The sequence below is a fragment of the Furipterus horrens genome, unplaced genomic scaffold (assembly GCF_987537825.1).
Source record: "Furipterus horrens unplaced genomic scaffold, mFurHor1.1.pri manual_scaffold_7, whole genome shotgun sequence".
Classification (NCBI taxonomy): Eukaryota; Metazoa; Chordata; class Mammalia; order Chiroptera; family Furipteridae; genus Furipterus; species Furipterus horrens.
The window spans coordinates 26,763,972-26,908,150 of NW_028327177.1; the positions used below are offsets into that span (position 1 = coordinate 26,763,972).

The 144,179-nt window shown below is 42.1% G+C and overlaps 2 protein-coding genes and 1 long non-coding RNA gene across 4 annotated transcripts; all 3 read left to right on the forward strand.

Annotated features, from left to right (window-relative positions):
* The first annotated feature begins 9,979 nt into the window (after positions 1-9,979).
* On the forward strand, positions 9,980-60,237 carry SNX31 (sorting nexin 31). 2 transcript variants are annotated; one of them, XM_090282774.1, is made up of 14 exons: positions 9,980-10,223; positions 10,328-10,402; positions 20,931-21,045; positions 22,756-22,820; positions 25,291-25,401; positions 29,481-29,571; positions 30,693-30,780; positions 34,124-34,193; positions 40,300-40,392; positions 42,784-42,987; positions 49,648-49,761; positions 51,993-52,070; positions 57,194-57,250; positions 59,876-60,237. In XM_090282774.1, the coding sequence occupies exons 1-14, from the start codon at positions 10,158-10,160 to the stop codon at positions 59,966-59,968; spliced, it is 1,320 nt and encodes a 439-aa protein (XP_090138900.1). In that variant the 5' UTR covers positions 9,980-10,157; the 3' UTR covers positions 59,969-60,237. The 2 variants fall into 2 exon arrangements, with proteins under 2 accessions (XP_090138900.1, XP_090138899.1); XM_090282773.1 differs by lacking the exons at positions 9,980-10,223; positions 10,328-10,402 and having other exon boundaries at positions 20,934-21,045; positions 57,197-57,250.
* A 10,899-nt stretch (positions 60,238-71,136) lies between these two features.
* On the forward strand, positions 71,137-101,035 carry ANKRD46 (ankyrin repeat domain 46). The gene is made up of 5 exons (XM_090282776.1): positions 71,137-71,193; positions 89,088-89,188; positions 91,467-91,797; positions 92,993-93,151; positions 98,731-101,035. The coding sequence occupies exons 3-5, from the start codon at positions 91,487-91,489 to the stop codon at positions 98,945-98,947; spliced, it is 687 nt and encodes a 228-aa protein (XP_090138902.1). The 5' UTR covers positions 71,137-71,193; positions 89,088-89,188; positions 91,467-91,486; the 3' UTR covers positions 98,948-101,035.
* Positions 101,036-117,113: 16,078 nt separating this feature from the next.
* On the forward strand, positions 117,114-121,190 carry LOC150004160 (uncharacterized). The gene is made up of 4 exons (XR_016512273.1): positions 117,114-117,676; positions 118,367-118,494; positions 118,776-118,903; positions 120,285-121,190. It is a non-coding gene; the product is annotated as an uncharacterized LOC150004160 (long non-coding RNA).
* The last annotated feature ends 22,989 nt before the right edge of the window (positions 121,191-144,179 follow it).

The window sequence follows — 144,179 nt, forward strand, 5'->3', positions numbered from 1 at the left end:
GGCACCAGAGCATCATCTATGGCCCTCCTGTTCCCACGGATATCATGGGCAGGAGCTTGATCCAGCACTCTGGCCACAAGCCAAGGCTGTCCCCATGTACTGTGGGTTCTTTAACAACCTGTGTCTTTATGTTTTGCCTTTTGTTTCTATCTCCGGTGGGTTTCTCCACTTGCCTTTAAATAATTCTGCCCTAACACCTTACTCCTATAGGTAGTCTATGTTCTCTCCTCACAGCAAATCAGATCTCTAAGAAGCCACACAGCACTGCAAAGGTGAGGGGCGGGTCATCCCCTGCAGAACCACCTGCAGGGGATGGGGGTCGGGAGGTAATGTGTTGCACTTGGTATAATCAGAGGTCACACAGGGAACAACCACAGGTTTTCATATTCAGACCAGGTTCTGACCCTCATTGGCTGTATCTTTTGGGGTATAAGTTACTAAACTACCCTGGACTTTAAACTTGGGACAGTAATACAACCCACCTCCCAGGGTTGCAATAATAGCTGAAGGAGATGAAGACAGCAATGTATTCAGCGCAGCATCTGGACCTACGTCTGGGCTCAATAAATGTTTCTCCTGCACCGTTCCCTTCCCCCTTTGCCACCTTGCTCTCATTGAGCTGTTAACCACTTCTTTCGTTTCAGCATGACGGGCAATACATCTCTTGGATTGGAATTTTAATCAGAAATTCTGACAAAGCATCAGCTGATAGAGGAGGTTTGGGTCTTAGAGGTTATCTAGTCCTACCATCCAGCCGCCCCCTCCATAAATTTTATTTTTAATTTTTAAATATCAATATTTTATCAGGGTTCAAGTTGCATATAGGTTAAAGAGTCAACTAATTAATGCTACAGGGATTATGAAGACAAGCAGCAGTCTCTGCCTCTTGAGAGGCTATTCTTTTCTGTATCTGGCTGGTCACCTCCACGCCACCATATGCCACATCTGTGAGGCCACTTCTTCCTTTTTTTAGGATTAGGCATTGTCTATTGACCTCTCACTACAGAAAATGAGGATCTGCCCCTTGATTTTGCAGTCTGGGAAGCTAAAGTGGGTCAAGTTCAGTGACTTTTCCAAGGCCCCACTGAGCTAAGACATCTGAAAAGGAAGCCAGAGATTACAATTTTTAAAGCACTTTAGTATTTTTTCACAATTTTCACACTAAATGCAAGTTTGGGAGTCACTGCTTAGGCAGTGAGAGCACTTTGGAGCCTGAACCCCAGCATTTAAATCTTGGCTGTGATTTTTTTGGCTGTGTCACCTCAAGCAACCCTTTTCTGTGCCTCAGTTTCTTTAAAATGGGCACATTTTAAGGACTTACAGGAACAAAGTGGGATGATATGGTCGAATGCCGTACAAAGATGGCAAGGCTTGCAGGTCCCAGCGGTGAAAGCTTGGGCGCATTGACTGACGACTCACAGCCTCATTTTCCTCGTTAGCGAAATGGAGCTCCCTGGCCCTGCATTGCCTTCTGTTCTCCACTCAGGTTCGATGGCCTTGTGTCTGTTTTCCAAGAGAACTTGATGCTTTCCTATATTTGCTGTCTATGTGCCTTAAACATCCCTCTTTCTAACCCTGTACACTGGCTCTTCATCTGGCTAAGCCCTACTCGCACTTCAGGTCTCAGTCAAATGTCCCTGGTCCAGATAAGCTGCCCCCGTGCCCCTGATTCGGGGCAGCTCCCCTGACCTGTGCCCTGAACCCAGCACACGCTCTGTGCTCTGCGCTCTATGCTTTTCCTCCGCAGGATGACTCGCACTTGGAGCCTATTCCACTTGTGTTCTTTAAGTGTCTGGCTTCCCTGTGAGACTGTAGGAGCACAGGTACATCTGGCATGTCCACCACGATACCCAGAGCCCAGGCACAGGGCCAGAGACATGGGAGATACTCACTAACCCACTCTCTCCTCTCTTGACTGAATACCAGTCTATCTCGCTTGACAAGCTCACCGCTGGAACCACCAGCTCAACCTTGTTCCTACAACTCCCTGACTAGAGATGCAGAAAAGCTGGTTGTCCTCAAGTTCATGTTGACTTACTAAAATCAAAATCTGATAGCTGAATGGTAAGACAGGCTCAGCAGGTGGGACGAACGCAGGCATGTTATTATTTACAGTGTGCACTTGGTGTGGCTAGTAATGCCCCTGATCCCCAGTCGTGGGGCTTCGGCTCTCATTTCTGTTAAAGAAACAAACTCTTCAATATAAACCCCTACACAATAGGGTTACAAATGGCAGGGAGAGCCCTGCTCTGTTTTAGAACTGTGGGGCATGGTTGTAATTCACACAGCATCCTCATAACTGAGAAAAGAAGAGGAACCAAAAAGAATAAAAATCAAACAAATAACTTTTCTGAAAAGACATTCCTCAAAAGCCCTGTGCTCTCAGAAAAGGGGTGGTTGAGTCATTTTCAGTTGTACTGTTGAGAAAAGAGCTATTTTCTCTTTTAAAACTCTCAAATACAAAGATACTCCTCAGCGACAATCATATGTTCCTTACTTACATTATTTTATTTTCAATGGTTGGGACAGAAATTTCTAGTGCCAAACAAATGCATACCTAGAAATGTTCTCTATTCTATGAACCGCTGAAATTGATGTTGTAAATGGGCTTAACTATAGGGTAGGACAGTTTAGATGACAAATGATGGCAGTTATTAAGAGCTTGTGTATGGCAAACACATGGTACAACTGCCATCTCCCCAGGCTCGCCCATGACAGGCATTGCTAAGCGACCATAGCAGTTCAGCAGGACAGTTGGGAATGGTGGCTCTAAAATCTTACTGTCTGGGTTTGAATCCTGGCTCTGCCATTTAACAGCTGCATGACCTGGGGCAGTTCACCCAACCTTGCAGTGCTTCAGATAGCTCATCAATGAAGAGGGGAAGAGTACCTACCTCATGACATAACATTGCAAGTGACTAAATGGTTTCATATATACAAAGCACCAAGAGGCCTGTTTGGCCCAAGTAAGGACTCAAGAAATAGTAAGCGCTTAAGCCAAAAACTAGACACTACCCAAGTGCCCATCAATAAGAGAACTGATAAATTGTGATATATACATGCAATGGATACTACTCAGCAATGAAAAGGAAAAACAAAACAAAAATGATTAACATACACAACAACCCGGATGAGTCTCAAAATAGATTTGCTGAGTGAAAAAATAAAAAACTAGACTGAAAAAATATATTTAGGGCATGATTCCGTTAACATAGAACTCTTAAAAGTGCAAACTGATCCATAATGACAGAAGGAACATCAGTTCTTGCTTGTGCATGGGAGGCAGGGAGAGACAGGAGGAAAGGATTGCCAAGGGGCGTGAGGGAGCTTTTGTGGGTGATGGATATGTTTACTATCCTGATGGTAGTAATGGTTTCACGAGGAAGCACATATGTCAAATTTTATGCACACTTTAAATATGGGTGATTTGTTGTGTGCATGTCAATTATATCTCAATTAAACTATTTAAGAAAAAAAAAAAAGAAACATTAGTCATTACTATTTCCCTATCCTTGTTAACACAGTGCCCCGCATGGATTAGAGTCAACACTCAATTCTAGTTGTATTTGGTTTTCCATGGTTTAGATGAATCTTTTGATTCTCTCCCACTTAAGAGAACTTATGATTCTATAACTGACTAGTCTTCTCACCTTGGACAAGTCTCTGAAACTCTGAGCCTCAATGTTTTTCATCACTAATATGGACATTATAATATGTACCTGCCTTTCTAGATTGTTGTGAAGGTTGAATGTGAGAGTGTTCATCGAAGTGCTTTAGAACCCTGTATGGTGTGGTGCATGAGTTCAAATACTCAATGTGTTTTCCAGAAGAACTTGATACTAAGTACCTCTTAAAGCAGCCCCTTTACAAAAGTATTTGAATTTATGATATTTGTGGGAATAACTTTGTTAGTTCATTTTTATGATTAATCATCCAGGTCTGTGGAGAGAAGGGATTGAGGGTTATCAGCAGCTGAGGGACTCAGGCCAGCCCGGTTCGCAGGGAACGCTGCATGCAGGAACTTTCCAGGCAGCAAGCCTGCCAACTGTGGAAGCTTATTCCTTCTGACCAGAGGCCCCTGCCCTTCAGTGAGTCAAAGCCTGGTGCTGGGTGGCTAGCTGGGCCTGCCTTAATGTTTTGTGTAAAAATGATTCAGTATCGTTCTTGAGAGCCTGCAAGGGCAGTTGCAAGAAAACAACATAAACGACCTCATTTGGGGGGTTGGAGGGAGTTTATAACCCCAGAGTAAAAAAAGACTAGAAAGATACTAAACTAAAAATGTACCAAATGGGAGCCAGAGGTACAAACCAAATCATTTTCCATGATTATTCTTAAACCTGGAGTTGGGGAAGCTTTTCACTTTCTTCTCTTGACTTATCTGTATTTTCTAAACTTTCTACAATGAATGGCTATTGTTTTTGCAATAAGAAAACAAAAACAATACAACAGCAACAAACCAAAACTAAAGTGTTTCCAGTTTGGAACTGCTACTTTTGTTCCAAAAAAAAGCAGGAAACATTCTCGTTACCTCTAACCAACAAAGATAATCATCAGCTGCAAACAAAGAGAAAAATAAAATGCCTCAAGCCTATGTACAGTCTGCCACTGCAGACATCTTTCTCTCAGAACTGTGCCACAGAGTGGTATCAGGAAGGTCCTGCTGTGCCTCGTGACACACAAATGGAACGGACGGTGATGGCCCCCAAGCCTCTTTATGTCCTTTATCGCTAGATCTAGCTCTGTAACCCATACAGGAATGTAAACTGTGAAATCAACATGTTCTCTGCTTGTACCACTCAGCTTGATACCAGTTGTGTAGAACCTTGAATCCCCCCAAACTTATCAGCCAGTGGGTCCAGAGTGGCCGCACCGAGAGTGATGGAACAGCTGTCACTGGTTCATGGCTCTCTGCTCAGCTGAGACCTGGATCCACTGCAAAGAACCACTCAAAGGTGTGGTGATCCCAGGAGCAGCTCATGTGTGCTCACCCAGAGTCCACTCTGGCCGTGCCCCACTGTGCTACCCTGTGGCTTCTGCAGCAAGAACAGCAGAACCCAAACCGCCGAATTTCAAATCCTGGCGAGATGCTTAACGTCTCTGTATCTTAGTTTCCTTATCAGTAAGATGGGCAAAATAATATCTATTTCATAGGGTTGTTGTGAGGATTAAGTGAACTAATGCAGTGTAGTGCTCTGAATATTGCCAGCACATAGTAGGTACTCCCTGTCTGTTCACTGTTATCTTTATTACTGGCCAATGTCTCTGCTCAGCTTTTGAGCAGCCATGTGCTGTCTGTTTATAGATTCCTAGCAGCACGTGAAACAAATCTTCATTTTACATATGGATTAAAAAGACTGAATAAAACCCCGGCTGATGTTTCACAGACTTTAGTTTTATCCCAGCAAGCTGCTTGGGGGAAGTTCCTAATGCAGCTTCCCTGGGAGGTGTTCTTTCAAGACTAGACCTCATCTCTTACAGAGCCAGTTGGAGTCAAATCTCAACCTTCAAAATTCTAGGAGCTGTGAGTGGCTCTTACCCTCCAGTAGCTTTCACACCTGGGAGTTTTAAAGTGAGATGCCCAGGTTATAGCCCAAACCAACTAAATCAGGATCCCTCAGGTGGGACCCAGGCGTCAGTGCTCCGTTTAAAGCTCCCGGGTGATTCCAGGGTGCAGCCAAGTCTGAGAAGCACTGCCTACACCTAAACGAAATGTCACAATAGTAATGGATCACAGGAGGTAGTTAGTGTATGGTCCTATGTAAAGATATAGCACATGTTAGTAAACTAATAATGTTGGGGGTGAAGAAGGCTCAGGAATGGGGCCCTTAAGATGTCAAAGCTCCATGGTATCCTTTCACTTTTTGGAGAGACACTTGGTTTGGGGGATCCCCAGGTAGTACTGCTTGTGTTCTTACAACTTACAGTTCCTTCCTCTTTGAAAAAATCCTATCCTGCCCTCAATGAGAACTCCACACATGAGTCCAAACACAGAGATGGACCCAGGTACATCAGAGCTTCAGATATACGGCCCTGCCTCGGAGCCATTCAGTGTCCCATCAAGAAGAACTGATATAGACACAGGAAATACCCAGCCTTCAGCTGAAGGTAGGAGGGGAAGGGCGCCATGAAGCATTGCAGAGGAGGCTATGGAGAGTCTCTGAAAGGAGGGGGGCCTCCCCAGAAGAGGCCATTAGGGAGGAATGAGAGGTGTATGCCCTTTGGAAAGGTCCTTAACCCCACTGTGCTTCTGTTTCTTAAAATGTCAAATGTCCTTAAACCTTCGGGGTCACTGTAAAGATTAAACATATTAGTCGTCGTCGGCAGCCGTCCGTCTCGAGAGACGATGGTGTAGCTTCTTAAGAGTCTATCTGCACCGCCGAGAATGGCTGTGCAGTCCGATGCGGGAGTGACATGGTATCTGTCTCCTCCCGTGTTGAATCGACATCTTGCAATGACGCTGGAGTGTCCTCTCCAGTGAAGCTGAAGCTACAGAGCCTGGGCAGGGTGATATGGAGGGTCTGCTGTTGCCCATGCAGCAGACCCCCCCTCTCTTCGCAGCTGAAGGGTCCAAGGGAAAGACGGAGTCAATACAGCTTGCCTTCAGGTGCGCCGCAGGAGTTGCCGGTGTTGACTACAACGTCAAACCGCCTTAGGGACTCCGGCTCTGGATTTTCTGTCGGGGTTTACTCCCTTAGCCTTTCCCCTGAAGAGGTATGCCGCAAGGCAGCGGAGGTTTTTTGGAGTCAGAGTTTTCCTTCTCTGAAACATATTAGTATAATACATTAAAGTAGAGTGCTTGGTACTGAGAAACCCCTTATAGGGTTAGTTGTGTGAGAGAGACTCTGGGTCCCTTGGAGTGGATGAAGAAACTACTCAGACACTCTCCATCTGAGGAAGGAAAGAAGGGAGGGGGTTTTCTCTAGTGGAAAATCACCCTTGTTTCTTTATTAGCTAGGGTTTTTATTTATTTTCCACATGCAGAAGTACTTAAGGAAAATATGCAGCCCTTCCCCAAATGGTAGGGAGTGAAAGGGAAATGCAGATCAATACAGGGTTGAAACATCCAGGTATTTTACACAAGGTCAAAAGCATTTCCTCTTACTTAATCATTCTGTTCTTTACATTTTACTGACAAGGATTTGAAGCTTTACAGAGAAAAACAGAGCAGGTTCCCTTTTCCTTAAAAGCCACTTTGTATTTCTATTGTATCTTTAAAATCCCCCGGAGGGTGGGATTCAGAGCAGGCCTGGAAGACAACCTGCCGGCTAAGGGCCCAGCGGGGTCGGCTCCCACAGCGGTCAGTCTTTTAAACCAAGCCTGTCTGCTTCCCACATCTCCCCATGTCTGTCAGTCCCCCACAGTTGTGCTTATTATTATCATCATCAGTATAATCATTAAGCAGGTTTCTGATATATTAGTAAAACTTTTTTTTTTTTGTAAGGAGAAGTATTTAGTAGTTAAAAAATACTAGAGGAGGGTTACAAATACAGTTGACTCGAACAACAAGCATGGGGTTAGGGGTGCCAACCCACCCTACTTCACAGTCAAAAATCTGGGTATGATTTAAGAAAGCCTTCTGAATACTGGGCTTCCCAACCTCACATCCAAAATACAGATGATCCTTCCCTTGAACAAGGGTCGGATCAGGGTGCTCCGCTTTGCTGCCCTGAAGACTCAGATCCTGGAGTTTACCTGATCCTCCTGGCCTTGGTATGGAGTGGTCCTCTACATCAGGGATGGCCCACAGACAGGGAGAAAAACCCTAAGAACCATTGACCCTGGAATGAAAATCCCTTTGAAGTAAGTATAGTTATCAACACAATTTCCAAGAGGAAAAAAGGCCAGTTTAAGAGCCCGCTAACTTGCTCAAGGCCCCTTAACTAGATGTCACTGAGCTGGGAGACCAATTCCTGTTGCCATTTTCTTAGCCACTACATTATACCACCAGGCGAACATAAGGCTCTACGTCTCACCCCCTTTTCTGAAAAACCAGAACTGTCACTGGTCCCTCACTCAATTACAGGGGAAATTCAGTGGCATAATGTATACCAGAGCCTGGCACACAGTAAGCATGCGGCAGAGAACGGGTGTTGCGCAAGTGTGGATTCTTCTTCCCTAGTCTCAGGTTCCAGTTTCAGGCACTCAGCTCTCACCCAGCCATGACTTGCATTTTAAAGGACTTGCAGTGATTCCGATTAGGTTCACTCTCTGGCCCTGTTCTGTTGCTGTTGGATGTTGCTCTTTTTTTTTTTTTTTTTTTTTTTTTTAAATCCTTACCCACAGACATGCTCATTGATTTTAGAGAGAGGTGAAAGGAGGGAGAGAAATGTCAAAGTAACAGAAACATCAGTTGGTTGCCTCTCGCATATGATGCGTCCTGACCAGAAATCGAACCTGCGACCTTTTGGTTTAGAGGACGACCTTTCAACCAACCTGGCCCCACATGGGCCAGGGCTGAATGATGCCCTTAATGTTGACCTGGAAGAGCCATGGGAGGACGGAAGGGCAGAAGGGAGCATAGAGACACATGTGGTGACGACAGTTTCCCTCCACCTCCTTCCTCCCCAGTGGCCACGGCAAGGTGGGAGGGATTCTGTCCTGATTTAACTGAAATAAGAGAATTAGGAGGATTGCTTTCCACAGTAACTAAAAATGAGAGATTGTTGAAAGAACTTGGGATGCTTAGTCCAGAGAAGGAAGGGTTTATATGAAACCAGCTAATTGGGTGCTGGCACCTATTTTAAACCAGGGCCTCTTGGGGATTAAGAGAGGCCCAAGCCATTTCTACTGAATGAGGTTTCTGATATATTAATGAAAAAAAAAAAAGTTTTCTTAAAAGGAAGACTATTTAGTATTTTAAAAAATACTAGAGCAGGGTTACAAATACAGTTGACTCGAACAACAAGCGTGGGGTTAGGGGTGCCAACCCATCCCACCTCGCCGTTGAAAATCCTGGTATAATTTAAGTCAGCCCTCTGAATACTGGGATTCCCAACCTCACATCCAAAATACAGTTGACCCTTGACCAAGGCGGGTTTGAACTGCATTGGTCCACTTATACGTGGATTTAAAAAATCCTTCAGTGTTACATTTAACAAATGTTAACAATAACAAAAACTGAACTGAATATAATCGTGGTAGTCATAGTATAATTACTAGATTTATGTATTTTATTAAAAAAGTCTTAATTCATATTGCACTGCACTGTTGGCAGGTAATGAGAGACAAACATTTTCAACCCTGTTAAGGTACTTAAAGACAATGTCAACATTTGTAGCTGGAGGGTGGGTCCCAGTGTAATCTCTCTGTCTCTGTCTTTGATGTAAAACCATAATAGAGGAGATGGGACATTCGGCAAGCCACGGAGATCAGAATGGGGCCCTGGAGCGTGCACTTGGAGAAGACGGTCTGGTCTCTCTTCGGCTGTGCATCCAGACCACTACCCTCCATCCAGCAAGTCGTCCGACCCTGAGATTTGGGGGCAAGATGGAAAGTAGTGAATTACTCGTTTAGTGTGTGTTTAGGACCTCTGTGCTGCTGGAGCAACGATTTTTAACTTGTGTGGGCTCAAGGAACCCTCTGAGAATCTGATAAAAACCCCGAATCTTCTCAAAATAATTCTATCTCCCTCCCACTCACCCACGCAATTTTCCGACCAAGGAGCCCCCAGACTCCAGGGTTGAAACCTCTGGCCGGAGGACGGTCTGGCACTCTCTAGAATGTCTCTCAACCCTGAATTCCGTCCTAGGTCCTGCCTGGCACGTGGGAGCCCTGCTCCCGGTGCAGGCTGCGCTGCGGGGTGGGGAGTAAGAGGTAGGGTGCGAGGCTCTTGGCCACAGACATGTTCCACCCTCCACGGGTCCAGGTACCCAAGCCGCGCAGCAAAACCGGGGCGGGGACCAGGAGGAAGCACCGCCCAGCCCCCGGCCCCACCTGCAAACTCAGGGGACAAGGGGGAAGCGGGAGCAGGGCACCGCCGGGGACCGTGTGGCCAGCACCCGTGCGCCCATCGCTCCGGGGCTCAGAGCCTAGGGCAGCGTCGCCGCAGGTCGGGCTCCGGGGCTGTTGGCAGAGCTCGGACTCGGAGACCGTGACAGCGCCACAGGTCAGGCTTCGCCGCCGGACTTGCGGACCGCGCCTCCGCCGCCACGCGAGCCATGAAAACGCACTTCTGTATCCCGGTGTCCCAGCAGCGGCCAGACGCGCTGGGGGGCCGTTACACGGTGCGCCAGGGGCCGGGTTCCCACGGGGCAGGGGAGAGGCAGTGCCGTGGCCGGGGTCTCCTGCTCGCCGGGCTAATCGGGACCGCACCTCTCTGTGTTTGCAGCTGTACTCGGTGTACCTGGACGGGTTCCTCTTCTGCAGGGTGCGCTACAGCCAGCTGCATCGATGGAACGAACAGGTGAGCAGTCCGAGGCGGGTACCAGCTCGTTCACCTGACGCAAGTGAAGAAAGGTGCGCCCAGGGGGCTCTGGGCGCGTGACTCTGGAAAGATACTGGGCTTTAGAGGGCTCAGGTTCCAGATCTTCCAGACAGCGTCGTGGTGAGGGTCGTTGTGAATTATCTGGCACAGAACTCAGTGAATACATGTTGCCGCTTCTAAACATTTACAGCTAGGAGATAAGGGACCAGGGTGCAGGAGATTCTTCCAAACCCTTTTCAGCCCAGCGATCCCCCACCCGCAGCCCGCACCTGGCAGGGCCAGTTCAGAGCCAGCTTTTCCCCAGGACAACGTCCCCATTCAAAATGAGCAAACCAAGTCTAAACCAAGGCATAGTCTTAGGAATCATGTACATGGGCATTTAATATACTTCCTCCTGCAGTTTAAGTTTACCCCTCTTTTAAAAAGGTGTGGCTGTATTTTTGTTTCCAATCGATTGTATTCGTAGGCTTTAAGTAGTGGCAGGCTTGGAAACCCAGGAAAGAGATGACCATATCAAGACAGGCTGCCATTTCCCACTATAGTTTCTCACGCTGATGTCCTGATGGCATTTTCTCTAGGACACAGACTAATTTATTAGCCTGTTCCAATGTTTTATTTTTTTCCCCTAATATGGAAATATTGCAAGTCTTCAAAATTGGTTAGAAGAGTAACATTTAGAAATAAACTTCATCTTCCTCACCCCACCCCATTTTTAGATTTTATATTCTGATTCTAAAGAGGAAAGAAAAGAAAAGAAGAGAATAGGAAAGAAATAAAGAAAAAGGAAGAAGAAGAAAGAGACTCTTGCCCAGGCAGCAGCTAATAACATTTTGGGCAGAGTCCTTGCAGACAGTGTCAAGGTTTCCAGTGAGTAGACAGATGCGCCACATTTCCTTTAACCATCTTCTCTGAGTGGACAGCTCAGTTCCAATCTTCTGTGGAAAACCTCACTGCAGCCAGACTCTTGCTCATACATCCTATGTAGTAAAAAATGTCCATTTTCCAGGTATCTTTGCAATCGACAAAACTCAGCCGTAACATTAATGTGTGTGGCCATCTTTGAATTGTTAGCACCTGGTATGGAGCCTCACCCCCCAGGCTGGTCCTCAGCAATGATTGTCAGGTGACTGGATGAGGAGGTCAGAGGTTTAGACTCTGAAAGATGGGAAGCAACTTGTGACCAAAACATGTTTGGAGGGTTGGAGGACTGCAGACGAAGATCTCCAAGGAAAAGAAGGGAGAGGTTTTAAGTGTTGAAGGGGGAAGTTGAGTATTACTTCCCGCCTCACCCTACCCTCTTCTGTCTTCCTGCAGGTGAGGTGGGATTGGGGAGGAAGCCCTTACAAGGAGAGAAGCAGGAGGTAGCAGGGAAGAGCAGGGAGATGCTGGAATTGAGTGAACTCTTCCTGGCTCACCTCTTTTCTGACCTTCAGTTTTTTCATCAGGAATAATAGTAGCCCTGGTTGGGTGGCTCAGTTGGTTGGAGTGTTGTCCCATACGCCAAAGCCAAAAGGTTGTGGGTTCGATTCCCAGTCAGGACACATGCCTAGGTAGTGGGTTCAATCCCTGGTCAGGGTGCATATGGAAAGTAACCAATCAACTTCTCTCTCTCTCTCTCTCTCTCTCTCTCTCTCTCTCTCAAATCAGTAAACATATCCTTGGATGAGGACTTTAAAAAGAAAGAAAGAATAAGCAAATAGGTGGTTATGGATGTCAGTGTCACAGGGTACTTGTGAAGGTCAGGGACCCGTTTCTCACACAGCCTGGCACGTAGTACATTGTCTGCAAACATCAACAAATTCAGGGCTGAAGAATTCCTGAATCCGGTCCTCCTTAACCAACAGACTCAGGAAAATACTCATTTGCAGAAAAACTCAGACACATCAAATCCTAGTAGGTCCAGAGCAGAGACATAAAGTGTGTTAACTTGCATTCTTGATCTTCTATTTTGGAAGCCATGAACAAGAAACCATTTGTAATTCACTGTAGTGGATCCTTAAATACTGAATTCCCAGTCCGCTCTGTGGGGTATACAATGGCTATCAATGAATACTTCATAATTGTCCCAGATTTCTCAAAAATTTAAAGTGGAGATTTCTTTATTCAGTTTCAAACTACATCACCCCTTGCTCTTATTGTTTCCCCTTTCTGTAGGAACAACTCCATTTTAAATAAACTATTTAGATCTTAGGTGGATATTGGTATTTACTATTAGTTTATAACAATTAGGCAGTTACTGGGTGCTAAGGTTTGTGCCAAGAACTTTACATGGAATAGCGTGGTTAATTTTTAAAGTGGTCCCATCAGCTAGGATTAAGGTTAGCCCCACTTAACAGATGAGAACACTGAGGCACAACTTGCCAGTAGTCATATTGCTGGTAAGTGTTGGAGGCAGGGTTTGCTTCCCAGAACCTGCTCAGACCTATTCCATTTTGTGATTTTTTAATATTTTTTATCGAAGTTGGCAAAATAAATTATCAATAAAACAATTGAGTCAAATCCTTAAGTTCTAAACTACCATGCTTTTCTCGATTTTGGAATAACTTAATAAATTCCCCAATTTGGAATGCTTAGTGTAATGAATTTTGGTAAATGTATACAATCACCAGTACCATAATCAAGATAGAGAAGAGTGCCTACATTCTAAAAGCTCTTTGACCCCTTCGCCCTTGATACGCTCCCTCCACTTCTGGCCCCAAGCAACCACGATCTGCTTTCTGTCATCAGAGTTCCAGGCACAGGATCTAATTCCAGCTCATTACTCTGGTTTTACAGATAGTTGGAGTACAGTGGGCAGATTTAGCAAATGAAAATACAGGATCCCCAGTGAATTTCAGATAAATAACAAACACCTTTTTAGTATAAGTGCATTCCAAGCAACATTTAGGACATATTTCATTGGACATTTGGTATTTTATCTGGCAACCCTAAGTCTGAGACCAAAAGGTTGGGCGATCTCTTCTAGCCCCATCTCACCTAGATTTTATTCTTCCTATTCCACAGAAGACATGAAACAGCTCAGAATTCTTAAACTGATTTAATACAAAGCACTATAAAGAGGGAAACAATATAAAGGCCCCATTCGCACGTGTGTGTGTGTGTGTGTATGCGTGTGTTTGGTGAGTATAAATGTATTTCCAGTTGGTTTCCTGGGAAGCTCTGCATCCTGATAGAATAGAAACTATCTTATAGAATGAACTGTCTTATTCACATACTTAAGAAAGATTTAATGAGGTCCTGTTAGATGCCATGCACTGTGTTGAACTAAGTGAAGACTCTGACTTGCGCACATGAGATTTTTGGCTGTAAGAATTGGGTTTCTATTTGGTAAATTGGTTAACTCTGAGATTGAGGATAAGGACCTGGCTCAGGTGAGGTGGCCCCGCTCCTTCTCAGCCAAGCTACGTAGAGGCTAATGCAATAGAATTGAAGCTGGGGAGAGATGGCTGTGTTTCCAACAGGTCAGTTGTGACCTGAGCCCTTCTAAGATATGGCAGCCCTGTCCCCAAGTGAGGCTTCCTCAACGTCTGCTAGTTCGCCCCCTCTGCTGATGAATGCGGCCTGTCTCTCTGCCCTGTGAACTGCCTGGCCTGACCCCTTCTTCTGTGTCTTCAGATGCATAAAGCCAGTGTGAGTTATGCCCCTGCCCTTGCCTGCCCCACCCCCTGCAAATGAAATCTGTGAAGGAAACATGTAACTGGATCATTCTGGCCAAGTGTGAGGCTATCTGCCTAAGTACTACTGAGTTCTCTGAAAGGATTCTTGCCTCTTTGCAAACACTCTGCCAGCATCAGATACAGCAGTGGGACAAGCTATGGATGCGAGCGAAGAATCCTTCTGTGGGAGGGGAGGGCTCTGAGACCATATGCAGCAGTCCGGCCTTCCTTTTTCCCTGGTGCTGACCCAGCCTGGCTCCTAGCCTCTTTCACCTAAGTTCCCGTCTTCCCCATTCACATTAGGTTGGCCCATTCATTGCCTCTGCCTGGTTCACTCCACCACCCACCCCAGGAGACCCCTGCTTCTGGCCCACTGGTCAGAGACCAGCCCTTTCTCAAGGCCCACCTCAGGTCTCACCTCCTCTGGGAAGTCCCCCTTGATGGCAAGATATGCCTTCTTCTGATTCCTGTGCCACTTCACGTTTAGGCCTTACCATATTCCTCTTTTTGTTTTACCCTCACCCAAGGACTTGCTTATTGATTTTAGAGAAAAGGGGAAGGGAGGGAGAGAGAGAGGGAGAGAAACATCGACATGAGAGAGAAACATTGATCGGTTGCTTCAACACTCCCTGAATGGGACCGAACTAGCAACCCAGGCATGTGCCCTGACTGGGAATCAAACCATTGGCTTTTCAGTTTACCGGATGATGCTCCAATCAGGCACACCTGCCAGGGCTCCTGTTCCTTTTCTTGTGTATGTATTTTATCTCCCTTGATTATTTAGTTGCAAAACCCAAATATTTAAGTAAAGGAACAAATGAAGCCTGTAGGCATGCATACCCAGCACAGAGCCTACCTTAGTAGATAATAGGGATTTGGCGAAGGAGAAGGAAAACTAGGGTTAGGAGAATGAAAAAGCAGTGAAAAGACAGTGTCCAGGTTCCACCGTGCATTAGCTTTTAGGACGTTGGTTTCAGTCACTTCATCTCCCTGAGTTTCAGGTTACTCCTCTTGTCATAGTGGCAGAATGTTGTCAGGTACTCATTAAGGTAGAAGAATGGAAATGTTAATGGTGACGATGATTATCTCCCTCACAGGGCAGTTTTGAAGAATAAATAGGATGATATACATGCTTCAGGCTGATGTCCTTTGGTATGAGATGCCACAGCCCAGACTGCTTTTTGAGCTCTGGCTCTTTAATCCGAGAATCTGGAATTTTGATAACAAAGGGCCTGGAAAAGTGGGATGAGTGAGCCAACATTAGAAACAGGGACTGTAGAAAGGCCATTATCATGTCTGTAATTTCACTTGTCCCAGGTCCCCGCTCTGGGATAGTTGGGGGCTATGAGTGCATAGGGTGTGGAGGGAGGTGATATTTCACAATTGGCCAGTTAAGTCTTGTTTCTGTTAAAAGGCACAACTACACAGTGGAGAAAGTGGTGCAGAAGATCATGCTAGGATTCAAATATATGTATTATTTGATCATTGTCTTAAAAAAAGGACCAAACTCAGAAAAACACTTCATAATAAAAGAATGGAAGAAATATGTTTTTCTTTTGATCTCTTGAAACAATTTTTTGAAAGAGTGGGCTAAACTATGTAATACCATATAATTCTCAGTAAGTTACTGGTTTTAATATCTGAACTATGTGCTGCCTGAGACCAATAGGAAAGGCTATATTTTGATAGAGTGGAAGGACTTGTGTAGGTGATGAGTGACTTTTGGCAGACTTACCTAGAGCTCATTGTATATTTATCTTCCCCCTCCCAGCAGCATTAGAGAATGGAGGGGAAAGATTCTGAGAAGTCAGCTCAGGTTGTAAAACCTGCTGGGAGAGTTTTTGCTCTGTGATGGGTGTTGGAACCCGAATCCTTGTGGACTTTCTCCCCACATCTTGGCCTTAGGGCAGAGGATTCTCTGCAAGATGCTCTCCTGCAGATGCACAGTCCAGGGAGTCCCTCTAGCTCAATGCTGCTGTGCTTTCAACCAATTTGGGAGCAGCTGTGACATTTATGAACACATGCCAAGGAAGACAATTGCCTTTTAAAAATCACTTAATCAGTTAATCAAAAAATAATTGCATGCAAGGAAGACAGGATTCTGCTTCTATTTAAAGGAATTAGCAGAGATGAGGAGCACAAATCCCAGGGAGTTGGAGCTGCCCTGCCGGGGGCAGGTGCCTTTGGACAATCTCTGGCATGGCAGGAAAATTTCCTTGAATTTAAAAGAAGCAGAATTGTTGCTATAGTATTTTATACTACTAGACTTAGAAGAAAGTTTGCAAACTTAAGTGGCTACAGGAGTCAGGCAAGTAATTTAAGTGGGAACTGCTTAGGTCTCTAAAGGGAATGGTTACCTGAGAGAATGGAAACCCAGTGATTCCAGACCTTCTGATCTTTCAAGAGAAGCCAGAACTCAGTTTTTAAAAAATAGACTTTAATTTTGTAGACCAGTTTTAGATTTACAGAAAAATTGCAAAGATAGTACACAGTTCTATGGACCCTGCACTCAGTTCTCCCTATTGTATTTCATTAGTGTGGTGCATTTGTTTCAGTGAATGAACCAGTGTCGATACAATATTATTAACTATAGTCCACAATTTATTCAGACTTCAGTGTTTACATAATATCCTATTTCTGTCCCTGGATTCTACCCAGGGCACCACATTGCATTTAGCTGTCATATCTCCTAGGGCTCCTATTAACTGTGACAGTTTCTCAAACTTTTGTTGTTTATAATGACTTGGACTGTTTTGAGGAGTATCGGTCAGGTATTTTGTGGAAGGTCCCTCTACTGGAATCTGATATTTTCACATGACCACACTGAGTAGGGAGACCACAGCAGTCAAGTGCCATTCTAATCACATCATGTCAAGGGTACTTACTATCAACATGACTTTTCACTGTTGATATTGACCTTGATCACCTGGATGAGGTAGTGATCCTCAGGTTTTGCCACTGTGAAGTTGTTCTTTTATTTCTCTTTTCATAGTGTATTCTTTGGAGGTTACTACGTGCAGCCCACACTTAAAGGAGTTGGGAGTTATGCTCTCTCTCCTTGTGGATGTGTGTCTACATAAATTATTTGGGATTCTTCTGCACAGGAGATTTGTCTATTCTCTCTCCTATGTATTTATTTATTCAACAATTTATTTGTATTTGTATGGACTCTTGGATATCTACTTAATGCTTTGGGTCATACTTCAATATGACTTTATTTTGATGCTCCAATTGTTCCAGCTTTGGCCTGTGGGAACGCTTTTAAGTGTGCTCCTGTGTCTCTTTGATATACCCCTGTTGTTGATTTTTTTGTTTGTTTGTTTTGAGCACTTTCTTATTTTCTGGTGCTACAAGATACTTCAGACCCATCTTGCATATTTCCTACCTCAGCCATTTCTCCATGGAGCCCTGGTCGCTTTCACTGGAGATGAGTGTTAGAAACCAAGATCTGGGCACTAGGTGTGATGGTGACCATGGCAATATTGTTTCTAAGGCCCCTCAGCTGACAAAGTAAGGAACATCTGTGTGTATAGCATATCTATAGATAGTTTAATATCTAACCATCTGTGTCTATATTAAACTAAACATGAGTTCATACCAATATCTCCAACTACAGTCCATTACCACATGGGTCATTCTAGCCTATTCACCTTGCTTTTCTGAAAACTCCCAGTCCAACTGTGAGAAACCGGATTCCCACCCCCTGCCATCTGTTTACTTAACTGTCCAATTCTGTCCACACGGATAGCAGTATTAACGTTGTTAACCAGTACTCCATGCCAAACAACTTTGTCAACTAGCGTATAGTGCTTCTGTACACTTCCTTTTGCCTTAGGTTGTGCAGACTCCACTCATTTCCAAAGTTCTGTAGGTCAGTCAGTTCCCCTTTCATTGCAATGTTTGTAATACAGTTAAATTCTTTTGTCACATTCTGCATTGCATCCTGGGTTTTTCCCCACTGCCTGAATTATTTTTCAAATATTTTTATACATTAAAGTTGTGTTACAAAGTTTAATAGGTTTGACATATGCCTCGTGTATGCACCCACAATGACAGTATTATGCAAAATAGTGTCACTGTTCTAAAAAAATTCCACGTGCCTCATCAATTCAACACCCTCCTACCCCAAGCTCCTGGTGACCATTGATTTTTTTTTTAAAACTATATCTATAATTTTGCATTTTTCAAAAATGTCTTGTAATTGAAAGCAAACAGTATACAGCTTTTCCAGACTGTCTTCTTTTACTTGTCAATCTGCATTTAGGTTTTCTCCATGTCTTTTTAAGCTTGGTAGCTCATTTCTTTTTATTGCTGGATAATATTCCATTGTATGGATACACCAGTTTGTTTATCCATTCACATATTGAAGGACATCTTGATTGCTTCCTGTTTTGGGTAGATGTGAATAAAGTAGCTATAAAATTCACATGCATGTTTCTGTGGACACAGTTTTCAAATCTGTTGGATATATACATAGGACTGTGATTACTGGATATTGCCTAGTAAATATTAGCTTGTAAGAAATTGCCAAACTGACCCAAAGTGGCCATACCATTCTGTATTTCCTCCAGGATATGAGTTATAAAAATTTTTAATCACAAAATTAATATTGGAATCAAATCCAAATTCTCTAAATATCAAACAAACAGAAATCTAGCAGGCCAAATAAAACGCATCAGAAAGTTGAAAACTTTGTAGATCTTAGACCAACACTGTCCAATAGAATTTTCTGTGCTGATGGAAATGCTCTAGATCAGCTTTGTCCAATTCAGAAAGAACTTGCCACATTTTGAGTAGCTATTGAGTATTTGAAATGTGCCTAGCGTGACTGAGAAACTGAATTTAAAATTTTATTTTATTTTAACTTAAGTTTAAATTTAATTAGTCATAGGTGACTGACTAATAGACATCATATTATATAGCACAGTTCTAGGTCATGTTAAGGATTTTTTGCTTTTACTTGAGTGAGGTGGGAGACCATGAAAGCTTTTGAGTAGGGCAGCGCAATGACCTGACTTATATTTTAAAGTATCACCTTAGGTTCTGCACTGGGAATAGACTGAAGGGAGTCAATGGTGTAAACAGAGAGACCTCTTGGAAGGCTACAACAGTCTGGAAAAAGATGGCAGTGGCACAGACCAGGGCAACGGCAGTGGGGGTGGAGAGAAGTGGTCAGGGTCTCCATCATTTTTGAAGTTAGCACCGATGCAATGTAAATATTGGCCAGGTACCCTCTGTGTTTGTTACAAAACCATGGAACTAAAATTTTTACCTGGTTGCAGTCTCATTTTTCTCAGATTTGCTTTCATTTCTTTAAGCCATTAACTATGGTAATACTAGGAGTTTTAGCCCTCTGCTCTGGAAGTACCATGTTCAAACCTGACTGGGTTTTTGGACTGGTTTCCTTTCTCCTATTTATTTTTATTTTTAAAAAGATTTTATTTACTTATTTATTTTTAGAGGTGGGGGGAGAGAGAAAGAAGGGGAGAGAAGTACTGACGTGAGAGAGAAACATCGATGTATCGCCTCTTGTACGCACCTGATGTGGGGACCAGTCCAGCAACCAGGCATGTGTCCTGACTGAGAATCAAACTGGTGACCAACAAACTGAGCCACACCAGTCAGTACTCCTTTCTCTTATTTTAAAGAGAATGATGCCGTGCCTTATCTTCAAGCTGCCACTCTAAGTGTAGGGCTAGAATGAAGGCACATATACTTTGGATTGTTTAAAGATTATTTTAAATTCATCCACCATTTAGCTTGCATAAATATAATTGCCATTGTCTTCAGTCATAATGTGGGTGGGTGGGAGGGAGGGGCCTGACTAGATTTCTAGTGAGATCATATGTCAGTCTTACAGGAATGTGTAGACCAGCACTTTCCAATAGAAATATAATGTGAGCCACATAGGGAATTCAGCATTTTCTGGTAGCCTGGTTAAAATGCATAGAAAGAAACAGGTGGAATTAATTTTAATAATGCATTTTATTTAATCCAAGATATTCAAATATTATCATCTCAACATGTAATCAATATAAAAATTATTAGCGTGATATTTTACTCTTTTTTTAACCAAAAAATAATCCTCACCCATGGATATATTTATTGATGTTAGAGAGAGAGAGAGAAACATGAAAGTGAGAGAGAAACATCGATTAGTTGCCCCCCATATTGGGGTTCAAACCTGCAACCTAGGTTTCTGCCCTGACTGGGGATGGAACCTGCAACATTCGGTGTATGGAACAGTGTGCCCCAACCGACTGAACTACCTGGCCAGGGCTTACATACTCTTTTCTAAGAGACTAAGTCTTCTCATTCTAGATTGTGTTTTTATACTTACGGCACATCTCAGCATGGACTAGCCACGTTTGCAGCGCTCGTTAGCCACAGGTGGTAAGTGGCTACCAGCTACCATATTAGCACAGCTGTAAACATTTGCTGTTATGTTCAGATTTGGTGAAAGTGGAGGTGGGTGGGGGAATTAAATTCCTAACCATTCTCATTAATACCACAGGGACTGTTGGGGTATGAATTGAAGAAACATTGTGTGATGTGAGTGGTAGGCTGTCTTGTAAAAATAAATGAAGAATTCAAATGTACCCCAAATCTACCAAACTCAGACTGGTGTTCTCATTCTGTGATATGTCCAATAGTATCTCTAGAAATCTATCCTGAAATAAATTCCTCCTTAAGCCAATCAAACTATCCCTCTTTCTTTTTTTGGCCACCAGGAAGGGTTCATTTTAAATAAAGTGCTAGAGTGAGATGTGCCCTAAGAGGAGACTTTGGTATCTCACCAACCTTGAATTGGAGGTTCTTTGCCATAAATATGTGTTTTCTGGATCTTTCAGCTGAGACAGGTCTTCAGAAATTGCCTGCCTCCCTTTCCACCAAAGTACTATCTCGCAATGACCACATCTATGGCTAATGAGAGAAGGGACCAGTTGGAACAATATTTGCAAGATGGTAGGTATTTTTTTTTATAAATTCATTGAGACAGAGGTTGCACACTATAAAATCCACTTACTTAAAGTGTACAATTCAGTGATTATTAATATATTTACAAGATTGTGCAACTGTCACCATGGTCTAATTTGAGAGCATTTTTATCACTCCAAAAAGAAACCTCATTCCTATCATAAGAGACTCACTAGTCTTCCCTGCTACCAGCCCTTGTCACCACTACACTAATTCCTGTCTTTATAGCTTTGCTTGTTCTGGACATTTCAGATAAATGGAAGTATGCAGTATGTGGCCTTTATATTTGGTTTTTTAAATACTTTTCTCTAGCTTACTTTATTGTAAGAATACAGTATATAATACATATATAAAATGTATGTTAACTATCTTATCAGAAAGGCTTCCTGTCTACAGTAGGCTATTATTAGTTCAGTTTTGGGGTAGTCAAAAGTTATACTGTGATGTTCGACACATGGGGGTCAGCATGCCTAACCCCTGCATTGTTCAAGGGTCAATCTTATACAATGAAAGGAACATTCCCTTCTACCCAGAACCCCTGTGCTTCTAAAAGTGCCCACTATTGCAGGCTGCTTGTGAGTTCCTCAGAAACCATCTGTGTGTCTACTAGCACGTATGTACATCCCTGTTTGTCCAACACTAACTGGAACTTATTCTTCATATTTTTCTGTATCTGATTTTTAAAAACTTTTTATACTGAAATATTCTCTAATTTATGAAAAAGCTGCAAAAAAGTAATGCAAAATTTCTGTATACTCTTCACCCAGACTGCCCAAATGTTAACTTTTATATGTTTTATTATTCTCTCTCACTTTCCCGCACGTGTGTATACATATTCAGACATATTATATATAACTTTCTGAGATACATGTGTTGCACACACTAGCCACTTCATCCTTAAATACTTCTGTGTGTATTTCCTAAGATCGAGGATATTCCCTTCTATAACCACAGTATAGTTATCAAAATCAGGCAATTAGCAGTGTTACAATAATGTTATCTAGGGACCTTATTCAAACTTTACCAACTATCTCACTGATGTCCTTCAGAGCAAAAGAAAAAAAAGGTTTTCCTTCTTTATGCCGATTTTCTCTCTTAAGATATGTATTCTACAGATCATTCTAGGTCAGCAATTACAGATTTACTTTGTTATTTCTCATGGCTGCACATTTTTCTTAAGCATAGCCAATGAAAATTCTAGAAGTCATCTACTTCCCATTTATCTTTTTAAACAGAGCATATACCTCTTTCAGACCCATTCCATAAGCCTTTCAAGCTCACAATGTAATAATTTTTAAAATTTTCCTCCTCTCTTGGTTCCTTTTCTCTCATCTTAGAGAAACACTCCTTTAGCCACTGACCTTCTCATAAATGATCGCAGTGCTGAAGGCGTCAGTTTCCCGGGTCAGGCTGTCATCCTTATTGTCAGCATGACTCGTGCATCCTCCTTGGCAAGGTGGATATTGAGCGCCTCGAGTCTGTGTGAATGAAGTGAGACCTGGGGTGAGTGTGATGGGCGCGTGTTGTTGTCAAGGCTGCCTGGAGGAAGCACGCTTCACAGCTTTTCATGTCTGTGGAGGCCACAAGCTCCGCTGATTCCCAGGAGGCAGCAAGGCCTGGAGTGCTCCCTGAAGTCAGAGCAGTTTAATAGGTCGACCCAGCTCCATGCTAACCTGGCTTGCTGTCCGTGTTTTTCAGTAACCGTGGACCCAAACATGTTGAGAAGTGATGTCTTCATTGATTTTTTAAAACTGGTACAGCTGGTAAGCTTGCTCTTCTTTACTAAGGTCATTATTCTGCTCCAGACTATGACTATTCATTAACCCCAGGTGTGTTTCTGGCCTCAGCCCCAAACAGAGCCCAGCAGAGACTTAGGTCACATACGTTCATTTGGAGTACATTGGAGGATGGTTCCTATTTCATTCTTCTGGGGGTTTAGATTCTGGATGGAAAATTGTGTCACTTCACCTTTAGCATATTTTAATAAAGTGGATCATTTTTCTTTCTGTAGCCTAAGCATTGTATATATCTGGAAAGTGGCCATGAAGAAGGGAACTTTTTATTATTAAGGGCCCTGTGACAATGCAGGAGTGCTATTTCTGTAGCTGAGATTCCCACATGTGCCTTGGTGAAGCCAGCAGGGGAGCATTAGTAGTCATGCCCCTGTTACCTGTATATTCTCTCCTCCGAACTGTACAGGGTGGGGCAAAAGTAGGTTTACAGTTGTTCATGTGGGAAATAATACAATACTTAATAAATAATAATACAGGAATAAACTATGTTTTGCATACTTATGGCTGTCAACCTATTTTGTCAACCCTGTACTGTAAGTGAATCACAGACAAAATCCAATCTGAACGGAATGAAATACAGCTACTGACTGTCCTTTGTTGGCCTGAACCACTGCTGACTTGTCCGCTAGAGGCTGGAACTTTGCCAAGTCCATTTGTTTAGCCCATCGCTCATTCTAGTTGTACATATGGGAACATTTTTATGCCTGAAGGTATGTTCTTGATTGAGTGGGAGAACTTCAAAACGCTTACTTGTACAATGATATGATGTTATTGAACTGGTTCCCTAGCTTGGGGAAGAATAATACCTTGATCAGATTTGTAAGAAGTGGAAGCAAATTTCATGTATTTAGTCATTCAACTGTGTAGTTATACATACTGGTCCACTCAACCTGAGAAATGACCCTATAGCCTTCTATTGTGTAGTCATTTGTATTTTCACATGTATTTGATGGCTTAAAACACACACACACACTTCCCTTTTCTTTGAAAAGTTTGCTGTGATGGTGGTAACATTCAAACAGCATTCAAGGGTCTGTGATAATAGTGGCCACCACAGACCTCAGAGACAACTGTGGCTCGCAGTTTCATGTTCATTCTTCACATTTCTGTACATATACAAACATCCATAGGTACGCATATTGTTTTTGTGTTATAAATAGGTACATACTCCTCCCTGTTGTCTGTATCTTGTATTTTAAAACTTACATCTTGCAAATCATTCCATATCGGTATAGAGGGGTGACTGGCCTTGGTTTTCCCATCTCTTTTGTGTATGCATTATGGTTTTTGCTTTTTTGCTTTTAAAAATCACTCATGGGTATCAATGATTTGGAGCTTTATTTTGAGTGTCTTTTTTCCTGATAATTTGAAAGCTTTTAACCTGATTTAATATTCTTAGTATTTTACCTTTATAACTTTGTGCAAAAGCCTTATGCTCCAGCTGCATTTGGCAGTGCCTTTTCTTCTTCTGATAAGGTTTTTCCCTTTCATTTCTCAGTTCTCCCAATGATGACCCATAACTAGTGCCATTCTAAATGCCTAACAGAGAGTGTACTCACTGCATACATGGATGTTAGGGCATGAGAGATTAATCCCATCACAGAACCCAGGATGAGAAAGTCTGTGACCTGAGTCACAGAGATGAGACAGCTCTGTGAATTGACAGGATCCCATTTGTGAGGTGCTAGAAATAGTGCACCCCCAGATGCAGCACCCCCATGAGCATGAGGCCCATCTGGGCAGACCCTGGGCATGCCTCCTCCTGGGGACACTCTCTTTATGGAAACTGAGCACCAAACAGTCTCTACTTTGAATTTCCCTAAACTCTGATGGCCTTCCAGTGTCTCTGGTGTGTCCTTGACATTTTAGAGCATTCTGTCCAAGAACATCACAGATCCCTGGACTTGTGCTCATCCCTGGCATACACATATCCCCTCACAAACACAGAGGCATGGCAGAGTGGCTCTGAGCTGAGGGTGGGGCCCTTGGCTGGGCGCCCACGCAAGGTAGCTACTTGCTTCCACATGTGGCCTCAGAGCTCGTATACTTCCGGTTTTTGCTGTAGCAGAATCATAAATGAATGCATGTTATGGACTTTTAGGGACACTTGGAAATAGTAAAAATGACAGTTAAATTCTGAAACCACCAAGGGTCACGTGGATGATTTTTTTCCTAAAATGGGTGCTTTGTTGTGTATTTGGTAATTATTCAAGCTACATGTCATTACACTGCCATAGACCCTCTCCACGCCCCTCCCAATCCCCACGCTGTCCCCCAAAACTCCACCCCCCAAATCTCTACCCTGGGCTCTCATGTGCTTCTGGGTATGTAGACGCTCAAGGCCCGGGGAGAGGATTCTGCTGACTGTCGCCCCCATAAGGTACCCCATGAGGTTGCTGAGGTTGCTTTGGGGCTTACTGTGCTTTCCCTTTGCTCACAGGACACGTTTAGCATCACTAACAAGAAAGCCTCCCTGGACATATTTCTGCCTGATGGAAGGAGCATTCAAGTCGAAATCCTAACATCAGACACTGCTGAAAGAGTCCTGGAGGTAAACTTCATCTGAACTCCAGCCCCAGAACTGAATGCAGGAAGCAGTGTTTGAAGGCAGGGACTAGGATACAGTTACCTTCTAGAAGCTTCCTGCCTATCACATCACTCAGGATGACTTATCTGTAGAGAGGCTGGGGTTTTCTGGGAGACTGGCTGAGTCTCAGCTACTGCCAGTTCCCCCGGCCTTTTATTTATTTATTTTGATTAATTTTTTTAGAGAGAGAAGGGGGGTGAGAGAGAGAGAGAGAGAGATCGATTTGTTGTTCCACTTATTTTTGCATTCATTGGTTGATTCCTGCATGTGTCCGGACCAGGGATCAAACCCAAAACCTTGGTATATTGGGATGATGCTCTAAGCAACTGAGCTACCTGGCCTGGGCTCGCAGGGCTCTGGTTTTATTTTCCTTGTGGGCATCAACTTTCCAGAGATCTCTTAGGGTCTTCCTAAGTCTTCTTTCAGTTCCCTCAAACTCAGCCACGGATGTGCCCTGGAAATATACCAAGTGCTCTGTTACGGGGCGCCACATGGTTGGGAGCAGGAAGGCAGCCAGCACCCAGATAAGCCTGGCACAGGCTGCACCCAGGTGGGCTGGTGACAGGTTCTGGGAGAGAGTGATGTGGATTTCTTAAAGGCTAAAAGAGTTGTCCCTCCTCCCTCACAGGGAATGCCCCTGAAACCAACACCCCAGCAGGTCTGATTCTGTGCCAGACCTGAGTTTTTGTTGGTTCTCTGAGGACTCCAAGGGTGAGACCCAGAAAGCAGCTTCCCCTTTTTCAGATGTGGCTGTGACCAGCTCTGCCCCGGGCCTGTCCTCCCTCTAAGCTGTGGAGGAGACACCATCTTCTCCCACCCATACACTGTTCCCAGGCCCCTTTTCTTTGGAGGGTTTTAGTTCTAATCCCCCAGAGAAACATACACAGGAGAATAAAAAGTCATAAACAGGAGGAAGTGGGAAAGTTTCTAGGACTTTGCCAAGGACAGAAAGTTCTTGCGCTGGGGTCATGGCATCGGATGCCTTCTGAGCCTGGAATGAACAGAAGTGCTCCCTGTTGGGCTCTCAGAAGACAGTGTGTGCATGTGGCAGCAGGCAGCTGTCTCTGTGTGGTGACTCTTTCTAGCATGGAGGTTTAAGTCCACTTGTACCTCTTCATGGCCCCCACATTGAGAGACTGGTGCATGGCACCAGCAGCCACCTAGCTGCTGAGCCCATCCAGTGAGAAGTTACCCCAGACTCCTCCCCCTTCACCCCTGGGTCCTCCTGGCACTGCACTCCACATCCTTCTCCTAGTCACCCCCTTCTCCTGTCCTCTCCTCTCAGCCCCCACACCCCTAGTTCGAGCCCTCATCATTCTCAGCTAGATTTCTACAGCAGTCCCGAAAATAGTCTCCCTGGTTCCAGTCTTGCTAATCTTTTGCACAGATTTCCAGAATGATCTTTTTAAAAAGCATCAAAGGCCTTTCTGCTTAATACTTGAGGGGATTAATACCAACTCCCCGCCCCGTAAACCACAGTTCTTTCTGTTGCCCTTCCAGGACCTTCAAAATGGGAGACAGACACATAAACGAAGGAGAACAAGGATGGTAACAGTGAGGGTGGGGACCATTAACTAGATACCTCTGGGGCCAGGCAGGTAACTCAGGCGCAGCTGCAGATGTAACATAAGTTGTAAATGGTTGGGCCTGTGGAGCCCCGGAGAGCACCCGCCCTGCCTGACGACAGCACTGTTGACATCTGCACACGCTGGGCTCACTGGCCAGGACATACCTGCAGCCGAAGCTGGTTGCTGATGGCAGTTAGGTGTCTCCTCTGTGCTGAGGTTAGGACAAGTCCTGAATTCAAATGACAGTGCTATCACGTCATAGCTGTGTGAGTTTGGGTAAGTTACTTAACCTTTCAAGACAATGTCAAGCCCTGGCTGGTGTGGCTCAGTGGACTGAGTGTGGGCCTGTGAACCAAAAGATCATCGGTTTGATTCCCAGTCAGGGCACATGCCTGGGTTGCAGGCCAGGTCCCCAGCTGGGTGCATGGGAGAGGCAACGAATCTATGTATCTCTTGCACATCAATGTCCCTCTCTCTCACTCTCTCTCCCTTCCCCTCTCTTTCAAAAAGAGAAAGACAATGTCTACGTAATTATCGAAACGGCTCATGTTCCATCAACAGTTGTGGTTATGGTTATTTATTATCAGTGGAAACGTCATTGCTCTTAGAGGAAGTGCTGAGTAAGTATTGAGCTGGGCAGTAAGCGTAGGGTTCCACAGTGCCATCTGTTTTGCCCAGCTCCCCTCGTAACTAATACATAAGTTTAATTAGATACATCTGTGATCTCAGAAGGATGTGCTCCCTCTCTTCCAATCACACTGGCTTGTGAGAAACACACTCGCGACACTGATGTCATTAGCATCAGGTAAGTTTAACTGGAGGTTCTCCCTTTAGAGTGGTGGAGTTTCCACGACAGGTCTAGTGAGCCCTTGGCCAGGCAGAAATGTGTCTTCTCTCCCAGGGGCTGGAAATTCTCTCACTTGCATGAAAATGTAATTTAGACTTTGTAATTAAAAATCGTGATCTGCATCTTCTCAGGCATACTTGTCGCCACTCACTTTTCGCTGCTCCCGACCACCTCACCCCCATCTTGCTGGGCTCTTCAAGAACCAGCAGTAAGCTGAAAATCTTTTTGTGTTGCAGTTTATGCCTTTGTGCTAATGTAGTTGTATGGCTGGTGTTTGTGTTTTGGAGCATCGTTACCTTTGCCAAGATGGAAATATTGTCTCATTTTGTAGATGCTTACTCCTCTCAAAAGAAGGTGCTTGTATTTATGTCATCATAAGTGATAAAGGCTGCTCCGTTCTCCCTCCTCACTGCTCTGCTTTGGCATGGAAGCTCGCTGTTTTCACTCATTGAGTCCGAGAAGGAATCTGAGTGGACATGGGTCACATTTACTCTAGGACAAGATATAATCTGTTACCTACCAGCACACACTCCCACCCCACTTCCGCCCCCCACGGTGGAGCCCTGTGTTTTTTATTTTTTGTTGTTTGTTTGCAAGGGTATGGGGAAGGAAGGAGAATGGGGATAAGTGTTGGGATAAGTTGTGAAAAGTTCCCAGGCTCTTTACTTGCAAGGCTATGCTAAGAACACCATCTCATACCATCCACCTCCTAAGGTTGCCTCTTGAGGTAATTTTCAGATCTCTGACAAAGAAAGTCCCCCTTGGAGCCTAGTATTTGTACAACTTCCGCCACGAGACCTTGGAGCTGTGGTTAACGTGTCAGCTCATGCACAGTGCTGTGAGGGTAAATCCTTGCGTGTTAGAGGTGCTCTGGAGGATTCAGATGGTGTGCAAAGAAATCACTCAGGGGCCCAGATTTAAAGGGGCAGAGGTTGGGGGTGGGTGGGTGGCGATGGCAAGAGTCTGGGGTGGCATGGAAGTTCCTGCTAAGGGAACATATGAGCTTATAGCCTTGTGACCCTTTGGTAAAAACGCACTTCTTAGTATTGAAATGAAAACCCTTTGATGTGAAGGTCAAAAAAGATGAAATGAGGGCAGTTCGTACCTGGGATCTGAGGATTTCACTGTGCAGACGCCATGTACATTAGACTTGAACATCACAGGAGACCTCAGAGAGAAGCAGACCTGGGGTATCAAAGACTCGGAGCTTCATAGCCTTTTATATGACAGCCAAGCAGTGGGGAATATCCCTTTTCCCAATACCTGGTAATTCGGCCCATGATAGGACAGATGTCGTGCAGAATGAGTGCTGCCCTCCAGGGGACAATAAACTCCAAAATGATCCTGGACACAAATGTCCACATCTGAGATGGGACAACCAGCCTCAACTGAGGCCAATTAATTTGTCCATTGGGATGGGACATATATTTTTCTTCATTCTATATTTTTTTAATTTCTAAATGTTCTAAAATATGTACCATTTTAGATTCTGAAAACATTTCTTTTAATGTCTGCTAGCCTATTAAAGCACTTTTTGTGTGTTTAGAGGCAGTTTTAAATTCTGCACCTCACAGTAACCATGGCAGACACTTCTAACATTCTCCTCTTTTTCTTGTCTTTGGTGAAAGGTGGTGTCACACAAGATTGGACTGTGTCGGGAGCTCTTGGGCTATTTTGGCCTCTTTCTCATACGGTTTTGCAAGGAGGGCAAGCTCTCTGGTAAGAAGGACAGAAGGAATGCCATGTGGGCAGGGGCTCATCTGGGGGCTGGTTACCTTCCAGGGGAGTACCCTGTGTATGGTCCCCACTATGGGTCCCCACTCCTAGATGAACAGTTTGGGCATGGGAGGTTGCGTCTGTGGTCAGGGTGAGCTGGGGACGAGTAACTCCAGAGATGTGGCATGGACTAGAGCGAGAAGTCAGGTCTTTCCAGGACCTGCACTCCTCTTGTGTCTGCCCTAGTTCCAGTCCTGATATGCATCCCTGGTTGCTGACCACCAGCCACACCATAACCCCCTTGTGAACAGAGTGCCAGCCTGCAGGCATCAGGACGTCTCACACATTGTCCTTTCTCCTTGTTAAGGAGTATTTGCTAGAAAGGTCAGATGATATAAATAAGTTCTCAGATTCATAAAGAAAATATATGAGCCCTGGCTGGATGGTTCAATTGGCTGGAGCTTTGGTCCATGCACAAAAAAGTTGTGAGTTCTATTCCTGGTCAGGGCACATACCTAGGTTGTGGGTTTGATTCCTGGTTGGGGTGTACACAGGAGGCAACCAATCAATGTTTCTCTTTCCCTCTCTCCCTTCTTCCCTTTCTCTCTAAAATCAATACATATATCCTTGAGTAAGGATTAAGAAAAAAGATATAATGAGATAGTAAAAGATGACAGTCCAACTTCCATAGTTTTTGCTTTCTCTATAGAACATTTGTAGATAGTGCGAGTTTTTTAGTTGTGAAATGCTATCAATGATCTCAGAGTAGTTTACATGTGTCCTCAAGAAGCTGTGGGGAGGTAGGTTTAAGATGGAAGTTAAGGGGTTAGTGTGTTGGCTTGGCCACTAGGGTCTGGGGTGGCTGACAAAGGTGCTGGGCCTCGCTGGACCTCAGTTCCTTCATCTGTATCCCAGTCTAAAACATTGTTCACTCAAGGCGCTGGTATTTTACGAAGATAAAGTGTTGTTTAATTTTTGAATGAACTTTAGAGAGCTAAAAATTACATAGAAAGGCGAGAGAATATTATATTTTATGCTTTCCAACAGTAATGTTTCTGTTGTAATCTTAAAGCCACTGGATGTAAACTATCTGTGCAGTAAGACCCCCTTTTCCCTTTCTCCAGTCATGAAGAAATTAGCGGACTTTGAACTCCCTTATGTGAGTCTTCAAAGTTCTGAAGTGGAAAACTGCAAGGTCGGACTCAGGAAGTGGTGAGTAAGCATTGGGACAGCAGGCATGGGAGGCTGTCTTACCTTTGCTGGTCAGAATCTGTCATTTCCACCATGTTGGCTCAGCCCAACAGCTAGTAAGTGACAGAGGAGTAGCTTGGGGACGCAGAGAGGAACACTGTGAAGAAGACAGAGAGAACAACAATGAGACTATTTGTCCTAAAGGGTAGGATGTTGAGGGTGACTTTCACTGGTCTCAGATAAATACTTGAGAGATTTTATCATGGGGAAGGTGCCCATGAAGGTAAGGCTTGAAAAGCAAGGGCTGTTGGGGTTGGGATTAAAATAGGTAATGGTGAGGAATTGCAGACTGTGGGCTTGCTTTGGAATGGATTACTGACTGTATTAATTGAGGGAATTTGTTGATTATAAGCAGTTCTGATTCATCTGTTAAATTGGGGCATTCCCCAAAGGCAAAGGGTGGGCTCCGTCAACTTGCAGTGCATTTGAACTCTTAAGTAGTTGGCTAAACATTCCAAAAGGATTTCAATAATAAATGCAGGTATATCAGGACCAGCCATATTCCTAGATCAAAAGGGCTCCTTGCAGAAAATACTACCATTTCCCCCAGAAATGGAGGGCCCTATGGAGAGCAAACAAACAGAAAATAACAAGAAGCAGGACACTCCCCTAACCTACCCCTACACATAACCTGTAACCTTTGACCTATGACCTGTAGCTCATGTGTTTATTACCATGGCTGTATTGGATTGTGCCTTTGGTTCACTCTTTCCCAGCTCAGTTATTCTGCAATCTGAGCACAGAAACTTGAAAGAAGGGCATTTTGAAATCTAGGAATAGTAGTTATCTTGACCTTGTGATGCCCTGCGAGAGCTCTGGTCTGCGGTTTTGAATTTTGGAAGGATATTCCCAGCAAGGCTAGAAATTCATTTACTGTTATTCAAGAGTATTCTGAGAACTGGTCAAAATTCGTGGCATGGAACCCTGAGAAAAAAAAGGGAAGCCCCTTAGCAGTTCCGGCTAAGGGTTTATAGAGTAGCTGTTCTAATGGAAGCTGCTTAGTTTAGTGAATGGCCGAGCATGGTTATTCCTGGGATCAGAGGACGTGAATCTAAATCCCAGCTCTCTCAGGATTTAGCTGAATAACTTTAGCCAAGTTATTCAAGCTCTCTGAGACTTGGTTTCTCTATCTGTAGAATGGGAATCATAATAGAGTCTACCTCATAGGATTATCGTGAGGGTTAAAGAAAGTGATCCTATATTCTCAATAAATTTTAGTCTTGTTATTGTTACCTTGAGGATAATAATGATGGTACTAGTAACAACAACAGAAGTCACTGGGGTTTAGACTTGTTGCTCATGCGTTCTCAGGAGAGCATGAGATCAAAAGAGAGGAAGATTCTGTTCCTCACCTTGAAGCTTGAATTGGAAGTTGGACTTTGCTATGTCTTCATTAACTAGGTAAATTCTAGATCATAAGTGCAAGATAAAATGTCTGTCTACATGGGGGGGATAAATGGTAATAGAAAAAAATGTAATTAAAAAGAAATGTCTATTTACAAGCCAGCATCTCAGATCCAGGCAAATTGCCTTTGCTCATGGGAACTGGAAAGAAAGGAGGTCTCACTTCAGCTGCTAGAGGTGAGGATCAGGTCACCGGCAGCTGGGAGCCTGGCACAGGATCCTACAGGTGCCTGACCCACTCCACGGAGAAGCATTACAGGATGGGAGCAGGGAGGCTAGCTCCACTGCTACGAGCGGTGGGATTCTCAGCAGGTACAGTCTTGCCCTGCTGAGAATGGGTTTAAACCATTAGAAAAAAATTGTAGTAGTTAATTCTACCTCCATACCTAGAATAGGCAACTTCAGAGATACAGAAAATAGAACAGAGGTTACTAGGGGCTGGGGGAGGGGAGGAGTTATTGCTTAACGGGTACAGAATCTTTGCTAGGGAAAGCGAAAATCTTAGGGATTTTCCTCTGCCCATGAATTCCCTGGTGGCTCTCTCCAATGATGATATGGTTTCTTCCAGACCAGACGGTGCCTGCCTTGCCTCTCAGAGCCCCAGTCTGGGATGGGTCTGGGGGCTCTCTAACTCTCTGATGTAACAGTTGCTGTTCTCTGCCACACAGGGGCCCCTGGGATGCATGAGTGATATAGTAAATAGAATATGAGTAGGAATGCTTCAGCTGCTTCTCCCCACACCCCAGAATGAAGTTTACCTTCAACCAATACTTTCATCCTGTTCCTAGTCTAAGCCAATCCCATCATCTGTCTATTCACCCTACACACCTGAGTAGGTTCTGCTTGCTTCTGCCTTTAGATTGGTTACAGTCCCTTTGTAGCACACCCTTTCCTGGCTGTTTCTGTCAGTTCTCAGCACACTGCTGGGCTTCTATAGTTCATCCTGGTGGTTCTGGATCCATTAGACACACATGGAGTGCTGCTATTTGCAAGTCACTTTGCCAAGGCCCAGAGGGGCAACTCTGAATAGAACTAGCCCCTGGGCTCAGGGGTCCTCACACTTGGTGTCAAAATCATCTTGATCAGGGCAGTGATCAGGGGGCTAAGAAAGCACAGAGGTGGTTTCCTAACATGGCCTTGGGGAGCAGGGACCAGAGAAGAGGACATGAGGATGAGTCTTGCCAGGAGAAGCAGATAGTTCAGGGAAAGATGTTGGTGAGGTGAGTGGTCTTCCAGGCAGAGGGAAAGGAGAGAAAACATGGCTGGGATGTAGGGCATTGGAGAGGGGGGTGGGGTAAGAGAGGGACATGAAAATGAAAGTGGGGTGTCCTACGAAGGGCCTTGGAAGAGAGCAGGGTAAATGATCTAACTGCTGGGACTATGAGAGTCTGAAAGGTTACTCAGAGGAGACCACTCCTGTTAGAATGTGGAGCATGAGGTTGAGGGAACCCGACTGAGGCAGAACGCCTGGTGAGGAGGTTCCAGGAGGGGCTCAGGCAAGAGGTGAGAGTGGCCTGGGGACAGGGTGGTGATACGGGTGTGGGTACAGGCAAGTGAGAGTGTGGGCCAGGTGTTGTGGGTGGGGAAGCCCATGCAGGACTTGGTGGCTCTGAGCGGGGCTGCGTGGGAACAGCGATGCAGACCATTCTCCTGAGCCTTTATTATTATTATTATTATCATTATCTTGCATCTTTACTATAAGTTCCCACAAGGCAAGAGCTTACAGAATTAACAAAATAGGGAACAGAAGAGCTGGAGGATCAAATAGATGGCTAGGCAAGTAGAGGGGTAGGGCTTTGTCAGAAAGGGGGCCTCGGTGCAAAGCATAGAGACCACGTGAGCGCTCCCAGGTGCGCCCGTAAGCCGTGCCATATGAATTAACTTAACTCTCCTAATGCAGGTACATGGACCCATCCCTTGACTCTGTGCTGATGGACTGCAGAGCTGCTGTAAACTTGATCTATATGCAGGTGAGTGTAACCAAGAACCATCAGGACACCACATAGTTTAGGCCATTAGGGTTTAAACCATTAGAAAAAAAAACTGTAGTAGTTAATTCCACCTCCATACCTAGAACAGGTAACTTCAGAGAGACGGAAAGTAGAACAGAGGTTCCCAGGGGCTGGGGGAGGGGAGGAGTTATTGCTTAATGGGCACAGAATGTTTGCTAGGGATGATGAAAAAGTTTTTGGCATGGAGAGGGGTGATGGTAGCAACATAAATGTTTTAGCGCCACAGGACTGTACACTTGCAATTGGTAAAAGTGAATAGTGTTATGTGTATTTTACCACTGTAAAAAAAAAAAATCAAAATAAAAAAATAGAGGTGTTTAGAGAAAAAAAAAAAAAAAACCATTCTACCTCCATTTTAACAATGACTGCCTGAATTTGCCACTGAGACACATCAGCCTCTAGACTAATTTACACAAGCCTAGAAAGGATGTCCCTGATAATTTAGAGTCACTTGTGGTTCATGGTTCCTAAATCTCACATTAGCCTTATCTCCCTTTTTCCTGAGCCAATGGGTAGCACTCCTCCCCAGTACTAGCTTCATGGGCACGTGGGCTGGCAAGCTGCCCTGGGCCATGTGCTCACAAGCACATCATGCTTGTTCAATGCTCTGCTATCACATCTTGAAATTCTTAAGTTTTGAACAAGGAAGCCCCTGTTTTCATTTTGCATTAGGCCCTGCAAATTATGAAGTTGTTCCTGCCTCGCCCTTCCCCTCAACCACCAGAGAAGTAAATGTAGAGCTTGAACCTTTTTTCCTGCCCCCAGCTCACATGGCGAAGGCTCTGCCAAGCAGTGGGATAGTGGGCAGGTGCTGGCTGCAGGCTACACGTTGGTTTCCCCATCTCAGTCCTTCTTCCTGCTTCACCAGCTCCCCCTAGTGTTCGCTTCACCAGATCAGCATCATTGCAGGTCTGACCCTTCCCGAGGCCATTCTTGACAAATCTGGGAGGTACGGAAACTTCACTTAAGGAGCTGGGTGAGAATATCCCACCATCTGCTCTCACACAGCAGGCTGACTGGCTGGTCAGATTTCTGCCCTGTTCAAACCCTCCCAGGACTTTCCATCCCACTCAGACTAAACCCCAAATCCTTCCACACTTGCTTTATTTTCTTCTTAGCATTTCCACCATTACACACACACACATGTCTATATATATGTTTATATATTTTAAAATATTTGTTTACTGTCTCCCTTCCTACAAGAATGACTTCTCTATGAAGTCAGGTATTTGTTAGTTCACTGCTGTATCCCCAGACTGGAACTGCTACTAGCATGACATTGGCATTAAGCCCTGCAGTGGGCCTGACATTGTACTAATTGTTTTACATGCATTGTTTCATGTAAGCTTCATAATAACTCTGTAAGGCAGTTGGTACCCTCCACATTTGTAAGAAGAAGAAATGTAAAGTTTGCTGACAAAGGATTAAATAGGCTTGGAAATAGAAGTTGTAGAAAGGGGAGTTAACCATACTTATTGCAGGTGGTTCTTGTGTGATTCTAAGCTGCTACACTTCGTAGCTTTTCATAAATTGAAATGAAAGAGAGGAGAAATATAGCATTAGTTATTACTTTTAGTGAGTGTTTCAAGGGGACAAGGAAACATTAACATATCCTACTGTAGTACTTTGGGTAGAGAAAAAAAAGTGAAGGGTTGGCTTTTGATGTTTTGGCTTATTAAAAAACATAGATGAGGAAAAGAGCCTCAGCACATACTTCAACGTGACTTTTGTTTTTTATTTTTGTTTTAAGCAATTACATTGCTTTAATTGTACTATTTTAAGCAATGCTTTATTTCTGAGTGTTTTGTTATGCAGCAATGTTAACTGATACAAAGCTGTTGTATTATTTTTCTCCTTAGTTGAATTATGTGTATTGCTGATATGTTACATGTCATTCAAATGGACTTCAAAAAGTTTACACTAGGATTCTGTATGGAATGAGAGTTATCACTTATACCAAAAGGCAAAGACAGAATGGCAGGGTTCCCTTTTTATAATAGTAAAGTAAGTGTTCATCTTTGAAGAAATGACCTCAGTTCTATATTCTCTAGCAAAACAAAAACCAGGGGCTTCTTGTGCCCAGAGAGAGGAAACTGCTCTGTTTTATACTAAGAAATATGCAAATGACTGCCTAGCACAGGCTGAGTGGTACAGCTGGAGTCAGGAGAAATTACTAAATGCCTCAGAATAAAGGGAAGTAGTTACTAGCCAGAAAAGGCTGACAGAAACATTCATGGACCATACAGGGTTGTCTCTAGGCACTGTGTCATAATTTAATTGACAGTGTTTTTTCTTAGTGTAACACAAAATCTTAGTATCTAAGAATCAAATTAACAAAATAGAACATTGTTTATATATACATCTCCCCCACTAGACCACCAGCCTGCGCAGGCACTTGGTTTTTTGGCACAGGGCTGAGAACTTGGGTGTATGACTGAGCAAACACAACAGACCCCAGCAGCCAGAATGTCAGATGAGGAGTTAAAGTCTTAATACCCATCCCACCTTAGGTGACTTTTTAAGAAACTAAGACCATCTAATCACTCCTACAAAGCTTTTCTAAATCCTAAGGAGGCAAATCAAAATATCACTCAATAAATGTTTAATGTTCACGGTTGTATTTTTACGGCTAGAATATGGTTTGGAGTTCATTTCATATTATACTTTAATCCACGTATAATCATGTTCAGTGTCCTTATAGCCATGTTGTATTAGTTGGCACATAAGTTACCACTTTAAATGTTTGCTGAGGTTCATCACCATTGTATTCTTGCTATTGTAATACATTATTATTTGTATCTGGTTTATTGGCTATTGCATCCTTGGTTCAGAATACATTGCCTAATTCTAACATTGTTCATGTCTTTGTGAGGTGGTTTCCAGGGATACATTGTGGTGAGAGGTAGGGACTGCCAGCATTATAATCTGATTTCTATCTGTCTTCATTAAGGAATTGCAAGCCAGAGAGCAATAGGTAGTATTTCTTCTGCTTATAGCTGGAAAAAAAGATGGCTTCATGGAAAGCACACTGAATTGCAGTTTCAAAAATACATTCTGCCCCTTGCTCTGCCACAGGCTTTCTCTCCGTGTGACCTCAGTCCAGACACTTTGTCTTTCTGGAACTGAAACTGCAACATTCCCCTGTTACATGATGAGGTTGAACTAACAGTCTCTAAGTTTCCCTCCAGGTTTAAATAACTGTTGTTCAAACTTTAGCTCTTTTCCTGGCAACGTCTTCAAAAAATTGGAGTTGATGTCATAGTAACCTCTGCCATTATCATTGTCATCATCATTAGTCCCTGACTCCAGGTAGAGGTACTGAGAAATTGACAGGGGCCCATGGCCAGCAGGAGAGAGGGGCCCACAAGCACCGCCTTCTTTGGGAAGCCTTCCCTGGCTCCTCCCAGAAGAAAATGCCTCCCTCCTCTCTGCTCCCATGGTTTTTGTTCAAACCCTCTGTTATGGCACTTCTCACCCAGCGTTATAAATACTGGCTCACATATGTATCTCCCTACGTAGGCTCTGAATGGCCAAGGGCAGAGGCTGTGTCCTGGGTGCCTAGGATATGCGAATGGGTGAGGAGCAATCATCCTTTTAAAAAGTTAATGCAGAAGCTCTTATGAGTTCTTCTGATAAGTAACAACACTGTCATAATTAATTATTAAAACCTGCCCTTTTGATTCTTCTAGAGCAGGTGTGGCCATTGATGTCCCAAAATCAAGTGGGCTCCCACCAGGTGTTTCCTTTCTTCTTTTTTTAAAAAATTGGAGTGCCATTAACAAAATGAGAGATTGCATATAGAAGTATAAATTTGTGGATTTTCTAAAAAATATTTAAGGCCTGGTTAATTCTGGGCATCTATCTTTAGCAAGGCCACCCCTGGCCCATATGATAACTTTGTGCAAGTTAGAAAAAGGTGCCCCTTCCTCCAGGCAGTGCTCGTGGCTTGGTCAGGGGAGTGTGGGCTGACCATTAGCCTGCCAATACCACCATGGGCCCAGGCTGCTCACACATAGCTGGCCTTGCTCTGCTGTGCATTAACCAGCTGGGGCCAAGTAGCTGACGCCTTGTTTCAAAAGGCACGTGTGTTCCATTTCTCACTATTGTACAGAGGGCACTTGAGTCTGTGTGACTGAAGCTCATGAAAACCATGACATGTGATTTCACATGGTTTAAAAAAGTAGGTTCTGCATAAGTCTCCATCAGCCTGTCTTTGGGGGAGCCACGTAACTGAGTAGAGACATTTGTCTAAGCTGACTCCTTGTTTGGAGTGAGGCGCTGTATATAATATATTTGAGTGATGACTCATGAATTCATATTCAGAGTCAAATACAATGATAGTGAAACAAAAAGTGATGTTACCTCTTCTGTAGGATACTGAAGTCTCTGTCCCAAGTCCCCCAATGGTGAATGATGTGTCCTCAGGTAATACTTACTATCAGAGTTGTTGTTTCACGTGATTCAGCCAGGCTTTCTCTTTAACATCATTGCCCGGTGCTGACAGTCCTTCCGGGACTCTGACAGCAAGTAGAATTCAGGAAAGAAGAAGGTGTTCAGTTCTTCACGCCCACGCCAATTCCCTGCGGGCATGGCGTCAGGGTGCGGTGCTGAGAACAGCTAGCGACAAAGAGGAAGTCTTGGGGTGGGTAGCTGCCTACGAGGCCAGAATTCAATGGCTTGGTCAAGGGTCAGAGGGTCACGTGAAATCACATCATGGTTTTCATGAGCTTCAATCGCATTTACTCTAGTGCCCTCCGCAGAGGGTACAGTCGTGAGAAGTGGAGCCCACGTGCCTCTTCAAACAAAGGGTCAGTTACTCGGCTCCAGCTGGTTAATGCGTGGTGTAGTGGTCAGATCTAGGTTTTAATCCAATTCTTGCCATGTATTTGCTGGATCATCTTGAAAGTCATAACCTTTCTGGACCTCAATTTACCCATCTATACAATGAGAGGTAACTGTCCTACCTCTCAACATAGTTTGGAAAAAGTAATTGAGAAAACCTTTCTACAGCATTGTCTTGACAAATGTTATTTTTCTTCTCCTCTCTAAACTCATCTCCTTTTCCCCAACCTAAACAGCAATATCAAAAATTTATCCAGCTTTTCGTTCTCCTCTTAGAGATATGGCACACTGCCAATATCACTGAGGGACGTAACACATAGACTTGTAATCAGACTAAGGTGTAAGGAAACACCTGATAATTGGCAAAGAATTATTTTGCGTTTGCTATATATAAGCATTGGACAAGTTACACTGAGGTGAAGGACACAGGGTCTTCCCTTGAGGGGTTAACAGCCGAGCTAAGGACCAATGGAAAACTCTTTTGAAGCGTGACAAAGCAGGACGGGCTAATCGTACCAATTTAAATCCCATCAGTTCTGTGTGGAACTTCCAGTTTCCCCAAATTCTTGCTAGTCCTGAATATTACATATTTTTTAGTCTTTGCCAAGTTGGGGGTGTGTGAAATTCTTTGATTACTACTGGGGTTAAATATATGTTTGTCCTTTGGAATTTCTTTTTGTCAATTGCTGATACATATCTGCCCACTTTCCAATGTTTACATGGTTTCTATTGCTTTATATAATATTAACTCTTTACCTCATATGGTGTACTTATTCTCCCCTGGTTTGCCATTTACTTGTTGGTTTTCTTCTCAGTGGTTTTTATATGTAGAAGTTTTATACTTTAATGTATTATATATTCTTTCATTATGACATTTTATCTTTGTATCTTAAAAAGATATTCCCTACTTCAAGATCAGATAAATATATTCACCTGTTTTTTCTGGTTCTTTTATGGTTTTTACACTTAGATCTTTAATGTATCTGAATTTATTTGATTGGGTGGTGTGGGGAAAGAGCTAACTTTATTTTTATTTTCTCTTCCAAGTGCTGCCAATTGTCCCCAAACTACTGAACAATTTCTTTCTATACCAACTAATTTAAAAAGTAACTTTTATAATATGCTGGGTTCTTATATATGTCTGCTTGGGTCTGTTTTTTATACATGAATGTGTCAGATTAATTCATTCACTTCTGTTAAGTTTGCTAATTTTTATTTTAAGGCAATACAGGACATTCAAAAAGAATGGGCAAAACCCACACAGGCACAGAGGCAGAAATTAGAGGATCTCCAGAAAGAAGACAACCAGACAAAGGTGAATCAAATATTGCCCCAAGAGAAATCCCCTAGAAGGGAATTAAAGAAACACATTGAGGTGGGTTGCCCCCAACGCCCTCAGCTCAGTGTAAACTCACTATCCAGCAATGGCCTCAGGATCGTGGATGAGAAACAATAAGTAACCGAAACACTGTATTTTGTCTGGGAGGAGGAAAAGTGGCTGATCTCTAGTGGAGAAGAGCCCCAATCATGTCCAAGCTCCTTTTATTGAGGAGGGTATCCAGGGGATACAGTCAGGATACCCAAATCATCAATCAATTTCAAACGCTTGGATTACTGTTAATAATCACTGATTACTGATAACAGTGTAAGGAACACAGTGAGCATTCTGGGTCATGGTCTATTAGGCATCCTGGCACCATGTGGACGTCAGATGGAAAGCTTCATACACCTTCCGGGTACTTGATGTCACACAGGGTCTGTAGCCAACTTAAGAGTTGAGAAAAACAGAGCAAACATTAAAGTAGAACATGCGTTCCTTAAATCCAATTTCTACGGGAAACTCCTGAATGAACTTTCAGGTTATGCCCCTCTCCAGTCTTCCAGGTCTTCCAGTTAAGGCTTATAGGCTTCCTCAGGGGTAGGGCGGTGCCTAGCTTGCACCCAGGCTACAATTCCCAAAACCATGCAGAGCAGTTCCCTACACACATCAGATCTGGGCTGTTTCTATAATTTATAAACCCACCCAGCACTAAAAATGGGACTCTTAAAAAATAAGAATACCTCTTATTGATTTTTTATTATAAAATTAATAAAGGCTTTTTGTTTAAAGATTCTTTAAAAAATGCAGACAATATATTGTGAGTCCTTTATCAAGTTAATTAGTATAGCCCTTAACATTTTTAATGGCCACAGAGTATTCCATTTAATGGTTACCATTTAGCAGACCAATTTCCTATTGTTGGAAGTCAGGTTGTTTCCAGTTTTTGCTGCTATAAGTCACTTTGGCAGTGAGTATCATGAGGACCAGGACTCTGTCTGATTCATATGTACCTTGTGTATTCCCAAGACCTGGTATGTTTCCTGGCTGAAGGTCCCTGGGCACTGTGGCAACATCCTCTGTCTTTGCTTGTTCTGTGATTCTTTAGGATATATTTCTAAACATCCATTTTTAAAGCTTCCATAAAGATGGTACCAACTCCCATAAGCATATATATGAGTCTGACAAAGAAGACATATTTTAACAGAAGAAACGGCCTCTGCTTCATTGTGTTGTCTTTTTAAATCTTACTACTTTACCATTGTTCACTACTAAAGCATTGATTTTGAGCAAAATGCAAATGAAATTTAGAGGACTCACGCTTAGGTTGATATAGAAACTAATTCTCAAAACGGTATTTTGAGAATGTTATTGACGAGCTGGAAAAAAAAAAAAAAAACCAAAGGAAAGAGAAAAAGCATATCCTGCACGAAAGGGAGGCTAAGCTACCCTGCTTCAGGAAAGGACTGGGAAGAACCAGGCTGTCACTGGGGGTGGCGGCTGGGGGATGTCTTTCTGCTTTAACCATGTGTTGAAGTGAGAAGACCCCTCTGTGGTCACACATCTCAAACACCATCAGTCAGGATCATGGTGAAAGCGGGAAGAACTAGGTGGAGTCACCAGATGGGAGATACCAGGTTACTTAAATGCAATTGTTAGTGATCACTTTGTTAAAACAAAACAAAACAAAAGTCCTCAAAAGACATGAACAGGACCAGATGCTGGGACCACAGGTGGGAACTGGAGCTGTCCTCTGTTCCTAAGTCATGTCCAAAGCAGAGGGAAAAGGGAAACCTTAAACCTTATGTAAAGTATCGCCTTGGCACTTTGGGGTTGTCTGGAAATGACTTAAAAGCAGACTCACTTTTGCTCTCATTTCACGGCTATTTCCCAAATCTCTTTCTGCGACAATTCATACCACCGTTACATAAAGCAGCCTGTAAAAATGAACAGCTTTCCTCCTACACAGACCGCAGTTTAGTTTTTTAAAAGACAGCATTTTTAAATGTACAGTTTTTGCTTATTTTGCTCTTATAACCTCCTGAGATAGAATCCTGTCTTGTTTGATTCGCTCTTTTCTTCATCATTCACACATTGACTATTTTTATTCCCACTGTGTACGGAGCACTGTGATGGGAGCAGAGACACAGTTGTGAATGGAGCAGGAATGATCCCTGCCCTGGGGACACACCATGACCTTCCCCAGCCCTTGCTGTCAGCATGAGGGGCAGTGTCTTCCTTGGCATTGTCCAGAAGAAAAAGGTGCTCGAACTGTTCCTCAGTTCCCTGTGTTCTGCTAGAATGGCAGTAGCCTCTCACGTGAGCTTTGCATCCATCTCAAGTGATCTTTTGCTTCCTCCTACCTCCCCACACCTCCCTTTGGAGCAGTTTTTGGAGCTGTCCCAGGAGGTACGGCACTACGGATACATGCAGCTGGATCCTTGTACCTGTGACTACCCAGAACCGGGCTGTGGGGCCGTTCTTTCTGTTGGCAATAATGAGATCAGCTGCTGCGTAACCCTGCCTGATAACCAGACCCAGGACATCATCTTCCAGATGAACAGAGTGAAGTGCTGGCAGGTCACGTTCCTTGTGAGTATCTTGGTACTGCCTTACCCATGACTGAAAGTCTGCTCATGATTTAAAATCCTATTGTTTTTGGATGACAGAGTTGATACGGGAGACAGGTCTGCCATTTGAATCAGTACCTCGAGTGAACAAGCATCTAAGCCACAGTAAGCTTTAGCCAGCGGTAAAACATATTTATTGTCTGGTACAAGTTCCCCACCCATAGCAGTAGAGGCACCTATCTTCCCACCTTCTGATAACAGGCTTCTCTGCTGCTTGAAGGGCGGCTACAGTAATAACAGCATGTAGAAATAACAGCTATCATGTAGAGAGCACTTAATATGTACTTAGTACTGTCAAGATCTCTACCCTTGGAAACGATGCTGAGCAGTAAGCTGTATTTAAGGACCCCTTGCCTACATCACTACATCACTATCTCCCAAGAGAATCCCTTATGATCATATTAGTTGAGTGCCTTCTTTGTACCAGATGCTATGCAGGGCATTGCCACATCTATTATTTAATTAAATTCTTACAATAGCTCAGTGAACTAAGTGGTATTATCCCCCTTTCCACAGGAAATGGAGATTACCTAGTAGAGGACAAATTCTAGTAGAGCAACCATGACCCCCAGTTGTTAAATCCATAGAATCCAAGGTCATTTCTGATCCAGTACAATACTAGACGTCTTCCTCTCCCTCCTCCTCTCTTTTTGTGGGCCACTTTCTCCCTTTCATCACTTTGAAAATGCTGGTGTTTCTTGGGGTTCTATTTCTAGCATCTTTGCTCTACACATTCTCTGAAATCAATTACCCAGATACCTCTCAGAAGGATCAGCATTTCCTTCTGCCTTCTGGACATCTTCACTAGGTGTCTCATGAGCATGTCAAGCTCAACCTTTCTTTCCCTCTCATGCCCACCCTAGGGTCCTTCCTCCCGTGTTCTCTATCTTGGTAAATGGGACTTCCACCACCACCCCCTCATTGTGAAACCGGTAGTGTTAAAATTATCTCTGACTTCTCTCTGTCTCTTACCTTACATGTTTAATTGCTGGTGGAGACCTATCCATTTTACAACCTTGCAGTCCATCAAAACTCTTCCTTTCTGTCTACACTCACAGCTTGGTCTCAACATTTCCTGCCTAGATGGACCCAACAGCTTCCTAACCTTTCTCCCTGCCCTGCTTTTTCCCCCGTTAGGGCCAGAGAAAATAATGTCATATGACTTCAGTCTTTTTAAACTTATGGGAACTTGTTTTGTGGCCCAAAATTTGGTCTATTGTGGTAAATGTTTGCTGCACACCTGAAAAGAATGTTTACTTTGCTACTGGAGGATGGAGTAGTCTGTGAATGTCAATTACATCACATGGTTGATGGTGCTGAAATCTCCTCTATCCTTATACATGGTCTCTCTACTTGTTCTCTCAGTTATTGAGAGGAGTGTTAAAGTCTTCAAGTATAATTGTGGATTTATCTATTTCTTTTGAGTTTTATCAGTTTTTTTCCTGCCTTATTTTATAATTCCAGTTATCTGCACCATTGGTTTTTATTAGCTATGTCTTTATTAAAAATGTATTTATGGTTACTTAAGAGCTTTTAAATATACATCTTTATCTTACTACAGTCTACTTTCAATATACCACTTTACGAAAAGTGTAAAAACCCTTTCTGTCATTGTGATATCTGTTGCCATACTTTATGTCTACATATAAGCTCATGCTGCAGTATAATTATTTTTGCTTTATACAATTATTTGTAGTTAAACTTTTAATTTTGATATAATTATAGATTCACATGCAGTTGTAAGAAATGGTGCAGAGATTCTGTGTACTCTTTAACCACTCTTCTCAGTTATTTCAACTTGCAAAACTATAGTACAATATCACCACCCAGGATATTGGTATTGGTACAATCAAGTGTCAGAACATTTCCATCACAAGGATCCCACATGTTGGCCTTTTATAATTACACCCACTGTCTCCCAACCCCACTCCTCTTTAACCCCTTGCAACCATTAATCTATGTGCCACTTCCGTAGTGTCATTTTAAGAATATTATATAAAACTTTTGAATGTGATGGATATATTTCTTACCTTGATTGTGGTGAAGGATTTATGGATGTATGCATGTGTCCAACCTCATCAAATTATATACATTAATTATGTGCAGTTTTTGTATCTTATACATCAATAAAACTTGTAAAAAACTAAATACACATGAAATGAGGTTATGTATTGAAGAGTTAATGAAGATGTGATTGGGGGTTCATAGGAACCTAAACCTGTATTTCCCATTGGGCTATGATTCAGTATTTAATAACTCAGTGTTTATGGTGACTTTTATAGAACATAGCTACTGTGAATAATAAGAATTCACTCTTCTTAGGAGGTAAAAATATATATAAAAGCTAAGAATTGATTATCTTTTTTAAAAAAAGGAATGTTTCCTGGCCAGGTAACTCAATTGGTTAGAGTGTTGTCCCAATAAGCCATGGTTGCAGGTTCAATCCCCGGTCAGGGCAAATACAAGAAGTAACCAATGAATGTATAAATAAGGGGAAAAATAAATCAATGTTTCTCTCTTTCTCCTCCTCTCTCCATCCTGCTCTCTCTCTAAAAATCAATAAGTTAGCCCTGGTTGGTGTGGCTCAGTGGATTGAATCCCGGCCCGCGAACCAACAGGCTTCCAGTTCGATTCCCAGTTAGGGCACACGCCAGGGTTGTGGGCCAGGTCCCCAGTTGGAGACGTATGAGAGGCAACTGATCAATGTATCTCTTGCAAATCGATGTTTCTCTCCCTCTCTTTCTCCCTCCCCTCCCCTCTCCCAAAAAGTAAATAAATAAAATCTTTAAAATCAATAAATTTAAAAAGAAAAGGAAAGAATGTTATATGAATGGAATCCTATAGTATGGAGCCTTTTGGGATAGCTTTTTTTTTCATTTGGCATAATTCTTTGGAAATTCATCCAGGTTGTTGTGTATATCAGTCATTTGTTTCTTTTTATTGTTGAGTAGTATTCCATGGTATGAAATGGCTAACATTTGTTTAGACATTTGTCCAATGAAAGGTATCAGTTGTTTTCAGTCTTTAGTTATTATGTGTAAAGCTCCTATAAGTATTCATGTACAGGTTTTTGAGCACAAGTCTTTATTTCTCTGGGATAAATGCCCTGGAGTACAATGCTAGACCATAGGGAAGTTGAATGTTTGGTGTTTTTTGTTGTTGTTGTTGTTTTTTAAGTACCAAATTGTTTTTCGAGAGTGGCTGTACCAATTCGCATTCCCACTAGCAATGTATGAGTGACTACATTGTTTTTCTGCATCCATGTCAATATTTGGCATTGTTACTCTTTTTAATTTTAGTTATTCTGATAAGTGTGTAATGATTTTTCATTGTGGTTTTAAGTTGCATTTTCCTCAAGGCTAATGATGTTGAACATCTCTTCAGGCGGTTATTTGCCATCTGTGTATCATCTTTTCATATCTTTTGCCCATTTTCTAATTGGATTGTTCGTTTACTGTTGAGTTTTGAGAGTACTTAATACATTCTTGATACTAGTCCTCCGTGGGATATGTGGTTTACAAATACTTTCTCTCTTAATTTGTTTCTGCTCTCTTAATGGGTCTTTTGTGTAGCAAAAGTTTTTAATTTTTTACAAAGTATATTTCATCAGTTTTTCCTTTTATGGATTGTGCTTTTTGGTGTCAAGTCTAAGAACTCTTTGCCAAACTCTAGATCCTAAAGCTTTTTTTCCCCTAGAGTTTAGTCCTCAAAGTTTTGTAGTTATAGGTTATACATTTAAGTCTATGATCCATTTTGAGCTAATTTTGAGCTAAAAGGGTGTGAAACTTAGAACAAGTTTCCTTTTCTGCCTATGGAAGTCCAGTTGCTTCAGGACCAGACCATTCATTGAGAAGGTTTTCTTTCCTCAATCAAATCGCTTTTGCTACTTTATCGAAAACAGCTGGGCATATTTGTGTAGGTCCTATTTCTGGCTTCTCTATTCTGTTCCACTGATCCATGCCTCTATTTCTCCGCCAATACCACACAATCATTCTCTTCCTTTGCAATAGTTTTATTGAGATATAATTCACATACCATACAATTCATCTATATAAAGTGTACATTTTAATGACATTTCTTTCTGGGGTTTTTTTTGCCTTTTTATTGTTGTTCTTTTACGGTTGGCCCAATTTTTTCCCCATTGCTCTCCCCTGCTCCGCCCACACCCCTGCTTTCACAGTCAGTCTCCACCCTCTTGTCCATGTCCATGGGTCATTTATACATGTTCCTTGACTAGACCCTTCCCCTTCTTCCCCTCTTTATCCCCCCGCCCTCGGTTACTTCTTATATTCACACAATTGTGCAACCATCACCACTATCAATTTTAGAACATTTTTGTCACCTCAGAAAGAAGCCCCACACCCTTTACATGTTACCTCCCTATCCTCCCATTCCTACCAGCCCTAAGAGATCATTCACTTACTTTCTGTCTCTAGATTTGCCTACTCTGAACATCTCATGTTAATGGAGTCATATGTGGTCTTTTGTGACTGACTCCTTTCATTTACATAATGTTTCCGAGGTTCATCTCTGTTGCAGTGCATATCAGGACTTTATTCCTTTTGATGGTCAAATGATATTTCACTGTATAACTATAACAAATTTGGTTTATCCATTCATCCACTGATGAACATTTGGGTTTTTTCTACCTTTTGGTTGTTATGAATTAGTGCTATGAGCATGTGTGTACGAGTCTTGTGTGGACATATGTTTTCATCTCTCTTGGATCTATGCCTAGGAATGGAATTGCTGGTAACTCTGCCCCAGCGGTAACTCTCTGGTTAGGTTTTGAGAACATTTCAAACTGTAATCCAAAGTGTCTGCTCCATTTTACATCCCCACCAGCATCGCATGAGGGTTCTGATTTTTCCACATCCTTGATAGTACTTACTTCACTTTTAAAATCAGAGCTGCCCTAATGGATGTAAAGTGGTATCTCATTGTGGTTTTAGTCAGTCTTTGTTCTCTCTTCGCTTCATTTTCAGTGGTCTCTGTTGTTATGGTTTCAAGATTATCAATTTTTCCTTGTGTAGTGTCTAACATGTTGTTTTCCCCAGCCGATGTATCTTTTTTATTGTATTTTTAATCTCTGGAAGTTCCATTGGGTCATTTGTATATCTCCATTTTTCTCCTTATTATGATATATTTTTCTCTAAATTCTTAAGTGTGTGGAATATATTTAAAGTAACTTGTTTACTAATTCCATTACCTCTGTCATTTCTGAATTTGTTTCTACTGATTGAGTTTTCTGCAGTTTGCACAGCACACTTTTCTCCTAACTTGCATACTAGGTAATCTTTTTTTTTTTGTTAATGGTGTGCCAAACATTGTGAATTTTGCATTGCTGAATGCTGGATTTTATTGTATTCCTTTAAAGAGTATTACACTTTGTTCTGGCATGCAATTGGGTTTGGTTTTGGTTTTTTAAATTAATTAATTTATGTATTTCTTGGCTTGCTTTTAAGCTTTCTTAAGGTGGGTCAAGAGCAGTCTTGAGGGCTTATTTAATCCTTTACTCAATAGCTCTCTCTCAATGGTTTGTTTATTATGGTCTTTCTCTTCTGGTTGATAGAAACACGAACCATTTCCAGCCAAGTTTGTGAGTTCCTAGAACTGTCCAACCTATTGCTTTTCAGTGGCTCTTTCCCCAGCCTCGCATGCAATGATCATTATTCAGCCAAAGAAGTGAAAGGAGATCTCTGGAGTTTTCTCTGTCTAAAGCTCTTGTCTTTGGTCTTCTGCCCACAAATTCTAACCTCGACTTCTTCAAATGTTTAGCTCTTTCTCCTCAATCAGCATGACTCTGGGCTCTGTTTAGATTCCCCCTCCTCACACTGCTCGCTGGAAACTCCTCCAGGCAGTAAGATGGGGAACTGTAGGGCTCGCCTCATTTGTTTTTATTCTCCCTGAGTTAACAGTTCTGCATTATCTGTCATTCAATGTCAGAAAACAGCTGCTTTCCAGTTCAGTTTTTACATTGATGCTGTCAGATCCATAATTCTAAAATATAAATCAAATTGGATTGTTATATAGCTTTTAAATTTTTTAATAAATGCCTATTGCTCTCAAGATAAAGTTCAGACTCCTAACTTGGTTTATAAAACTTGGTTCTTCAGTGGCAAGCAATAGAACCCAACCCTGTGGCTCTAGTGAAAAGGGGGATTTATTGGAGGACTATGGGGTAACCCACTGATTTAAACGACAGGTTGAAGCAGAGGCTTAGGAAAGCCAGGAACCAAAGGAGCTCAAGGTTCCTAGGAACTCTTTATCAGGACCTCCTCCTTGGGTCTTTCTGTTGTGGAATCAAATGAGGAGCAGTGAGTATTTGTTCAGCTGGTCTGAGTTTGGGTCATGTGGCCCCCTTCAGGAAGGTCGTGTTCCCTGACAGTCCTACCCACACAGCCACAGTGGATGAGAGATGGTTTTCCCAAGGGATATGAGAATCCATTACTAGAAGACAGAGGGACAGCTGCTATATAGCAAAAATCACAGATGCTTTCTACCAACCTTTCAAAATATGGCCCTCGCTTGCTCTCTCAGCCTCTTCCCTCACCACCAGCATGCCCTGCAGCCTGTGCCACTTACATTTCTGTTGAATATCAGATAATCCTTTCCAATATAGGGGACTCTGCTGGATATGGACGGGCCCCAACGAACGCTCAACCAGAACTTGGAGCTCAGATTTCAGTATAGCGAGGAGAGTCGCTGGCAGTGGTTTGTTGTTTACACCAAACAGGTGAGTTCTCAGGGAAGAGCACAAAAACCCATGTTGAGGTGTTCTCTGGCTTGCTGGGGTGGACACAGCACAGTACCTTAATTCTTTCTAGTTACTAGAGTAAGCTATGCATGCTCTTTTTGGGCTGTCATACTCTTCATTTTGTTTTGTTTTGTTTTCCTAGTCACCACAGCTTTCATGTCAATTAGAAATGGATTTAGTTACCAAATAACAGAAGACTCCATGGACAATGGCTTAACCCAGGGGTCAGTAAGCTCTTTCTCAGAGGGCCAGATGGTAAATATTTTAGGTTTTGCAGTCCATTTGGTCTCTGTTGGAGCTACTCAGTAATATGAAACATTCTTAGAAAAATGTTAGGTTGTTTGCTGAGGCAAGATTTGCAGTCACTTGGAGAGACAGAGAGATTTTGGTAGTGAAGACACCCTCCCTCCCCTAGAATGCTAAGGGCAACAGTTAAATTTTATTATGGTCTGTTACTGTAGTCTGTAGCAAATGGGTTTAAATCAGTATAGAGAGGTATAATAAACACTCTTTTAAAGGATTCCTAGGAAGGTCTTACTTCCTTTGGAGTGTGGGTTTATTGAGACACACTCAAAAGGCAGAACTGTGGCTTATGTGCCTTTCAAATTCATACAAATGAGGGCTAGGGCCCAGATCTTCTCTAGGCCCTTTAAACAAAAGCTCAGTCCCCTTCTACTTAATAAACCTTACCTTGTTTATAGCGGAGTCCTAACCTAGACATATCTGTGTACATTGCATAGTAATGTGAAGTCAGTCCAAACCTTGTGGGACATCATTAAACATCTTTGTAGCTGCATCGGCTCAGGGGGTGTTTTTGAACTATTTCATAACCTGCTTTTGTGTAGGTTACATGCATGCACAGATAAAGTGGGTTAGTCCTTACCAAAACCAAGAGGTTAAAACATGTGTGACTCTTTTCCTTATTAGTGACACTGCCTTTCCTCCCTCTCCCCACATTTCTCTCCCCTTAAAATTAAGTGAATTCCCCATTGTCCTTTATAAGATTATAAAGGGTCTTAAGTCTGAGAGGGAGGGGTTGTTATTTTTTATTGTTAAATTAATTAATTAATTAATTAATTATTAAAAAAAAAAGAATATATGAAAGGGTGAAACGGGAGAGCTTGTATGTACGACCCATGGGCATGGATGTGGGGGGGGGATTGCTGGGGGAGGGGGAGTGCTGGGCAGAGGGGATCAAAGGGGAAAAATTGGAACTATTATAACAATATAATCAATAAAATATACTTAAAAAATTTTATTCACTACCAAAAAAAATTAAGTGAATTCCTGTCATGCTCTGCAGTCCTGCAAGACTTTGGGTTGTTCTATCTAAGGAGCCCACTCTCCCTCTAATTATCTCTATGAACTGTCCTCCAAGAGTTTTCTCCATGGGCTACTACCCCAACCTGAGTTTTCTTTCTCTTTTCTCTTCTCCATCACCACTGCCCCCTGCCCAGTAAAGTGACCGTTCTTGAGCACAGATTTATACTAAGTTCCTATAACCTCAGACTTTGAGCTTCAGTTATCTCACATGTTGGTAGGTCCAAAAGAGGAGTGAGTGAGCCGAAAATTCAAAGCAGGACAAGAGAGAAAAAGGATTAGTGGGAAAGGAGCAAATGAGGAAATCACAAGGAACCTTAAATTTGGCAAATAGGTGTGAAGACCCTGGAACAAGCAAGCCCCAAGTTCTGTGTTGCATGATGTATAACATGTATAATGTGCATCTTGGACTAACCACAATGTAAAGCCATAGGTGATATTGGGGAAACTGTCAGTCTTGAAAATGAATGATTAAAGATACCAGAAAAATAAAAAAGTGAAGAAAAACAACTTCTTTTTTTAGTTTCAGTAAAAGCCATAAAGTGCTAATATATTCTTTTAAACAGACAGATTGCTATTTATGCCCAGGTATCTTAGTTATTATGCATGCAGTTAATTACAAGATTGACCAACATCAGCTCATATAATTATAATAATAAGCACATTTTATTATTCATTGCTTATTAAATATGAGATGCTTACAAAGTAATAGGGAAAAGAAAGAGTTCCTGGCCATTTTTTCACCTGTCTTTTAAAAATTTACTGCAAATATATCCACATAATTCAGAAAAAATTTCATTACTTGTTAATTACATCTCATGCAAATTTATGGAAGGAAGAGAAAAAGAATCTCTTTAGCTGAGAGACTTCTTTATTTCTGGATTTCTTAGGCTTTTTTGCTGAGTAGCTGCTTGAAAAAAATGATCTCAGAAAAGATGGCCAAGCTAGCTGCAGCGAATCCAGAAATGGTAAGTGCTCAAATGTGTATCTATTTTTCACCTGAAATTCCCACCATCAACATACACTGAACTACACTAATCAGCTCCCTGGGCCTGGAGAGCAATCCAGCACTGAGCTTCTCTGCCCAGTGGGAGCTTGGTCTTTAGAATTCAAGCCATTTTTCCAACGAGAATCATCCTTGGATTTTTGAGAGTTCTCTAACCCTCTACACTGTATCCTTGCCTTTCTGACTTCCCCTAAAGAGAAGAATCTGGATTTACCATAAAAGCTACATTATAACGTGAGGGTCCTGAAAGGTCTTTAACGGCAGCAATGATCTTAAACAAGCTCTACAGTTTTGTCTCTAGAGAGAACCCCCAGCCTCTGCTACTTCCACTGTGCCAAATTACAAGGTCTTTAACGGTTGGGAGAAGCCACCAATAAAATAAGCTCTTGAGTGTATAATTTTTCTCAATGTAAAATTAAACTTTGTTTTTCTAGTCTTCCTCTCTTTAATACAAAGGCCTAGTAACCCATTGAAAAGATAGTTGACAGGCTGTAAAAAGAGTTACTGAGACAGAGTTACTTCTCTACTTGCTTTGTTAATCATGGTGATGTGAGGATGTCCCTAATAACACAGTGTTGTTTAATTATTTTATGATTACAAATACTAATGCCTGGGTGACATTTATAAACATAGTTCTTTTACAGGATATTACCATTATCTTTAAAAATACAACAGAAAACATTTGGAAATATTCCCTAATGTTTTCATTTAAATTTGGTCCTTTATAAGAGGATGGATGACGTCTTTTGTTTAACTTGCTCTTTCTTGACTTTGCAGCTTTTTTCTAAGTGAATAGTTTCATTTTATCCTTACTTCTCTTTCAGAACTGAAACTTTTCCCAGGGAAAATAAAAATGCACTGCCTCTTGGTGTTGAAATGATTCAAAATGTACTTGAGTAGCGAATCAAAGAAATAAACGAATCAAGGATGCTGTTTTTAAAAGAGTAATAAAATCTAATCTCTTAGGCAAGATGTACCCCCTTAGTCTCCAATTATTATATATGTAAAAAGAAAGAGAAAAGTAATTAATTGAAGTAGTCCCATTTAAAAGGGAGAAGTGTCCTCAAATGTGGTTAAATAAAAGGTAAGCTACTTGATGCAAGGAAATACTTGTACACTGAATAGCTAAAGAGTTTGCTCAATAATAGAAGGTAGTGATGTACTTAAAGTTTTCAAGAAAAGCACCTACACTAACTACATTCCTTAGAGCTGCATACAAATTGAAATCTATAGTTTCTCTTATGGCTGATCACAAAATCAGCATATTAGTCAGTATTTATATTTCTTTATCCAAATACTCAACAAGTTTTATTCCCACAAACATTTTCTTTTTATTTCTTAGTTTTGTTCTTGAAAAGACATATTAAGACCCTTTCTCTTGAAAACTGGGTTTTCAAGAGGGTGTTGTTGGGATAGTCCACATTTCAATCTGGAATTTCATTGACAAACCCCTGGGTAGAATGGGACCCTGGCAGAGAAAAAAACAGATTAGCAGTTTGAACTTCAGCTGATTCTGGGCCTCCTCTCAAAGTCCAGTTGATGAGAACAAGTTCATTTTGTGTAGCTTAATGGAGCCATATAAATGTATGGCTGTGGCATTTACTCCCACATAATGTTTGAACTGATGCATATCACATATAGAAGACTTGTATAGACTAGGATACAGAGGTCTTTATTTTACAAGGCAGGATAGTTCTAAGATTTTGATAAGCATGAAGAACCTGGGGAGAGAGAGAGAGAAATTGAGGAAACTATAATCAAATGAGCCCCATAAATAAAGCAGATTGTCCCTAAAAGCAGGTTAAACAGTACTATTTTATTTGAGTAAGAAGGAAGGAGTAAAAGAAGGAAATTAGGGCAAACTTAAAGTTAATTGGCTTAATTAGTTTTAGGCAATGCTTTCAAAGGTAGATTTGAAATGTTTATGACGAGATCATTAAAACTTGAAGTTAAACAAATGCACTGAACAAAAATATAAGTAGTCAATAATAAAAAAGTCATGTTAAATTCTTAAAGGCAGTATTAACTGCAAACCAGAAGGAATATATATTTTTAAAAAATGCTCTTACACTAACGCCTGCGTAAGTTTTGTTGATATTTGGTACTTTTAGCTAGAACAGAATTATAAGGATTATTTTGTTTTCAAATAAACATATTAGGAGTTGATTTGGCTAGATATTAAAAAAAAAAAAAAAAAACCAAAATAAGTGCCATCAGCAAAAGAAAATTTTGCTCTGCAATGGAGGAAAGATGAGAAAACTGTAATATAACAATTAAAAAAATGGGGAAAAAAAGATTGGCTGGAAAAAGAAAAGGAAAGAAAAGTTTGCTCTGGCTGGTGTGACTCAGTGGATTGAGTGCACCCTGAGAACCAAAGGATTGCTAGTTCGATTTTCGATCAGGGCACATGCCTGGGTTGTGGGTCAGGTCCCCAGCTGGGGGCATGTGAGAGGCAACCACGCATTGATGTTTTCCTCTCTCTTTTTCCCTCCCTTCTCCTCTCTAAAAATAAATAAATAAAAAAGTTTAAGAAAAGTTTGTTTCTCTCTCATATAAAAGAAGCCCGGAGATCAGCATTCTTGGGTTGATACAGCAGCTCTCGGCTGTCAACAGAAACCTTCCTGCTCTGCCATCTTCTGTGGCTTTCACCTCATGCTCAAGCTCCAGTCATTACATCCCCATTCTAGGCAACAATACTGAGGAAGGGCCCATCTCTTTACTTTAAGACATTGTCCCAGAAGTCCCACACAAAATTTCTGCTTACCGCTCATTGACTAGAAGTTAGTCCCACCTCGGGCCCACACCTTGTTGCAGGGAGCTGGTTAATTTAGTCTTTTTGCGGGGTATGTTTCTGTCTCTTCAAATAAATCCATGTGTTATTACTGCCAACAAAACATCGCTGCCATCAATCTAATGCTGATAGCAATTCCCAGTCTGGGGTGCAGAAGGAGGAGAAACTTTATTCAGAGAAACAGTTTGCAAACTACAGAAATGCAGCCTCCAAAACAAAGGGGAGAACAAGATGGCCTTCTGCCTCCTGCTTGCCTCATACTTCTTGCCCCCTTTCCAAACTGCCATCTCCATAGATATTATTTTTCTTTCATTCTGGGTGAGCTCAGACCATGTAAAGGCCACTGTGTGTTCCTGTTATGTGGTAAGGAGGGAACACCCCAAGGGCAGTGCTATGTGATGTCCCAGCAATTGTCAGCCTTTGAATAGCTCATCCAGTTCAGGAAACAAGTACAGACACATTACAGCAGTCATGAGACTGGCCTGAGCAGAGCAGAAGGACAGAGTTTTAGAGATCCAGGGGGGAGTTATGATGCCAGAGTAAGTGGTTAGATTATTAACAGAAAGTTCTCTGTTGATGAAGGAGAAAGTGCAGGAATAATGCGTTATGAAAAAGTTTTATTTTTTTGCCCCAACTTTATTCCTTCTAGTACTTACAATATTTATAGTCTCATTGAAATAAATTAAGGAAACAGATTATATCAGAAATCACTTAACATTTGTAGTGGGTTCTATTTTTGACAAGAGAAGGGGAGGGGAATGAGATTAGGAGAGAGAAAAATTCTGAGTTTTCCCCCCAGCTCTGTATTTCATTGCACAAGACTACTTACAAACTGTTATGTAATATTGTAAAATAATAATAATAATGATAGTAAAACACAAAGCATCAGAGCATTAATTTCTCATTGCTGAAATTTTTTAAATTGTGGAGATTGGTCTCAAATATATAACTTTTCAATTAAGAATACTAACCCTAAAAGAAGTTCTATGCATACTTCAAAACAATATATTTTATAACAAAATTAAGTTAACCATAGTTACTCTTGCAGTGTCATGTTATTTATCCCACTTATTTGGAAATGTCCTGCTCTATAGTCTCATGAATAATAAGCAATAACCAACAACTTAATTAATTTGCCCCGAATTCTATCATTTATGTACGCCTGTATTTTCCATGCAATGGCTAGAAACAGGATCCAGCATCTAGGAGCTTATTCGTTGGAGGAGAAAGACGATCAGTTAAGAGACATTTACAGTTACAGAATGATAAGCTGAGACATGTACGTAATTGTTTAATAGTAGTTCTCTTCTTTTCCTGTAAGAGTCTTAAGAACTCTCTCCCCAAACATTGGCTAGGTCAAGTTCTTTACCCCTCCAGGTTCATTCTCCACTCTTGTCTACCCTCTCTGTGCCCTGGAGACTTACCTTTCTGTGCTGCGACCTTGCCCTCTGACCTTCGACCTTGGGCCATGCTCACCAATGTGGAAACCCAGCGAGGTGGGAGGGTGAGAGGAGAGCGAGATTGGGGTGCTTATTACTCCCACGCTGTGCCTGCTGAGTCTCTGCGGGTGCCACAGCCTTATATCAAGGGTTCTGCCCCTGTGCGCGGCCTCTCCTCCCTACGGCTGTAGCTACTCGCCTTCCAGTACCAACTGCTCTCCCCGCCCCTTCGGGTCCAGAGGTGGGAAGAATTACTACCCCCCACCACCCCAACACACACTCTAGTCCCTGGGGCTCCAACATCCCTTCATTGATTCACTTTACTCTTTACCTCCATTAAATAGTTCATTTTTAAAAACTCCTCAATCACCCCAAGAAGGCGCCATCAGTTTTCTGCTAGGACCCTGTTATATTAAATTTACCTTATGGACAGGAGGTAGATTCGGTGTCTTGAAATGCAGTTTGATTCTTCCCTTGATTAATGGTACCTTTTGATTAATCAAAGCCCCATTTGGCTTTGATTCAGCATATGGATCAGAGTTCCGTGGATTATTTCAGGATTTAGAGGTTCATTTTATTTTGTGTGAAGTCCTTTTAGAATGTGTTAAATCACAACATCCATAGGCAACCACCGAGGTTAAACATTGTTTCACTTAACTTTCAGCAACTCAGTTACTATACCATTTAGATACTTGCAAATGAAGGGGTACTATGCAGATGACAAGCAGGTATGCCTGCTGACTGGCAGTCTTTGGGGCCACTAAGAGGATTATTGGGGAAGAGAAATGTGCATTAAATAGGTTATCTGTGTGCCTCCTTCTTCAGGTTGTGCTGACATTTTACTAATCTCTTTAGCAGATTGAAGTTCCAGAACAAGGCAAAAGTAAGAAATACAGCATTCAACAAAGCCAGGTCTGTGAGTAAAATTATGTAATTGATACATTATACTTTTGACAAATCTTCCCTTTTCCTCCTTTAAGGAACCAAAGTCGTTCTACTTTTAATAATAAGCCAGAATTCTCCTTTTAAGAAGCTCTTGCAAGTCTGGTAGGCCAATTGGAGGGCACTGGAAAAGTATAGTATGTTTATTGTAGCACCCAGTAGGGCTAGGAGAAATGTTTTTTCGAGTTTTTACAAAATATATATATATATTTTAAGAATACAAAATTTTTTACTGATTACCTCCTATATCCTATGAAATTTTTTTGGAAAATACTTTCTAGTTTCTGTATTTTAGTTTCACGGATTTTCTACAGTGTACTCTGTGTAAACCAACTTTTAAGTTTGTAAAGTACTTTTTTGAGCATGTAGGTCTTCTGTGCAGATAACAATAACAGTAAAAATCATAATAGAAAGCATGAAGAGGCTCTCATTATTGCCAGGCACCGTTCTAAGCACTTCTCTGTGGATTAATGCATTCAGCCTCACCATTACCCTGTAAGTCATTTGAGGAAACCGGGGCACAGAGGACTTAAATAACTTGCCCCGGGTTGCCGGTAATCAGTGGTGGAAGGAAGCAGGCAGTCTGACTCTAGAGCTGTGTCCTTAACTACCTTGGCTAACTCTTCTAGGTTTGAAGCCCAGAGTAGGTGAATGAAATCAAGTTGACCTCTTAGTAGCTACTGAATGTAATTCATTATTGGTCCAACTATCACTGGATCTGCTGTGTATATAAAAATGCTTAATATATAGGGATAGTATTTATAAATATGTAAGTATAGAGGGTACTTTCTTGAGTGAATAAGCTCAGAAAATAAAATTTAAACAGGCTAAATGCAGCGCTTCCTCTCTTCTATAATAACATTTCTGGATGCATAGATCACAGACATGAGATAAGAACTCCACCACTTACTGGTTATGTGTCTTCAGTCAAAAAAAAAAAAAGAAAATTAAATGTGTATATGGGCTCCTTGAGGTACTTATTAAAGTGCAGACTCCTGGGCGTCACCCCAAAAGATTGATGTGGTAGATCTGAGTAGGGGCCCTGAATCAGAGTTTGTAACGAGCACCTCGGTGGGAAACACTGCACCAAGCTTTAATTTAACTGTAAAATGTACGGGGTAATTACTCCATCATGCACCCATTTCAGCAGCATAGTAATGACGTAGAGCTGTACTTCTCAACCTTGGCTGCACGTTGGGATCACTTGGGGATATCTAAAAACTAATGATGGCTGGCTGGGTCCTGGCAACAGAACTCCTGAAAGTTCCCAGGTGTTCTAATGTACAGCCAGGATTGGAGCCACTGCTTAGAACAGTGGTTATCAAGGTGTGGTCCCTGGACCAGCGGCAGCGGCATCCCTTGGGAATTTACTAGAAATTAAAATTCTCAGGCCACAAACCTGCTGGATCAGAAACTCTGGGCCTGGGAACCAGCAATCTGTGTTTAGCAAACCCTTCCATTCAGTGTGACGCATGTTCAAGTTTGAGAGCCACTGTCCTAGAACAACAGGCAGCAAAACACACAGCGCAGCTGCCGTCAGCCCTGATGCTAATCCAGTTACCCTCTCAGATGCACAGCGATGCCAAACAGGCAGACTCCTCCATGCTCGGGGCCTCGCTGGCACGTCAGAGGGGGCCTGCTGTCCTGCCATATTGAATTCCAACTTATTTTAGCAAATGTTCCTCTTTGTTTTTTTCATTTTTACTATTTATTCATATATGATTTTTTATTAGAGTATAGTTGGTGTACAATAGTATATTAGTTTCAGGCCTACAACACAGTTATTAGACATTTATATAACTTTATAGCAACTGTTTCTACAGAGCATATTCTGAGCTAAGCACTGTTATGATTACTTTTCATATACAATCCATTTAGTCCTCATAATGACCTAGGTATTATTATTATCCTTTGTGTATAGCCAGGGGAGCTGAAAACACAAAGACAGTTTGCACAGCTAGTAAATGGCGAAGGCTGTGTCCAAACCCAGGTAGTCTTTATTTATTGTTTAACAAATAAAGTTTGTTTCTTTAACCACTCTATCCGGGGGTCTCTCTCTTGAGACAAATCTCTCATAGAAAATGTTTTTTTTTACCTGATCTGCCCATTGAGGTGCCCCACACTTATTTCACCAGGGCCAAAGCATGTTCTCCATGGCCTTTGTTTTTGAGATTTCATTAATGCTAAAGATAGTGAAGGCTGATTTCTCAACTCATTGAAGGTTTGTAATAACCAGAACCTCTTAAATTGTTTTAATATAAATAATGTACTTTTAAAAAGTTGCATTTGTGTGGAAGGGATGAAGTTAAAAGTTGAAAGTCACACGGCTCTAAGAGAAGGGAAAAAGATAAAGAGAGGCAGGTTCGTGTGTTTCCTGGAGACATCCCAGTGCCTGGAGGTGGTCTGGAAAGGGCTACCTCGATAGGCCAACAGGGGGCGCTCCAGCCCTAAATGTAACTAAGGATAAAAAAATATTTGCTTAAACAAATGTTACTTTATGTTGCCTTTTAAATATTGCAATCTTAACGTTTTTATTCTTAAGAAATTTATTTCCTCACATATATATTTCTAACCTCTCTGTTTACTTCACAACAGAAAGACTATTCCAATTTTCTATCAAGAATAAGCAAGATTAAGACAGCTGAAGTTGACTGTGTTTTGGGGACCATTAAGGATGAAGGTCTTTGAAGAGAAAGTCTCACTTTTAAAAATGTCCTCTAAGGCTGTCCTGACAGTGCTTACCAGTTAAAAGTGAGCTTCCTGCCATCAATGAAAGAAATCTGACCCCTTACTATTTTTGTGACATTAAGATGGACCCTATTCATCAAGACTACTTCAGAACTTTGTTAAACTCAAGATGAAAGAAATAGGAGCCAAAGTTATGCAGTTTTATTTTTCCTCATTAATGACCAGTGACAAATTCAAATCAGTTAGTATGAATGAAACTTATTCTCCAACCCCCCTGGCTCTATGAAGTCTTTGATATGGTCTGCAGATATGACTCATCAGCTGAGGAAAATGTGGCTCTAAGAAATGGAATCATAGATAAAGAAATCTGGATTTCTCTGATGTGTCTACAGTACCAGAGCAAGGAGGGGATGAAATACCGACTTCATCCTTACATAATTCTGAGATACCAATATAAATGTACTCAAAGTGATAGGTTTCCCAGTTCTCTGCTTCACCACTCATAATTGTATTCTGTCCTGAGAATACTAAATTCAGTTCAGTAGTCATTATGCTATTTTGAATATTTTTATTCTGAAAATCAATGGGTTTCAATATCAGATACCTTATAAGTCTCTTAGATTTAAAAATATGTATACTTTTTTACTAGATTTTTCTTATCCAGTTTCAGTTTATCATAATAATTAATGTAATTATATATAGAATTAAGACAGTAGTAAGAGAGAAGGACAGAAGAATCTATGTAATATAATTAGATGAAGTATAATATTCTGTTCCTCTTTTCTAACTTGGTTGTATAACTACTCATGTAATAAATATGAAGTATTTTCCAGTAACTATAGAATTTACTCATGGAAATTTTGTGAATAATATTTTTGAAGTGTAGAATCTATTAAAGCCCTATAGTACTTATAAAGCAATGCTTCTAGCCATAACTTCTAGTACCATAACGTTTTATATTTATATTTTAGGCTGTAGTAGGAAATTTTGGTAGGGAGAATCATAAACACCCTATATCATCCATGGTAAGTGTACTAATGGATTAGGTTACATCTTCAGATGCAAATAGAGCTTATCTTCTATTTGGCCAATTTAAGACTAGTCAAGACCTGTTTCTTTTTAATGGCAAACACCTACTCTGTGTAAGCAACTATTGTAGACACTAGAAATGCAAAGAAATTTGTAGTTGGGATGTGAAGATGCATATTTGAGTTTGAACTATATGCACTTGGTATTATGTAGGTCATTACGTTTCAGCTTGATATGTAAGAATGAGTAATCCCAGACCTCATGTAGTATGTGTCCATTGTGTAGTGTGGACCTGTGTGTGAGTGAAAGGAAACTGGGGGGAGGTGCCATCAAGAAAGTCCAAGGAGAACAGAGACTTTGAAGAAAGAGTATGACGAAGCAGAGGCAGAGTTGGGGGTACACACATAAAGGAAAAGATAGACACCAATGGGAGAATGAGTACAGTGTTTGGGAAATGATTGGCAAGCCCGCTCCATGCTAGCGAAGTATTAGCTTCAGGGAGCAGTTCAGAGATAAGGCTAAGAGGCCAAGGGATCAGGATGCAGGTGCGGATACAGCATTCCCATAACATAAGTCAAGCAGTTTATCCCTTATTTGAGGATGGGAAAAGCAGAAGCATTGTATTTGTTAATTTTTTAAAGTATATTTTATTGATTATATTGTTCCAATAGTTCCAATTTTTTCCCCTTTGCTCCCCTCTGCCCAGCACCCCCCTCCCCCATGGGTCATACATACAAGCTCTCCTGCCTCACCCTTTCATATATTCTTCTTCTTCTTTTTTAAAATTAATTAATTAATTAAACAATAAAAAATAACAATCCCTCCCTCTCAGACTTAAGACCCTTTATAATCTTATAAAGGACAATGGGCGAAGGTCTCGAGCTCTTCTAGCTGCTTCAAGCTGGACATGGTCGTCATCCTAGCTACCCTTGGGTCCAGAAATCCCTAATAAGAGTGGGGGTGTGGAGGGGAGCGTGGCCTTCCCACATGGGGAAGGATCCTGCAGACTCCAGGTCGGTTGGATGTCCCCGGACAATGGCATACTTGATTTAACAGGCTGGCATCCCTGTTGTATTCTGGAGGCAACAGATTTGGCAACAGGGTTAAAAGACATCATTCAATCCATAACCACTAGATGAAAAAAGACAGGTATTAATTTTTCAATGTCCCACATTAGGGAAAAGAAGGGCTTCTTTGGAGGAAAGTGTGCCAGGTACATCTCACCTGTCCAAAACCCTTTTGCCCATTATACTTAGTTTGGAGTGAGGGAAATAGTTTAGGTTTCCCCCCTCTCAGACCTCTGGGCTCTTTCTGTCCAAGCCATTAGGACAGAAAAGAGAAACCAGTTTTAAAGTGAAGCCCACAGACCACCCCATTCTTCACCAACCCAGCCACTTAGTTCAGCCAAACCATTGAGTCTCAGGAGGCAGTGATGCAGACAGGATTAAGTGAGGCCTATACGTACAGACAATCACTCAGGTAATGAGATCATAGGCTTATGCCCTTTGAAAACAGAAAACACATGTTAATTTATGTAACATAACCCACATGCAAGTCTCTAAATCTGTAGGACTGTCTTATCGGAAAAACATCCAGTTGCAAGGTATTTGACATTCTTCTTGCCTGTAAACTAAACATCTTTGATAATGCCACAGAGATAATTTAATTTTCAAATGAAAACAAATTTTAAATGAAAAACTTTAAAGATGGTTAGCTGCACTACTTTATAGTCTACTACTGAGCATTGTGATTTTCCTTGAATCACGATTTTTCTCCCTAAGATTACCCTCCTTGTCATTAAAGAGACTGCATTAAGTCCATTTTTAATTTATCCTGTTCATTTGCATAAACACAAGAAGAGTAGAAAATGATCACTTATGATCTTTAGTTCTGCTTTGATGGAACTTATGCAAGGAACATTTAGGGTGACCTTCAGTCTGCCCTTCAAGGCACAGAAGCAGAACCACATACCTGGCATTCAGCCTTGCCTGTAAACACCTGTATTTTCCAGGTCCTTCTGGTTTTCCATTGTGCCTTAAGATCCTTTCTAGCCATCTTTCAGGAAAACAACCTTTATTCCTTCCCTGGAAAGATTGCTATGAACCGCGCATTTATCCAAGGTACCAGGCCTTTTATCTCATGGGCTTTTATTACCTTTGAAAGTCAATCCCAGTTCCTCAGGGCTTTTTGGTAACAACCAGAGCCCAAGCATGTCTCTATTTGTTAATTTTTTAAGACATTGATATTATCATCAATATATTTCAGAATGTGAGAAGAAAATACAAGAATGAAATGCATTCACAGTATATTCCATGAAGAAAAAAGGAGCTGGGATAGTAGAAAACAAAATTCAAAACGTACTTTGTAAAATGACACATTCTTTAGCATTCTGTGAGAGAAGAAGGGGCTATTAGCCCCTCTGTGGACTTCTGGGCCTGTCTTTATCTAGAAGGAGTTTAGGGGTTTGAATCACTTCTGGATCAAAACATATCACTATTGGGTATAATGTCTGAACTCCACCTGCCAGAGTGGCCTTGCCCACTGCATACCCTGGGAGAAGAGGCCCATCACTCCTGCCAGTGATGAGCTCACCTTCCAGGTGGTGTTGCTAGGCATGGCCTTTCCAACAGCACTGCCACCCAGCATGGAAGACATAAGCCCACGCATGACCTTCATAAAGGTAGGTGACTTTTGAAATCCTTCAAGTAACTTCTAAGCTGTGTGGCATGGGTTAGTCTATAGATTCATTCTCCATATACCTGTAAATGGCCCACGTCAGCCAGATTTTCTCCTAATACGTTTACATTCACCAGCATCATCTCTCTGACCTCTTCTAGACATGCACCTTTGTTTCATACTCCTAAAATAACTGGCATAAGCTCTTTGCCTGCAGAAAAACGCACTGAAGTTAGAAAATTTCACAAAAAAAATTGTAATGAGAATAAAGAGCAGAGCTGATTAAATCGTGGTGAGGCCCGAGGCCTGAGCCTCTTTGGGTCCTATGGGGGGAAAGCACATGCAGGCTTTCTTTGAAGATCGGACATGCTCTTCAAAGCCAGGTCTTGGTCTACGTCTGCATGCAGTGAGCTTGCAGCTTACACACATCCCCGCATGGACAATTGGGAAGCAAAGTTTATGTTCTATGTCTAAGTTAGAAATCACCCCAATTTCACCCTCAAAGGGAAATTGAGAAGAGCTAAGTGATCTTAATTTGTGGAAAACCAATTAGGTTCCAAGCATCAGTGGGAAAGTAATGGCCAAAGTGATCTTAAGATACAAAACAAAAGAAAACTCAGCAAAGGAGACCACTCTACTTTTCTGGATACTTCCTGGTCATCCCACCTCCTGCAGTGTGTGGTCAGTGCTCCACCAGGCTGCTGAGGACTCAGGATGGCAGGAGATGGAATGGGAAGTATGTCTCTTTATTACACTGGTCTCAATCCTATTATCAGTGATCCCCCCGCCAAAAAAAAAAAAAATGTCAAGAAGTTAGGTGTAGTTTGCTGGTTCTCATCACCCCAAAATATGATGTGCTCAGTTAACTTACAAAAAGTATGGCTCATCGATAATCCCTTATAAAACAACTTTTAGTCCTTATCTTTGTACTTTCCCCCTACTTCATTGAGATATAATTGTATTTGGCCTATAAGTTGTTTTATACTAGCTATTTGTTGTATTCTTAAGGAGTAAGTCATTTGTATAGTAATTTTCCAGACAAGAAAAATTGGAGCTTTAGAAAAAGGACTTGGGGAACTTGGATCTTGGTTCTAGTCCTAGCGTATGTTCTTTCTGTAGGGCAGAGGCTTTAGCTAACCACATGGGCTTTGCTTGTGTAATATCTTGGAAGAGGTCAGACATTTAGTTGATTTAAAGGCACTGACTCTAGGACTTTTGCACTGTTCCTGCACCGAATGTGGTTTCTCCCCCAGAAATGTGGGAACACAGAGTTGGCTGTACTTCCTAATGGGTTTTCCATCTGTCCACATGAGCAGATATTTGATGGGTCCTGCGGTGCAGCAGTTGTCTGGGGTGATGACGCTCAAAGCAGCAGGCTGAAATTGGTATGTGTGAGTTGGCTTTGCTGTGCACATGCAGGCTCTGATTCTCACTGGAAACTGGTCGCAGCAGAATTGCTGGGGAGCTCCAATCCTTTGTAATAGGATCTAGTGTGCAGAGAACGAGATGATGTAAATCTACTCGTTTTGGGTCCCAGTCAAGGAAAGTTTAGAAACTGATTTTCAGCGGAACAAAAATGATGAGTAAAAGAAGTGAACTGGCAGTTATTAAACATATATATTGCAAAAGGCAACCTCTTGGAGACAAGTTCTAATCAGAACTCAGTTACAGAATTGATTCCCAGATTTTGCTTCACAACAGCTTGTGGAACATCATGCTTTCCAGAGGCACTAGGCCAAGTCCACCTACCTATGCACTGAGGGAAAGCAGGTCCATGGCCCCAGCACCTGTATAACAGCAGGTTACAGAAGAAAACAGGAGGACTGTCTATCAGAGTTTATTTTCCTGTATTGATTGAATATGCATCCTAGTGGTTAAATGAGATTCTTAGATTAACTGGATTTATATCAATTATGCATATGTACACATATGCCTTGTAACAACACTTATTCAAGGTTTGTCTGGAAAAATTCCAGCCACCGTTAATATAATGAGAACGGTTTGGGTGACATCAGTGTAACCTGGCAGCCAAGGAGGGTGGACTGGAGTGCGCATGTGTGAACAGTGATGATTTCACTGTACTAGTCAGTGGAGGTGGTAGATGCCATTGAGTGAGCATGTGGACTGTGTGGCCGTCACATTCAAAATGACTGAGCATGTAGAGCAACGAATCTGCATCAAATTTTGTGTTAAGCTTGAACATTCCTCTGCAGAAACTATTCGGATGATTCAGAAGGCCACAGCTATAGGTGACTGGTGACTGGCAATTGCATCACAATGACGTCCCTGCTCATGCATAACGTCTCATGAAGAGCTTTTTGGTGAAACATCAAATCACCCAGATGATTCAGCTCCCCTACAGCACAGGTTTGGTGCCTGAGACTTCTGGCTTTTCCCAAAACTGAAGTCACCTTTGAAAGGGAAGAGATTTCAGCCGGTCAATGAGATTCAGGAAAATATGACAGGGCAGCTGATGGCAATTGCGAGAACTGTGTGAGGTCCCAAGGTGCCTACTTTGAAGGGGACTGAGGTGTCAGTGTCCTATGTACAACGTTTCTTGTATTTTGTATCTTCTTCAATCAATACCTCTGTTTTTCATAGTATATGGCTGGATACTTTCTGGACAGACCTCTTATGTATTGTTAGTCTTTTGCAATTCATTACTGGTCATTTACCTCTTTTTCTTACCTCATTTCCTGTTTTTCCTTTTTCAAAACTAAAACTGGTGACACGTAGTCTGGGGATCACAATGAAGATAGGTTGAGACCTTAGTGAATTAACTATAGAAAAATCCTAAAATCTTACTGCCCTATTGCAAACTCCCTTACCTGGAACTTGAAAATAAATCCTGCTGGATTACTTACAAAACAAAAACAAACACAATAAGCAACTAACTCCATTTTTTAAAATGTGACTTATGAACTAGGGAGATAGACATGTAACATACATTTTTCAGGTTTTTAAAAAAAAATGACCATTTGTCTTTTCTCATTCCATTTGCCTTAAAAAAATGCATAGACCAAAGTGGGTATTACTTACCCACTTTTTTCCTCTATAAAAATGTCAAAAATTTCCATAATTGTTGGTCAGGAGTGTTAAGTTCAAAAGCTGTATTAATCTGGTTGTATTTGTAGAAAATGGCTGTCAGAGTGGAATAGCCTCGGACGTTACCCTTACTTAGGCATCACTATTCGGTAAAGGTGGATATCAAACCACAAGATCAGTATGTTGAGAGGAGAGCAGAATTGAGGCAAGTTCTGATTAAGTTCACTTCCTGGAGTATCGTTTCAAGACTGAGAAATAGTTATGCCTTTCTTCTGTCTGAATGATCACCAGGACTTCACTTTGAGACTAGAGAGTTAAAATCCTTCTAAGCCTAGAATTTCCATTCATTTTGAGTCTCTGGGGTGAGCTAAGTGCCATTCTAGGGTTGAAGTGAATGCTTTAACAACACAGGTTGCTGGAATTGTCCAAGCTGCCCATTATCTGCACCAAGCAGACACCCCAGGGGCTTTTGAGATCAGCACCAGCCCTTCTTTAGCTTCTCCTTTGGCCAGACTTAACAAGCCCTGAGCTAGCAGGGTCTCTAAGGAGTGGAAACATAAAAGGGTTAGAAGAGGAATTTATGACCCGAAAGGAATTTTTACGAAGGCAAGGCTAGCCTGGGCTGTGAACTTCCCCATATGAGCTCCTGTTGCCTTTCCTTGTCCATTTCTGCGAAACATTTATAAACCTATTGACTTCCCAAGTTGCTGGTGCTTGTTTTGAAGTATAAAATAAATGATCACATATGTGAATATCATCATTTCTTATGCACACTGGAAGTTTTTATTGGCTTCTTCAATGACATGCAGCAGCGTTCTTTGGGAGACCATTACTCGAGTGCTTTGGAACCCAAGTTCTCATAGTCCTGTATCCCAAGTAAGATATTACTTTCATAGGCCTCATAGCTTCTATGTCATTACTCAATGATTTTGAGATCTGGTGGTCACAGGCATGTCTTCTCAGCAAAGAGTCCCTGCAACCCAGGTGCCCAGAGATTATGGAATGAAGCCTGATTTACATGTAGTGATGGTGTGTAAACTGCTCATAGACCCTTAGCCTAGGAAGGGAACTCAGAAGTGATGCATGACATTCTTCTACAATTCTCTTGAAATACTCAAAAGCATTTAAGTCCCACAAAGGATGAGAGGCATGATAGTGGAGTGGAAGATGATTCCTCTAATTTGAATACTGAGCTTGCTGCTGCTTCTAGCTAGCAATGTGACTTCCAGCAAGTTACCTAACTATAAGGCCCTTAGTTTTCTCATCTACAAAATTAGTTGTAAAGCCCATATGTGTCCTAGATTTTTCTTTGTTAACTTGGTTAAATCGGTTCTATGTTGCCCAGAGTCCTCTCACCTTCCAGTTTAGAGAACCTTGCAAGAGAAGCAGGAGAGAGAGCATGGGAGTGGCATTACCTTCTGAAAGTCCTTTCAGAAGGATACAGTGATATGCAAAGGTGAGGTGCCCTTGGTTTCCAGCTTGTCCTTACCGCCACCCCCACCCCTCCCACACACACTCCATATTCAGCTCTTCTTGACTGCTGGTCATGATGACCAGCAGAGCCCTGGGCCCACCACAGGTGCGCGGTAGGGTACTCACAGAAGCAGTATCCACACAGAGGCTATAGCTTGCATACACCTGTCCAAGAGCTCTTCCTTAGTGGTCCCTCCTCAACAGCACCCAAGCCAGGTTTGCTTTCCCCAAATTCTCAGGCAGACTACTTTGTGACTTTTAGTCTGATCCTTCAACGCCCACTTTCCAAACTCCCACTTCCTGGACGACTCCCACAGCTGTGTGAGGTGGAGTGCTCAAAATAAATCCGTTGGTTGTTACTCAGCTGTGCTGCTTCCCTGACTGAGCCCAGCCTCTCACCAGGCACCTCCGAAGGCTTTACAAAGCAGTGTATTTGCTTCAACCTTTGCGAAAGATGTTTGCTTCCTAATGATCAGTTACTTAACTTTTTGAAATGGAAGATTAATCAGGGCTAGTCACTATATACAATATTTTGTCTCGTATATGTGTGAAAATCTGTGTTCTGGCACAGGTGGGTAAGGGCACAGAACCACAACAAATGGTATTGCAGTGAGGAGCCAAGCTGTTTTCTTCTTTCCAGGAATCCAGTTGCTACCTTAGTAACTCCACGAATTCAAGGTAATCTAAGTTGTTTACTTTGCAATTAACAAAGAGAGAGAGGTCCCTTCCTGAAAGTTTTGCTTGGATATTTAATTTCAAGTTGTGATGATTGATGGAGGAAAATATGATCCCCGAGCCTTCCAATTTGTACCTCAGTTTTGCAAATGCAACGCCTGGCACACATACACACTCCACCCCCCATCCCCACCCCCGGTGGCGTAATTGTTTAAACTGTTGGAGAACTGAAATGAATTTAACTCTGGTATAAATATATACTCTTGTCTCATACCCTGTGACTTACTCATTTAATGGTTATGCCTTGAGATCCCTTGGTGTTGTTTAAAAAAATAAATAAAAACAAACCACCTGATTCACACCAGCACTGTGTGATGTGTGAGATGGGACACCTGTGGAAAACACTCTCCAGAGCACACCTCCCTGTGATGGCTACTCATTAATACTACCAAAACCCAAAATGCCTCTGGAACTTAACTATAGCTCAAAAACAAGAAGACATGCCTCTCCCTTTGTAGATACACCATGTTTTTTAAACACCTCCCCATTCCAACACGTCTCTCCTCTACAGCGACAACTGGTTACACTGAGATGATTGCTAGATCATCTGAGTCTCTTCTGATAAACATTCAATTATATTTTTGAAAGTCTTTTCTGCATTTTCTGATTATATAACTAAGATAGCCAAAACCTTTCTTTTCTTTAAATACAAAACAACAACAACAACAAAAACCTCCTAAAAGAAACCCTACCCCAAGTAAATGTTTTCTGTCATCCATTCATTGATTCACTCCTTTAGTTGTATCTCAGATTTCCTGAGAACCTTTGAAATATATGGACACTGAGCTATATGGTACTTTCAAAACAATTTTGACTTGGTCTTGTCTAGGGCCTGGGTGTTGGTATTTTTAAGCTCCTGTAGTGATTGTAATGTGCTACCTCAGCACCTATTATGTGCCATTCATTGTAGTAAGTATTAAGGATATAATGTCAGGGCTACAACTCAGCTGCATTGACCTTCTGACATCACCATTCCCAAGGCACACATACCGTCACTGCTGTCTAGAATGCTTCCCTTGTTCATTGCATAATTAACTCCTCATCCTTTGTGTCTCAAATGTCTCTCTTATTCAAAGGTATCACTGGTCTTCCATTTAAATTAAGTCCCATATTTTGGGACATTGTTTGCCTTCATAGCATCTCTCTTCCTTTCCTTCATAACACTTGTCCCCATTGTAATTACAGGTATTCCTTCCCATTGGAACTCAGGACCAAATAGATTTTGATAATGAGAAAGAAGAGGCAGATTTATCTGAAGAGAGTGAAGTTTAAGCTTCAGGGAACTTGTGGTGGGCTGAATAACACTTCCTAAAAGATGTCCATGTCCTAATCCCCAGAACCAGTGACTATATTACCTTGCCCAGTAAAAAGGACTTTGCAGATGTGATTAAGTTAAAGACCTTGAGATGGAGAGAATATTCTGGATTATCCAGGTGGGCATGAGACATCCTAATGGTGGCTTGGTTGTGCGAGTGTGCCAGAATTCAAAGGAGGGATGATCACTGTGCAGAGGAAGTCTTCTTGGAGGTAGGACCAGAGCTGGTAAACTAAAAGAAAAAAAAATTATTTTCAGTAAGTGAACTTCCCACCACTCACCACACAATTTTTAGTTTTGGCTGTACACACGTATGTTGTATTTAGTCTGGGAATCCTAAAAAGGTGGGATGTAAATAATCAAACTGTTTTTACAAAAAATAAAAAATCAGGGTTGTATGTTAGAGTAAGAGCACTCAGTCATTAGATGCTATTATTAATATATTTCCTTGGGTTATGGAGAAGACTTACCTAGTGGCCGGCAACTACTAATTGATGCCTATAGCACTTCATTAAACAGTCCTTGCCTTTGAAGCCTTCTTTTAGCTGAGGGATTGGGATGTATATTTAGAAAAGGACGTGGAAACTTCAAAATGCTCCCAGACTTAGATCGGAGAAAACACTTAGGTTGTCGTCCTCTTCTCCAATGCCACAGTTTTAGTACTTCGCCCAATTCAAGGAAAGCTGGCTCTGGGGTTCTGATTTGATTCAGTCGACTGAGCCGCCGTGCGGGCTTCCAGCCACCAGGGGGCGCGCCGGCCCCCGCAGCGTGAGGCCGCTCTGGCCCAGATGGAGGCACCGCTTGTCTCTGTGTCCTGCTTCTCACCTCGGCCCGCAGCCGCCGCCGCCGCCGCCTTCGCCGCCGGGAGGGTGCAGCTGTTGTCACCTCTGCACCGCTGAGTCGAAGGTACGTAGGAGGGAGCCCATGGGCCGCCTCAGGGCAGAAACCACTGGTACGTCCCCCCGCCGACCCTGAGTACCTGGGGAGACGCGGCCCAGGGTCTGACCCAGGGGCCTGAGGGGCGAGGGAGCCGGACAAGTCCCGGCGGGCCCGGGAGACTGCTGCTTGTTAGCGCCGGGGAAGGCCTGCGGAGGGGTGGTGGTGGCGTTTGCGGGTGAAGGCTGTGGGTGTCCGCGGGAGGATGCCAGCCCGGATTTGCCGGGCGCGGCGGGCCTGCGGTGGGATGCGCTCGAGGTGACCCCGGAGGTCCGAAGTCCCAGCCGAAGCCCTAGCCGGCCTCTGCCCATTAGGCCTGGGCGACACGTGTGCTTTTGCCGCATTAGCGCAGACAACAAACAGTACGTGGTCGATTATAAGGAGCCCGCAGTCTGGGCGTAAACAGAGCCGATGAATTGTCTAGAATGGCATCTGGCCCGGAGGTGCCCGTGTTCAAAAACAGCATTGGCCCCTTAATTAACATGCTAAGGAGCAGATTGTTTAGTCCCTAGATTTTCCAAGACCGTGCTCTGTCTCGAGAAAAAGATATATTTATTCTGTAAAATGGTCCACAATGTTCAGAATATGAACATATTGAGATAAAAAAAATATATACCATTTAAGAGTAACACTTCTCATTCCTTAAAAAATAATGGTGGTACCAAGGAGCTTCTAGCTCAAAGAGCTGTAACATCAGTGGTGTAGGAATTACAGTAATAGCCATCCTCAGTACTTGCTATATGTTGGACATTGTGCTGAGTCCTTTAAAATACCTAGTAACTTTAACCCTATGAAGTACCATTTCCATTTTACAGAACAGGAAACTGGGGCACAGAGACTTTAAATTAATTTGTTCAAGATTGACAGCTAGCAAAGGGTGAGCTGGGGTTTGAGCTTCTCCCTTATTCAAGTGTATCCAGCTTTTGTTACCTGTCCAAACATGTTCTATAAGATTTGGTTGTTGTTATTTTTATTGACTTGATATGTAGTTTGAGCTGATTTCTCTGTGTAACGGCTTGGGTGTCCTGAGGCCCCTGCAGCTGGCTTTCTTCAGAGAGAGCCATGCCTGAGGGAGCAAAGAGGAGGCTTCCATGTCTATTCTTACCCAGTCTTGGAAGGCGCTTCTACCGTACTCTGTTGGATTGAAGTGAATTAATAAGCTCATACTTATAAGGGGAGGGAATTTAAACTTCACCTCCTTAAGGGAGGTGTATTAAAGAATTTGTGGGCATATTTTAAAATCATCTCAATGTACTTGTGTAAGTGATATGGTTTTTTTAATCAGTCATTTTTTAAAAGTTTGCATAGCTGTACAATGTGTTTGTTAGATTTTATTTATTTATTTTAGAGAACGGGAGAGGGAGGGAGAAAGAGAAGGAGAGATACATTAATGTGTGGTTGACCCTTGTTTGTCCCCAACTGGGGACCTGGGCTGCAACCCAGGCATGTGCCCTGACTGGGAATTGAACCAGAGACCTTTTGGTTCGCAGCCTGGTATTCAAACCACTGAGCCACGCCAGCCAGGGCTGTAAGTGATGGGATTAATACACAAAAATGCAAGTGAACTTAAAGGTGTATTACTACAATTAGAGTTCAGCAAGGTTGACGATGTGAGTCAACACACATGCGTTAATTTCATTCCTAGTATTAGTCATAACTGAGTTAAACTAATAAAAAATGACTCCAATCATAGTATGAATAAAAGCAGTAATTTAAAGTTATCTAAGTTTAAAAATTAAAAGTTATAAAATATGTACAAGACCTTCATGGAAAAAAATTATACAGATTTATTAAAAGATAGCAAAGAATACTCAGATATCCCATGTTCGAGGATGGGATAACTCAGTATAGTAAACAAAAATTTCAATAAGATTTCTGTGATGTATGACAAAGTAATCCTAACACTTAGAATAGAAAATGACAAGTAATTGTTACAGTGATTTTGAAGAACAAGATGGGGAGACTTGCCATACACAGTATCAAGTACTATTGTAAAGCCAGCACAATTAAGACAGTGTGGTATTGGCACATGCATATTCCGTAGATTACAAGAATAGAATAGAAAGCCAGAAACACACACACATAAACAGATAACTGTTATTTGTTAGAGCCACGTTGTCTGGTACAGTGACTACGACCACATACCATTATTTAAATTTTAAATGTAAGATGCCTAGCATTAATAACTGCAGTATTGGTTCTCAGCATTCTAGTGTTCTAGTATTTGGTGCTGTTTTTAAATATTTTTTATGGTATGTCTTTGTTGAACTTTTGGCTAGTTTTTAAAAAACTTTAAGTATTTATGTCTTGTGACATAGCAAGGGAATTATATGTTCTATTACAGCTTTCAAACTGAATGAATGATGCATGTGTTTTTAAAAAAGTATTCTGTATTTCTGTAATCTCAAAATGAGGAAGAAAATTGTCAAAGCAAATTTTCTATTACAAAAATAATTCTAACTAGTTCAGAAACTTTTCAAATGAGCAAAATACAAAATTGATAGTATTGAAATTGATTCAAGTATCCCTGATGAAATTAAGCAGTGACAAATTGGAAATGTTTCCTCTGACACAAGCTAACTCATTATCAATAAAGTTTCAGTTTCTGCAAAAATAAAGAAACAATTGAAAGGACAGAGAGATCTCAAAGGGTGGATGAAATGATTTGAAGATGGAGTTGGTAATTACATTACCACTATGTTGCCTCAAGTTCGTATAGAGAGGTTTTTCAGCATCTGAAAAAATTTGCCAAAAATGTGCTAACAACTCGTTTGCAATGCTTTCCAAAAAAAAGAAAAAAATAATAAATTTATTTTTAATTTTTATTTTTTTGTGATTATTTCAATTTTTTATATAATATTTTGCTTTACTTTTCTGTCAATTTATATTAGAATGATAGTATATACTGCACACATTTTAATAAGTTTATGTTTTTATTTGATCTGAAGTTTACTAATTTTTAAATTTGAGATGTAGTGAACATTTAATTTTACTTGTTAAAACATGAACTTTGCTTTTGAAAAAATAACCAGTGTTAATGCTAATGTTTCTATATTATGTAAAATAAGTATTGAAATACCCATACTGTCATTTTGCTTTAATGTTGTGTTTCTGTCTAGTGTGTGCTTGCTGTGGAAGGAGTTAGCAAATATTGGTTTATTATTTCTAAATAATTTCTACTTCTTGGACATTAAAAGGTATTCAAGAAGTAGACGTATGATCACTATTTCTCTTTAAATGTGGTAACAGTTTTATTGGTGTCCTATTTTGGGCCATATATTTTTGTCTAGTTATAGTCTTTGGCCAACTTCAATGAGTGTCTTCATGCCTGTTGTGACCATTTAGGTATTAATGACAGCTTCCAGGCTCCACTGAAAGACTTATTTGAATGCATACTTTACATTTGGACCCTACATTCGTTTAACTAAAAAAGCAACAAGTATTGATTGAGCACTTAGTATGGAATAAGCACTACTAGACACTGGATAGTGTTGAACAAGACAAACAAGCTCCTGCCCTCAAAGAGCTTACATTTAAACTGGAGATATACAGTAAGTGATTCACCAAATAAACAAGACAATTCTAGGTTGTGATAAGAACCAGGAATGAAGTAAACAGGATGATGTGAGAAGTAACTTGTGGGGTTAAGTAGATTTGAGCTGGGGCCTGAGTGTTGGGAATGAGCCAGTTGAGTAAACCTCTATCCAGGGGAAATATAATAAATTCCAGTAGAAGGAAGAGTAAGTGCAAAGACCCTGAGGCAGGGAGGGGCTAAAGGGAACTTAAAGGAGGCACATGGGGCTAGAATATAGAGAATAAGTGGGGATGGTTAAAGATGAAATTAGGTAGGCAGGAGCAGGACCATTCAGAGTTTGTAAACCGTTGCAAGGATTTTGAATGTTATTTTTAAATGCATTGGGTTGCCACTGACTTATTTAAATCAAGGGAATGAAGTTAAGTGATTTATGTTTTTGGAAGATTTTTTTTTTTTTTTGTATGTATGTGGAGAAATTAATTGAACAGGGGTAAAAGTGGAAATGGAGAATGGTTAGGAGTTTAATACAGTAGGCTCAGTAAAAAGTCATCCTTGGACCTTTGGAACCACTAAAAAGATTTTTAGCTTGAATGTGATGTTCCAAAAGCATGGAGTGGAGGTAACAGTGAGAGTGAAACTGAGAGGCCAATTATAAAGGCAATGGAAAACTTCATGTATATGGTTGTGTGTTAGAGCCAGAGTTAAGAGGAGAGGTAGTGTGAATACAAAGGAAACAGAACTTGAGAGACAACGAAGAATGAAGAGTTGACAGGACTTCGTGTGTGATTCAGTGTCAGGAGGAAAAAAAACTCATCATGGGTGATGAGTAGAAGCCTGGGTTACTAGAGAGGTATTAGTACCATTGACAGAAATTTGAAGTACTGTCTTTGTTGGGGTGTGTGTGTGTGTGTAGTGTTGGGTTTTAGAAGTTGCGGTGAAAGCAAGATACACAGATGGGACTGTTTGTAGAATTGCTCTGTGTGTTTGTGTGCCCACATATGGAACTGTTACTGCCCCTTTGGATTTCTCTGCTTGCTCACTCTGCCCTTGCGGAGCACCAGGTCCTTAAGAGTTGCCTCCCATTATGGCCCGAACCTCCAGAGGGCTGAAATCATTTTACCTGTTGATGTGGAAATCCTATACCCTTAATTCAGGCTGAACTTTTTAAAGGGGTACTTTTACTCGGAAGCTAAGCAAAAAGAATTCTAGCATCTTATATTTGTTTATTGCATTATAGTTTTCAAAGTTCTCTGTACAACAACACTGTGAAGTAGATAGGGCAGATATTATTATCTCAATTTTTCAAACAAGTAGACTGAGGCTCCTAGAGATCGCCTTCTCAAGATCGTACCCTACAAAATGGCAGAGTGAAGAGCAACGATACATATCTTTGATTGGTATCGAGTCCTCAATGCCTATCCTGAAGAATTGTTCCTGATAAATTCACAGGGCACAGAGCTCTCGATTTAAGTCTTTAAGTCTGCCTTCACTATTTATAGCTTAGGACCATCCAACTGGTTGTTTTGTCCTGGCTTCAAGTTTGTCTACATTGAGGGGGAAACGGTGCCTTTGGGATAGCAGAACCCTGCCACTGGGATTTGATCCAATTCTCATTTCCTTCTAGAAGTCTTTATCCTTTTCTCCAACTCTTAGTCCCCTCAGGCCTTCCTCTCTGGTGGTATGCTTTTGCTCATTGTCCTTTCTTTTATACTTCCTGGTCTTCCCGTGGAGAAGGCATTTTCTTCCTTGGTGGACGTGGAAATGAGAGTGATCTGCCTTAAGCATTGGAAGGAACCCGAAGCTGGCCAGAGAAAGTTAGGGAAAGTTGTGTGGACAGATTTTTTTTCTGCTTGTTGTAGCCAGAAGGGGGCTAACGGAGAGGTTGAGAGAGAGAAACAGGAGACATTTCATAAGGTGCGAGGGAGTGGAAAAGGTGGAAGATCCAGAGGTGGCTGTCAGAATGGGGAGTTGTGGGTTAAGACTGGGTGGTGGGAACAAGTTCTAGAGGACAAAGTCCAAGTAAGAGTGACTGGAGGGAAGTGGAGGTAACGGTATTTGACAGTGAGAAGTTTGGGGAACTCTTGGGTTAATCTTTTTTTGTTAACTGGTAACTTACATACATGAAAACATCCAGTAATATATAATGAAGAACTAAAATTCAGGCCAGAGAAGACAGAAGGGAAGTGGTGTGACAAAGCAGTGTGTTTCGTAAAAATACTTTAGGTTTATTTGCACTAATATCACTGGGGAAGACGTGCTAAAATATCAGTGGTCAATTTAATAGTTACTTTGCACTTAAAAGTTTGTCTTTAATTTGTTTTTGTCTCTGTTCCTATACTTTTCTGCTGTTTAAGATGCTAAACATTTCATAATCCTAGATTATTTTCCCAAATCCAAAACTTGTGAATTCCGACAATGTAATTTGTTTCATTTATCCAAATATAAGAAATTTATTCTCCCATCTATTGTCTGAAGACAGTGAAGTCATTATCTTTTTTTGATAGCATTTTATTTTATTTATTGATTTGAGAGCGAGAGAGGGAAACATTTTGTTGTTCCACTTGTTCATGCATTCATTGGTTGTTTCTGGTACTCATATATGCCCTGACTAGAGATTGAACTGCAATCTTGGGGTATTGGGAAAATGCTCTAACCAATCAAGCTAACAGGCCAGGACTTGATAGCATTTGAAGGACAGCTTTTCTATCATAATTATGTTGCTTGACAGTGTGGTTTTCTTGAGTATAAGAACAGAAGTTCCAAGGAGTAATTATTCAAAATTTTTAAAAAATACACTCTTCCTAACAGTTTTATAGTACATCATGCCCCTGTTGGCAGGTCATCTAGAAAAATTTTTTTAGATTTAGACATTTATCATATTATTCCCAGTCTCTTTGGTATTTGTCATAGAACAAATGACAAAATACAGGCAGGCACCACATAATGACATTTTCATCAATGACAGACTGTGTGACGGTGGCCACATAGCATTATAGTTGATCTGAAAAATTCCTGTTGCTTAGTGATATCATAGCTGGCCACCATAACATCACAGTGCAACATATTCACGTGTTTTGTGGCAACGCTGGTGTAAACCTACCGCACTGTCAGTCATATTAAAGTACAGCACATGCAGTTATGTGCAGTACATAATAGCTGATAAATGACTTACTGGCTTATGTATTACTATACTATATATTGTTATTTTACAGTATTACTGTACTTATAAAAGTTCGTTGTAAAACGCTTATGCTGCTAGCAGCCTCATATATCTGGTGTTTATCACGTCCCTTGATTTCATTGTTTTCTCTTGTTTTTTTATTTAATCTCATGTTGTACATGCTGTACAGGCTTGGAACCTAGGAACAATGGACTATACCATATAACCTAGGTATGTAATGGGCTATTACCATCTAGGTGTGTGTAAGCGTGCTCTGTGATGTTTGCACAGTGACAAAATCGCCTAATGATGCATTTCTCAGACCATATCCCCATTGTAAGTGGCACATGGCTGTATTAAATAGTTTTGAGAGATTGAAGTAAAGACCAGAAAGAAAATGAGGTTTGTATTTGCTAAAATTAGCAAGCAATTTTAATTGACTATGTTAAGGGAAAACACTGTCGAGAAACCATTTCCTAGAGAACAGCAAATCTGGGAGAGCCATGTGGCTATTAAAACTTGAGATCCTTAGTCACTAACCACTCTTCTATGTTGGTCACAGTGACCTAATAGGTCGGTAAAAATAGTTTCATTCGGACTTTGCCAGCCCCTGTTACCATTTCTAAAAGATTCCCTGAAACTCTTGAGTACATGGATGTAAACTGAGCCAATTCACAGATTGGCCATTTTAATAGGAGAGACTGTGCGGGGGCCAGGTCTCAATCAGAAAGAGGATTCTTGCAATTCATTGTCCCATCCCCCAGTCAGAATTACTGTACTCACGCTGTCAGGATTGCTGATTCAGCTAAAGCTCCAGCCAGAAAATACCACTTCTGCCTGAAACCCTATACTTATTTTTATCCTCCTAAGCTGGGCTAGAAAACCTGGAGGGGGAGGGGGGAAAATCCCCATTTCTCTTTCTTGAACCTAGAGACATTTCTAAGCAAATAATTCCCTACTTTTTTTTCCCCTTGGGTATCAAAAAAACGCCTCTCCAAAATTGGTTACCCCAGTCTAAAAGAGTGACAGCAGGGAAAGACCACAGGCTCTCTTTAAAGCCTCAGACTCCCAGCTCTCTTAGACTCTTTACTCGCATACTGTACCATACGTCTCATCCTTAATTCTCATTTCCAGTGGGGAGAAAGAGGAGCTTTCTAACACCCCATAATATAGTGGTTCTTTTATGACTGTATATAAACATGCTATTTTAAAAGGCTGTATACGCTAACACACATTCTAACACATAATTTAGAGTGTGGAAGGGGGCAGATTACAATAGACTTGTGAAAAATAAACTATTATATTGACGTGTACCTTGTTTTCCTACCAGGAATCATGAATATGGCTACAGCCTTGCAGGTGAGGGGTAATGTGTGAAGCAGCGTATAAAGTTACAGCCTCTCTGATTCTCCCTGTCCTTATATGTAAAATAAGGAGTGGGGTTTGATGATCCAAGATGACCGTTCCAGCTCTAAAATTTCATGGAAATATTTAAGATTCTCCTAAGAACACAACCTTGTGTCTTCAAACTACTTAAAGTGAAGTCTGGTTTAAATTTTGTGGACTATTTAGAATATAGGAATATATTCCAATATTGTAGTTTCTGTATTTTTAAATAACACTGAATAAATGAATAAGCAAGAATGCCATTTTTGTAGCACTTTATTTCTGTGTGAATGAAATCTGCTACTAGTTTGCTTGGTGATCGTTTTTTTAAGGAAAGCTTAACTTCATCCCAACTCTGAACGAATTCAGGGTTAGTGAGAATTGTAATGATAAGTAACTGAAAGAGCAACTTCTGTGGCATTCTTTTTGCTTTATACTTGTACTAGATGCTCAAGTTGCACGTGAAGCCTCCTGGTAGACCACAAGGTGGTGCTATTAAGCCATATACGAAGTGTTGCTGTAGGTAGGAAAAATTTTTAAAAATCAAGTAAGTTTTTTTATGGAAGTACTATATGGGCTTGAAAGACTTCAGATTGACCTCTCAGTGCTTATTTAATGTATTTACCATATAATTACAAGTTATAAACTGGAAACTTACAATGGGAGGAAGTCCCTTGCTAAGAATTTTAAACATGGTAAAATTATACAGTGAAGATTTTGGAAAATACCATAAGGTATTAGAGTAACATAAAACATACAAGATTATCAACATTCCCTTTGTGCACAATTAATTTTGATTTAGTTTAGGCCAATATCTTTCTAAAACTTGAATTGTAACTTTTAATAAGGCAGACAAATAATAAAGACATATAAATATTGTAGGAAATACATATCAGAAATCTTTGGTGTTTTTTGATTTCCTGATAGAGACAGAAAATTTTAGGCAGGTGTTTTCTCACTACTACAATGAGTAAGAAATATTTTGGAATAATGAGTCCAGGAATTTATTTTGTCACTTCCTGTAAAGTAGAAAACATTTCCAAATATTTGTTGTTTTCTTATACTTTAAAAAATTTACTTTGTGTGAGATGATTGCAAAGAGTTAATTCAGAATATATGAGCTCAACTGATGTTTCCTGTAAAGTATGAAACATTTCCAGGTATCTTTTGTTTTTCCACAGGTTAAAAAGAAGTTTAGTTTTAATAAAATTATTGTAAGGCATTAATTCAGACTTTGTGGACTAGAACTAATGTTTCCCTTTAATCTTTGATGGAAAGATTTGCTAAACTGACTTATTATATAAAAAAGAACCTTATACAAATAAATTAGTGACTTTTTTTTGCACATAAAATGAGGATAATGATAGTACTAACCATACAGAGTTTTTATGAGGATTACAGGAGAAACAAATAGTGTCTGGAGTATAACTTAATAAATGTTAGATATTGTATATCTCAGATGTTGCTAAACAGTTGTTTGCATAGTAGTAGCAGATACACAAACGAGTCCTTTTTTCTCTTCATTAAGCTTTGATTCCTCAGAACCTCTGGTAAGTAATATGTGATTAGCCTACTTTTATTTATTACATGAACTTAAACATAATGAATTAATTGGCCTCCCTTATAGTAGCATTCTGTAATTCACACATTTCATGTTAACCTCACCTTTACTGCACTAATAAAGTTGACATTGAAGAAATACCAAAGTTAAGAACTTTAGACCCAGTCAAATTAGACTAAACTGTTGGACATAAGACAAAATGTGAATTCTCCACAAATTTAGAAATAAGGTAAAAATGTATCTGGGCGCGCACATTCTCCTGGCTGAGGGTGCACCCGACTCTGAAGACTCGTAAATAAACGCCTCGCTTTGCTACTCAAAAAAAAAAAAAAAAAAAAAAAAAAAAAAAAGAAAATGTATCTGTCCATGCTGGATCCAGATCTATCTAAAAATTACTCTCATTGAACATCTGGTAATTATTTTTGAGCCTTGGAAGTAAAATATGGAAGGTTCTACTTATAAATTTCCTTCTTCAAATGTTCTTCATAGTACTGGGATATACTGAAAGTATAGTATTCTCAATTCCTTTTTAAACTTAGTACCATGCTTTCAGAAAGAGGCCTACCTTTTTCCTACATTAAGAACTCAAATAAATATTCATATATTTTGTCTTTATTTTCGATAGGTAATTCAAAGGTTAAAAATTAGAATCCTAGCCATATGATCTATGAGAATTTACTTCCCAGGGCCTTCTAAGACAATCTTCCGAAAAGTAGATAAAGATCCTAAATCTAGCTTAGTTTAAGATGAACTCTAGTCTAAGATTAACTGTAATCTAGAATCTTGGAAGTTTTATAGTGAGCAAAGCAAGCATTGCATTAAGATTGCTGTCACAGTAAAATGATTCGCCCATGAAGAGATGAGACTGGTTCCACAGCCCTACATTACAGTCAGACCCATATTGTTATGTCTTTTAAATACATTGTCTGAGAACCTATTATGGTACTCCAAGTTTGACCAAAAGTATTATTTTAAAATTTGTTTAGATTTGTTTTGATTGCCTTAAAATGTCAGTGAATTCAAAACTCTGTAATAGAAAAAATACAGGGTAAATTTTGCTTTAATGTGCTAAGGAATTAAAAAAGAAATTATGGGACATACTTAAAATAGAATACAACCGTTACAAATTGTAATAGAAGACCGGTAGCATGGAAGGGTGTTTACAATACAGTAAGTTTAACATTAATATGTATTGTATGAATTAAATATACATATTCATTCAGAGGAAAAAAATGCTAGAGACTATAGCACCAAATAATAAGTCATTTCTAGTTGCTAAGATTATGAGTGACTTATTTTTGTCTCTTTGTTCATTCATAATGAACTGTAGAACTAGTCATAAGAAAAGATGTTACTTTAAAATCTTGTTACAATGAACTTCAGTGTACATTCAGCAAAGAATTACTGGATTTTCCATGTGTCTAGATTTCAAGAAACAATGTCCAGGCACTGTGGAGGATACACAGATAGCTCAGACTATTTCTTGTCACCTAGAGACATGGTTGGGCAGGAAGTTTTGCAAACAGTTTTGAATAAGCAACAAAGCTTTGTATGAACTGTTTTCTCTTAATTATCTTGATAACTGTATAGAGGCCCCATGGCATATAGGAAATATTAGAGACTAAATTTGAAGCACACTCTGCCACTTAGACTCTGTGGCCTTAGACTCAATAACTTCTCCGACCTTGGAAATTATTAAGACCCCTCTGTTAGAGAAATATAGCTGCTGAAGATAAGCAGACTGAAGACATATATTATTAATGTTTTGCAAAGGACTTAAATTGTTAAAATTCTTACTTGGTCATAGCTGGATTTCTTATAGGTAGTGCTTTTTCCTCGCCTAGTATCTGTGGATCTGCACAGAGCTCAGGTTTTGAGAGCAGTAATTTTAAAGTGCTAGCAGTTAGGACTTAATGATGTCATTGCAAGTTCTTGTTTTATGGTTCTTTGAAGTTATTTTATATTTTAAAATAAATGGATCCTTTTAAAACGGTAAGAATTGATCAAGTGAGGTATAAAGAATCCAGATTTAGGAGTTCCATTTACTAAATATCATTCTCAGTTTAGTTCTTTTTTTGGTCATTAGAAAATGTAGGCGGTAGGTGTGATAATGTATCTCTTCAGATATGCCATGTGTTCTTTGCATTTTGCTAAAGTGTCTGGTGTTTTGATCTCTGATTAAAGTTGCTGTGTAGGCATAATGTAGTCGGTCCATTTGAACCAGGAATGTAGAACTTGTTCTTGCCTCTCCCAGTGATTTTTCAAAATGAAAAATCAGTAAAATTATATATATTTGGTGGTACTGGATATAGAAGATTAAAATTTATAATATGATAAGTATATGTTAAAATAGAACATGTTTTTTTTCATTAGTTCTTAACCATCAAAAATACTATCTTTTTTTTTCTTTTTTCTTTTTTTTTAACTTAGTTTTTCAATTACAGTTGTCCCCTTTTCCCCTAATTTCTCTCCCCCACCCAACCCACCCCCTCTCCCGCAAAAATACTATCTTAAAGTTATGCAGATTAACCTAAGATTAACTTAAAAATGTAAAAGAACTTTTCATGAAGTCACAAGTTTACACCAAAAGCTCCTTATTGTTTTGTTATTTGGATTGAGAAAAGCACTATGTAGTGTTAGGATCTTGTAACCGAGTTCTGGATGACTGCCTCGTCCGTCCCCATAAAGGTTCTCAGGCGGGGCCACAGAGCATGGGGTTAGGAGTTTTACATGCTGGGCTGTGCCAGCCTTCTGAGACCTGACCACCAAAGAGCCCTGCTTTGTAACAGTTCCCGCGAGCTGGGTTTTGAAATAGTCAGTAGACACTGTCCCTTGGGAACCAGGCCATCATGAACAAGCAGAGGGCTTCCTGGGGCTTGCTGGTTCCTATGATTGACTGTTCTTGTGGTTTTTCCTCTGCCAGGAGCCAGTTCTCTTTTTCTGTCCTGGAGGGCTTTACTCCCCACTGGAGGTCACCCATGGTTGGAAGCTGCTGTATTATCAGCGCATCCAAATTCTATGCAAGCTCTTTTCAGTACAGCAGAGGTCTGATCCCTGGAGCTGCATCCAGTCTTGGGAGGGGGCTCATTGTTATTTTTGGGGTGATTAATTCATACAATTAGTAAGTAGCTGAAGGGGGTTTCAAACCCAGGCTCTCCAGCCATGGATACATTCTGGAAGGAGTAGTCACACTCTTTTAACAGCCTCTGACCATAGGACAACTGCCTCTATAGAGTACACTCCTAAAAGTAGACCCTCTTAGGAGAGTCAGACTGTACCACGTCCCTGTCCCTCCTGCATCCCTCACCTGTAAGAGCTTTTGTATCATTCACAGGGAACAGACTCCCTTCTGAATCTTGGAAGATACTAGTTCCCTGCTTACACTCACACATTAGTGCCTCAAACTCTCCTCGTGGAATAGTTCTTATTACTCACTCCCTTTGGTAAATACCAGGGCATCTACCTGAGCCCCCTTCCAAGTGCTTGGTCCTATGAGCTCTTCCATAACCTTTCACTCTCCTGGTTCCTTGAGGCATCCAGACAGATGATTTCAAAGAAGACCTTCCATTTTCCCTTTTTTTCTATGGGGAATGTGGGCATCTTCAGACTCAGCAGTCTTTTTCTCAAAATCTCTTTAGGTTGCCATACAACCCAGCAATTGCACTCCTGGTTATTTGTCCCAGAGAAATGAAGACTTACGTTCACATCAAAATATATACCTGAATGCTTAGAAGCTTTAGCATAACAGCCAAAACTGGGGACAACCAGATGTCCTTGGAGAGGTGAACAGTTAAACTGCGGTACATGTTTATCATGGAATACTACTTAGCAATAAAGAGTAACTGTTGATATAAACAACCTGGATGAATCTCAAGGGAATTATGTTGAGTGAAAAAAATAAAAAGCAATCCCAAAAGTTACATACTGTACAGTTCCATTTATGTATTTGAAATGATGCTATTAAAAAAAAAAGGAAGACAGAGTAGTGGTTTCCAGGGGATAAAGAGGGGTGGGGCAGGAGGGAAGTAGATGTGGTTATGAAAGGGCAATGTGAGAGATCTTTGTGGTGATAGAAGTGTTCTGTTTCTTGACTATATTAATGTCAATATCTTGGTTGTGATATTGTACTACAGTTTTGCAAGATGTTACTATTGGGGGGAAACTAGGTAAAAGGTACACAGGATCTCTGTATTACAACTGCGTGTGAATCTATAATTATCTCAAAATAAAAAGCTTGATTTAGAAATCTTTAGTCCTCTTTATCTTTTGGACAATAGTTAATATGTGTTCTGATTTTTATTCACTTCCATAACTTCTTGAGAAAGCTATGAATAGATTTGTAGTGATTAAGATCTAATTGGGGTCTTAGACATTTTTTCTTCTTTTTTTTAAGATTTCCGAATTACGTTATTTTTTGTATGTTTTATTGGTTATGCTGTTACAGTTGTACCAATTTCGTGTCTCTTTGCTCCCCTCTGCCCAGCAACCCCCCCTCCCTCCAGCAGCTCCACCCCCCTTAGTTCATGTCCATGGGTCATGCATATTAAATTCTTTGACTTTACCCTTTCCTGTACTATTCTTAACATCCCCCTGTCTATTCTGCACCCTCCTACTATGCTTCTTAATTCCTGTACCATTTCCCTCCTTCTCCCTCCCCCTGCCACCCAGCTGACAGCCCTCCACATGCTCCCCATACCGATGATTCTATTCCCACTCTGGTTATCTGCTTAGTTTGTTTTTGTTTTTATTTTTTAGATTCTGTTGTTGATAGTTATGAGTTTGTCATTTTAATGTTCATAGTTTTGATCTTTTTCTAAAATAAGTCCCATTAGCATTTCATATAATAATGGTTTGGTGATGGTGAACCTCTTTAGCTTTCCCTTGTCTAGGAAGCACTTTATTTGCCCTTCTGTTCTAAATGATAGCTTTGCTGGATAGAATAATCTTGGTTGTAGGTCCTTGCCTCTCATCACTTTGTATATTTTCTGCCAGTCTCTTCTTGCCTTCAAAGTTTCTTTTGAGAAATCAGCTAATGGTCTTATTGGCACTCTTTGTAGGTAACTCTCTTCTTTTCACTTTTGCTTTTAAGATTGTCTCTTTATCCTTAACCTTTAGCATTTTAATTATGATGTGTCATGGTATGGTCTTCTCTGGGTCTAGTTTTTTTGGGACTCTCTCTGCTTCCTGGACCTGTATGTTTATTCATTCCCCAAATGAGGGAAGTTTTCGTCCATTGTTTTTTCACATAAGTTTTCAATTTCTTGCTCTTGCTCTTCTTCTTCTGGCACCCATATGATTCAGATATTGGCAGGTTTAAAATTATCTCACAGGTTTCTAAGTCTCTCATTTTTTTCAATTCTTGTTTCCTCCTTCTGTACTGGTTGACTATTTATTTCTTCCTTGTGTTCCAATTCATTGATTTGAACCCTGTCTTTCTTTCCTTCATCACTAGTTTAGTTTCATGTGGATTTTCCTTTATTTCACTTAGTATAGTCTTCATTTCTTCCTTGTCATGCTTAATCTTTTCTGTCAAGTCTGTGAGCATCTTTATCACTGGTGCTTTGAACTGTGCATCTGTTAGGTTGATTAGCTATTCATCGCTTAGTTCTTCCACTGGAACCTTGATCTGCTCCCTCTTTTGGGCCATACTTCTCTGTCTCCTCATCTTGACAGCTTTCTGTGTTCTCCTGTGTGTCTTAGGTAGAGCTGTCACACCTGTTACGTTGTAAGGGGCAGAGCCATAGGTATTTGTCAGTGCTGGTGACCCATTTCACCACGTTGTGGTGCTGTATGTTGGGGAGGGGCCTGAGAGGAAACAATGTTGCTTGCCCAGCACTTGCCTGTACTAAACAAGCTGCCTCCGTTGAGGTACTGGCAGTTTCTTCCTCCACCCCAATGCCCCACTGATTTGCACAGTCAGAAGCAATGCGGCTCTATTTTCCCCGGCGCTGCAAGCAACTGTGCGCTGTGCGGTTTGGTCTGGCGCTGGGATCGCTTCCCAGGTTTAAAATGTATGTCTGTGTTTTCACCGTGGCTGCAGTCCCTGTGCTGCCAGCCGCCCAGCACCGCCCCCACAGCCGCTGCCGCAGCACCGCACCTCAATCTCTCCAACCACACACCGCCCTTCCTGCCTGTCTGGCTGAATATTTATTTGTTGAACTTACATGTAGTTCGATTTTCTGGATCTTCTGTTTTTTTTTTAGTTTTGAAGTGGTTGTAAATTTCTTCTTAGTTGTGAGGGAGACGCAGCATGTCTACCTATGCCTCCATCTTGGCCAGAAGTCTGGGGTCTTAGACATTTCCTTGGCATGTTTCTAAGAATTAGATCTAATGCATTTTTATAATATTGTTTGAAGTCACATAAATCTGTAATTTGATCGTTTATTTTCTTATGGGGCCTTGTCATTTCAAAATAATGTGGCAGAAGTAATGTCTTTCTGTGGATTTAAGGGAAATTAAGATTACTGGGGGAGGGGAATGTAGCTGTATGATCAAGCAAAACATGTCCCTTTCATAACACTAATGCTACTATCTTCAGAGTAACCCCCTCCACCATTTTGACATTGAAAGTTAAAGCCAGATTATATATCAGAGAGAGACTTTAGTCATGGAGACATAGCTCTAGGGCTCAGGACAAGAAGGGAAAATACTAGGTTTTAGGTGAATCAATATTTGTTCAAAGAAATCGATTAAGTGGCTCTGTGATAGGAAGTTTGGCTCAGTGGGTATTATAGAATTGCAGAAAACAAGGAAACAATTGAAGAGGGAAGATGCTTTGTGTATTATTGGTCATCATGTCACTTGTTGACACATATGTGGGACTGGTCCTCACATATAGTTTGTCAGTCCTAATCTTCAGTTCTGACCGGCACTGATAGCCCTTATAATACAACCTGACTTACATATTGTAAATGGAGCTTCATAAAGTACCACTAATTATTTCTCTGGGTGAGCTTATTTAAAGGGATTTGATAACGGTGAACACGAATGACCAGTGAAAGGTTAACCTGAATTTCAGCCAGAGCTGTAAATTTGGGATTTAGACTTTATGAGGGGGGAACCCCCCAAAAAAACCCACAATTATTTTCTGGAGTACATGCTTCCCCTGCCAGGTGAGTGTTCTAGGAACCCATCTGTATCACTATTCCAGCTGGCGTTGTTGTGAGAGGCTGTGTTTGGCTTCAGTGAATTTTTTTAAAAACTCAGGGCATTTGCCCATTTTATGATGGGTGATTTAGGGGCACACCTGCCCACACCCCACTGAGTGTTCAGCAGTTTTTCACCAAAAAAGGCATGACCCCCGTGCCCCACCCTCTCTATTCACCCAGTCTCACCCTGAGCAACTTTTTTTTGTTTCCCTGATGGAAAAGTCCTCAAAGGGAAACATTTTGCTGATGTGGAAGAACTGAAACAAAAAACAGCAGAAGCACTAAAAGGCATCAGAATCATTGAGTTCAAAAACTGTCTTGAGCAGTGGAAAACACTTCTCAGTAGGTGTATTGCATTAAATGGAGAGAACTTTGAAGGTGACTGAAGTTTAAACATGGAAGAATAAATACATAATTTTTAATAAATAAATTTTGGGCTTTTTGGGTTCACCATCATATACTTAGCATGGTACTAGCACAATTTAGATACACAGTAAATATTTGTTTAGCAAATTAATATTGATTTTTTATGGTTTATGCTGCCTGTCCATGACCCCTCTGATGTGATCCCTCAAGAGAATAGTGCAGAGGGACAGATGGTACTCTCGAAATCTCTCAGCGTGCAGGGGACACCTGACTGGGCTCCCGTGAAGGCGAGGGTGGGGCAGCACGCAGCTCCAGCTCCGGAGGAGGAGGTCAGCCTGTGGAAAAGACTGCAGAGAGACAGGAGCCAGTTTTCCTTTCACACTGAAAAGAAAAGAGGGGGCAGTCTCAGGAGGAAGTCTAGCCACCATTTACGTGAAAAAGACGCATTCTGAATTCCAGTGGCTTAGAGTGAATTTTCAGAGCTCAGTTTTTCTCTACTGATGACACATAATCTGATTCTTTTTCTTTTATCTTTCTGACTATTTTTTCTTGTTTGTGGGCAACAGAGCCACTCTTTAAGCTCCTTTTTTCTTCCTTTTCACTTTTATTGCTTGTCAGTTACTTTACTAGCCTCATAAGTTGAGATTTTCTGGAGAATATATACAGGCTCCACTAGCTTGTCTATGCTGACTAGAACAGTGAGTCCTTTTTCACACCCCACCTTTGTTATAACTGAATTTTCTATTTACTGTAGATCCCTTGCTGTTACGTTTCTGGATATCCTGTTGAACCTTCTTAAGAATTCAGAGAAACTGCCAGGTGACCACTGAAAGAAGATCTAATCTCAAGGCTTACGTGAGTATTTTCTGTTGTGGCCTTGCTTTAAGATAGATTTTGTTCTTTGATCAAAATGAAAAATGTTATCTATCATTGAGCTTATTAAACTTGGGGGTAAGGTTAGCAGCTTCTCAAGAGCACAAAGAAACACAAAATACAGTACACTTATTCTTTCTTAAAAAATAGACAAGAAAGGCTTTTTTCCCCCCACTGAGCCAACATTCAGAAGAATCCCAGTCTGAAAACCACAAGAATTCTTACTGTGTTTTAACAAAAAACACCAAGTAAATAGTTTCTCAGACTCTATTCATACAGAATTTAACCAAAACACATTACTTCTTGAAAAGCACTTATGTTGTCTTTTATTTTTTAAAAAGTGTGTGATAGCTGTCTAAATTTTTAAATGATCCAATCCAGTGAATGCTGTAGGGGAAAAAAGGGAGATTACTCTCAAAAGAAAATGCTTGACACTTTTATTGACTAATTTCTTCTCATTGTGTTAATTTCTTTAAAAATCATTATATAATGTTATAATCTGAAGTTTCTTTTATCTTGATCTCTGTAATTCTTAATCATAAACAGATTTGTCCCGTATTTAGAATTATCCTTAACAGCTCCTTCTCTTTCTATCCAATGGGTCATTAAGTTGTGCTGATTTTATCTTATATATCCCTAAACATTGTGCCCCCGTCTCTCTGCCACTGCTTTAGGTCAGGCTCTCCTCATTTCTTGCCTGGGTTTCTACAGTGACATACTGATTGATCTCCCTGTCTCCAGTCTCCATATTGCCAACAAAGCAATCTTTCTGAAAGAATAATATAATGAGACCATGCCATTTTCTTGGCTTAATCTCCTTCAATGACTCATCACTCAAATTCTAGTAGAGTAAACCTGATCACGGAGTTGTTAGGAAGAGGAAAGAAAATTCAGTAAGAAGCCCTGGTGCAGTGCCTGGCCCAGCACAGGCCTTCAGTGTCTGGTCATGTTTCCCTTTGCACGAAGAGCCCATGGAAGCAGCAGAGCTCCAGTGTCAGGATGTCCCGGCCGGGAGGTACCGCGGCTCTGCTGGGAAACCGGGGTAAAAGGAGTAGGGGCCAAGGATCTCTCCACAGCCACGCTTTCCTTATACGCTCGAGGTTAGGCACAAGAATAGACCAGTCTTGCATCCAATTCCATTAGTGTTCCAGAAAGGAAGACTTTGGCTGATAATTCACAAGCCAAGCTCGTCTCTGACTAGCCTTCAAGTAACCTCAGAGTGGGAGTCATCTCTGTAATAAACACACCAGTCTCTGTCTTTGTGTGTTCTTGCTTCGGTTTGTTTTCTCTTCAGTTTCTTCATAAAAATTTGTCAGGCTTGAACGTATTCTTACATGAACCAAGAGGGACACATACAGAGAGACAGAGGGAGACACAGAGACCACTGGGGCAGGGAAGCATCAATGAAAGATGTGGACAGACCGACTGGTGAAGCTGTGTTTCTAGGTGGATGACCTGTTAGACTGGATACAAGTGGGACTGCTGCCTTTGTCCCCTCTCTGTTCCCAGATAGACCTGGTTTTCCTCATCTCACAATCTTCAGACGATGGGAGTTCGGTAAAGTCAAATATTTAGATAAGCATAGAACAGAGCTGAAGAGGATCAACACTATAAAAAAGATGGGCAATCTGAATTGATTCCATGATATTTCTAATTTTTAAATTAAGTTTCTTGCTTTCCATAGCTTTTCTCTTTCTGTTAAAATTAGGTTTGTGCTATAACATAATATTTAGTGGGGCCTTATTGAGTGTTATTTTGCTGTTTTTATGCTAATTTAGTTAACTTTTGATCAGATACTTCTGTTTCCTATATAGAATATCTCAAATGCAATGAGAAGCAAATATATGAAGGAATTACTTTGTTTTGAATAAGAATCTTTATCAGCAGTAGCACTCGCGCGTATAGGAGTTCTTTGAAGTCTAAGGATCATATATTTTTGTTTTCTGAGAGTGCAATAAACTTAAATCTAAGCAGTTATAGCTTGCTTAACTTTAAAAAATATCTGTCTTTTTATCTGATGAAAAGCAAAATAAAACTTTATAGTAATTTTATTGCAATTTTTTCCCAGAAGATCTGAAGGAAATAAGACATTTTAATGAAAAATAAAATATAATTGATAACTTGGTTGTTTCTGTTTGGTGAGGTAATTTGTGAGAGGCAGGAGGCCAAGAAGGATACAAATGGTGCTTTTCTAAATGACTTTACTGCCTTGATTTAGTTTGCCTTCACCGAATCTCTCTCACCTCGTATTTCATTACAGGCACCCACCACATCACAACAATGTCCTACGTCTTTGTAAATGATTCTTCTCAGACTAATGTGCCCTTGCTGCAAGCTTGTATTGATGGAGACTTTAACTATTCCAAGAGGCTTTTGGAAAGTGGCTTTGACCCAAATATTCGTGACAGCAGGGGCCGAACAGGCCTCCACCTTGCAGCAGCCCGTGGGAATGTAGACATCTGTCAGTTGTTGCATAAGTTTGGTGCTGACCTTCTGGCCACAGATTATCAAGGGAACACAGCTCTTCATCTCTGTGGTCATGTGGATACTATTCAATTCTTAGTTTCCAATGGACTCAAAATTGATATTTGGTAAGTTCTCTGTGGTTTTTGAAGTCTAGTCATTTCTTCCCATTCGTCTCTCAACCGGTGGGCTAATCTTTGGAGTCTGTTGATTTTGTTTCCTCATTGATCAATTGTAGTGACATGTTTAGCAAGGCTTGAGAACAGTGGAATCTTGTTAGGGGAGTGAGGTTAACAAGGGACTGACTTCTAGATTCATGCTGAAGCAGTGTAAATTCTTCTGTGAAAATAGTGGCTAGGTTCTGTTAATTGTGTATTTTTTGTAAGATAAGGGAAAAAGAAGAACTAATATTTTTGAAAATCTCTTATGGGTTGGGCACTTTATTTTAGCTCATTCAATCCTCAGAATGAATGGTTCTTGCAGTAGGTGTTATCTTCATTCTACAGATGAAATAGTTGAGATAAGAAGGGTTGGATGACTTAACAAAGGTCACATAGCTAGAATTTGAACCTAGTTCCACCAGATTCCAAAGGTTGTTTGCCTTCTAGCATGTAATAGTCCATGCTAGCTTCATACTCTCTGTGGGGCTCAGGGTCCTTTTTACAGTGAACAATTTCAAGAAGTGATTCTCTGTGTTTACTTTAGAGGTACTTTCTCTCTTGAGTGGGAAAGATGTCAGGCCATTGGTAAAGCTGAGCTTGACCTTTAAACTACAGCTCCATGTTGCCCTAATTTATTGGTCCCGTAATGTCCCTAAATCTGAATAGGACAGTAAGTGCTTCTGCTACCATAGACTGTATGGTTGGAATTGACTACAGGATTCAGTGTCAGTTGGGCTCTGTCCTATTATTAGTGTTAAATAGCTAGGTAAATCAAAGTAGCTTATTTGGTTGCCTTTGGGACTTTTTTCTTTTTTTTTAATTCTTAGCCTTTTAAAAAAATATAAACTTTCTTTACATAAAATGTAGATGTGAAAATGTATCTAGAATTAGACTTTCCAATTAATTTCTGGAACAATGCCCTTTTTTCCTTTTATTTGCTCATTTATTCACTCTTTTGCCTGTATATGCCTTTTCCTTTTTCCCTAGAAGAAAAGAAAATAGGTTAACTGAAAATTCAGGTTTCAGCCTGACCATTGGTTCTGCTCTGGATTTTAATTTTAACTTAATTGGGCTTATACCTTCTTCACTATCTACACAAATAGGTACTAACAATTAATAGCACTACTGTAATGACCGCTTTATTTTTATGATCTTTTTAAAGCAATCATCAAGGTGCTACACCTTTAGTTCTGGCAAAGCGCAGGGGCGTGAATAAAGATGTCATCCGATTGCTGGAATCTTTGGAAGAACAGGAGGTAAAAGGATTTAACAGAGGAACACACTCAAAACTGGAGACCATGCAGACAGCTGAGAGTGAAAGGTACTTAAGATATAATTTTTTAATGGGCAAGTCACTTCAAGTCCCTGGATTTTTTATGACAACTTTGTGAATTTTATGTTTATTTGCTTTTAAGTACAGAGCTTTGATATTTTCTTTGAACTTTATGTAGGTCCCTATGGGTCCAGATTATAATTGAAAAGCTACTAACAGAAAATACTACGTGCCCACGTGCACATAATGTTCTGTGCAAGGAAACCTGCTGCCTCAGCAGCACAAGGGAGAAGAGGTGGTTAAGAGCTGAATATGGGGGACCAAACAGGAGTCTGAGAATTTTAGTTCAGGTCACAAAAGGAATGGACTTCCAAAAGGGAGTGAAAGATAAATAAGGCTAAGAACTTGGTCAGTATTAGAAAAGACCAAAAAGGTAGTTTCAAGGGTAGGGAAGTGGACCACTGTGGAAAAGTAAAACAGGAGGAGAGAAAGTAAGACAAGATTTAACATGTACTCAATTCAGTAATGTGAAAGTGAAAGTGACTTACACGAGTTGGAACAAAACGAAATTTGGGCTAAGATGCAGCGATGGACTGAGTCTTCAGTCTCTCATCATTTCTTATATAGAAGCAGTTCAGAGCACAGTTCAGGGAGCTCTGAAAAGGTGACAAACCATATTTTCTTCCTGGCCTCCCCGGCTCAGCAGATGAAGTCAGTAGGCCAGACTCTGTTGTACTAGCGTGCAGTTCCATTGACCGCCATGGATGTTCAGCCTTCCAGATTACACCGGGTAAGGACCATGAGCTTATCGTAGGCTCCCCCCACACTCTTCAGTGGAATATGTTTCTAGGGTCCTCATCAGCTGTTGACCCAGTAGCTGATTTATCAGGTTTGGATTTAAGATCATGTAGACCACGTAGTCCATCAGAATCATTGTTTCTTTGAATTCTAAATGAAGTCCTGTCTATTTTTCATTGTTCACGCTTCAGTTCCTATGCAACCATGACTGCTTTCCTCTCTCTTCATGTGCTGGCTGGGATATTCTTTGGGGACCATTAATTCCACTCTCAAGCTCAGGACTGTTTTGTTTAGATACTTTCAAATATTTATTGCTGTCCAAAGAAATTAAAGAGTTTTACTTCTAGAACAGTGCATGTTTCTCATGAGTTATCACTGAAAGCTGATAAGTAGATAAAATAAGCAGGAAGTCAAAGATGCACTTGTAGGCCCTTTTTCTCTTGCCTGCGTACTTTGGATCGACTGTCAGAATGCCATAAGCAATTTAATAACATTAAATCTATTATTTGTCACAGATTATGTTCTTCCAAAATAACTTGAAATTTGTTTTCATCTTTCTAAAACATAGTAGTAAATTATTTTAAGCTTTTTTTTTTTTTTTTTACCATGAGAAATGTTCAAGAATGAGCATTTGTTTTTGCTATTTTTGAGACCTTGCTTGGTATATTTTGTTTTAGATTAGTATGTTTTTTTGAGTTATACTTTATTGATTATGCTATTACAGATGTCCCAATTTTTCCCCCTTTGCCCTCTCTCCATCCAGCACCCCTTACCCCCACACTCTCTTAGACTATCCCCACCCATTGTTCATGTCCATGGGTCATGCGTATATGTTCTTTTGCTACTCCATTTCCTATACTGTACTTTACATTCCCATCATTATTCTGTAACTACCTATTTGTACTTGTTAATCCATTCATCTCTTCACCCATTCTGCCCCACACCCCTCCTTTCTGGCCACCATCAAAACTATTTCCGTATCTATGATTCTGTCTTGGTTCTTCTTATTTGCTTAGTTTGTTTTTTAGATTCAGTTGTTGATGGATATGTATTTATTGCCATTTTATTGTTCATAGTTTTGATCTTCTTTTTCTTAAATAAGGCACTTTAACATTTCATAAATAATGGTTTGATAATGATGAACTCCTTTAGTTTTTTCTTGTCTGGTAAACTCTTTATTTGCCCTTTGATTCTAAATGATAGCTTTGCTGGGTATAGCAATCTTGGCTGTAGGTCCCTGCTGTTTATGACATTGAATATTTATTACCAGTCCTTTTAGCCTGCAGAGTTTCTTTTGAGAAATCAGCTGACAGTCTAATGGGAACTCCCCTGTAGGTAACTAATTGCTTTTCTCTTGCTATTTTTCCTCTCTTTGCCTTTAACCTTTGACATTTTAATTATGATGTGTCTTTGAGTGGGCCTCTTTTCATATACCTTATTTGGGACTCTCTGTGCTTCCTGGACTTGCTTGTCTATTTCCTTCACAAAATTAGGGAAGTCTTTCATTATTTTTTTCAAATAGATTTCCAATTTCTTGCTCTTTCTCCTCTTCTGGCACCCCTATGATGCAAATATTAGAATGTTTGAAATTGTCCTAGAGGCTGCTTTCACTGTCCTCATTTTTTGGGGTTCTTTTTTCTTCTTGCTGTTCTGATTGTTTTTTGCTTCCTTATGTTCTAGATCATTGATTTGATTCTTGGCTTCATCAGTTCTATTATTGTTTCCCTGTAAATTTTTTTTTATTTCTATTAGTGTATTCTTCATTGCTGACTGGATCTTTTTTATGCTGTTGAGGTCCTCACTAAGTTCCTTGAGCATCCTTATAATTAGTGTTTTGAACTCTGCATCTGATAGATTGCTTATCTCCATTTTGTTTAGTTCCTTTTCTGGAGTTTTGTTCTTTTCTTTCATTTGGAATGTGTTTCTTTGTCTCCTCATTTTGCAGCCTCCCTTTGTCTGTTTCTATGTATCAGGTAGAGCTACTATGTCTCCCGGGCTTGATAGAATGGCTTAATGTAGTAGGTGTCCTGTAGGATCCAGTGGCATAGCCTCCCTGATCAGCATCCCTGAATACCCCAGCTGGGTATTCAAGGTGCACCCACTGTGTGGGCCATGTACACCCTCCTCTTACAGTTGAGCCTTGATTGCTGTTGGCCTGTCCAAGGTCAGCCACCACCTGTATTCTCTCTGGAGTCACACATCATTATCCACAAAGTGATCTGCAGATGGCTGCTACTTGTACTGGGCTTGGCAGTGCCCAGGAGAGGCCAAGTGGTGAATCAGGGCTGGCTTCTGCTAGTGCCAGACCTGGGACCACTTAGCAAGAGGTATGGGGCACACCAAAGCCAGATGCCACTTGTTTGAGAGAATTTAGGAAAATCTGAAGCCTGGGACAAGACAAGCCATTCATATGGAAAAGCCACTGGAAACAGCTTGGGTGGGCCTGAAAGTTAGGTGGGGCAGGGCCTCAGGGAATACCAGGATGGGGCAAACAGTGTGAGCCAGGTTGATGGAGTCTCAGATATGGTGCCTGCCTTCTGGCTCTGTGACTCTGTGGCAGGGGGGCCGGGGGCGGAGGGCAGACTCAGAAATAGAAAAATGGCCTCTGCCAGCACTTCTATCTGGGAGAAAGTTGTCCTTCCAGTTCTCGCCCTGATGCCAGACAGTTCAGTTACTCCCTATTTGTCTCTGATGCCCCCTGGAGCTCAGAGGGAGTAAGTCTGAGTAAGTCTGTGTGCAGGCTGTTTAAGAGTGTCTGCCTGGGATTCCAGCAGTTTCTGTCTTCAATTGTCTCAATCCCTGATGGTTTTTACAGCCAGAAGTTATAGAAACTTAACCTTCTTACACTGGAACCCTGGGTTGGAGGGCTTGGTTGGAGGCTGGGACCCCTCACTCCGGAGATATCACCCCTGATTTTTATCCACCACACATGGGTGTGGGACCAGCCCATTCCACATCTCTGCCTCTCCTACCTGTCTCAATGTGGTTTCTTCTTTAATTCCATAGTTGTAGGATTTCCATTCAGCTTAACTTCTGACAGTTCTGAATGCTGGTTGTTCTGTAGTTTAGTTGTATTTTTTTTGTGATTGTCGTATAATTTCCTAAGGGCCTATATAAATCAAGTTGGTGAAAAAATATTTTCCCACTCCCTCGTATATCCTAAGTTTAATTTAGTTCCGTTTTACTTTGTAGGTGCAGGATATCTAAGACAGTGTAGATGACAGACATACAAAACAATCACCCATGCACACACACACTATTGTGCTTTTAGAAATGGGTATTTCGTGGACAGTAGAAAACATTTCATTGCGTGGAGTCACTATAGAAAATCCTGAAATGCGGAGTGTCATGAGCTCCTGGAGAAGGCTCAAGTGAATCCTCATTTTACCTCAACAGCTTTGAGTATGAAAGCATGTCAGTTCATGTACTGTCAAAAAATTGTATATGTCAGAATTAACTTGGACCTTCTTTATCTATTTATTGTTTTATGTGTTTAAACCTCCTCGATATTCTAATCTTACTTTTGAACTTGCTTCAGTTTTCCTAAATTTTTGTATTGTTGTGGGTTCCCCCTGAAAATGTCTTCTTGTGTTCAGAGAATAAACATCTTTTAATATGAAAAGAAAAATTTGGATGTCAGGCAAATAGGCCCTTTTGGAAGTCAGCTTTTCATGATGATAAAAAACCTCTAATATTGGTAAAGGCTGAAGGACCACTGGTTAACAGTGTCAGAAGTAAAGTAAAGCTGTAGGTTTTAGAAAACTGCTAATTTTACATAGTGTGCCAGATTCTAAGACACTGTTTTATGCTGTTTGCTTTGTTCTGTACTCAGATGGCTGGAAGAATATGAAGAGAAAGTGTTTAGAAAGGGTAGCAATGACTTGTTCTAAGCAATAGGTAGTTGAGACATGTGATTATGGTCATGTGGCTTCGATCTAAAGGATAGCCTGCTATCGGGCCTGCGTGTTGTGACATCATTGTGGGTACTAATCCCTTTGAGCTTTGAGTTAACACTGCTCAGTGCGGGCTTTCAGATACCGAAGTCAGACACACTGTTTTCTATTTTTAGCAGTCATTCGTCTCCTTGATGGGGTTCTGAAAACCAGAATCAATGGTTTTATGGTGCTTGTATTACCTTATTTCAACTAGATTCAGCCTTTATGCAGAAGGGAAGGAAACTTATTCTGTATTATTGTACAAGACAGAATTAAAACCATTGGGAAGAAACTAAAGGGAATTTCTAATGAGTAGACTTGTTCAAATGTACAACAGTGAGGAGTAAGCTTCCATTATTAGAGAATTACAGTTAAAGGAAGGAATTCATTCATTGATCATATTATTAAACTAAAAACAATCCCCTTTTAACTTTAAGATTCACATACTGTATTAAATGATTTTTGTTAGATTTTCCCCTCTTATTATTTTTTATACGAATTCTCAAAGTATGAATCTTCATTGTGAATTCTTCTAAATTTAAAATAAGCAAATGTGTTTTGGTTTAGTATCTGATGGAAGCAACTCATTTGGCCAACTTCAAGACTCCTGCTTGGGACCTTTAATTAGAAAAGGAGTTTTAATTTTGACTCTTTTAGATGCAAAACCAAGCAGCATAATTATTATGGTTTAGCAATTTACTGTTTTAAGGTAGATTGTCCAGATACGTAAATCAGTGCATGAGTATGTGAGAGTATATGTACGTATGTCAGTTTTCTTGTGAAATTGTGTTGAAAGTTGCTCTTTTCTAAATGATATAGTTCCTGTTGTTTTATGTTTTTAAAATGGGTAAAATGTGTTGTTTCATGCCCACGTTCTCTTTGCTTCTTTTACAGCGCCATGGAAAGCCATTCTCTCCTCAATCCCAATCTACAGCAAGGTGAAGGGGTCCTGTCCAGCTTCCGAACCACGTGGCAGGAATTTGTAGAGGACCTGGGCTTCTGGAGGGTTTTGCTCTTGATCTTTGTCATTGCTTTGCTGTCTCTTGGCATTGCCTACTATGTGAGCGGGGTGCTGCCCTTCGTGGAAAACCAGCCCGAACTGGTGCATTAAAGGAACTCCTGGAAGATGAGGCACATGCCTGTTTCCTGGCTTCCAGTATTGCTCAGTTTCTCAAACCGGTTCTCTTAGTGCAAGGCAGTGAGGGCTGTACATGTTTTCCTTTTTGTGTTTTTACATATCGTAATCCTTTTAGAATGATGTGTTCATTTGAACTAACTACATACTGTAGTCAAGTGTACTGCACCCCAAAGCTACCTCTGACGCAGCCTGATGTCTAGGAACACACAGCCTTGTTTGATAAAAAACGTGGAAATGACTAAAGAAGAAAGATAAAGCGAGTCCTTGCTCTAGAAACCTTACCCTAATATAGGACCGACTGGAGGGCAGTGTTCAAAAAGAAGTTTTGGTTGGTGGTTTTGTTTCGTTTTGCTTGTTTGTTGATTTTTGCAAGAGCCCCTTTTCTCTTTTTATTTACAGTCTCTGGGAATAGAGGAAAAAGCACTCGAAGTGCTTTTTTCAAATCCTGCATAGTAAGTCAGTATTGTTGGAATCTGTTTGGTTTATTTTAACACTTGCAAGTCTAGTCACAAACCAAGTAGAAGTTTTGAAAGTGAGCTATATTTTCTTCAAAAAAGATTGGTTTGATCTTATATTTATTTGTTTTAACATAATTTTGTTTTTTGTTGGTTTTTTTGTAAACTGCTTTGCTTATTGTTAATATCTGTAAAAAATGAAGAGTTCCTTTTCTTCGCCTTTCAATTTCCCTTAGTGTTTATTTCAGATATGGTCTATTCATTGAAAATATAGTCAGAAAACTTTTTCTAGTCAGTAGTTAGCAGGAAAAAATAATTCTAATATTTAACTGTCACGGTAATTTTGTAATGCTATTATTATAGTGGAAAATTCAGTTCTATAAGCTTGCCATATTGTCACGATTGTATCATAGTTTGTAACTACTTCATTTTCTGTGCAGTCCTGTCAGAGGCCCTGTAGAATTGTCGTAAGTTCATCCATGTCAGCAATTCTCTGATGGCAAGATGGATGGAGTATTTCTGAGTTAACAGCACTGAACACAATTGGGCTGGGTGTCAGAAATGCTTTATGAATGGTGATATTATTTAAATTGAAATCTAGCCACCAAACTATATTGTGGCATTTAGCAATATGTTTGAAGGCCTCTTTTGTTGATGATTCTGTTATATATAAATCATATTCTTGGGTTATTAAGAATATTAAGACTTGGTAATTATTCATTGGGCACAGTCAGAAAACTATAATGAAAGAATAGTATTACCTTGTAGAACAAAGACATCTAAGCTACTGCTAATTGAGTTGTTGGTAGAATTAGAACTTACAGTTTAGAATAGAATTGGTATTTCTGTGATTTTTTTTTGCTTCTCGTAATTCCCTCTTTTGTATTTATATATCTAGGATGGAGGTGGCTTTATCCTGTCTTTCGTGTGGCTTTATCATCTCTTTAAGAGCTGTTTTAAATTCTTGATTTACCTGGCTGCTTCAGTATCAGCTCACAGAGTCTTGCTTTTAAGTTAGGCATAAACAGAATAAATCTTACTTGGTGTAAATACAGAAAAAAGCAGTGGATTTTAGAATGGAGAACAGCACAACACTAGAAATCTAAGTATATTCAGAATGAAAGCTGTCGAATTAGCTTTTCAGTTGGTTATAAACCTAAACAGATATGTAAAATTGAGTAAACGTGTGTGTACATATGTTGCATTTTTTAAGGTGTTCCCTTTCAAGCCCTTATTTCTTTGTATTCTCTTCTTTGCATTCAGAATTCAGTAACACTACCAATAAATGTATTTATAATCTCTTAGTCATAATCCATTTTCTTAGTGTATCATTGTTTTTCTTTCAATTTAAGGTTCTTTTTTTAAAAAAATGTGTTGCGCCCTGGCTGGTATGGCTCAGTAGGTTGAGTGCCGGCCTGTGAACAGAAAGGTCGCAGGTTCAACTCCCGGTCAGGGCTCATGCCTGGGTTGCAGGCCAGGTCCCCCAGCTGAGGACATGCAAGAGGCAACCAATCTTTTTCTCGCACATTGATGTTTCTCTCCTTCTCTTTCTCCCTCCCTTCCCTTCTCTCTAAAATTAAATAAATAAAATCTTTTTAAAAAAATGGGTTGCAATTGCTATTTAAGAAAGAGTGGTTTTTTTTTGTTTTTTTTCCAAATCTGGTATAATAGGTATATCAAATTTATAGATGCTTTCCTTATCATTGCTCTGAAACTGATTTGAGTGAGTTGCTTAAGGATTTAAAAGTGATAGTAACTCCAGTGATTACTACCTCTCAGTTATACAAGTCACTTTAAAGGTCCCATTTCATTCATCCTCACGCTCTCCCCACCTCCCTGCACTTCCCCTTCTTATGAGGTGAGGGAGGTGACAAAGGGAGGGAGGGATGAGTAGCCTGTCCAGGGTCAAACAGCTAGGATGTAGTGGAACAGGTCTTCCAGATTGAGTCTCTGTCCCCAAATATAGGTTTGCCTTTTCTTGTCCCCCTGCTGTCTGTCATGAATCTGTCAGTAGAACCATCTAGAACCTCACCTGCTGCCCTCTCAGCAGCACGTTACTAAAATTTCCCCTCCTATTCCTAAATACTTACCTTTCCCTCTTTCTATAATGTACCATTTTCCTACATCCTCCCAGTTCTATTAACCTTTAAAATTCAAGCTCAAACCCCGGCATGATCAGAAAAGCTTCTCTAGTTAATGGTAGCTGACCGCCCACTTCTGTTCCTCCCATTTCCTCATCGTTGACCATACTCAGCATGTATTTTCTTTTTCACTTGTCTCTTTAATTGTAAGTTCATGAGAGCAGGAACTCAGTCAGGTTTTACTCCCTATCTGTCCACAGTGTGTCCTGTAGAACTCTTTGTACACAAGTACTAATAGCATTACTTTGTTACCTATAGCTACGTTTTTTTGTTTTCAGATGAAATAGCTTTTACCTTTCACGTTTCCTTCAACATTCTGTGTGTGTGTGAACTGTGCTAGTCATTCTTCTGCAGTTCGCCTGCCACTTGATTGAAGAAATAGGTAGTCTTGTACCGTGTGGCTCCTTTACATGAGAGCACGAGGCTCTAGACCAGCATACTGCTTCTTTTGCCACTTAGCCTCCGAGTCCAGGAACAGCAGTCACCTGCTGCTGCTGTTTTAACCAGGCCTCAGCCTTTGACTTGTGGAATTATGTATGTATCAAAGTGCTCTCAGCTGCAAAAAGCCCAAATCCAAATTCAAGGTGGCTTAAACCGTCGGAAGTTTATTGATTTATGTAACTGGAAGTCCAGAGGTAGAGTAGACCCAAAAGGGGCCATAATGCAAGTTTAGCTGAGTTCCTCCTTGCTTTTGGCTCTGCCCTCCGGTTTGTTGGCTTCATCCTTCAGCTGGTATTGAGATGAGTCTGGGATTTTCAGGCCTCACTTCCATTTGTAACCATGTGGAAAAGAAGAAAGAGACCATCTTTCCTGTGGTACTCCTAGGAAACGTTCCTTCGAAGCCTCCCCAAACTTCTTCTATTTCCCCTTGGCCAATACTACCTCATGTTTCCTGCTCTCAAACCGACCAATGCCATGTGTGGGGCGATTAGGCCTGGATTGATCAACCAGTTGTTGTCAGGGCTGTGGCTGATGGGTTTAGTCTGGTTGGTGTGAATCCATCGTTCCAGAAATGATCAAAGGGATCGCCAACAATTAATGAGCAGGAGCCATAGATGCTTAAGGTTCCTCAGCAGGTGGGACAGGTGAGCACAGCAAAGCATTGTTCCACATTCTACCTAATTCTTGAATGTTCTGCTAAATATTCATGCAGGTTAAGAAAGAACTTTTAGTTATCTAAGCCTAAAATCCAACTTCTTTTTACATTTTCAAACAAAGTATATACAGTTCTAATATACACTGAATTTTCCAACAATACAATCATGAGATAATTGAGGGAAGATCCCACTTTATTTTGTTCAAAACTTGACCAGAAATGGTACCTGTTTCAAAAAAATTTTATTGACGGCATGCTACTGATGACAATTGAGTATGGTAATAAAAACAACATAACTCTCTGCATAGGTACTGATGACTTCATTGTTTCTTCTTACAATACACATTTATTATCAAATACTTTCCCCTTTATTTTGCCTTTCTGTTACATGATTTAAATGAAATTATTTTATTGATTTCAGCAATTGTTACTCTTATCTGGGACTCATATTTAGTCATGTTGGTGAACCTTTTCCAAATAGTTTATCTTGGAGGGTATACCAGGAAGTGGTACTTCTCAGAGTCAACTGGGGGAGAAAAGAGGCCAGCATCTGGTTAAACCACTCTTTAAAACTTCAGGCTGAAACAATTCCTGTTGTGCTAAATGAAGTAGAACTTGGGGATCAAGCCCCTTCCTTTGTGCTCCGAAGTAGATTCAAAACAATTTTCTAGGGAGGACCTTGGCCCTGCCACAGGCATGCCATTGGCGTCCCTAGAAACACAGATGAGATGAGCATTCTGTGGATGTCGCACATCACACTCGGACAGCTCCACAGCCCAAGGTGTAGGGTCCGCGTTCACCCAGCAGCAGAGGCTTGGCCACGCTGCAGAGAGAGTCAAGGAGTACAGTCTAGAGTTCCATGTTGTCTAATATTCATCAGAAATTTGGCTAATAACAATATTTAGAGTATTACTTGGAAGATGTTTCAGTTCAGCACCATCCAATCAAACTTTCTACAATGGTGGGAAGTTTCTACATTTGGGCTGTCCAGTGCGGCAGCCACTTGTCACTTGGGGTTGCTGTTAGCGCAATTATTCTTGATGAAGATCCTCTAAGGAGGAACGTCTACTTCTTATAACCACAAACAACTACATTTCTGCTGAGCTTTGCTTTCATCTTACATCTCTATGAGTTATGTAACTGATCGAATAGAATTCCTCTTTTACATTGCAGGCTGGAAAGCTTAATGCCAAATTTGGGTTTCGCCAGAAGCAGCTGCAATATAGGTCCTTATGGTGACTTATTAGAACCTCACTCCTGGTTTATTTTATATTCTCATCTTTAGTTTTATTTTCTTATTCTAAATGTTTACTTTTATTTATGCTATTCTGTATTTCTTAAGCCCCCTTAAATTATTTTTGCATTGTGATGGCAGATGGATTGCTAACTAGACAGTTATTAGTATGAATTGCTAGGACTACCACAAAGATACCTATCAAATTCTGGAAGCAAACAGCAGAAAATACATTGACCTTTTGCAACTGGAAACAATACCTTGTTGCCTCCTATTCAAAATGCGATTATGGTTTCTGGCATACCTGCAACTGTCAGTTTACCTTACTTATGTCTTTGTTTCAAAAAGGATTACGTTCAGCAAATAAGCAGGTGTTGCTCTGAACTCTGGAAATCAAATGTCATAGGTTTTCTAGCATTCTGATGAATCATTTGGGTGAAGCCTGATAAATGAACATTAACAAGTTACTGTAATAGAATTACAGAGATGGGGGGTCGTTAGAAGTCATCCAGGGAGAGGAAAAAGGTGGTCCCCCAATTAAGAAAGGCGCAGAACAGCTATGTGAACCCTGACATGGTCTGCTAGTCTCACCTCTGCTGCATGGCCTGTTACGCACAGGTCTTCCCCGACCCACCCATAGGCTATTCTAAGTGTTATTTTAAAATACAAGTAGCTTGTGTTAGATACATAAACATAAACTTTCTTGCCACTGTGTTCCGTGTACTTTAATAGTGAAACAAAACACTGGCCTGTTCGCTAAGCCGATATTGTCATAAACTGTGGATGTTATTTTTCTGTAATCCCAGTCTCCATTTGTTTATGAACAGGAAAATCACTATAAGCCTATCATCTTCCCTCAGTAAACATTTCAAGTGAGAAATCTTTTCCATTCTCAAAAAAAATTTACATCAAATAATACACTTTCCCTATAGAGCACGTTACCCCACGGGGACGCTGTGAGGAAGTGAAGCAAAAGGTTCCCGAGTTTCCATAGCAGGAATGGTGTTACATTTTCACTGATCAGTCACACTAGTTATTAGCACAACTATTTTTTTCCTGCCATTGTCCACTGCGTACTTTTAATTTAAGTTAGGAGAGTAATGGATACAGGACCCTTTGTAAACTTAAGCCCTGGAGTTATAAAATGCGCTGCTGGTGGTGGTTAACAGGCCATTCACCGCCTGGTTCTCTAGTGTCAGGGATGTATGTAGGTGTTGAGCTCTTCGATATGTTTCCTAAGTGTCCTTGCATTTTTGGAAGCATTTCTAAAAAGAAAATGAGAAATATGTAAGAAGAATAACCCACACCCAGGGTAAAACTGTCTTTGTATCTGCTTAGGAATCACTCATTTAGGAGCATTCAATAGAGTCTTCTCCCCACTCTATTCCCTAAAGTTTTGTTTTGTTTATTAGTTTTTTCATGTCCAAATTAGTCTGATTATCAATTTAATAATAAACGCTGACCTAGGATAATTCCAGCTAAAAATATGCAATAGTAAATCTCCTAAGATTGAAAAAAATGGATACATTTTTTATTTCCTGGAATCATTACAAATATGTGTGCCCATATTATTTGAAGAATAAATGTATTTCAGCAAATTTAAATTGTTTTATCTTTTTTACATTTATGTGATTTTAAAACAGTATGGTATGCAATGTTAGCTCTACAGAATGCTTATGTGTTTTTGTATGTGCCCATAAACCAAATTCCTTTTAGAGCTTCAAGAATAGTCACTAACCTAATTCTTTTGAATCTTCTTGCTATAAATTGCAAGTACTTAGAAGTGTGGCATTACAGTTAGTTATTTCTCCCTATAATTGGGCTATGAAAAGGTTATTCTCTGTCACAATAAAAATTAATATCCCCTTTCTTTGGGGATTAATGTCTAAATTTGAAGGCTCTGGGTCAGAGTCCACTGGATTGTTTCACTGAAATTTCAGCCCCTAAGAAACAAAAATAGGTTTTGAAATAGTTTCTAGGTCACTGGCACAGAAAGCTGGCAAAAAACTGTAACTGACTTTGGCTAGTCCTAGTTAGTACAATCCCATCGGCACAGGCTGTTCTTTTGGACTGTGACTCAAGTTTAGGAGAAAATAAAATACAGGGATCCCCAAATTGACTCTGTAGTTTTAGGTTTGGGTGGTTCTCCCTTATTTTAGTAGGTTCCCTGACTTGGGGGAGTGAAGACATATTTAATCAGATATAAGTTTTGTATTTCACTTCATTGAGCTATCCACATTTATTTGTTATTTTCATTTAAATTCTTTTTTGAGGGGGGAGGATCAGACAGTGTAAGCCGTGGTTATTCTGAAAAAACATGTAGACTTGGAGTTAATAGACTTGGGCTCTACATAATATGGACTGATCTTGGTAAAATAATTGAAGCTTTCTGAACCTCTGTCTTCATCCATAAAACAAGTAATAGTCACCTTATAGACTTATACAGAATAAAAATATCTTACCTGAGTGCTGTGTGTGTATGTATGTGTGCCTGGCCCTACAAGGGCTGATACTGTTGTTACCCCCATAAAGAAAATAAGACTTAAAAAGTTAAGTCTGTTTCCTAACGTCATGGAATAGACCAAACTGGAGTCTGTTTAATTCTGGAGATTGTGTTTGTAGCCATTAGAACACAGTGCTTCTCCCATTGAGTTGCTGCATCTGCAAGTACTTGGTACTTCATAGAGACTCAATATAAGTACTCCGTCCTTTTTCTTCAGTGACAGAGAGAAGATAAATGCTCCATCTCATAACTGCTGATCTGTCCAATCTCAGGTTTACATTGAGAAGGGAAGTGTACCTGTTTTAACCAACTGGGAAGTTTTAAAATGCCAGATGCACACCCTGTGAGACTCAGGAGGGTGATTTCCATTGAGATCCATGAGAAAAGACCCAGGTATTCGTAGTCACAGTTACTCAATTCTTTTAAAAGTGATTCCTCTAATAGAACTACTCTTGAAGAGAGTAGAATAAATGACAATTGTGGAAGTTTATATTTTCTTTCTTTCTGAGCTTCTCTGTTTAGGAAGCATGAAACTTTTCTCCCATGATTCTTGTACCTGTGATTATGGAGGCGACATCAGAGGTATAGTGATATCATCTTACCTGGTTACAGAAATGTTTTCATGGCTGAGCTTAGAAATCCACTGCACTTCTTAGGATCTTCAAAAAATGTGTTCGACCCCTGGCTGCTGTGGCTCAGTGGACTGAGCGTCAGCCTGCGAACCAAGTGTCACTGGTTCGATTCCCAGTCAGGGCACATGACTAGGTTGCATGTCAGGTCCCCAGTTGGGGGCGCGAGTGAAAGGCAACCACACAGTGATGTTTCTCTCCCTCTCTTTCTCCTTTCCCCTCTCTCTAAAAATAAATAAGTAAACAAACAAATAAAAATAAATTATTTTTAAAAAATGTGTTCATCATATGAAATGGCAAAGCACTAGATTCGCAATTGACCAACCTTCAGCCATTCTGCAATTCTCGTTCTGGAAAGTGGCAGCCCCGGTCCCCAACACAAAGGAGCTCTGCTCTGTCCTCATGTCCCTTTGACAAACCCTACACCTTTCCAGAGCCTTCCCTGCCCTAGTCTCGATCTGCAGTTGGAAGAGAGAGATACTGGGAAAGTGAGCAGTTTACCTTGTTCTCTAGCCCTGACTCAGAGGATGCTATAAATAGAAGGGACCTGGAGCTCCCACCTTCCAAATTATGATTCTCTTTGTACAGACTAAACATGTGACCCTGCTCAGAATACAACTTCTACTAAATAGAAACTCTTATTCTTATTAGAGAGAAATCATCCCAGTTTCAGAGTTATGTTCTAAGCCCCCTTTCTCCTCCCTGCTGATTGAAATTCTTTATTGCTATTAATGGAGGCCTGATTATTCAGACTGTGGCCTAACTTCGGTTCACTGGCTTTCAACTGCTCTGCTCAAACAACATTCCCAGCTGTAGAATAAATGTCGATGGTCAGTTTATTTCTATTGTCAGCCTTTTAAAATATTTTCACATATAGGTTGTCTCTTGATCATTTAATTTGGAAAAAATATGTTGTAACAGCGTCAACATGGTGCTTCTGAGTTGCAAGAATGGGTAAAAAGGGATGAGATGAGATGGTCCACCTTCAGCACCTCAAGGGAAACACACAAAGGCATGACTTGGTCTCGCTACCTCACTGTTTATCGGGTTCATATGAAAACAAAATAAAGGACACTTTTTCACAGACACCCTCTATTTTGTGACTGGGAGACAGAGTGGCTACGTGGTTGGACACATGGGCCTTGGAGTCAGACAGACCCAGCTTTGGGCCTGCAGCCTACACTCATAGTAAAGTGGCCTTGGGCAGGTTACCTACCACCTGGCCCCTAGCCTCAGGTTCATGCTCAAATGAAATAATGTATATGAAATGCTCAGTGGAGGGCCTGGTAACTCTCAATTATTAGTATAACTGTATGATTACTTTCCCTTTAGGCCAGCTACAAAGACAGGACAGCTTCTGTTCTGATAATTGGGCTGGCTTCAGGCACCGGCTGATTGGGTTCCCGAATGCCTGGATGACTTCCACTCTTCTTTGAGCTTTCATTAAATACCTTATTAGCGTAAGAGGAGTTGACCACAGTCCCTGCCAATCTCCCAGCACCCTCCCCGCAGGACACGGAGAGCATCTGAGGAGCTGCAGAACACCGCCCACCCTCGGAGCGTCAGGAGGAGCAGGCTGCTACCCTCCGTCTAGTCTCTTATGGTTCCAGCACGCTTCTGTAGGGTAACAGAATTGGGATTTTTTTTTACCGAGGAGGAAACTGAAGCTAAGAAGCTTCGCATGCCTGACAGAAGCTGAATCAGGGCCATCTGACCTCCAGGTCTGTGCTCTGTGCACCTGGCTGCCTTTATGCCCTGAGCATCAGAGGCCAAAAGAGAAGGGACACAGACTCCAGTGTCCCTGACAGGGGGTCTGTCCCAGTCACGACTTCTGTCTAGGAGCCGCAAGTCTGAAACTCTGCTGCTGGAGAGGAAGCAGGGAGACTTCCCCGCCACGCCCCTCCCATCCAGTCCCGCCCTGCAGGCTGCCCGTCATACCTGCCACGCCCGGGCCCCCTCCCAGCCCCCCTGCCAGGGTAGGATGACCTCCGCAAGGCAAATCCCATTCACGTGCTCTGGAACAAAGGCTGCGAAGGTGTCTGAAATGACAACTCCTTGGCTGGTGATGTCATGCTGTTTTGTTTGTCTCTATGGACTGTGGGGATCCAATTTCGGTTGTGAAGAGAATGGTCTGGGGAGAAAAGTTACTTCATTCGGAAAATTCCAAGAAGCCATAAATACAGTTTGCAGCTGATGAAAGCACATTCACAGGCAGACAATGGCTTTGGGATGGAAGAAGCGCCCTCCGGAGAGAGGAGAAAGGCCAGTCCTTCACCCTGTGCCTCCGCCCCTCGCAGCCCGGCCCCTCCCAGCAGATGTGGGTGCGGCCCTTCCGGGGTCTCGAGGGAGACCCCACACCCCTGTGGCGAGCTGTCTGGGGGCGTGCTTTCCCTGGTTCTCATCCTAAATTGCCTCTTGCACAGCCCATCCCTGAGCGTCCCGCGTTATTGCGCCCACCTCCCTCTCCTCAACGGTTGACCTGTGCTTCTGAGTCGCTGTTAGAGAAAATTGAAAATAACATTTTGTTTTGTTTTCATTTCTTACTCACTTTCTAGCCTTGCAATCTTCTGTGACTCCTTTTGGCTTTGTGTTCTTTTTTTTTTCCCTACAGTCGGCACAGTGAGAAAGAGGGAGAAAACAGGATGAAATTCTATGTTGCTTTTCATGAGAAACTTAAGAGTCTAATTCCCAGTCTAACGTAGCCAGGAAGAAGTAACTAACCGCGCCAGGAAAGCCAGGGCAGAGCTGAGATCCAGGGGCACATTTCCAAGAGATGTTGTCTATCTGTCTGTCTGTCTCTCTCAATAAGAAAACAACATGGCAAGATTGCACAGTTTTAAAATACAGGAGAAAGTCTCCCTAATCCAGCCTCTCCTTCCATTCTCGTGTCTTCCCAGCCCCAGGTCCCTTGGCCACAGTGAGCCCCTCATTCTCCCTTCCCTGCCCTTCCCCTTGCCCCCAGGGATCTCCAGCTTTTTATTTTGGAATAGCTTAGATTCTTAGAAAAGTCAAAAAGACAGTGCAGAGAGCTCTGGTATACCCTTCACCCAGCTTTCTCTAAACTCTTAACCTTTTTACGAAGCCATGGTGTATTTGTCAAAACTAAAGAAATTAACCTTGGTGCAATACTAATAGCCCAACTGTAATCTCTAATCAGATTTCACCAATTTTCTCACTAATCTGCTCCAGGGTTCCATATTGGATTTAGTCATTATTTCTTGGTCTTCTTCTTCTTCTATTTATTTATTTATTTTTAGAGAGAGGTGATGGGAGGGAGAAAGAGAGGGAGAGAAACATCAATGTGTGAGAGAATTCATCAATCGGTTGCCTCTTGCATGCCCTCCACCTGGGGACCAGGCCTGCAAGCCACGCACATGCCCTGACTGGGAATCGAACCACTGACCTTTCAATTTGCAGACTGGCACTCAATCCACTGAGCCACACCAGCCAGGGTGCTCAGTCTTCTTTAATATGTGATTGTTTCTCTGTCTTTCCTTGATTTCCATGACCTTACAGTTTTGAAGAATACTGGTTAAGTATTTCGTAGAATATCAACTTGAGTTTATCTGAATTTTCTTATGATTCCACTGGGGTTATGGTTTTGGGGGAAGAAGACCCCAGAGGTGAAGAAGTGCCCTTCTCATTAGACCCTACCAGGGGGTACATGACAGCAACATGGCTTTTCACTGGAAATGTTACTTTCGTGACTTGGTTAAGATGGCGTCCATCAGGTGTCTTCCCTGTAAAGTGACTATTTTCCCTTTCCATACCCTACTTTTTGGATTCCAGTCACTAAGTCCAGCCCACCCTCAAGGATAGGGAATTGAAGCTTCACCTCCTGGAGAGGGGAGTATCTACATGTATTATTTAGAATTCTTCTGTAGGGAGATTTTCTCTTCTCCTTTATTTCTTAATTTATTGAATCACTTATTATAGAGGAAACTTCCCTTTTAAAAGATGAGAAAATAATAGCATATTTGTATGTTTATGGAAATGATCTAATAGAGAGAAAAATATTGTGAGTGTTTCTTTAGTTCCTTTAGTTTTTTTCACTGTTTGAATTTCAACCAGGCCTTTGCTTGTGTCATTTTAAACTTCACCCTTACCCATAAGTCAATTTCTGTAGGCCTGTTGAAGGTCAGAGAAACTGTTGACATCCGACATCATTTTCACAGATGGCCGCACCCTGGCTAAAGACTCTTCAGAGCCAGACGTCAGGTCTAGTCTCCCTGAAGAACCTCCTGGTGCTTGTGGAAGGGGTCTTCTCTCTCCCCAGCCCTCACGCTTCCCACCTCCTCAGCTCTGCAGCCCACAGGAGCCCGGTGCAGGACAAGGAATTCCAGTGTCGGGGCAGAGCCCGTGTTTTCCTTGGGTTAGGAGAGAGTGGACATCTGTCATGGGGAGCGGTGGCAGCTAGAACCCTGTAGAAGGGGCCGTGGGGGCTGATGATGACCTTGGGGGAGGATTCTGGGGGAAGGAAGCAGCAGATGGAGCTCCTTGTGCCAACTCAAAATTTGGGACAGTGGGCTCTGTGTTTCTTCTGTCCCCTCTTTGGGAGGATGGAGCTCCAAGGACACTGGCTGAGGCTCTGAGCTTTGGCTGGGGGCTCAGAAAAGAAGCAAGTCTTAACACCCCCGGGCAGGGAGATGAGGCATGAAGGGCCTTAGGGGTCCCAGTTAGAAACTCAGTGGTGGAAGGGGCAGACCGGGAGGAAGGCCAGGGCAGGCTCTAGAAGGGACTTTGGCCACTGCCGGCCAGCTTATCGCCCCCACTCCCACCCACCTCCCCACCCCACCCCCAGTCCCTACACATGGAAACCTCTCATCTAGCCGCTGGCTGGGGAACTCCAGGCCCACACTCCTGGGCCCGCAGGGTGTGGGGGTGGTGGAGAGAGTGGTTGTGACAAAGATGACATATCCTGGGCAGCAGACATGATCCCCAGGCATGCATTTTGCAGAAGCTAGCAGTATGGTGTCTACATAGATGTATCTATCTGTAGATGAATCAATCCACACCCTGCCGTGCCACCAGAACAACTCTCGCCAATGAAAGGAAGGTGGTAAATTCCCTCTCATTCAGAGAATACCTCTCTCTTCTCAACAAGCTGCCCACAGGTTTCTCATCAAGATAGTAATGCCTTGTACAGGGAAGGGAACTTACCATGTGGAAATTCCCGCTTCCTCCTGAGAACAGTACGCCTAGTGTTAACTTGGTGAGTAAGAATCCCCCTGTCCTCCCTACTTCTGATGGCAGCTTTTCTTTTTGGAAGCCTTCTGAAGTCTTATCCAAACTCCCTGTGCAAGTCTTAAAAACACCTGGAGCCTGGAGGTAGACCAGGAGTGAGAGTCGCAGGTGCTAACGACTCACTGATTGGAGCAGATGCCAGAGCAGTGTTTTTTCCAGCCCTGCTCCTCCTTCTTCTGATGACAGCATTTTAGTGTCCCTTTGGGGCAGCAGCTCTTCTCCCCGCTCTGTTCCTGTGCTCCCAAAGGGGCAGGGGCATGGGGCCCAGTCCTGGCTGAGCAATGTGCACCTCTCTGGCTGCGGGGATGTACACAACCCAGCTGGGCTAGTGAGAGTCGGCTTTGGAGGGCACTGCTAGACTGGAGTCTGGAGCACAGCCTACTTGAGAAGGAGGCTGATGCTGAGGAGAGGAAAGCTGAGAGAGGGACGGAGTCCGGAGAGCATCCCTGCTACCCTCCTGCTGGACCTTTCAGTTACAGGACTAAGCAAATGTCCTTCCTTCCTCCCTCCCTTCCTTCCTCCCTTCTTCCCTCCCTTCCTTCCTTCCTTCCTCCCTCCCTCCCTCCCTTCTTCCCCTGTAGGTGATTTATTTTGCTCTCTCTTGGATTATTTCCATCAACATACAAATATGCTATTATTTTCCCATATTTCAAAAAGAAAGTTTTCTCTCTACTACATGATGCTCCTCCCTCCCTTCCTCCTTCCCTCTTCTCTGCCTCCTCCTTCCTTCTTTCTCTCTTTTCTCTTATTTTGGCTCAGTCCAATTTGAGTTTGGTTTTTATCTCTTACACTAAAATTGTCCCAACAAATATCCCTCACATGCCTGCCCAACCCTTCAACATTGTTTGAAAAAGGCTTAAGCTCTGTATTTTGTTTAGGTCTCATGAGGCAACTGAACCATCCCAAATCACACCCTTTTGTTCCCTACAGCGTAAAATAAGAACATATTTTTAAGACTGAATATATATATCTTTTATTACATAATTAATACAAAATTTATTTATTTTTAATTAGAGAAGAGAGGGAAAAGAACTCACAATCCAGCTTCTGTGAGCATTTTAGCTTATTTCCTCACCAGCGTTTCCCCATACACATTCCCATGGCCGTAGTCCCAGTGCGCATGGCACGTATACTGCTATTATCACTATCAACATCGTACAGCTATTGCCGTTAGCATTTCTCTGCTCCTGTGGTTTTCAAAGTCTCCATTTTCAGTGGCTTCCCTTCATGGAGGTAGCATTGTTGGGAGATGGGAAAGTAAGTACATCACCTAGAGCAATGTGAACACACTTATTTAGGTGGGAGCTGTTACTGTAATTAACCATTCTTTTACTGTTACTAGGAAGCTAGCTTCGTCATCTGGAGTTTGATACTGATGCCCAAGCCCCACCCCTAGAGACTCTGATTTGGTAGGCCTGGGGTGGGTTCCAAGAGTTTGTATTTCTAAGCAGCAGCCAGGGGATACCAATGCTGTGGGTCTCACCGTGTAGAACTCACAAGGGGACTAAAATGTGTTAAGCATATTCAAGTCTGAGAAGCCCAGATGTAGATGAGTCCTAACACTGTTTAACAGTCACTTACCAAACACTAATTCATGCACCTGTGGTTTTTCAAAAGCCTGTAGTTTTCTTGGGAGCCAAGTGTCTAATGGGAGTATGACGTACAGCTTCATGTCTAAAGCCCCTGGACACCCCAATTTCACACAACCTAAAAAGGGAAAACATTACTGATGGTTTCTTTCACTATTCTCTTAATACCTTCATTCATTTGGTTAGAGGCTAAGGGACAGGTTTCAGGAGAATTGGGGCCTTCAGTTCGATTTCTTATTTATTGAGTGCTGGGGACGATGTCAGGGGATGCTATGCTGCGTAAAATCTGGTTCCTGAGTAAAGCTGATAGAAAGATGAACACAAAATAAATGCATGTGACATGACCCGCGAAAGAGTGAGGGTGGAGGATGCCCAGAGAAGGCGCACGTGGAACCCAGAGAAGGGACGCTTGCCCGGCCTTAAAGATCAGGGACACTGAGCTGAGTAAGAGTCAGCTCTTAGCCAGGTGAAGGAAGGCAGGAATGGCATCTGTGGCCAAAGGAAATGCAAAGCAGAGGCCAGGAGCTGTGGACTGTCCTCGGGTTTTTGGGGGTGGGATGGTAAGAAGTGGAGCTGGAGGGTGAGGTGGGGCAGGTTCGGGGACAGTCAGAAACTCTCACCTCTCTGGTCCTCAAGCCTGGTGTGGAGACAGTCAGCGTAGGACCCTTTAAGTATTTCAAACAGTCCATTAAGTGAAATGACGTGTTTTCTACAATTGCTCACAATGTCACCTCAAAGGCAGCACGTATGGTCAATACTGTAGTTCCCCAAGCCTGGTTAGGCCTGCACATACCTGGCTACCACATGACTGCATCGATAGCTCCTGCAGCTGGAGTCACGTGGCTGTCTAAGGACCATGTACTGCAATGCATGCTAGTGCTCGAGAGCCCAAATAGTAGTGGATTCAATAAAATAGGTGGTATTATCTCTGGAAAGCAGTGCAGGGTTCCTATGGGGCCCCATGGTCAAACTCGAGCACTTCTGGCGTCTGAATCCACCAACCTTGGCTGCAGGGCCCCATGCTCAGCAGTGTCAGCATCTCTGGGAACTCGTTAGAAACATAGAACAGTGCCTGCTCCCAATATGCTGCACCCCAGTCCACATTATAACAAATCCCCAAGTGACTGATTTGAATACCTGTATAGTTGATATAATTATTCATCGTATCAAAGGCAACTGAACACCCTGCGGAACTGTGGCCTATCTCAGGAAAAAGGTGTTTGAAAGAACGTGTAGGACTTGGGATTTGGTTAGGTGAATTTTGGAAGAGTCCAGGAAAGGTGTTTGCTCTGGATTGGGTTCTGTCAGGAAATGGGACAATTCCATGACTACATATCTTAGGAAATGTCTACAAAGGAGGGCAGGCCAGATGGAGGCTAACGCTGTGCTTGCTAAAGAAGCAGCTGCCACTCATATCAGCCAGGAGAGGGAGATGTTTCATATTTTGGTTGTTTTTGTCTTTACTTAGACAAAACCATGATGTGGTCTGTTCTGACTCCCTTCCTCACAGTTGCAGAGTGGCCTCGTCTGATGTTAGTGTTCATCAAGGTGTTCACGTCCAACAAGGGGACATCGAGGCCAGCTTCTAGTAAGACTAAGGCCTTGCTGAAAGTGTCAGGCCAGCTGACAGATGGTAGGAGCTGCTTTTGCCTTTCTCAACATTAAAGATGTAGAGTCAATGTTTTAGTTTGTGGGTTCATATTTTTAAGGTTGCCTTGTGGTCCAGTAGGTGTTCTAGGGGCAGAACAGGAGAAAGCGGGTGGAGAGTGCATTTCCCTGCTCCCTTAAGTTTTTAGGGAACCCCACCCAACTCTTTGCTCTTATACCTCATTGACTGTCCCTAGTTTCAAGACAGTTGGGAAATCCAGTCTTTTAGTCGGGCATGTCCCTGCCCTTCCCAAACTCAAGTATTTCTGGTAAGGCAGAAGGAGAAACTGGTTATGGAGCTGGCTACTGGCAGTCTCTCTCAGAGCAGGAAGCCTGGGTCAGGAATGGGGACATTCCAGGCCCCGAAGGGTATCGAGATTTTATCTTCTCCTCCTTATCAATATTTAACATTCCCAACATTCCCGAAACCAGAGTTGGCCAGAACCTTTACAGTAAAAAAGAATAGCCTGTCTCCAGGGTTATTCTCCTAAGGTAGAGTTTTCTGCTTCATGTTTTCCCTAGCACTGGCTCAGAGAGCCGAGTGGTATAAATATACAAGTCAGAACTGCCCGTGGCCATGGGTGGGAGAGGTTTTGGAGATGTCTCTGAGACGCCTCTGTTAGAAGGGTTATCCCATCCTTAGGGAGGATAAACAGCGGGAGGAGGACTACCTAAAACAAAGTATTAGAGCTTATAAGAAGGAAGCACGCCTTCTCTTTTACTCCATAAAACAGCACCGCAGCCGGGCACCCCCAAAGGTCACCCACCTGTACATACAGTGCGGTCACACTAAAGCCCAATTCACAGGGCCTCACCCCCCATCTCAGGTAGAACCTCTCTCCGTTCAGAGGGTTGCCCAGTCATTTTCCAGGAGTCCTCAAAGGCACCCCTCACATGTACTCCACTTTGAGCGGGCTGGCTTCCAGGGCCCTTGCCTCGTTTCACACACACTTACTGAGCACCTGAGAGACACCAGGCCTTGTGCTAGACTGACGGTCCAGGTGTCAGTGACAGGGACACATCGCTGAGGACATGGAGCAGACAGCTTATTGGGGAAAGCCACACAATTATCTAATAAATATATAACTACAGTAAATTGTGGAAGTGCTATGATAAAGAAAAAATCTGATCATGAGCAACCGGAGACAGCATGTTTCTTTAAAACGCCCTGAGCATCAGGTGGGTTCATGCTTCAGGCACAACCGTTGTTCTCTCTGCCAGGAATAGGGCTTCCCTTCTGCTTCCCCAGGCCCTGCTCCTCAGTGGCTCCAGACCTTTGTTCCAATGTCACCTTCTCAATGATGCCTTCCCTGACACCCGTCCCCATCCCCTGACTCCCTCGCTCCTGTCCTGGCTCTATTTTCGTCATCGTTTTGTCATCTAACATGTCACACACTGGTTTGTTGATGGCTTTCCTTCCCTTCCACTAAAACTGTGCTCTGTGAGCTCAGGGGGCTTTGCCTGTTCTGTCCCTGCTGTGTGTCCAGTGTCTAAACACGCTCTGTGGTGGGGCTTCCATGAGTGTGCGGAATGAACAAATGAGTAAGTGAAATGAGGAAGCGCAGGCAGGGCGGGGCCCCTGGGCCTTGATGAGGAGCTTGTCTGTCTGCTTGGGGAGCAAGTGCAAAGGTGACTGGATTTGTGTTTTATCTCCGCTCCTCTGGCTGCCATTTTGGGCAAAGTGGCTTGGAAAAAGTCAAGTGTTAACGTGGGCGTGCGGAACAAGGTGGGCGGCTGGGGCAGCCGCTGAGGCAGAGACACCAGTGCCTGGAGAGGACAGCTGGACGTGGCGCTGGAGGAGAGAGGGCAGCTCCAGGGACACTCTGGAAGTGGACTTGACAAAGCTTTCACTTGTGCTGAGTGGGACGAGTGTGGGAGAGGAGTTGACCCCGACCGCTAGAATTCTGCAGCGTGTGATCTGGCAGACAGGAGGAAGAACAAGGAAGGGGGGTGGAGTCATGGGCTTTCCTTGGGATGTGTTTTCCTCTCCTGCTCCGCCCCCACTCTCGACCTTCCCAGCGCTCAGGCCCTGCAGCGTGGCCGCAGCCCCAAGGCTGCCGCTGGGACACGGCCAGACCAGGGAAGGCCTGTGGCCCTGTGGCGTTGGGTCCCGAGATCTGCGAGGCAGCCAGTCCTTGAGGAGCCGGGCAACGCTGGGTTCCGTGTAAGGAGGGGGTGTGCCCACCCCAATCTTTGGGCCACACTCTTCCTGAGCCTGTCTGATCCTCACCCTTCTGAGGTCCAGAGCCTCAACCTAGTCCTTGGGGACAGGAGGGGCGCAGAAGTGGTAGTGCTTGCACTGTGCCCTCCTCTCTCTCTGTAGCCTGTGCTCTAACCCAACCTGCCTGGTTCAACTGACTAAAATGTGGCACATGTCCCCAGGGGTGAGATGCAAATGTTTAAGGAGCACAGCAAGCAACACTGCCAGCTTGGACTATCAACATCCTTCCACCAACCAGCTGGAAGGAGCAGGGAGAAGCTGCTGGTGTGTCAAAGCCTCTCAGAGCCTTGAACCCAGCACATGACAGACACTCCAAAGGCCCTGTCCCCAGATGCAGGGGGACCAAGAGAACCCTCTGTCGAGCCCCATTTACTGCAATACAGAGTCCAGTCTCCTCAGGGTTTGCATATCCTTACTTTCCCCACTTTCTTTTCTGCCCCTGCCTTCTGTTACCCAGATAAGCTCCTATCCCATCCGTATTGGTCCTCCCCACACCACCTCCTCCAGGAAGTCACCCTGGGTTCCTTCTTCTTTGTCTGAGGTTCTGAAACTGGAAAAACCGGTGTTCTACTTTGGACAAGGAACTTAACTTCCCTGTGCCTTATTCATAAATGAGAATACTAATGTCTACAGGAGAGGCTCCTGGGAGGGTTAACTGGAACCCTCTTTGCAAAGCGCTCAGTCAGGTGTCGGGTGTGACAGAGGTCAGCAGAGACAAGTCTGCAATACTCAGCATCACAGAGGCATCCAAAAGGAGCACAGTAAGTGGGCTAATTGGGCTGAATCTCTGTCTTCGGTTGCCTCCTGTGGGTTGTGCATTAGGGCCTTTGTTCCCATTACTTTTTGGACTTGTTGTGTGATATCTGTAGAACTAGAGAAACAGAAAGCTCATCTCCCATTTCCTCAGTCCCTGAGCCAGCAAAGACACAGTGGGTCAAGTTCACAGATTAGTGTCTGGGCTGTATCCCTCTCAAGTGGTGGAGGAGAGAACATTTCTCCCCAGAATGTTCACTACTCATCCAACCCTTTTCCTTCCTCACAGGCATCCCTGAAGCAAGAGCAACCTTTGAGGCAAGCCTCCGCCTCAAAGACAGGTTCTAGAAACATTCTTTGAAGATCTTTGAGGTTCCATGTGACCTGTTGCAGTGACTTAGGCTCTGGCGATGAGTGGTGAGCGTCTCTATGGCAAGTGGCCATCGTGACACTGCCCCTATGCTCCCTGTCCGGAGCTTCAGGGCCCAGACCAGCCATTTTTTAGACCTATGTTCGTTGTCATTCCCTTGATAACCCTATTCCACAGGTGAGGAAACTGAGGCTTAGCAAGGTTAAGTCCCTTGTTCAAGGTCACACAGCTGGTAAGTAGCAGACCCAAGATGTCTATTGTTTGTCCCATCCTGGCCCACAGTCTTGGCACTGGGCCATGCGCTCTTGTAATGGGGCAAGCGCTGACCTAGCATCTGAGAATCAGCTTGGAGCCAGATGAGGAGTTTCTCACTGGAACCTCCACTTTCTAAACATGGTGGTGGGAACAAAAGGCTACCCTCCCACTGCCAGGGCAAGGAATGGGGACAGGAAGACACTAAAGACTGAAAAAGAAATTTTTTTTAAATTTATAACTAACCAGAATCCTTCTTGCAGCAATTTATATATCCATTTCCCCTAACTCAGGCAACTCTGAACATGAGAAATGTATTCAACCGTTTCAAGAGTGCTATTTAACCTATTACAGAGAACAAGTCTTTTGAATCTATGAGAATTTGCTGGAAGTCACATGTCATTTTCACTTTCACCTATTAAAATCGAAGCTTACATTCAGCAGTTAGAAAGCTCCGCTGTGCGGAGGTGGCCAGCAGCCAGGCCGAGGTCATTGCTCTCTGGAAGCAGAGACCAGCTCAGCAAGCTGCAGCCCTGGGCTCAAACATGAACTTATTTTGAAAGAAAGAAAAACTTGTGAAAAGGTCACAATGAAGCAACAGTAAAAACTCGACATCTGTCATGATCTCCACTCACTGTGGGCTTGGGAGTGGGAGGCAGGCAGCGCGTTCTGAGAGGCAGTGAGGGGAAACTGCCGGAGGAAATGGAGTCTCTGGGCTGGGTGGAGCCTGGGGCCTGGATGAGACCCCTGCACACATCTGCTTCCCCCATAAGGGATCCTTCACTCCCAGCTCTGTCAGGTGGAAACCAAAGCAGCCCTGGCCAGGAGCCAGAGCAACCACTTACCTGGGAGGGACATCTGCTAAGCTCTTCCAACCAAATGCAAAGGCTGGTATTTTAATGATGGTAAATTCTTACAGCAGGTCCCCCCAGTTCCCTGTCTACCATGTTAGTGGAATCACTTTTCAGTTTACTGGACACAGAGGAGGCCCAGTGTACAGGGCCAAGCAGAGGGTCTGTGGGGTGTGTGTGTGTGCACGTGTGTGCGCACACGCCTACATTTTTCAGGATATTTGCATAACACATATCTTTTTGCAGATACCAGACAAACAGGAAGTTTCAGAACCTAAGCCATTTCCTTTTGCTATGAATCAGCAGCCTTTTTTTTTTCATATAGAAATGATGAAAATCACAGGGAGGAGGTGAAGTGCAGAAGAGAAGCACAAAGGTCTCTGAAGTCATCCTGGATACCCGCCCTACCTGCCCTCCTCAGGTCATGGCTCACCACCTCCCCAGCTTCCTAGAGTGCTTCAAGGGATGTTTGGATGACAGCCCTAAACACACTTAAAAACCAGTCTCCAGCCACACAACATAGGTTACACCAATGCTGAGAGCGAGGCCCAGCCTGGGGAGCCAGGGGAGGCCCCGCCTCCTGGTTCCCAGCCCCAGGCTTCTGTGGCAGCCAGCCCATGGAGTAACAAGCACACCCTGGACAGGGCACCAGAATACCTGGGATCACACTCCCTGCTGTGCCAGAGAGACCATGAGCAAGTTGCTTTCCCCTCTGAGCCTTGGCTTCCCTATCAGTTAATTGGGGCTGGTAGTGTGGTTCCCTGTAGGTGTGGGGATAGAAGCACATGGAAAAGGCGGGGCACTGAGGCAGCAAATAAAAGCATGGACTTTGGCATCAGATATCTGAGTTCAAAACCCAGCTCCATTGTATCCTGCCTATGAGACTTGGGGCAAAGTACGTAACTTTCCTAAGCCTTAATTTGTAAAATGGGGATAAGAATATCTACCTGCCAGTCTTTCTAGAGAGCTAAATGATATAATCACTTAGCACCAAGCACCGTGTCTGATTCACAGAAAATTCTCAACAAAATGAAGCAGCTTTCCCACCGCCTCCTTCCCCTCCTCCTTACTCCTGCCCGCACAATACTTCAAGACCCGTGAGGTGGGGGCCACTGCTGGGCTTCACCAGTGAGTGCCCAGCACTGGTGTGGCCTCTAATAATGATAAATCTGTTGACTCTTCCTGCTTCATAGCAGGTGCTGAGGAAATATATCCATATAAAAAATTTACATTAAAGACACAGACCAAATCATGCCTTCTCTGTTTCTGAAATTCCTAAAAGGGAAGCAGCACATAATTATGATCACACACATCATGAGCGTAGACAGCGGTCAGATCGAGTGTGTCCTCTAACCACTTTCAGCCTCACTTCCCAGGTCTGTACAATGGGCACGATAATAGTAACCCACCCACGCTGGGTTGCGGCATGGTTCAGTGAGATATGCATGCAAAACAATTAACAAAGCACTCTGCTCATAACAAACATGTGGAGGAACGTGTCAGATAAATCTGGCTCCATGCCCTTGGGAGATGACTTGAAAACGACTTTTTCCTGAAAGGATAACCTGGGGACTGGTATGTCTCTTGCCTCATTTCTCTTGGTCCCCTCCTTCCAGCAGTATCCTTGTCCCTCCTTAGTACCAGTGGTCTTTTCTTGTTGGGGAGTTGGTGCTTCCGAAGCCTGATTCCCTCACTCCTGTGGGACTTCTGCAGAGGACAGTGAGCCACACCCCAGGGACCTGACCCCACCACCGGAAGTGCAGGGGTGCAGGAGGCTCCGCTCTGCAAGGAAGACAGCATACTCCCCCAGGTTTTTACTTTGGGACATGGTACTCAGCTCTCTCCTCACATCATCTGAGCCACAGCTGTGCTCACTGGTCACCCCTCCAAGAGTAAGCCCAGGACCCAGGGGACGCACAGGCTAAGAGCCAAGGTCTGGAGTTAGACAGCCAGTTTCGAATCCAGGTGCTGCATGTATAAGCTGTCTGACCCCAGGCAACTCTGCTCCTGTCTCTTGACGTCCATTTCCCAATCTGTGAAATGAGGAGCAAGGCTAGTACCCAGGGCTGATATGGCAAACATTGAATAACCAGCTTTGGCACGAACCTGTGAAATAAATGCCAGCCAGTATCTGCTACAGGCAAACATGCTAAATATCAACTGTGCTAATTTCTACTGCAGAGGTTTTTCAGCTCCTGGCACACTGTAATCACCCTAAACATCAGCCACCACTTTTACTATGATTATGATTAGCTCATGTTACACAGTTCCTAGAAGCAGTGCCTCTGGACAGACCCAATCTTGGTCTCCCCCAGGTTAACTCAGGCCCTCTTGCCTCTCTCTCTGCTCACCAGAAAGTCACAAAAGTGCTGGAGATGGGACAGGACCTTTGTCTTACCTGCCCAACGCACATTACAGTGCCTCCCTCTGCTACCCATGGGGTGGGAGTTTTGTGCCCCACGAACACTCTGCAAATCTTCATCACAGCTACATACGGGCCACATTCCTGGTGGCACGGTCACTGAGTATATATGAAACTGGAAAAGTCGGAGTCTGTGCTGCCTGTCACTACCAGACCCAATTAGCAGAGACAGGGATTGAATCTTTATGGCACTTCATTTAGATGGTCGGTGATGTGAGAAGACAGCGGGTTTGTACCCTAACAGACTATCTTAAACTCCATGACAAACAGATCCTCTTTATAAGGAGAAGAACAGTGTAGGTAAGGGGTTTGGAATTCAGGGAAAAGGTCAATCAGATAAAAGCTGCATCATTCTTTCATCTGTGTCCTGGGTGGTGGTCCTTGTGTCCTGGGTGGTGGTCATCTCACCCTGGAGTACAATGACTCAGATACCACCTTGATTGCTTGCAGTCTCCTGAGGCACAAATGTGGGACTGCTTGTGGTTACCTGCAGTCAAGGTGGGTCATACTTCCAGTCCCTGAAATAATAGCTTTTTACATACATTGATTACTAAGCTTATTAGCTGTTACCTGTAACTAAAATTTTCTAGCATTTGAGTCACCCATCATACATTTACAGTAAAGGCTGAGCCAGTTTGGGGCCAGCATGTCCCGCAGTGTGGCCCCTGCGTTGTCTAGAAGGAACAATCTAGAGATGTTTATTAGGCTGAACGAATTCCGAGTCACTGAATGGGTTCTGTGTCAGGGGCCAGAGGGGCCTCACCTTATGGACTCCTTGGATCAGCTTCTTAAAAAGGGTTCCTGGGGTATCCGGAGCAGGGAGGCAGCCCTCACAGCAGAAGGAAAGTCAAGGACACTGGGCCCAGCTGCCCAGAGACCAAGGTCACCTCTGCCCCAAGGGAGGCCTGCAGAGTCCACATCTGCTAAGGGCCAGACAGCCGTTCATCCTGGAGGCCTGAGATCCCTGCCTGGGCTTTGCCTGCTGGGGCCCCTGCCGTGAAGATTCAAAGCAGCCAGCCGGCAGTCCATCTGTGTGTGTATTGGGCTGCATATTTATGAAGTCCTCTCCTGTCACCTCATAAAAGATGCTCCCGCTGGAGCGAGTGAGCGTGGAAGCCGGCCAGGGAGGGAAATGACTGTACCTCAGAGCAGCACTGGCTCCAGGAGCGTAACCTAGGCGATGGCTGCCTATCAAAGCCAACTAACCGGAATGGGATTTTCTGGTAACTGTTTTATCATAGGACTTTGTTATTTTAGTACTGTAATCTTCATGAATAGAACCCAGCAGGAATTCACCCATGGGCTTTTTTTGAGCATCTCTCAATACATCTATACTTTTTTATGTCTTGACTATGAACAATGTAACATAACATTGTAACCATAAAGCTACCATTTCTTGGCTGTAAACTATGCTCTAGCAGATTAATAGTCTCTCCTTTGATGTTTAATTTGTCAAAAGCCCCTGAGAAAGGAATTATAATAGCAATAATTACTATAATAATTATACTTTTAATTAATAATAATAAAAATAAAATTTATTTTAATAAATAAAACATTAAAATTTTTCAGCATGTGAGGCAAGGTGCTCGTGGTCTTATAACTAACATCTCATTTGCTCCCTTCAGGAGTCCCATAAAACAAGTACTATTATTACCCCATTTCACAGATGATTAAGAGGAGACCCAGGACTCCAGCCCAGATGTGCTGCCCCAGAGTCTGTGAGCTTCCCCGGCACCATCTGGCTTCCCTTTTCAGCCCTGCTTCTTCTCACTGGTCTCCCACCACAGTGCGGGGAGGGGATGGGGTGGAGAGGGTGGTAGAGAAAGATCAGGGAGCTGAAGAACCCTCGCTGGTGGTAGGAGTGTGGTTCAGCTGAACGGCCAAGTGGCCAAGCTCCAATGCAGCCCTCCTGGCAGGCCCAGCAGGCCAGAATTCTGGGGCTGACTGGCTTCCCACTGCCTCCCTGCCAGTCAGTGCAGACGTGGTAATTCCCTCATTAGCACAAAGGAAATTAATCAGGATGACTTTTGAAGTTTTACTGATGGCTCCGGATTAACCACTCAAACAATTAGATGTACTTGGGGGGCTGAAATTAGAGGACACAGGACTGAGGAACGTTAGCAGAGAGTACAGAGTTCCCTACCTCCCCACCCTGTTTCCCATTTTATTAACCCCCTAATTTGAATTTGGATGTTTTGTGCTTTAATGTGAGTGCTTAAATTGTTCTGGGGATTTTCAACTCTTTCAATAAGAGCAAGAGACTTCCCAAGGACAAAGCTTTAACAGTCCAGCCCATCCCCCACCCCTCTCCTGCCTCTGCCTCCCTTCTTCTCCCTCCTAGGCTGAGTGTATGTGCTCAGACCCACCAAGCTGGGATTCAGTGCAGAAGGCCTGGTTCACACCTTCTCGGGGCAGAGGAGTAATTCTATAGCTTTTAGAACTGGTTAAAATTCAGGTTCCTGTTGAGTGTACATGAAGATCTTATTTATGTCATGCTAAATAGTTTAGAATGTCAATAAATTTGAAAATAAAATTTAGGAATAATTCTGGGATATAGTTAGATTCATTGTATGCACATTATTAGATTCTTGAATTTTTAAATATTTCCTTTCTTTCTTTTCCTGAACGTTGTTTTTCTTATTGACTTGCTCCTTCCTCTTCTTGACAAACATACCTCTACTTTGGGAAATCACGTTATTTTATTAGCTCAACAGGGCAGGATGCAGCCTTGTTTGTCTTTGTAATGCCTAACTAAATATTTATGAAAAAATACCTTTTGATTTTCCTTCAGTTTCAACATGTCTTTCCACTGAGTCAATCTTTACAGATATGTACCCATGCGTGTCATTGGAATGCCATTAACATATGATTTAACACATATTTAAATGTACTATTTACTTCTCTGGGTCACAGACTCTTAGAGGAGGAAATCAAGGGCATGAGCTCAACCTCAAGGGCATGGCCCTGGGATTCCAAGCCCCCACATCTCAGGCCTTTCTCGCAGTCTGTAGCCTGTTGCTGTTGCTGTCAGGGTTCTTTACACACTGTCCCTTGGGGCCTCACATAGGCCAGCTGCTCCTGATCCCACTAAGGGTCTCTGCATTCACCAGTGTGCCTTTTGGGAACCAATTTATAGTGGAGCCCCTAGGGCCTTGGGCCACTGGTACTGCACCCTTCAAACTGACAGAGGTTTTCACATTTTTAAATTTATTCTTTTTTATTGAGGGAACATTGGTTAATAACATTATATAAATTTCAGGTATGCAACATTATAATTTGGTATCTGTATACTCTATTGCGTGCTCACCACCAAAAGTTTAGTTTCTATCCATTACCATACATTTGATATCCTTTACCCATTGCAACCTCCCCCTCCTCCCTGCTCCTCTAGTAACCACCATTCTGTTGTTTATATTTATGAGTTTGTTTTTGCTTTGTTTTGTTTGTTACTTCTTCATTTTATGTATCACATGAGTGAAATCATACAGTTTTTGCCCTTTTTGTGTGAGTTATTTCACTTGGCATAATAATCTCAAGTATTGTCGCAAATGGCAGTATTTAACCTTTTTCATGGCTGAGTAGTATTCCGTTTCACGTATACACCACATCTGAGTTTTCATTCTTACCAAGCTCCTCAAAGGAAGCTGGTTTGTTTGATTAACCTCTAGTTCCTTCCACTGGAAAAAAAAAAACAAAAACCTAATTTCTAGAAAGCATTTTAAATGACTGTCACACTCAAAGTCTCTCTTCCCACTGTCCCAGGTATGACCCAAGAAGAGCCCTGCTCACTGAGATCCTCCTCCCAACTCATGAGAGGAACAGCTCACCCCTCCCTGCTTTGTTCAAGGGTCCCACTTCCGGTGTCCTAGGTCTTAACCATCAACTCCAGTGTCCTCTATACTTTTCTCCCGAAGCCCTAGGAGTGAGCACTCATGAAAAAAGCAGTTTTTGTGGCCTTCCTTCCCATTCCAAAATTCCTGTGGTGGGCATGCTGAATTGGCCCTGCTTTAATTAAGGCAGGCTGAACCACTCAATGCATTGACTCAAATACAACAGAAAGCTGTTTCTAGATTATATAACATTCCAGGGTGGATGTTCTGGATTGTTAGATGTCTCTGCTTCATGGCGATTCATTGGCCCAAGCTCCTTCCAGCTTTGGCTCCCTCATCCCCAAGGACCTCGAGCCAGTGAAAGAGAAAAAACAACACAGAGGAAGCACTCTACTGTCTCAAAAGCTCCCCACACCCCGTTGGCTGGAAGTCAGTCTTAGGGCCACCTCTGCATGCAAGAGGGACTGGGAACATTGCCTCACTCTCATGCAGCAAGAAGGGCAGAAGGGTTTTTGTGGAAAGCCCATAGCCACTATCACAGACTCCATTCCTCTTTTTCTCAAAGTTATCCTCCCTTACCTTCCTGCTGTCGCCCCATTTGTCACCCTTGCAATGTGACATAGTGAGAATTTAATAACTCAGGAACTAATACAATCAAGAGATAGCCACTTACTGCTTCTGAGGAGCAGATAATAGAATCTGCTCACCAAGGACTAATCATTGCTGTCATAGTGACACATGCCACGTCTCAGCACTGGTCTGCATTAGCGTTGTGTTTTTATTTTGTTTGTTTTAAAATTTATTATCCATGCTGTTATTCATTATCCCCAGGCCTCACTGATGTGGACCAGCTCCAAGAGGAAATAAGACGCAAACATTAGCAGACATCTTCCCTGAGTACAAATACATTTCAGAACTTGGAGCTCAGTTTCAGTCTTGTGATATTCATCTTTGGATAAGTTCCACTCAGACACATTTGCCTTAGTGATACTGCTAATGGAAAACAGGACCAGAATGGGGGTTATAGCCGTTGACACCAGGGTCCTGTAGCCTCTACCTCCACTCCAGCTGAGGCTGGCTTCTCCCATCTATCAAGGAACAATAGGAGCCAAGTTGACTTAGGAGAGCACTGGGTATTTATTGGGTACCCTGTGCAAACCAATGGGGGTTGGGGTGGAGGAAGAAACTGCTGGTCTCTCAGCAGAGTCTACTTGTTTAAAGGGCCCCCACGGTCCTAGAACATCCACAGACCCACCCACTCAGGGTGCTGAATGTGGGGGAGGAGACTGAGAGGGAACAATGTTGCTTGCTCAGCATTTGCCCCTTTTCCAGGCATTTCTCCCACTTCCGCACCGGACTAGTGCCCCTCTAGCTGCCGCCCTGGCCATCATTTCCAGAGTGGGTTGGTCTGCGGACATTCTAGGACTGTGGGGGCCCTTTAAACATGCGGACTCTGCTAAGAGACCGGCAGTTTCTTCCTCCACCCCAACCTCCACTGGTTTGCACAGTCAGAAGCAATGAGGCTTTATTTTCCCGGGAGGAGGGCCCACTTTTGACATCCAATTACATTACACATGAAAACAATGAGCTGAAATCAGTTGCTACTAATTGCTTAATGTAAAACTTTTCAAGCAAAAAGCAAATAGGTGAAGAGAGATTACCAAAAATGAAAATATTAATTGTATTTTTTTTGTCCATAGTATCTTTCATAGTATTCTCAACAATGGCCTCTTAGACCAATGGTTCTTAACATAGATGGCTAGCAGGAATCACCTGGTGAGCTTTTTAAAAATATTCCCATGTCCCTCCAAGATCAGTCATAAATCAAACTCCTAAGAAGGGAGCTGGTACAGTACTCCCTCACTTATCGCGGGTATTACGTTCTAGACCCCCCCCCCCCCCCCGCCCCATGATAGGTGAAAATCAGCGAAGTAGGAACCTTACATTTATTTTAGTATTTATATGTATTTTTTAAGGCTTTATAAACCCTTCCCACACACTTATAAACCGTTCCCAGTCCCTTATTAACCTTTCCCACTCCCTTATTAACATTTTCCACACTTTTATGAACACTACTTGTGTTCTTAAACATATTCTACACTCTTAAACCTATGTAACTTTAACATACACAGTACCACAAAATCCTGCAATGTAGCGAAAAGTCTGCGATAAATAAATATAATATTTTTAAAAATCCCACGATACAGTGAGGCTGCAATAAGTGAACCATGATATAGAGAGGGACTACTGTATATCCATATTTTTTAAGGCTCCTCGTGATATTTTCATATCAGCCACATTTGGATACAGTGCCCTAGACATTTCAACTTTCCCTCATATGAATCCTAAGACTCCCTCTTCACCTTTCTTTCCACCTAACTTCATTCTCTACTCTTTTTCCAAAACCTATTAAAAATTGCAGAAAAGTTGAGAGAACTCCACAGTGGTCACTTGTATAACATCTATCTAGATTCTACATTGTTCATATTTTACTACATTTGCTGTATCACATATCTATCCATCCATCTACTCAAACATTCCTTCATCTGACTTATTGATACAATTCTGAGTTGTGGCTCTCAACATTCCTCACTTGTAAACATTTTAGACCGCACATTATTAACATTTATAACATACCATGAACATTTTAGATTGTATATTAAAGTTCAATATTTATGGGTGGCTCTTTTCATCAGATAAAATTTACAGAAACTAAAGTGCACAAATCATAAGTGTACTAATCAACATGTTTTGACAAATGCATGCCCCCATGTAACTCAAACCCTCACTGAGAAACAAATATTTTGAGTTCCAACTACCTCTTCCCACTCAATTTCCATCCCTACTCCCAAAACAACTGCTATTCTGATTTTCTCACATTAGATTAGTTCTACCTGTCCTAGAACTTTGTATAAATAAAATAGTGCAGTGCATACTCTTTTGGTGAAGGATTTTGTCACTCAGCTTAAGATTCATTCCTTTTTTACATTTGTTAGTAGTTAATTGCTTTTTCTTGTTAATTTTATTACATTTGTATAAATACATCATAGTTTGTTCACCCATTCTCTTGTTGATGGACATTGGGTTTTTTCCCCATTTTTAGCTATTATAAATAAAGGTACTATGAACATTTTTGTACATACACATTTTTGTGGATATATGTTTTAATTTCTCTTAGGCAAGTACTTAGGGGTAGAATTGCTGAGGTGAGGGTAGGCACATGTTTAGTTTTGTAAGAAAATGGTCAGGTCTTCTTTCTAAAGTGTTCGAACCACTTTCCATCTGCTAATAATGTATGAGAGTTCTGATTGCTTGACATTTTCACAGCATTTAGTACTTTTAGTCATCTTACTTTTAGCTATTCTGGTAGGTATGTAGTGGCATATCATTGTGGCTTTAACATTTCCTTAATGATTAATGATTCTGATCACTTTTTCACATACTTATTGGCTGGTGATATATCTTTTGTGAATTATCTGTTTAAATTTTTTCCTATGTTTAACAAATTGTCTTTTAGTTTTGAGATTCAACTTGTTGATATTTAGTTAAGAGTTTCTGCATTCACGTCCTCAGAGAATATTGGTGTGATTTACTTTTAATGTAATATCTTTCTTTGGTTTGAGTATCAGGGTTATAATGATCTCAAAAAATGAGTTAATTTTATAAAACAGTTTGTGTTAATATATCCTTCCCATCTTTTTACTTACAATCTGTCTCTGACTTTACACTTACAATGTTGTAGATGGCATAAAATTGGGTTCTTGCTATTTTTTCCAGTCTATCTTTGGCTTAGAAGTGGACTGTTTTAGTCAATTTATATTTAATGTAATTAATGTATTGATACGGTTATTTGTTACTTATTTTCAGTTTGTCCAATCTACTATTTATTTATTTTTTCTTCTTTTCTGCTTTCTTTGGAGTTAATTGACTTTTTAATAGAATTACATTTTAATTTGCCTACTGCATTTTCAGCTATCCCTATTTGCATTAGTTTTTTTAAGTAGATATTCTAGGGATTATAATGAATATCCTTAACTTTCTACAATTTATGGCAGCCCCAAATTCAGTTCTCCAATTCCTTAAGCCAGTAAGATTTTCAATTTGTTTCCAAATTATGGTTACCCTGCACACTTGACTGTGGTCTACCATTAGGTAAAAACCCATAAAAATAAAAAATATTTTTAAAGGAAAGCTCAACCAGGGTCATTTTCTTCTTCCATGTGTCAACTCCCCTCTAGTTTCTGTTGATTATGGTCATGATTTAATGGCTTCACATAGTTGTTTGTTATTCTTTGTCCAGAGTTCATCATTGTCATCTGTGTGGCATCTGTGTGAGGCTTAGTCCAATATGAACTCTTACACTATTGGAAAACAGAACTCTATCTCTAATACTTTTACTACTTTTAGAGACAGTTGCAGAACAATTATTTGGATTTTTTTCTAGCAAGGCTATAAAATGTAGTAGTAGTTAAGATCCTGGACTCTGCAGCTAAACTTCCTGGGTTCAGATCCCTTCTCTGATGTCGTGTGACTGTGCAAAATATTTGTCTTTACTGTGCTTCATTTTCTTCACCTTTAAAAATAGGGATAAATCCAAAGTATTTCCTAGATTTGTTGTGAGGTTTAAGTAAGTTAACATCTAAAGAGCTTGAAGGAGTGCCTGGTACATGGTAAATCATAGATAAGCCAGCTTCCCCGTAAATTTTGTGGTGCATAGGGTTTGGGACCAAGTCACCACCATTTTACAGATATGCAGACTGAAGATGCCAAACTATAAACAGATATCAAAAGCTATGGCTCCAGGCCCTTTGCTCACTTCACTATTTATTCAGTTTTCATCTTGCCCTCATCACTCATTACCCTTACTCTTTCAATAAAATGAACTTGCCTGAAGAAGGTTCACTCCAGTTTCATTCTCTGGGCTGGGAGGATCCCCACACCTCTTGTTAAAGAAGAGCATCCTGTTCTGAAGCTTTTCTGTCCTTTATGTTTGAAGGGCTTCCCCATTTGCATCGCCTAAAATAAAAGGCCTGTTCTCACGGACACTTTTCTCCTTGGTCTCATACCCCAGCTTTGAGTTCATCCTCTGAACCAATGACTTTTTCTAACAGGTTTAGTTTATTATTAATGATTCCCCTTAAACTTTATTCAAACCTTCGCTGGTGCAGCTGGACGTGATGAGGAGTGAGAGCTGGTGCTGTCAATTGTTCAGCCCTGTACGTCAGGAAGACTGGCACTTGCTCCACTCAGAATTTCCCTGTCCAGCTGTCGCATCCCACAAACCAACTTTTTAAAAAGCCACAGTGGTGGATTTCCCTTTTAAAAATACATCTGATGAGGCTGTGAGAGGAGGCTGATTTTGAAAATGGCTTAATTTCATCAGGGTTACAAAATTGGCCTAAAGCCTGCAGGGGATGTATACAGTATTCCCTCACTTATCGCGGGTATTATGTTCTAGACCCCACCTGCCATAGGTGAAAATCCGTGAAGTAGAAACTTTACATTTATTTTAGTACTTATATATATTTTAAGGCTTTATAAGCCCTTCCCACACACTTATAAACCGTTCCCAGTCCCTTATTAACCTTTCCCACTGTCTTATTAAGCTTTTCCACACTTATAAACACTACTTATGTCCTTAAACGTATTCTACACTCTTAAACCTACATAACTTTAACAACATACGTATACAGTACCACAAAATCCCGCGATATAGCAAAAAGTCCGTGATAAATAATTAAATATAATAATATTTTTAAAAATCCCACAATACAGTGAGGCCGCGATAAGTGAACCGCAATATAGAGAGGGCCTGCTGTATATATTCTTAAGCCTTTGAATTCAAATGTTTTTAGATAGTATGGGCACCAGGGGTTTGTAACCCTTGTAGCAAGTTCTCTCTAGGGGCTTCTAGAAGAGTACAAGAAACCCTGGGTTTTGGCTCTGCCATTGGCACTTGAGTCAAGGGTGCAGAGACAAGAAAATATCAACAGTAGTAGATTCATGTCTGAATACAGTCACCAGAGATACAGAAACACACCTCATAGGCCCAAGTCTCAGTTTATCAGTCCCAAGTCCAGCTGCTATCACAGGTTATTTAGGTTTCTCTTATGGACTCACAAGATACAATTGAAAAAATCCACATGTACAGCCTCGTTTTATATTTCAAAAGCTCAAGCCTAACACAATGTCATTTGTAGACAATTAGCATAAAGAATAAACTTGGATACTCCTATACAAGTCAGGAATGACTCAATATTTAATTGAATGAAACGAAGTTGGTCTGGGTCCTTAGAACTTCAGAGGAGAGCTTGGAACTCCAGTAGGGGCTGCTGGAGCTGCAGACCACAGTTGAATGTTCCTCACAGTCTCCCCTAAAGCCTCCTCACCTCAAGTCTTACTCTGAGACTCTCCCCTCCCTCCTCAACTGGAACTCTAATCACTAGCCATTTGATAGTGTCTCTTTCCCGCTCAAAATGCTTCCAATGACTCCCAGGGCCCTCAGCAGAAATCCCAATTCAATTATTTGACTTAGAGGGTCAATATCATGACGTTAAGTAGCTCGTCAGCCTGAACTTTCACCACACCCCTCTCTCCATTCCCTGACCCCAACCCTGTACTCCAGAGACAGAGCCCTAGGTGGGTTATGCCCAGCCTCTGCCATGTTGCTTCCTCCGCCTGGGCAGCTGCCTGTCCCCAAACCCCACACCCACTATTTTCATTTCCTATTGCTGTTGAAACAAATTTCCACAAACTTAGTGGCTTAAAAAAAAAGTGTATTCCCTTAGATTTCTGAAAGTCAGAAGTCTGAAATCAGTTGAACTGGGCTCAAGTCCAGGCATTGGCCTGGCTGATTCTTTCCGGAAGCTCTGAAAAGAGACTCCATCTCCTTGCCTTGGTCAGCTTCTAGGGGCCGCCTGTATTTCCTGACTGTGGCCCCTCCTCCATCTCCGAAGCTCATTACTTCAATCTCTGCTTTCTCCGCTGCTGAAGAAGTCAAATCCCGCCCCTCCCCGCCCCCCGGCCTCTCTCTTATGAGGACCCTTGTAATTACATTGTAATTACATTTAGGGCCACCCAGATGACCGGGGATAACCTCCCATGTCAAGATCCTTCACCTAATCACATTCGCAAAATTCCCTTTGCCATATAGGGTGACATCCACAGATTCTGGCAATTAAGAGTTGGACACCTTTGAGGACTCACCAACCCGGCAAACCCCCATCTGCCCTCTGGGTTGTGCTCAGACTTTATTTTTCTCCTCTGAGAGGCCTCCCTGATCTCCACGGCTGGGTTCAGGGGTCAGACTCCCTGGTGTGTAGCACGTTGCACACCAGATTAAATTGCCTTTTTGTCTCCCTTCTCTCAGCTATTAGCTGCTTGGAGGCTGGGATCCCATTCACGTTCTTCCTCGAGGTCTGGCACATAATACCTGCCTAACATATGTTTACAGAGATGAAAGTGCCTTCTACCTGACAACTTCAAGATGCACAGCCCTGATGAAGTTGGCACAGAGGTCCGTCCCTTGGTCAAGGTGATAGAGGAGCGTGAAGAAAGCAGAGCTATAGCTAGGCGTGCTGGCTGGACTGGTCACATTAAGACCCAGAGGTTTGTCCCTTGTGTCTGGACTCTAGAGCTTTGCCTCAGGTGTACAACAGCCCATCAGCACTGGAGCCCTGGGCTCCTCAAGTCACGTGCATTGCTCCCTGCAACTTTCCCGTGGCTCTGACCCCAGAAACGTGGCCCTTAGGAACAAGTGCTCAGAGTCCAACTTCATTGCACTTCCATGGTAACCCGTGACTGGCTCATTTAGACACTGATTAACTTTCCAGAGAAACACAATCATTAGGCAAATTCCATCCGCCTATCAGGGAAGATATAAACATAAGCAAACATTAACCTAGACACACAGGTTTACAGCCCACAGCGGCCTTTGGATACAGGCGATGCCAGCTTGCCCCTGGGCCCAGGTGGCTGCTTGGTTGAAGGGAGTGAAGCTGACAGTAATGTGCTTCCTATTTATGCCAACAGATATGGGACCACGGTCCCCTGAATGTGGACTTGTACATCCCCAAAGTTTACATACAGGCAGGAAATACAAACACACGTACCCCCCAAAGCTAAATTAGGTCATCACAGCTGCACATGGTTACTTCTAACAAGGCTAACCTAGTTTTAATTATTTATGCCTAAACATATAAATCACTATAAATGGCTTGCAGAATGCATGTACAAAGGGAAAGAAGTCTTGGAAACATGAGACCCTGCCCAAGCAGGCATCCTGCCCTTGGCTCCTGCAGACAGCAAGCTCGAGCTGTTACCTGCTGCCTTCCTTTGCTTCATGGTTGAGGTAGGGTGGGTGGGAGAGGCTTCTTTTGGATGATGAAGGGTGGAAACAAAAAGCATACACCTCTTTGAAAATGCCAGGATAGTGTAGGACTGACCACCCCGCTCCCTGGCATCCACTCGGCCACTTCTGCCATTCCCACCCCCTTAGGTGTCTGGTGCTAGTGGCTGGACATTCTGGCACTCACAGTCAAAATGCTGGTCCTACTGGAAGCATAGAGTCCCTCAGCTGGCTGGCCCTGTCTGTGGAGTCTTTGACCCTTTCAGGCAGTTCAGAGGACTCCCTCCCTATTTCTCCAAGAAGCTCCTTTCCACTCTCAACTCTCCTCCCTCTCTCCCCCTGCTCTGCATCCTGGGCAAGGGAGAAAGACAACCACAGAGAGGGACCTTGGAATAAGTAAGAAATGTGAGTTTGATTCTGAAATGTCACATACTAGTGTTAATTGTAAAACTGGGATTTTTTTTTTTTCTCTCTGAAATCAACCCTGGCTTGACAGGTAGTTTAGGGTCATGGTTCGGAGCATGAATTTTGGAGTCAGGCAGACCTGGCTTAGTGATGGTTCTGCCATTTATAAGTTGTATGCCTTTGAGCAAACTAGTCCACCTTATCACTCCTTAGTTTTCCCATCCATAACATACACTAACAGTGATACCTACCTCACAGGATTATTATGAAAACTAAATGAAATTGTGCATGTAAAAGCCTTAAGATTTTCTTGTATATATAGCAAATGATCAGTAAGCATTAGCTATTGACAGGGATAGGATTGTGGGTACTATAAGAGCAACAAGTAGAAACTAGTTAGAGAATGTTAGTGAATCAACCACTGTGTCATCTCCATTTCATATTCAGCATAGATGAAGGTATGTATGGCAGGTGGAAACCTTTTCCCAGAGCACATGGCAGGTGAGGTCCCTTAGGATGGAATTCTGAAAGTCTACCTCAAATACCTCCTGGATCTCTAAGTTAATGCACAGAGTCGTATCTTGATCCTGCATGGTTTCTTTGAGAAATGGCCCAAAGAAAAGTATTTCAACAGTAACTGTCACAGGTAGGTTAAGTGCCAAAGGAAGAATGCTGAGCCACCAGTTTGTCAAGAGCGAGGCCTTTCAGCTTCATATTATAGGTCTGAGAAAAAAAAAAACAAAAAAACAAAAAACAACAAAGGAAATGGTTCAGGGATAGCTTTAACTCACGGAGCCGACAGCCCTTTGGAGTCAAAAGCTATTTCCCACAGGTATCAGGTCAGAACCTCAGAACCTTTAAAGAAGAAGCTACCCAAGGCTGAAGTAACCATAAACAGATCCACCTGGGTTTTGTGGTGGATAAGGTTCAACATTACATCCAGATGTCTAGAGTGTGAGACACATATGTTGGTATCAGAAAGTGTTTATAAAATTCTTAGTTGAACTTCATACTGGGTTAGGTACTGGGATAAATCAAACTGAAACTAAATTACAGGCCCCACCCTTGTAAGGAAGGGCTGGAATTGATTCCAGGTTTCAAAGAACTGGACAGAAAACCAGAAGACGGGAATCATATGAGCAATAAGGACTTGCCCCACATTCTCAGCTGTTTCCCAATTCCAGGAACAATGCTGTGGTAGACATGGCAAAGTAATCAGGAGCTTTGTTAAGATCTGGTTTCCTAGGTGAGCCCACGATGGTAAGAAAGCCCCCTCCCTGGGGACATCTGACTTCTTTCCATTGCTGGGCGTTTAATGAGATACTCTACCTAGCAACCTCCTTGTGAGGGAGGGGAAGTGAATGCTTTACCTTCTCCACCCCCCAACCCCCCAAAATCTAGCTCAACTGTGCTGAGTTACTCTTTTTGGACCTTTCTACTAAATGCAAGCATTTATATCTCTGTTTGATCATGACTTCCTTTTCTGGCAAATAAGTAGAAATGATTTTAATGTGTTTTTTGGTTTGGTTTGGTTTTTTTCACCCCAGTGTTGGCTATAAACACAGGTTCGTATTTTTAGGTTTGACTCTGGGAAGCAGGACAGAATACAATCAGACCAGGCCAAGAGCTCCAGTATAGAACCAGTTCAGGTCAACATTTGTTTGCTTTTGGGGGATGTTCTCAATGCACAGTGCTCAGAGGGGAAATGCCCAGACATGTTATTCTTGTGGAAAAAGAAGGAGGTATAGATAAAAGACTTTCAGATAGGGGCCTCTATCAGCAAACTGAAGCTCAACAAATTCCAGCTTATATCTACGCCTCAGAACAATGACAGAAAGTTTCTCCAGAAACACACAAATACGTTTGAAGTTTGCTAGAGCTGTTATCTTTAAAATAGTCTATAAATTCCATTCTTCCTTTGATGGATATGAGGTGAAGGGACTGAAAAGGATAGCAATCCACCACCTCACACATCACTCTACTTCCCACCAGTGTTTAAACTATTCAGGCAAACTTTCTTTAGCAAACTGAAGATAACCCTGAAATAGCTGGAGTAGCTGGTGGCAACATTTTTCCCCCTAGCCAATTAAAACAAATAATTTTGTTTTCCAACCTTTACCGCTGAAAGCACTGGGCAAGCCAGAACAACATTTCCATCAAAGAAATTGTAAGTCAATCTGATGTGCTGGGGGTGAGGTCAGAAAACAGAAGATTTGACCAAAAAGATAAGATAGAAAGCTCATTCTTTGCATTCTGTTGAATGAGCTTACAGAGGATTTTCTAGAAATACTTGGCATTAAAAAGGTTGCATGCACATGGACAGGGCATGTGAAGGCATAAGCCACAGAGGCTGATTCTGGTAGTCAAGCAGAGAGGAGTTAATGACAAGGAAGCTGACTAACTCACAGCATCAGCAGGTGCCTGGAGAACCAATCTCATGGAACAGCACCCGCATCTATGCTACGGAACTGCCCTGACGGGAAGCTGCAGCCTCGTGGCTGTCTCACCAAGGACAAAAGGCTACCAGCATTGACATTCCACTGACACTATTCCCATTCTTCCAAAAGAAACCTCTGCTGCTCCACTTGCCAGCAAAGTGGTTCCCACCCAGAGCCTTTTTCCTTAAAGGCCTCGCTTCCGTGTCAAATGCAGCTCTGATTCCTGGGACTCAGATCACATGCCTGGGCTCTAATTGTAGAAGAATTTGGGAACTGATTTTCTGGATTCTTCCTGGTGAAAGTAGGACTCATAAAGCTGGAATTTCCCAACTAGATCAAAAGCAGGTTAAAAAGTTGCTGGACAGCCAGGAAACATGGCAACTGCTTCATATAACCCTTTAGTTAACTGAAGGCCAATGTATGCCACCCACCAATGTTCAGTACAGTGTCAAATACAACCAAATTCTCTGCATAAACCATCCAGCTCTCTCTCATGCAAGTTAACACAACTTCTCTGCCTGAAATGGGTATAATCAAACTCAAACTCTAGTGGGCTGGGATTGAGAAAAACCTCAGAAATAATAATAATAATAATAATAATAATAATAATAATAATAATAATAATAATAATAATAATAGAAGCCATCTTATCTTGTATTGGAGAAAACTGGCCAACAATATTTATGATATAAAACTTTCAGGAGACACTTGTTTGGTGATTAAGGAATTATCAAGTACTGAGTACCTCTCTTTTCTGGCTAGCTTATCCCTTAGTGTCATGCAAGAGAGAATAGCAAACCCAGAGTTATGTCTCCAGCCTCCTCTCAAGAGATAGGCTTTGGGTTCTGGGTGTTGCATCTCTGGGGACAGAGCTGCCTCCTCATAATGCAGTTGTCCAGAGCAACACAGTGGGAACTTTTAGCTGTGAGTGACGACTTTTCTGAGCTGGGCAGCCCCTGGCCAGATGGTAAGTTTCCCTTTCAAACCTCAGAGTCTCCCAATTCCACTCCACATCCATTTCTCCCTAAGCTGCTCTCTGGGAAAGGACCACAGTCAAGTACAAAGTCTTTCATTCTTGTCTGTTTGCCTTGGAATCCTGGCAGCCCTTGAAGGTCTCCTCAGAGAGGGTGTCTGTAACCCAGTGTGAGATGCTGCCAGCAGCTTCTCAGGAACTGGAAGTGGAAGTGGTACTAGAATCCAGCTCTCCCCTCTCCCATGATGGCACCTCTTGTTCAAGAATATTTGCATTATAAGAACAGACGTATAAATCAATGGAACAGAACAGAGAGCCCAGAAATAAATCCAGGTCTATATGGTCAACTAATATTTGACAAAGGGGGAAGGAACATAAAGTGGAGTAGAAGAGCCTCTTCAACAAATGGTGTTGGGAGAACTGGACAGGGATGTACAAAAAAATGAAACTAGGCGACCAATTTACACCGCACACCAGAATAAACTCAAGAGGGATCAAAGACTTAAATGTAAGTTGTCACACTATAAAAGTTTTAGAGGAAAACATAGGCAGTAAAATCTCAGATGTCCCACAAAGCAGTATTTTCACTGATATCTCCTAAGGCAAGGGAAATAAAGGAAAGAATAAACAAATGGGACTACATCAAACTAAAGAGTTTCTGCTCAGCAAAAGAAAACATCAGCAAGATGAAAAGGGAACCAACCATATGGGAAAATATATTTGCCAATGATGCCTCAGACAAGGGATTGATCTCCAAAATATATAAAGAACTTATATGATTCAACACCAAGAAGACAGACAGCCCAATTAAAAATGGACAAAGGACCTGAATAAACACTTCTCCAAGGAGGACATACAGAGGGTCCAAAGGCATATGAAAGAATGCTCAACATCACTAGCCATCAGAGAGATGCAAATAAAAACCACAATGAGATACCATTTTACACCAGTCAGAATGGCCATCATCAACAAATCAACAAACAACAAGTGCTGGCGAGGATGCAGAGAAAAGGGAACCCTGGTGCACTGTTGGTGGGAATGCAGACTGGTGCAGCCACTATGGAAAACAGTATGGAATGTCCTCAAAAAACTAAAAACGGAACTGCCTTTTGAACCAGCAATTCCATTGCTAGGATTATATGTGAAGAATCCTGAAACACCAATTCAAAAGAACTTATGCATCCCTATGTTCAGAGCAGCACTATTTATAATAGCCAAGTGCTGGGAACAGCCTAAGTGCCCATCTGTAGATGAGTGGATTAAAAAACTGGTACATTTACACAATGGAGTACCATGTAGCAGGAAGAAAGAAGGAACTTCTACCATTTGCAACAACATGGATGGAACTAGAGAGAATTATGCTTAGTGAAATAAGCCAGACAATGAAAGAAAAATACCATGTGATATCACCTAATACAGGAAACTAATGAACAACACAAACAAATGAGCAAAATTGAACCAGAGGCAGGTAAACAAGGAGCAGACTAACAATGACAAGGGGGGAGATGGGAGGGAGAGAAGAGGGTACAAAGGGGAAGGGTCTAGTCAAAGAACATGTATAAATGACCCATAGACATAGGCAACGGGGTGGGGACTGACTGTGGGAGAAGGGGTGGGCAGGGTGGAGGAAGCAATGGGGGAAAATGTGGGACAGATGTAATAGAAAAACAAACAAAAATTTTTAGTTGGGGGAAAGAAATGAAAGCAAAATAAATTAAAAAAAAAAAAAAGAATATTTGCATTAACAGAGGACAGAGACTTAAGCCAAAGGACCGAGTTTCCCCTTGTGAAGTGGCAGTCACCGCTGAGCCCTCATGTGAAGGAGACGTGGCTGAGGATCGGTACCGCGTTTCCCGAGAAGCCTCACGGAGGTGACGACGGAGGAGCCAAGCAGCAGCCCCAGGCTTCTGCACCTGGCTGGAAGTCTGGTGCCCCCGCTCACAGGGAGCCCATCCAAGGCACCTCAAGGCCTTTGCTTTCCAGCTCTTTCCACCCCATGGCTGTGAAGCCTGTTTCGCTCTCCCCTCACAGCCAGGGAAATACTAGCCTCCGTCCCACAGGCCAAGTCCAGCTTCTGTTACCAGCTCAGCTTAGCGAAGCCTGTCCCTGGGAGGGAGAACCCACACGTTTCCTCCTGTCTCAAACGAGGGAGTTGCACTACATGGTCTTTAAGGCACCCCCTGGGCCGGGCTCTGCGGTCCCATGAGAATGCCGGCAGAGGAGGGATAACCGTGCAAGAGCAGCCTGCAAACAGGCTGTGAAGAAGGGTTCAGTCAGGACGTAGCAGCCTATAGGCCAGGAGTAAATCTTGATTCTAATCGGAACCTGAAATGGGACCAACAGTCAAGACTGCAATGCCAAAAGCCAAGATGTTCTGACGACAGCAGTGGTTTGTTCAACACAAAGAAAGTAGCTTTCGAGGCTCTTTGGGTTTAAGGGAGTCTGTCTTCATGCTGTCTGCGCTCGTCTTTGCTCATTCAATATTTAGAGAGCAAAGAACAAAGCCTACCTCACCTTGGGAATCCGCCAGCCTTTCTCACGGCATCACTACACCTGTTGCCCCAGACATACAGCTGAACAAACGGCGCAAATGATAGCTTAATTTCCAAATAAACTTCTTAATCTTATTATAAGACTGATGTCTGTCTATGTAAAAATGTATTATGACCCTATTTAAGCTGTAGCCTACCCAGTCCAGTCTCAGCATAAGACCACAACACATGAAAGAGAGTCTGGCTGCCAAAAAGCAAGTATATTTAACTTAAATCTTTTATTTGGGCTTCTTGACCATCAGAAAGGAGACAGATGTCTGGGCAATATTGCTCAGAGTCCTTCTTTGCTCTTCCATCTGTTCCCTTCTTACTCCGCACATGAGCTGGCTTTTCTCTCCTCTGAAATCTTGGGAGAGACCCCTCTCTGATGCTTGTCTGGGTGCTTCTTATCTCTCTGCCCTTCTCACTTTCCGCATCACAGAAGCTCCTAAGACCTGGTCTGGCAACACAGAGCCCTTGTGGAAGGCGAGGGAGGGCAGTACATGTGCATTAGGACAGCAGATCTGAACAGGATCAGATATCTGCCAAAGCAGATAAATGTTAGTTCATCACACATTTGCACCCGTTTCCTTTGGCTCCACCTACTTCCTCATTTTACCAAATGCTTGTGAATTTCTAAATGTGTGGCAGCACCTCAGGTAAAGAACGGAAGGTAGGCTGATATCTGTGGGACAGAGGTAGAAGAAATACAAATACCTACAAAATAAAACTGTGAGTTATTGGTAGAAGTCATTGGTGTGAAGGGTAAGGAGGAGGGGAGAAAAAGGGAGCAGTGGTACTGACTGATTTCAGTCTGCCTGCGTGTCTGTTATGCTGGAGCAGGTTCAACAAATAATAATGACAATAGTGCTGTATTTACTGAGTTGGTTATATGCCAGTTACTTTGCACAGAATGTTCTCCATTTATTTTGCATAATGACTCTGCAAGGTAATACCCCTCTGTTGCAGAGAGAGAACTTAAGGCTCAGAGAGGTCAAACCATTTGCTCAAGGCTTCACCTGTTAGCAAGTGGTGGAGTTGGGATTTTAACCTGAACAGCCTGACTGAGGGACGAGGCCATTAGTTTCTCCGTGTGCTTTACTGCTTCCTCACAAGGAGAGGCTTTGTTTGGGGAGGTGGAGAGACATATACAGGGACTCAAACGAGGTCACAGGCACGTGGGCAGGACTGGTGTTTTCTGCATAAGAAAGATAGAAGCTGGGGAAAATCCCACTTATCATTCGGCAGGCTAAGATAAACAACCCCAATAAATGAATAGCTGAACACAAAAAGTTTATTTCCTGCTCCTGGAAATGCCAATCAGATGGTCTTGGTCAGGCAGTGCTCTTGGGCTTAGCCTCCACACAGGGACTCGGGGACCCAGGCCTCCACCCCTTAGTGATGCAAGGTGGGAAGAGAGTGAGGGAAGATGCACTGGCTCCTTAACCACCTCAGCTGGAAAGGTCCACATCACTCAGGCTCCTATCTCACTGGACAGGATTAATCACCCATGGTGGGCCGTGGGGCTCAGAAATGTAGTCCCTGGCTGGTCAGCTGCCTCTCAACAGTGACTCTACACTCTGGATGAAGACCATGACTCTTCAGGGATCAACTAGCGATTTCTATCACAAGCACACTTGAGAGAAGGGATGGGGAGCAATACGATAGCCTGGCAAATGCTGGCAAATGGCACCTGAACTTCGGCATCATATGGGCTGCCCTGGCAGTGGGACACTTTAGGGACTTAGACTGGGGGTGTCTCTTCAGGGGTAGATCCAGGAGGTCAAGCTCATTCCCCAGGCATGTGTGGCTCTATGAATCTTGGCCTTGCCACCTAGATTGGAGTCTGCCATAGCATGCAGTCCAATGTCATTGTGTCTGACCCCAAAGGCAGCCTTGCCAGAGAACTGGTTTTGAGAGCAAGACCATCTTTCCTATGGGTTTAGCTCAAAACAGTTACATCTGGTCACACGACTTACTGAGGTTTTTAATGAGCTTCTATTGACAGGTCACTCTGGGAGTCTAGGCAAGACATATTGAATTCCAGGATCTAAATCTGCAGGCTGAAGACAGTTACAGAAAAAATTTGAATAAATGCTGCTCTCCGAAGGGAAAGGGGCCAGAAAAAAGGGTGGACAGATTCTTAGACACACAAACAAACAAAAATCCACTAAGCTATTCTCTGGGTTATATTTCAAATTTCAACTTTTTATGTCCCCCCCCCCCCCCCCCCCCGATTTTGGTTAATCATGGCTCCTGTGTCCCTTGGAAGTTTGTTGAGATTATTCGTTTTGGAAAGGCGTTTCCTGCTTCTTTTCCATGCGCAACTATTTATTTAGTCAGCTGGTTCTCATTTCTGAGTGTAGGTTCAATGGTCCAGCTAAAGGATAATGGGCCAAAATGTCTCAAATAAAACTTAAATAAATAAATAACTTTGATACTTGCTTTCAGGAGCAGATAAATGCAGTATTGAATCTGTTGGGACTAACCCAGACTCTCTTCGGGAAATGTCCCTAGACGGAAATAATAGTGAATTTGAAAAGTTTTGAGTTGCAGATTTTCTGAAATCCCAGTATTTTTTTGTTGTACATCTGACACTTTGAACTCGGAAAATGATCTGTAACAGCTCTTCAAAATACCCTTTGGAGGAAACCTGCAAAATTTCCCTTAGTTTCCAGATGAGAAAATAGGCTCTGGGAGCACAGGCAATGCTTCCAAGGCCGCAGGGAAAGCACAGAACTTGGAGGTCTGAACCCCAGCTGCTCATTTGGCTGCTCACCCCTGATCAAGCCGCCTCATGAGGCCACTTTCTTACCAAAACAGGGCTGGCTCACACAGACCTCGTGAGTTGCTGTGAGACTTTTCAGAACAATTGTAGAAATTTCTGTTTGAATGAGTGCTCAGTGCTTTAGTCCATGTTGTAATATCAGCAGTCACATTAAAAGGCCTCCAGAAAGCAGTTCTTCCTTTACTTGAAACTCTTCTTTACCTACCAGCCTCGCTCCTCTGGCTCCACTTCCTCCCTCCACTGTGACACCTCCCCACATCTCTTTCTCTCTCTCCATCTCTCTTGCATGTTAGCACTTCATCGAACTCAACTGTTTTCCTGATGCCTCCCTCCACCACACTGTCTTCTGCAGACAACCCGTTCCCCTCTCTGCAGGAGCACAGCCAGTTCCAGTGGCCAGGGCTCAGGGAGAAAGTGGATTTGGGGCCCAAGCTGCTGTGCGTGCCAGTGTCCAGGACGGGCCGGGAGCACGTCAGTGGGGAATGG

Bases quoted from the DNA above. Each gene is read 5' to 3' on its own strand.
- SNX31 (XM_090282774.1), top strand. From the start codon at position 10,158: ATGAAAACGCACTTCTGTATCCCGGTGTCCCAGCAGCGGCCAGACGCG. The intron at 34,194-40,299 runs GTGAGTGTAACC...TTTTATTTTAAG, and splicing joins TAAACTTGATCTATATGCAG to GCAATACAGGACATTCAAAA. The intron at 52,071-57,193 runs GTAAGTGCTCAA...TAATCTCTTTAG, and splicing joins CTGCAGCGAATCCAGAAATG to CAGATTGAAGTTCCAGAACA.
- ANKRD46 (XM_090282776.1), top strand. From the start codon at position 91,487: ATGTCCTACGTCTTTGTAAATGATTCTTCTCAGACTAATGTGCCCTTG. The intron at 91,798-92,992 runs GTAAGTTCTCTG...ATCTTTTTAAAG, and splicing joins GGACTCAAAATTGATATTTG to CAATCATCAAGGTGCTACAC. The intron at 93,152-98,730 runs GTACTTAAGATA...CTTCTTTTACAG, and splicing joins CAGACAGCTGAGAGTGAAAG to CGCCATGGAAAGCCATTCTC.